We start from the raw sequence: 142,847 nt of genomic DNA on the forward strand, positions 1-142,847 counted from the left end.
ATAAGACCACCCCCCAACTTTTCCACTCAAAATATAGAGTTTGTTACATTACATTACAGTACTATGGGCCACTATGGGCAGCTATGTCTATCCCAACTGAAGTGCGCCCGGCGTATAGGACGACCCCCCCCCCACTTGGAGGCATGTTTTTCAGGGGGGGGAAGTAGTCTTATACGCCAGCAAATACTGTGATTGCTGTGCATTTCTTTACCAGTTGCAGATAAAAACTAAAAAATTTATAGAGACAAAAGGCCTAGTGATGTAAGATTCTGTGGTTTCCCATTCTTACACAGGAAGCAATACAGAAAGAGGACATGCCTGTCATGTTCACTGTTTCATACAACTTTATAAGTTAAACTTCCCCTCATCACGCTTATTACAACAGTAAATGTTTACCTAGAGATGGAGTCGGCGCAAAACAGAAAGCTGACAACAGCAGCTCACAGATTATAAAAGGCGGGATGCTTCTCCCCACACATACTCAGCCCAGTGCGAAATGTACAATCGTAACATCTTCAAGGGATTGGTTGTGGGATTATTTGTCTGTAGAAAAACACTATTGTTCTGTTTTGATGCTACATGCAGCTCCCTGCTACAGAAAAGCCAGGTCTTGGGATGCAGAGGAATTGTGTCTCAAAGCAACTCTTCAGCACACCTCTGTGGGCCAGTGCACATGAGGAGACAGCATGAGAGAGACAAGGCAAACCATCTACAAGTTCAGTTTTATCTAAATTTACTCCAGACACATTTGAAAACGGGGCCAAATCTGTGTAATTTCCCCAGTATTAAAAGACTCCAATAACAGCACATATAGGTTCAATGTTAAAATAAGGTTTGTTTCACTTGAGGGGAAGGGGGAGGTTTGTTTCACTGCAAACATGAGGCTCTCTCTACCAGCCTGTCTAACCATCCACTCTGTTGCAGGCAGAGCATTTTTCCCCAGCCATACTGTGGGGCCACAACACAGTGGCAAAGCATTTGCTTCATACACACAAGTTCTTAGGTTCAATCTCCAGCATCTGCAGCTAAAGGGTTTAGGTCGGTGATGTGGAGAAAAATACCTCCTGCAGTTGCTCAGTTAAACGGTGAGACACAAGCCACAGTGACCCAGGTGCCACTGAAAGTTTAAGTCCTGATATTTTGATATTTTGCTATTACTGCTGAAAAAAAGTCATGAAACTGAAACTGTTCAGCATGCATTGCACAGAATTTTTCCTTTGGCTTCCAAGGACTGGATAATGAACAGGAGTCATAAATTTTTATTTACAAATTATTGCTATTGCACATTTTGTTTTGTTTTTGGTTTTTTTTTTGCTGTTATCTTCATTTTTGAGGAGAGCATTTCCCCCAGCCATACTGTGGAGCCACAACACAGCAGCAGAGCATCTGCTTCAAACACACGAGATCCCAGGTTCAATCCCCAGCACCTGCAGCTAAAAAGGTTTAGGTAGGTGATATGAAAGGCTGCTACCCAGAAGAGTTGGTCCTTATTATGCCGCTTTTCTCTACCCAAAGGAGTCTTTCTGCTCTGGAAAAGGGAATGCTGGTAGTGCACATGTGTCAGCAGTGAGATGAACAAGAAGGTCTGCTGGATGCTGCTGCAGCTAGCGCAAGGGCACGGCTGAGTGTGAAGGAGGACAGATCAAGCCATATCAAGCCAAGAGACAATAAGAGACAGTCGCCTTCTTCTCCAGTATTTATTTATAAATATCAAAATTTCAGGGACAAAATCAAGTGTTTCCATTATTTTTTACCGTTGACAACTTTAAGAATATAGTTACCAGTACAAAAAAACAGAAAAAGGAGGTGAGCCTCCTGAAACCATGAGATTCAATAACAGCCCAAGATTTTGTTTCAATGAATTTGGCCAATTGCATAACCGTTACTGCCACGGTTGTGAAACCATCGCGGTAAGGATTTCATTGAACGCCCTCGGGGGCCTGGAAACTCAGTACCATGATTTATTAAAATGCAACCTTTGCAGTGACCAATTAAAAAACACTGCATTTTGAAAAGTGACCCTTTCTTGGAACATAAGGAAATCGCACAAGAATGAACCATTCCTGTAGCAAGTGAAAGATCCACAGCGGGAAGATACAAATATTTTTAAGTGTTGTTGAAGTTAAAAGAACAACAGCTCCGGCCACATTTTAAAGATACTGACTGTTCGGTAGTGACCAACACTCTTCAATGAGGTACGGATGCACAAAGACGAGATTTGGGCCAGCTGCCCTCCGACTCCTTCAAGAACGATGCCAGTGCGACCAATTTGTGCACGTTCTTAGATGCAAAAGGGTCCAACAGGCGTTGCCATGTTTTCCAATCGTCTGGATCATCCAAGAGTTAAGCACCAAGCTGCCAAGACGCACGCGCACCTCCACCACACCACTCTTCCTCTGGATCTGCTGCTGATCAAAGGGATTCCCCAATTCAGGGTCATATTTCGTATTGAGATTTGTTTTATCTGGAAAAAAAAAATGTCAAGAGAGTGACTGGAACTGGCTTGCAAGAGCTTGGCTAATTTTGTCAGAGACGTGATAGCCTACTGGAAGTGGGAAGCCATGCAGAGGATGCTTAAAGAGGCGGCGCAGAAGGGTGACCCCGAGAGAAGGCTGGCAACTATTTCCAGGGTGGAACATCCACTCTGGCTTGAGCAAAGTGACAGTGGCAATTCCCTGTCTGTCTTTCTTTCTTCAGAGCTAAAGAGGAGAGGAATTGTATGCCAATGTAGTCCATCCACTGACCTGAATTTTGCTCCTCCTCCAATTCCTAAAGATGTTTCCTTTTGCAATAAACAGGGCTTTGGGGGTGACATTAGAAGAAGGGCTGGGTTTTTTATGCCCCACTTTTCACTACCCTAAGGAATCCGAAAGCAGCTTGCAAACACCTTTCCCCTCCTCTGCCCACAACAGATACCCTGTGAGGTAGGTGGGGCTGAGTGATCTCTGAGAGAACTGTTCTAAAAAATAACAGTTCTAAGAGAACTGTGACTGGCCCAAGGTCAACCAGCTCGCTGCATGTGGAGGAGAGAGGAACCAAACCCAGTTCTCCAGATCAGAGTCTGCTGTCCTTCAACCAAGCTGGCTCTTAATTAGATCAAGACCGTGGCAAGCAGTGTTTTCCCCTCCCATCCTAACAAACTTTCCTCACACTCCAAAGACCTGCAAGCTCCTAGAGCCTCTCCCACGAAAGCATGACTGACACGACCCAGAAGCATGGAAGAGTAACCCTGTGCTCTGATACGCCTCCCTTTCACTCCAATGAAGCATGTGGACAGGAGATGTGGTTGGTGGGACAGACCTGAAAGGAGTATCCAGCTCCATCAGTCCTGGCATTCACTATACTGGACTTCCAAACCCATTTGACACACCACAGGCAATTTCGGTGAACTGCACACTTACTCTGACACAGCCAGCTTCTGAAATTTTTCCCTTCTCCTTGCAGACCAGTTCAGGTCACCCCCTATGGGGAAAGAAAACACTGATCAAAACCAACACAAAACTTTCATACGATCATGACATAAACAAGGAGTTCTACTGCCATCAGAAGCAACCAACCATGGAGTAAGCTTTCCTGGGCCACTCAGCCGGATCCAGAATTATTCATTCAGGGCTCTTTTGACACCCTTGCCAAACTGTCTACACCAAGTATATGAGATACCCAACACAGCTTTAAGAAATACAAAGCAAAGTGGAGAAATAAAGACAGCAAAATGGTAGCAGCAAAACTGAACTGTGAATATTTCGGAAGAGGGGGGTGGACAATCCGGGGCTAGGGTTGTATAGTCCCTGGAAAGAGAAGACTTGTGGCCCAGAGACACTCCTGGATCCAGCACTGCTGCCTTCTCAAGGTAAAGCAACACCCAGGAGGGCCTCCAACTAGCCTAGTTTTGGCTGCTTCTCTCAAACGGCAATGCAGTCTCTTAGCATTCATGATTCAGTAACTGGTAACAGTCCAGAGCGTTAAGGAGGGCCTCCTCCCATATTACACTCTCGCCTCAGCTTTGGAGGAAGGGGGCACAGTTCCAGCCCCACACCTTAATGGATGTGTGAATGTTAAGATTTCAGGGCTGCACAAGCAGGCCAGTGAGCTAACTAGATTCATGGAGGACAGGTTCATAAGTGGCTACTGCAATGTGACTAAAGGGAGACCCTACGGTCGGAGGCAGGAAGCCTCCAAATACTAGTGTGCACGGAAGGCACCAATGGGAAGAAGCCTCGGCCTCAATGCCCTGTTATTGGCCCTCCAGGAAAGCTAGTTGGCCACACCATGTGAGACAGAATGGTGGACTAGATGGACCACTGGTCTGACCCAGCAAGGCTCTTCTGGTGTTCTTGAGCTGGAAAGGTTGTTGAGATAGTTCACTGCTGCCTTTTATGTTGTTTGCAAAGATGGAGCTTTTGCTAGCTGTTTAGGAACTGTCTTTTTTACACTGGACTTCTGGCGGGGGGTGGGGGTGGGTCCTTTCCCTTCAGCTAGTTTTCACTTTGGCTGCCCAGGCTTTTAAGCTTACTTTCACTGTGGCTTTAGCTACTGAAACCGTTTTCGTTAGTTTTAGTCCTGCAGTCTACCTGACTGTGCACCATCTTCCAGTGTCACTTCAGATGAAGAAAGTACAAAACATACTTTTGAAATAAAAAAAGAATGAATTGCTGTTGGATACAAAGTATGGAGGACAAAAGGAAATCTAGGCCAGGGAGAGTGGGAAAGTGGACTGCAGTTTCGTGATGTTAGGTTCGTAACATGATTTGAAGCAGTTATTGATATTTCTACCCTGGGTCAGTGCGCAAAACTCTGTATTATCCCAGAGAATGAGACGCTAAGGGCATTTAGAAGTAAACGTCTAATAATATTACAAAATTAATTCTAGGGATTAGTTTCCATCACTACAGTGCGTATTGTGAACTAAAAAGATCATTTGTGCTGCAGCCCCCGAGAATAAACGCACACAAGTTTCAACTGGTTAAAAAAGATACTTACCTTGGATGAGATTCACGAAGTACAACATGACAACAGCTATGAGCGACACTGAAAGGAGAAGAAAAAGAGTTAAATAAACCTTGCAAAAGGGAGCTCTTAAAGCAGTAGCTGTCAGCCTCTGTGGCAGGGAGCCCGTCTTGCTGAATTAGGTCCTTTTGAGCCACCATTTTTTGTTTCTGGAAGGACCCTCTGCACAGAGAACAAGACTCTCTTTGTGAAGAATAGCAGGACAGCAGCAAGGATTCCCTGGTGACTCTGGACTCCTGGCTTACTGCTCGCTTTGGCTGCTCCTTGTGCTCCTTGCTCCCAGCACTTGTGGTCTGCTGTCCATGGTCCTGATTGTAGTACCAGCAAGTTCTACACCAGGGGTAGTCAACCTGTGGCCCTCCAGATGTTCATGGACTACAATTCCCATGAGCCCCTGCCAGGATTTGGTGGCAGGGGCTCATGGGAATTGTAGTCCGTGGACATCTGTAGGGCCGCCGTTTGACTACCCCTGATCTACACACAGTTTATTTCCCTGTGGGAAGAAAATCCTTCATATGAAGCAACCAAAAGCTCTGACTTCCCTCAGTTCAGACCAGAGTGTTGCATCCCAGGAAACATCCTTTCAAAATCCAGAAAAAAAAAATTTTGATACATAGAAGTCACTTTGAATGAAGTCCCAAGCAATCTTTGTTGCATGCACGAGCGTACATATCTAAAACCAGGGTCAGAAGCCACAAATAACTTCTGCATCAGCATAACCCCTTCTGAAATGCCCTGATTTGTGAGCTGTTGCTCAAGAGGAGAGTTCTGTACCCTCAAAAGGCTGAATACTTACTACACACACAAGCACTGAAGAAGATTTCTAGGAACAGGTATCCCCGGGAATCCAGGATGGTACCAGCTGCTATGGAAATCACCGCCAGACCCAAGTTCTGGATGGACTGCATGCTGGAAAGCATTGGAAAGACAATTAGCGTACGGAGTCCAAATTCCTTTTTATTGAAAAGGGAAAGTGTTCACTGAGGAAGCATCTTCCTCTAGACATTCAAAGTAGTTTCCCATAAATATAACAACATAAAATCTATTTTAAAAAAACAATAAAATATAGCCAACTAAGTAACATGTGGATGGCAGCACTGCAAATAGAACTTCATTTTTAAAAACGTGTTAAGGACATTAGCATATTAATAGTACAGCATGTGCCACCAACCATCTCTCCAGGCTTATGGTTTTCTCTTCCTGTTTCTCGTTTCACAACAGCCCTAGGAGGTGGGCCAAGCAGTGAGAGAGCAACTGGTCCAAGACTCCAAGGCCACCTTCAGGGCTGAGCGGGGACTTCAGTCTCCCATACTGAATACCCTTCCCATGACACCCAACTGGCTCACCCTCCTGAACAGCAGCATGCTCAAGCGCAAGCAGTACATTAATTCCTCATTCCCATCGTTCCAGAGTTGGGTATTGACATTTTCTCAAGCAAGCCTACCAGAGAAGAGGGCACAGGAAACTTAGGGCACCCTCTACCTACCAAGAGATTATATACAAGTGATTTATTGCCATGTTTAAAAACACTGTAGGATAGAGGAGGCAGCACAATGGCTGCAGCAGAAGGCAGGAGACTTGTAATTTTCTCATGCTCTGACAACATCTGGGCATGCATGCTGGTGACACCCTTTTCTTGGCCTGTTATATTCTCATTTCCTGATTCGAGCAGTCACAGAGCATTGGCCAGAACACAGATGCTGTAGTGGGCACAGAAAGCCAGGCTCAAGATCAATTAAAAAGTCCCAGAAGTATTTTGGAACATTTGCACCAAGGAAAGTAACCGAGGCAACAGTAATCGGAAGGAAGCTATGAACTAATCTCTTGCAGAGAAGCAATGCACTGCGCTACTAAACCGACGGCTTCAAAAGACAGATGCTCTCCACTAAAGTACCGAGACTCTGCTATCATTTTGACTTACAATCCATAGGCAGTTCCCAGCTGGTGTTCAGGGACCACGAAAGCCACCATAGGCCACAAGGCACAGGCAAGCAGAGAGTAAGCGACTCCCAGCAAACTCTGCAGAAAAACAGCATTAGAATAAACACATTCGGCATGAGCTATGTCCAACTGCCATACAGAATTCCTACCGGGGCTCCATAAAATGCCACGGTATTGTTCACCCTGATAGTCAATCTGCAGCAGGAACACCTTAAAGACTAAATTTGTGGCAGACTGGAGACTGGATGATTTCAGATGCCGAATGATGACAGGTTTGGAGAAATCATCAGCATCCTGAATCAGACTCATCACCAATGTGGATTCCCCCTTGCCTACTACGCCTCAGCCTAATGCATTCAGGCCTGTAATTGGGCAACTGCAACGGCCAAGTCATAAGGACGGATGGATGATGATTCCAGTTGTACCTGAAGAAGTGAGCAGAACACTCATACGCTGCCACAAATTCCGTTAAGCCTTTGAGGAGCTACTGGACTCTTGCTCTTTTTTGCATTTTTCTACCTAGTTACCCACACAGCAGTCAAAGGCTGTTTTCCCTAGTCTCTCCTGCTCCAGATGAAGAAGAAAAGTCGGTTCTTATATGCCGCGTTTCTCTACCCGAAGGAGTCTCAAAGCGGCTTACGTTCGCCTTCCCTTTCATCTCTCCACAACAGACACCCTGTGGGGTCGGTGAGGATGAGAGAGCCCTGATATTACTGCTCGGTCAGAACAGCTTTATCAGAGCTGTGATGAGCCCAAGGTCACCCAGCTGGTTGCTTGTGGAGGAGGAGCACGGAATCAAACCCGGCTCGCCAGATTAGAAGTCTGCGCTCCTAACCACCACACCAAACTGGGGATACTTAAAGTAGCTGGTCAGTTAAGAGAGGGGGGAGGAGGAAAAGGGAAACGGGAGAGGGAGGAATGCAACATACAAGAGCATATAACTTAGTTACTTCCCTCTGATTAAAGCTTCGGCTACTTACACTGGGGGCACTAAAACCCAGGACGGACTGCTACAATCACAGAGATGTTTTATGGTTTGGGGGGCACCCATGTTATACTGCTGGGGGGAGGGGGGGAAGAGAGGGCGAGACAGAACAGCACTGCACAAAAACACACCTTGTTTCATCCTGTTCTCACAGGAATATTTTCAGAACACAATGCATGTGGTTTCAAATGTGACCGATGGTGTCCATACACAGGCACTGCTCTGTTTGGGGGAACGAAGGTAGGGGAAACGCTCACCATAGCAATCCAAGGGTTCCAGAAAGTAAAGGCCAACATGATGTGAGAAGCCAGAGTCATCACCACGGAACAAATAACCCAGTAAATGTTCCTTCCCAATTTATCCACCAAGAATCCGAAGACGGGGGACATGGGTGCTGATATCACATACACAATGCTGTTTTTAAAAAGAGGAGGGAACAGAAAGTTCAGCTGTTACAAAAGACCCACAGGATCAGGCTACAATTCTTGGTGTCGGAAATGGGGCCAGCTTCATAGGGATTTCTTCCTTCAACTACTTTGGTTCCTTTGTATATTTTCTGAGAGTCCAGGGAGCGAAACAGCCATGTTTTATTAGAATGCAGAGTGTTAGAAATCACCAGATGCATAATTGGTAGCCTCCTGACAATAGCAAAGTATGTTTTTACTGCAAACAGTTGATGTAATCTGCAAACCATTTTCTTTCATGCAGAATATTAAGCTCACAGCCTTGACTCTCCATTATACAGGAGCATTTGCCTCATTATATTCAAACATTAACAAGGACGGACTCATTGCCACTGACGAAAGCCAGACTGAAAATGGGAAACAAATGAATCTAGAGACCGTTTTGGCAGAGTCAAAGTCTAAATAAATGACATAAGAGACTTTTTATCTTCTTATGCATAATTAAGCCACTGGATAGATTCTGTCTCTCCTTCGTCACTGTTTTGATTTTAAGCATCAGCAGCCTGGTTCCTTCTCAGGACAAGTGGAGGCCGTCTCTTTTGTACAAGTCCTGCTTGTTCCAAGAAAGCATCCCGGTGCCTAACAGATTTAACCCTTCCGCCCTACCCCATCATCTCAACCACTCACTGAGACTCCTAAATGGTGCCTGTCCTAATTTGTGCCTGCATGTGGAACAGGCAGCACTTCTGAGAAGGCCACCTTGGAGGTCCTTGGCCTCGAGAGTGTTATGGATTCCTTTTGGAGTAGCTTATCATCTACATTTTTAAAAAGTCAAGAAGAGTATTTCATTCCCTTAAGACAAGCTTAAAGCATCTGCCTTTGCTTCTGCCAACAGGGCAAGATCAAAAAAGTCACTCAAATGACATCCAAAAGGATGAATCCCAGTGTGGTTTTATCACTTTTTCCCTTTGGAATTGAAAGCATCCATGTCACATCACAAACAGCTTTCAAAATTCCTCTAAGGCTCCAAAGTTGCTTTCCAGGTAGCTGGAGTGGCTCCTTCAAGGTACCTAGCACCACTAGGGCTAAAGTCCAAAAGAACTACACAAAAGTCCACTGCATTCCCCACACTGGCCCAATGTCAGAATGATCAAGTAGCTGAGAGAAAACAAACCAAAGCTGATACGATGGAGGTGATGCCAGATGGAAGAGGCCCCCACTTTGATTGTTCTTTGTACCCACATGGTATGCAATTCTGCTGAAAGACTCTGTTGAAAGACTCTGTTAAGAGCTTGGGCAAAGGTGGGGGGGAGGGTGAATATCCTGCTGGTTGGGGCATGAGACGTTTTTAGTTATGTATGTGTTTTATTAAATTGCTGTTACATGCCTTGAGTCCTGAGACAAACACAGGTATATAAATATTTTAAATACATAAATAAATGCTTCTCAGCATTCTCTATGCTCTGAAAGGCTGGGGATATAACTTGCTTCAGTAAAAAAAAGAAAAAGAGTTTGGAAAACACAAAGACATGTGAAATGGAAGAGCCAGATTTTCTGGCTTTGCACAATCCAATTGGGGTGCATCCGATCCCTGTGTCTGTCATGGGTCCAGGCCCAGAAGGTACTCCAGAACAAACAGCACCGAGACACCCTGACCCCCCAAAGCATTTTGAAATATTTACCTGTTGATTGCACTTGCTTCTCGGGAAGAAAATTTGAATTTCTCAATAAAGAAAACCCTGCAAATACCAAGAAGAAAGTTTTATAAGCGCATGCCTGGTTTGTGAAAAACAGACTACCCTACCCCTTCCCACAAAAACCCACTCTAGCCTGTCGTAAGATCATTTTTAAAAGGTTAAAGCACAGCCAGGGGAGTCCTGCTGGAGACAATGCAATTCCCAAACATAGTCCTATGACTCTCTTCCACCAAGTCTTCCCTCAGCAGATCCAAGTTTGAGTCGAGTAACACTTTTAAGACCAACAAAGTTCTATTCACGGTATAAGGTTCCGTATACAGGCACACTTCTTGAAAAAAATTTCTAGGTCTCCAAGGCGCCCCAGACTCAAACTTTGTTCTGCTGCTTCGTTCCAAGACAGCTGCCCATCTAAAACCATCTTTCCTCAACTGAGAAAGACATAACCCAGTGGGGTACTTCTTCAGATGAGGAAAAGTCTGTCTTTGCTGAAGCACAGCTTGGTGGAAAGGAGGTTTAGAGGAGGGAGTTTAAACAGGATTCCCAGTGGTTGTAATAAGGTTTCAAATTGAAATTTTCAATGCCCCACCAGAGTCCTCTGTCAACCCTCAATACCAGTAGAAGAAACTGTGCTAAGTAAGCAAGTGCATAAAGTTTATGCCAGTCACAGAGCTGAGCCTGGCAGAGATCTACAGCAGAAAGCCCAGCATTGCTTTCCATATGAACCAAATAATATACTTCTCTGTATCAATCTACAGACAAAAGTCACGTTTAGAGGGCCTGATGGCTACTATAACTTACTATTAGCTAGGTCTGTGGGTGCAAACACAACCAGCATTATACTTTATAGAAAAATTTAACCTAAAGTTTTTCAGAGGGGGAAATGGGAACACAAAGACTAGATTACCAAGTCAGAAAACTCTCCATGACCATCACTACAGTTTCCACATGAAGCTATCAGTGTTGTGCTACTTCTAATGTGACTTCTCATGGCTATGTTAAGGCCATAGTGTACTGGTTTTGCCAAGCGGACCATTCTGGAAATATGTTAAAGACAAGTACGTGACAGAATTTTCAGCTTAATATCTGGAAGTTCCTGAGAGCAGTTCCTCAGTGGAATAGGCTTCCTCAGGAGGTGGTCAGTTCACCTTCTTTGGAAGTTTTAAAGCAGAGGCTAGATAGCCATCAGACAGAAGTGCTGATTTTGTGAACTCAGGCAAATTGTGAGTGGGTGGGCAGAAGGATTGTGTCTGAGCTGGGCTTTTGTGGCCCTTCCTTGCATGCCTAGGGAAATGCTGATCACCATTTTGGGGTCAGGAGGTGAATTTTCTCCAGACCAGACTGACCAGGGGTTCTGTGGGGGGGATTTGGAGGGGCATCATCTGGACATGGACTTGGGGTCACTGTGAGTGGGAAGGTAGTTGTGAATTTCCTGCATTAAGCAGGGGGTTGGACTAAATCAGGGGTAGTCAACCTGTGGTCCTCCAGATGTTCATGGACTACAATTCTCATGAACCCCTGCCAGCAAATGCTAAATGACCTTGGAGGTCCCCTTCCAACTCTATGTTTCTATGTAGGAAATGCTTATTTATACAAGGGAGTGCTAAATGGAGAGTAGACCTGTATGATAAACCGCCAACATTCTGCAACACGCCAAAAAGAACAATGGGAAAGGCATTGCAAGACATGCACTTACTTTCCGAGTCCGATGAATGGGAAGACAGCCACATAATAACAAACACAGATGATAAATATGAGCCAGAGGGACAACGAGAAATCTTTCACATCAGTTAGCTTAATCACTTCACCTTGAGAAAAAAGAAACACAGACGTCAGGTTTAGTAAGCTACACTTCAAAGGAATGGTTCAATGAAGCGTTCATAAGACAAAATCAGAGTCCAATGGCACCTTTAAGACAGGGGTAGTCAAACTGCGGCCCTCCAGATGTCCATGGACTACAATTCCCAGGAGCCCCTGCCAGCATTCGCTGGCAGGGGCTCCTGGGAATTGTAGTCCATGGACATCTGGAGGGCCGCAGTTTGACTACCCCTGTTTAAGACCAACAAAGATTTATTCAAGGGGTGAGCTTTTGAGTGCTTGCACTGACAAGCTCACGCCTTGAATAAATCTTTGTTGGTCTTAAAGGTGCCACTGGACTTTGAATTTGTTTTATCATGCTGCTTCAGACCAACACAGCTACCCACTGCATTCATAAGAGTTAAACTTGATGCAGGTGGTTCCTTTTGTAACAAGAACAGACAAGGTTTACCTTGTTACTGAAGACTGATGCTCACTTACCAGTTTTCCCCTGCTCTTTAGAAAGAATTTTCTCGGCTCTTCGGTCCAAGTAAGCCAAAAAGAGAGCACAGAGTAACGAAAAGATACACGTCACGCCACCTGCAAAGTAAGAGAGCGCTGTAACCTGTGGCAGCAGGAGCCTCCAATAAGAGCAAGCAAGGGAAGTTCTGGCTGGCACGCAGCAGCATCCAGGAACTAACTGTGGGACGGCTTAAAGAACTGAAACACCCACAATGGATCAAATGCCACGGACTGCACTTCTAACATTACACATTAGCTTGCAGAGCCAGCTGTGAAATCAGAGCAACATCTGGCCATGTGTGCCGGCAGCTTGTCTCATGGCACAGGCAGGCTCCACATCACGCACCTGAAGTGCTGCTGCTTCAAAGGCATTTGATGAGGACGATGCTGTCCACAGACAGCCGGACTGAAATAAAGCCACTCATAGAATGGGTGGCTACTGAGCAAAAAGAGGTGCAGTGCAGAAGGGCCAAATTTGAAGCAAGGCTTCCAGCTCGACCTGGGTGGCAGTGCAATTCGGCTATAGATTTACCAGATTAATTGTTCAGCACAGTACAGTAATGATGGGTACTATGTCAGGAACCACAGACCACAGAGGGCTTGTTTACAGCACTGAGTACAGTGACCTCCAGCAAAGGAGATGCTGTTCAGTAATGTCACACAGGTGTTGCCAGCAGTTCCCATTCCTGAACGAGTTTTCAGCTGCTACCCTGGCCAGCATTTGCTCTCGATTTGCTGCAGTTCCATAGCAGCCTTGATCTGAATGACAGAAAGGCAGCTTGAGCATTGGTCAGAGAGGGATATAGAGTTTCTGAATTATCTGATCAGTCACTTCTGTTACCTACTTGCCCCACCCAATTAAATAAGGAAAGGGCTATGACAAGGAAGCAGGAAAATCTATTCTCTCTTATAGTTGTAGAAAAGTTTTAAAGGGAAATTATAGGATTTATTATGTTTTTACTCTTTTATTGTCTGTAAACCACTATGAGCCCACTGGTAATGGCAGTATATGAATCTAAATATGAATGAATGAATGAATGAATGAATGAATGAATGAATGAATGAATGAATGAATGAATGAATGAATGAATGAATGAATGAATGAATGAATGTAAAACAACCATGGTTTGTATGTGTTCAAGGAACCTAAGAAAAGCAATGCTGGCTCAGACAGGCAGTCCATCTAATCCAGCATACTCTTTCACCCAGAGGCACACCATCTTCCAATCACATCACAATACAGAAACATTAGGTGGTCTCACAGATTCAGTATCACTTAAAGTATTTACTAACCTATCAAGAGCACTACCCCAAGAGTAGTGTGACCTGTAGAACCCATCAGATCTTGTATTCGGGAGTACACCCATCCCATGATATTCATATTCACGGTGCTCCCCTAGGAAGAGATGATCAACCTCAGTAACGCTATCTTCAACATTTTCAGAGGAAAAAAGAATAACCATAAGAAATAAATGACGTCTATAATGTCTATTTCTTAAGATTCGAAGTATGGATATTTTGCCAAGGGTATCCTGTGAACAAACATTAAACACGGACAGATCTAGTTTTGAATTTGAACTCTCAGCTCCATAAATTTTACTTCAAGGAGCTCTATCCATTTCATTTCGTTCTACTTATATTGTGAGCTAACGTTCTCAATAGGGGCATGTATTCAGCTAAACCAAGCCAAGAAAAAAACAGAAAAAACCTTATCAGTGTTTTGGGAATGTTATTTCAACCAGATACAATTTTTTTGAAAAATTACAGCTACCAAAATAGACAAGCCTGAAAAATCTCGAAAATACCCTTTAACTGCCTCACTTTACTTCAAGTCATGTGGCTTGGAGTAAATTCTGACACAGAGGCAATAAAAGGGATCTCAGTCCCTTTAAATGACTCAGATTCATGAAGCTGAAAAAAAATTCATTCCCAAGTATTTATCAAATCCAAATACCACACTGGTATTTGAATTCAGAAATATCAGGAAATACTGATGTTTTCAGGATCAACATACCTAAATCTAAAAAATAGCATGTATGGGGGGGGGCAGCTTATACACCCCTAATTCTCAGTAAACAGAAAACATGTCTAACTCGAGCTGAAGATTTTGATTATCCAACCTAACAGACAGGAACAGATGGAGTTTGATTTATATACAATTGAATTCCCACTAACCCTCCAGTAAAATGGTCAAGGGAGAGAGTGTGGAAAATACATAGACTCATAGAATCATAGAGTTGGAAGGGGCCACACAGGCCATCTAGTTCAACCCCCTGCTCAACGCAGGATCAGCCCAAAGCATCCTAAAGCATCCAAGAAAAGTGTGTATCTCCAACCTTTGCTTGAAGACTGCCAGTGAGGGGGAGCTCACCACCTCCTTAGGCAGCCTATTCCACTGCTGAACTACTCTGACTGTGAAAAACTTTTTCCTGATATCTAGCCTATATCGTTGTACTTGTAGTTTAAACCCATTACTGCGCGTCCTTTCCTCTGCAGCCAATGGGAACAGCATCCTGCCCTACATAAAGGATGGATCTGCAGCTATGAGTTGCAAAACTTAAAATAGTACCACTTCAGGGCTACTTTAGTGTCAGATGCCGGGAACACTTACAGGGAGATCTTGCCTTTGCTTTACAGAATCTACAGGGAGTTTGCTGGAGATGGTTTTGAACTAAGCAGACCAGTGTGAACTAGCTAGCACATCTGAACCAGTGTGACAAATGTTTGTAATAAGGCCAAATATTCCACAGTTAAGAACCAGGCTACAACCAAATATATGAAAACATAGCATTTTGTACTGATGCTGTGGATATTTCTGTATCTGAAGTACATTTACAAGCCTGAGCCACCTTAACAGAAGAAAACACTGGCCTTTCGGGTGCCGTTTGAGACCTCAAGAAATATGAAGGCCCTCCAGTAAATTACTTCAATCTTGTTGGGAGACAAATGGTCTCACTGTCTGTGTGACTTTAGGACTCAAGCCCTGGCATCCTGTACATCCACCAAGATTACTTTCCATCAATTTTTCCAGGTCCTGTGAATTTGCACAGTGGCATATCAGGTGTCCCCCTTAAAATGTGTCTGCCTAGGTAATCGCTGGAGTTCTTCCAACCCTAATTAACACAGCCGGCAAAATGTACAAATAAATGTACAGCGGTAATTATAATGGGAAGAACAAAAACATGATTTTTATACTTACAATCCGAGCCATGCTGAGTTGTAGTCCAAACACAAGATTTAATTCTTTTCCTTTAAACCAGCTGACAGCATAGGTGTTTTGGGCCACTGCTAAGGACTCCCCACCAATTCTGAAGGAAGCAGATGGAGGTTCATGAATTCAGATGCGTGAAGCAACATGCATAACAACGCTGCTGTTAGACATTAGAGCAATATGTTAGCTTTTGGTGTGAACTTCTTTTTTTACCTTGGGCAGTACAAGAAAATCAAAAGGAAAGTAATCTAGATTTGTCAGATTCAAAATTAAGGACCCGCTAACTAGTGCGCGGCACTAACTAAGAGGATTTTTTCTTAGGACATCACTGGTTCAAATCTCATCTGAACTGTAACCTAATGAGGCCCAAGGGTGGAGATCGTGCCAGGGCAGTGATTAACAGTGTCAGACTTGCCTTTGGCAGACCCAGGTTCAAATTCCCACTATCATGGAAACTTGCGCTGAACCAGTCACCATCTCATCTTAACCTACCTCACAGGGCTGTTGTGATGATAATGTGCCACAGAGGATTAAGTGAGTTGCCTTTGGGTCCCCACCAGAGTCAAAGGTAGGATATAAATGAAGTAAATAAGGAGCACTTTGCATGCTGAAGATCCCAGTTTCAAAATGTGGGATCTCCAGTTAAAAGAATTTCAGGCACCAGGAGCAAAAAATATCTTTCTTCTGCCTGGAACCCTAGAGATTGCCTGCCAGCCCAAGGAGGCTACATTGAACGAGATGATCTGTGGCCCAACTCTGTGCAAGACAGTGTCATATTTTTATAACTTTTTATAAGGTCTAGTATAGGACAGATTTAACATGCTTTAGTGAAAAAGAAAAAAGACAGTGGCAGATATTATTATTATTATTATTATTATTATTATTATTATTATTATTATTATTATTATTATTATTATATTTATAAACTGCCCATCTTTGCAAGTGGGCTTGCAGTATGTTGCTACTTCAACATATGAACTTACCCAAATACAAACCGTCCAGCTTCCATCAGCCAAAAAGCATCAAATACTGCTCCTAAAGCGAAGATCACCTACAAAAAAGAAATTAAATATCACATTTCAATTGAATAGCTGAAAAACAATGTAACAGCCCTGTGCCAAAGAGGAACAGGCATCAATTTCCCACTCTCCTGCTTCATTTTGTTCCCCATGTGCTCCACCCACCTCCCCGGAATAGATTTTCAAAGAGCTGCAGCAGGAAAGGGAGGCAGGAAAAGTTCTGCTCCACAAGAACAGCCCTGCTCACAAATCTACCAAGATTCAAGCCAGAGCTTGCTTCAAAAATCAGGTTAATTAAATATGAAAGTTTTGCGAGTTCTTTGGAATGAATGCATCTATGCCTTTTCTTTAATTAGCCACTGAACAAACCATGAACATTATTTCTTTTAACCTACCTGCCCAACACAGACAAAGATGCTAAATATTATTGTGCCCCACCTGTAAGAAAGTTCAAACTACTTTAAGATTATAAGCAAATATCAACGTAAAACATACAAAGATAATAACACAACTGAAAAGCTGGAACTCGTTTGTATACTATTTTTAAAAAGCAAGGGAGAAAAAATAAAGATAAACCTGTGTCTACAACTCTACATTTCTAGAGTGCTTTCAGTTCAAAGCATTTCACACACATTATCTTGCTGCAGTCCTTATATCAGTCCTAATCATAATCCAGATAAAACAGCACTTTGATAAGGAATAAATTCTGCACCAAGATGCCAATCTGTCTTTGGGCAATAATGTATGTTGGTTTCAACACAGTTGATTTTCTCAGCCTCTAAGCTCCAGAGGCTGAAAGGTTTTCGTTCATTCCATCTACGAAAACCATCAGCTTATCACACAATCATTTTTAAGTTAAAGTGATAGCATTATTTTTTGAACAGTAACGGTTTATGTACTTACCTTATTCCAAATACTCTGTCAATCAGAAAGCCTCCAAAGAAACAGAGGATCACATTCGGCCAGGAATACCAGGCATACAGTGCCATAAACTGAGCACTGTTTACTTTCATATCCTAAATAGAAAAGGACATAATTTTTTTAAGTTTAGCATACCTTGACCTACAAAAGACTCATATAGGAACATCCATCAGATGAAGCTGCTTTTCATCCCTAGGCTAAAGATCTAATCCAGAGATCTGTCAGAGTTACCAACTACAAGAGATTAGCACTTGGATCAGGATTCCTGCATGTTTTATTTCACTGTCTGGAAGTCCAAGGGATATGCCTCACCATGACCGTTTACGCACTGGGAACTTCACTGCCCCAGCTCCCGTGCAGGAGCACAAATCAGGGGCGGATGAGGCGCACCAGGCCAAATTCTCCCCTGTCTGGGTGCAGGAAGAGGTGGGGCAACCTGCCACGACTAAAGCGCCAGCCTGCAGCCTGGCATGAAACCTCCAGTGTGTAAACAGTCCATGTGTGGCACAGCCCCCTCCGAGCGTCCACCAGTACTAGAAGAAGACATTCCACACAAGTAGAACAAATCAACCTTTTGTAGCAGAATGAAGGAAACAGGATGTGAAGGTATGTTTTCACAGAAACTTCCCCTTGTTGAAGCCTTACTCCACAAGAACGACAATTTCATGTATTTTTCTTTATTATATATTAATTAATACCCTCTTGTTCTTTCAAGTCACTCAGAACAGAATTTTGGTGTCATGTTGTTGTTAGGTGCGAACCCCATGAGTAGTGTCATGAGCACCCTGAAAATAACTTGCTTGCCTATTTCTCTCTTCCTTTCCCTTTTATTGCTAGCTGTAGTTTTCCTTCTCCTCTACCACTGTGCTCAGAAGGGCCATGACTCAGAGGCTGAGCATCTGTTTAGCATGCAATCTCTGGCATTTCCAGTGGAAAGAATCAGAGACCAGGTGATATGAACCACCGCTGATCTGAATAGACAATACTGACTCATGAACCAAAGGTCTGATTTACTGTAACGGCATTCTCCGTATTGAAACAACCCTACACTTGACAGTGTCTGGATTCCCTTCGTTTCTAGGTCAAAAACTGGGAACCAAGTCAGGGCTCTGACTCTGACATTCTGTCTCCTACCATTCAGAAGCCAAGAGAGCAGGTAATGGTAATAATGTTTTCTCAGAAGGAAACCAGAGCCTTGGGATAACCTGACTGAAGAGAAGTCATGACTGTTAAGGCAGGTTTGGAAATAACAAACCATGATCTGAAGGCGAGGATAATTCTCAGAAGCTGCATATTTGGTAAATCTAGCTTGGGTACTGTATAGATTAAAAAACACAGCTGCTTCTCTATGACTGGTGGAACCAATCATGTATTCAATAGGAAATGTATAAACAGCTTCACATTCAATAGGAAGTGTGTACATATCTTTGAGAGGTCTATTTTTGCACAACTTTATCACCAGAAGAAAGCAAATTTAACAAGTGAGGGTTGAAAGAACTCTGCAATTGGTTCAGTTTCAAAAAACAAAGATGAGGACTAATTACAGAGTGTTGTAAACTTTTCACTGTTAAAACAAGCATTTTAACCAGGCGTGAGGGAAAGGTGGTTTTTAGCAAGCTCAACCGATATAAATGGGCTCTTTTAGAAATTTCTAGAAATATCTTTTCTGCACAAGGGAAAAAGGTAAACATATTGACATTTCCCCCCACTCACCCCTTGAACTTGAGTTTGCAGAGCTGCTGGGTTGTCATAACAGAAATAGCTGCCTGTACAGAAATTTAAGATATATAAATTAAGAACTGTAAAGCATTTCAGATCCCAAAAAAACTTAAAATAGCAATTAGTCTGCATCTTGCTTGAAGACATCACAAATTTTTGGTCAAAAGAACTTCCTACTTCGCTTATCATGAAATTGAATTTAATTTTCAAAGAAGGTGACTGGATTTCTTTTAAAAAAACTAAACAGAAGTCCTCTGGCCTTTTTATAAAGAAAATAGTTATAATGTCTGAAAAATTAAGGCAGTTCTTTAAAATGTTGTAATCTAACTTTATTGCATTACTTTTTTAAAATGTACAGTCTGCCTTGAGTCTCAGCAAGAAAAGCAAATAAGGGAATTGAAGAACCTGATGCATTCATTTGTGTTTAGACAATGCACTTCCCTGAAGTCACATTCATTCAGTCACTTTACTACTTTTGTGTTAATTTGCTACATATTATGTTTGCATGTTGTGCCATCACATTGAAACCAATTTATGGAGGCTGTAATTTTCTTTGAATCAAGTTATCGCATATCTTCTTAGCATTATTATCTTTTCCAGGAAGTCTTGTCTTCTCATAGCATCAGCTGAGCTATTTTAGCTTCTAGGACTATTCCAGGATTGGTTTAACTGAACACTAGGTTTGCCAACCTCCCAATGGGGCAAGAGGTTCTCCTGTTATTACAATTGATCTCCAGGCAACAGAGGTCAGTTCCCCTAGAAAACAGACGCTTCGGTGGAGTCTATGGCACAGTACCCTGAAGCCCACCCAAAACCCACCTTTCCAAGGCTCCACCCTCAAACTCTTCAGGTATTTCCCCACCAAGACCAGACAACCCTACCAAGCCCAACTTACTTGCCTTTTGGCCCCTCTATCTTCTACAGCAGGGGTAGTCAAACTGCGGCCCTCCAGATGTTCATGGACTACAATTCCCAGAAGCCCCTGCCAGCATTCGCTGGCAGGGGCTTCTGGGAATTGTAGTCCATGGACATCTGGAGGGCCGCAGTTTGACTACCCCTGTTCTACAGCATCCATAAAACTCTCCCCCCGACAACCCTTTTTCAAAGGACTGCCACGTTGGACAGCTTTCTTTAAACTGAGAACCACAAGCAAGGTTTACCCCGATCCAGAGGAAACATGCACATACTTAATTTAAAAAAAAACTCATTCAAGCCCTGATGGGGGAAGGGAGGAGGATTTAAAACCTGCAGCTCCAGCAACTATTTATTTACTTAATACTTTGGAGTCCTACTCCGCCCTTCCCAGCTAAAGGCGGGCTCAGGGCTGCTCACCCCCCCCACATCCATGAGCTTCCCTCCCCGGTCTTTGGCGCCGCTTCCTCTTTCTGTCCCCAGTAAACCCCCTGCGGTCCTTGGCTTGAATGAGCGGAGAGCCCGGGCAAGGCGGCCGGAGGGGGTTCCTGCCCTGCCATCTGGGAGCCTGCCGCGCCCCAGTCCCGCGCCCATTCGCCAGGGGAGCGGCCCCGAGAGGAGGCAGAGCAGCCGGCTGCCCCGGCCCGTCGCCCCCATCTCCTCACCGAAGCCCAAGAAGCACATGAGCGCCAGGACCACCAGCCGATGGGCCAGGCGCTGCGGGTCGCACAGAGCCGGGAGCGGCTTCCGCGGAGGGGGCGCCTCCCGCACCGGCGCCGGCTCCTCCTCGCCCAGCAGCGCCTGCTCCTCTTCCGCCAGCCCGGCCATCTTCCCCTCTGCGGCGCGGCACGGCTCCGCTCGCCTGCAAGCGATCACGTGACGGCCCGCGCACATGACTGCCCCCCCCCGACCGTCACGTGAGGCCTTGCCCGGCCGCCGTTCCTGGCGGGCCATAGAGGTGAGGCGGGAAAGCAACGTCAACGTCGGGCTCCGCTACGCGCAGCGCTTCTCTGCCGACGTGGAGCGGCCCCCGCCCTCATTCGTTATAAAAGTACCCGGCCTCTTGCTCTTTTGCACAGCTGGTATATATATATATATATTACAATATTATTTTTGCTTTCTATGAAAAATTTTGTTGCTCCAGGTAGACCAAATTTTAATCAAGAACACACACACACCCCCCCCCGGTCAATGGTGTCCCGCTTTACCGATGTTGAAATCTGGTCACCTTAGCATAGAATCAAAATGTTTACTTTCAGCAGATATTGTTAAGAGAGGTAGAGCATTTCTCAGTATAAATGTATGCAACATTTGCAGGGATTTACACATCATAGTCCATTAACCTATGTGAAAGCACTATTTTTCTTGCCCGTTGTTTAGCAATTGTATTTTTTTTAACCAGCCAAAGCTTAAATATTAACATACCACGTTAAATGAATGCAGACATTCCAGTATCAATGCATCAACTGCCCTCATCTTCAGAACTAAAAGTAAATGAAATTTGTAATGGCTATGCGGGCATGCCAACGACTAGGCGGGGCCTGGAGATCTCCCCAAATTACCATTCATTTTCAGACTGCAGGGTTCAGTTCTTTTGAATCAAATGGCTGCTTCGGAAGGTCTACATTCCACTCTGCAGATGTTCCTGCCCACCCCATGCCCTAGCCTCTCCAGGCTACATCCCAAAATCTCCAAGAATTTCCCAGCCCACTCTTGGCAACTCCAGGCTATGTATTCAGAGCATCGTCCTAAGCACAATTATTGAGGTATATTATTATTTCATTAGTAATGGTAGAGGACAGGAAGGCCTGGAGGATCATTCTCCATGGGGTCGCGATGGGTCGGACATGACTTCGCACCTAACAAGAACATTATTTCCTTGTAAAATAGATATATGCAAGACACAGAAAAGACCTGCCATTTGGAAGAAAAAAAACATGGGTCAGTAGCTGAGCCTCTCTAAGAAGCCTCTCTATTTATTCCGGAAGCTGATTCTTTACCCAAAGCAACAGTGGTGTAATATTTTTGACCAGATGGTGTCACTCTGAGACTTCTCTGTCGCCTGTACACAACTCCGGAATGGCTTAAGCAGGAAGATAACTCTGTAGTTGTCTTTTGTCTGTTTGATAATGTCTTCATTTTCTGAGATAAAGTATGAGATGTGGCCATTTTGCTGATATCTTTTGGAAAATAAAAAACTGGCCGCCTCATCATCAATGTAGTCTGTTTCCAAACCCTTTATAGAATAAGCAATGGCCCCATGTAAGGCAGTTGTGGACATTTTATTCTATTTCTTCCAACAGATATCTCACACTTCCTTTGAGAAGCTTAAGTTGGCTCTGAAGTTGGCTCAGCATTTGCCAGGCCAAGACCTGTTCATGGCCCATTCTTGGAGCTTCATCTCCAGTGTAATATTTGAAATGCAATTTATAAAGGGAGAATGCTTCCATGCTCGAGTTACAGACATTTCTGCTATACAAAGCTGTTTTTTTTTTCCTGTGTTGTATAAAAAGCATTTGAAAAGCTTGTGTAGCAACTCCTGGATCTTTAGAGCATTCAAATTTTACAAAATAGCAAATGCTAAAGACTGGGGATTTTATAGAAATGTTTTGTTTTTGTATCCAGGTTTAGGATTAGTATGTTAAACCAGTTGGCTGTTTGAGATTAAGGTAGTTGTGAATTTTCTGCACTGTGCAAGGGGTTGGACTAGATGACCCTCGAGGTCTCTTTCAGCTTTTTATGTTTCTGAGTCGCATCTGAAGGAACAAAACTCAAATGTTCTTTAGAGCAGTTTCATTGAAATCAGGGGATTATTCTAAAGGAAGGTATAATAATAATAAAAAAACCCAACAGTCTAAATGCAATTTTTGTGTACTTGTTCCTTTAATTCAAATCCTAGGTCCCTGAACTTAAGCAGAAGTGGAGGTGGGGTCGATGTACTGAGGAAACAGTCTGAACTTTAAAAAAAAAATCCTCTTTTTCTCTTGGGAATTGCAGGGTGTGTGTTCTGCAGCAGAACAAGGAAAAGGTAGATAGTTATCAAAGCTCCCTCTGGGTGGGGGATTGCCTTGTGGTTTTTCTGCCCTTCTTGGTCACTTTCAGGCAGGGTGTTTTTGTTTTGTTTTCTTTTTTCAAGTGGAGGTAGAGATTCTTCAGTCTGAACCTTCTGTTGGGAAGCCATTGTAGTAGCCTGTTAAATTTTCCTGGCTCTCCCCCTTTCATTGTTTTCGAAACTCAGTTTCCGTGTTTCTTTTCTGCCAAACCAGGGCCGGTCTAGCTTCAGGAGTTGAATGCTAGACTTGGAATGATGAAAAAAGAAATGGACAATCAATGAAGCCATTTTGCCAAATAACAGAAGATCCTTCCCCTGTCTCTCATCCCAGCAACTGCCCTTCCAGCTGGGCTACACTGCCAAGCTGCTGTCTGGAGCACCTCGTCCTCTGCCAAGAAGCAGCTCCCTTCTCAGCTCACGTCCCCCTTCTCCATTCTGTGCTTCGCTTCCCACTTTGCATTGTCATAAACTGACAGGGAGTGGTGAGCCGACAAGCAGCCTGGCTGGAAGATCTGAAAGCAGGAAATGAGCCAGGCACTGTTGGGGGGGGGGAGCTCCAGCCAAGCTGCACCACTGAACTTCTCCCCAGAAAACCTCTTACCATGGTTGGGGAACAATTCGTCTATTTGGGGCTACATGAAATAATTAAATATCTCATATTTGCATTTACCTATAACATAGACTTCCTGATCAGTCTTTTGATTCAAGTCATTGGGGACAGTTACTGGGCATCACATGTACTCCTCTGACATTTTTTTTTAAACACTGACTTGTTTCATGCACCCTGCTTCTTATGAAGCATATCTTGCTTGAGAGTCTCTAGATTCCTAGGGGCTTTTCGCATGCCTTCAAAATCGCACAATGGTTGCCAATTGAAAACGCTACTGATTTGCCGTTATGCACAACGTCGTTGACAATCTGCCAAACACCTGAAACCGATCTGCAAAAAGCGCTTTCTTGTAGCGCTTTCAGGGAAATCCCCAAAAGTGGATTCACCCTCCGGAAAGCGATACACTCCTGCAACCAATCTGCAACACTAGCGAAAAAGACCTGTGCGTTAACATTGTTGCGGTTTCTACAAAGTCCATCCCCCTGGCTCTCTCCTCTGATCTTTCGGCGAAGCGATCGCCATTTTTTTTTTCTCCGAGCGAGCGGGGATAAACGCACCAGCGAGCCTCTTTCTGTTTAGAGGCTTCCCCAGCTTCAGTCCCTCCCCTTCAGTCACTAAGCACAAAGAACAGAAAAGCCCGTTTGCTGATGTATTTTCCCTTTATTTTTTACACATTCATTCAGCCGAAAATCGGGCCCGTGAGGGGGGGGGGATTTTTTTTTCACTCGGAGGGAGCGTGGCAACGATGAAATGAAAGCTCAAACACACCAGGCAGCTGGATGGGTCTCTCCGTTGCAACGAATCAACACAGATTCGTTGCAATGGGTCTGGTTTAAAAAAAAAACTTTCTTAAAGGGAAAGGGGCAGTTTGGGAGCATGCTAACGGCTGCCCATTGGATTTTCAGCCGAAAATCGGGCCCGTGAGAGGGGAGGGGATTTTTTTTTTCACTCGGAGGGAGCGTGGCAACGATGAAATGAAAGCTCAAACACACCAGGCAGCTGGATGGGTCTCTCCGTTGCAATGAATCAACACGGATTCGTTGCAATGGGTCTGTTTTTTTTTTTTTTTTACTTTCTTAAAGGGAAAGGGGCTGTTTGGGAGCATGCTAACGGCTGCCTATTGGCTGCTTGACGGCCAGGGGCGGGACGAGCTTGGCAAGAGCGCTTCCTTTCTAGCGATTTCTGCCGAGACCGGAAGCCTGTGGGAAATGCTACAAAACGCAACTGGATTCCACTACAAAGGCAGGTATGCATAATGACGAATTCCACTATTTTAAATGGCGATTTTTCATTCAGCAACCAATTTGCTACAAAGATCCCGGTGCGGAAAGCCCCCTAGAGCTGCCCCCACATTGGTCCTGGTTTTGGCACAATAGTATCAATTCTTACCGTGACCTATTCAGAGAAATCCAATGACTTCCTTTGCTTCAGCACATTAGGCTGCTTCCTTTCAGTCTTTAACACTAGTTAACGTTAGTTTAAATAAATGTCTAACATTACAGTAGCATAGCCATTTTCTTCACAAATGTTTTGGAGGGGGAAAGACTTCTATTTGATGGCTTCAGGCGTCTCCCTGAGACTGAAATGGATAGATTGCTAGTTTGCAGTGAGGCTGACTGCATGCCCATTAGATCCCTGCCCCCGCCAGCTATCACCCCATCTTGGTGGTGGAAAGGGCTTCCATGGACCAACTTCTAGCATAGATGAAGCTTCAGTCTTGGATCCATTCCAATCTGGCTTCCAGCTGGGCCTTGGGGTTGAAGCGGCACTGTTTACCTCCTGAGACAGCTGGATTGGGACAGGTCAGCACTGCTCATATGACTTGAACTTACAGCAGTATTTGACATAGTTGATCATGAGCTCCTAGCTCACCGCCTCACCGATGCCAGGATATGTGAGACAACCATTTAGTGGCTGATCTCCTTTATCTAGAGTTGCGGACAGCAGGAAGTCACTGGAGAGATGGAATCATGTGGGATGTGCAAAGTGCGACTCTATTCAACATCTTTATGCGCCATCTGGCTCAACGGGTCAGGGAATTCGGACTTGAGTGTCATCAATATGCAGATGACACCCAGCTCTACCTCTACCTCCTGATGGATGGCCATCTGGATTCACCCCCAGATAACTTTGCCAGATGTCGGGAAACAGTGCCAGGGTGGCTCAAGCAGTGTGGCCTGAAACTCAGTCCTTCAAAGACAGAGGTCCTGTAGCTGGGTAGGAAGGGACCAAGTGATGAAGTACACCTGCCCTGTCTGGATGGGGTGCAGTTATTGATTACATGCTCAGCCATGAATCTGGGCATGATCTTTGATACCTCCATATCTACGGAGGCACAGGTCACAAAAGTAGTAGGCCTGGCGTTTTTCCACCTTCACCAAGCCAAACTGCTAGTGCTCCACCTGTCCCCAGAACACCTATCCACAGTTATCAACACAACAGTCACCTCTAGATTGGGTTTCTGTAACTTGCTCTACACGGACCTGTCCTTATCCTTGCTGTGGCAATTGCAGCTGGTTCAGAACGCAGCAGCCAGGGTCTTCATGGGAACACCTTGGAGGGTGCGCATCCAGCCTGTGCCAGCCTGTGCAACTGCACTGTGGCTCCCAGTTGAATCCTGGATCAAGTTTAAAGCATTTGCAGCCTGGGCCCTTTGTAACTAAGAGACTGCCACTGCCTATGTCCCACAAAGAGCGCCTTGTTCTGCCAATTACAACCAGTTGTGGTCCCTGGCCCTCAGGAGAGGTATGTTAGGCCTCAACAAGGCACAGGGCATTTTTGGTCCTGACCCCCACCTGGTGGAATGAGCTCCCAGAGCAGATCTGGGCCCTGACAGAGCTGGGACAGTTTTGCAGGGCCTGCAAGACAGAACTCTTCTGCCAGGCTTTTAGTTGGGGCAGTGAAACAGCCAATAATAACAATAACAACAGCTATCAGGTCCCCGTATAAAAGATGCCCCCAGACTGAGGACTATTTTCTGTGAGAACTGACTTGAACCAGAATTGCTGACGCTGATACAGTTTAAATGTTGACTAGTTTAAGTGTTTAAATTAATTTTTATTAACTGTTTTAATTTTATTACTGAGGTATCTTTTATGTGATGTATACCTCCCTGAGCCAGCTCTGCAGGAGGGCAGTACAAAAGTTGATGCACACAAGGATTGAACCTTTCAGTCCTACCTGTTGGCCCTCCTGTTTTTCTTTGGCTTCCAGGTGCTTCTTGTAATGCCTACATGGTAGCCACACATTTACACTGCTATCCTAAATAAGCCCGTTCTGTTAGGGTTGCCAACGTCCAGTCTGTTAAACAAAAAATGAGTCCATGCTAGGCAAAAAGAATGTAAATAAGAAATTTCACTAGTATAATCAAATAGCTTCTGTTTGATCAGTGCTGAATAAAAGAGAAAACAGGTGATGCTTCTATTTGATCAGTGCTGAATAAAAGAGAAAACAGGTGATGTGACTATGCTGGGTATACAGTGCAATTCTAAGCAGAGTTACATCCTTATAAGCTCATTGATTTCAATGTACCTAGAAGGGTGTTTAACTCCACTTCGATAACACATAGACACAAACTAACTTTAGATGGACAGAGTGCCTTTGTACTGGACATGCTATCAACATAAAGGCAGCTTTCCAGATGCAATTAATTTATCTGGAAACACATGGTGTTAAAAAGCTTAAAAAGCTAAATAATGCATAATAGCTCAGTACAGCTTTTCAGTTCAGTTCAATATAGAAGACCTCTCGGGAGAAATAGTGTATTTTTTTCCTATCAGTTTAAATTCAAAAGAGTCCCCACTTTATCCTTGCCTGATTTTCCATCTTGACTGCCTTTACCTTGGAGATGACCTTGTTGTGTCGGAAGCTTAATGTCTTTAATGTACGGTACGAGTTAAACCCAAGATGATTCTCAAAATGCATTGCAGGTAAGTGTTTATGTCACAAATAAATACAGTAGACCACTCTTTGGAATGTTTATTACTGATGCAATTGCTGTCTTTACATAAATCAAAGCACTCAAAGTGCCATATGATACCAAATGTTTAGTTTAACAGCATAAAATTGAGCAAAAACTGTATGCGGCACTTTATAGGGGCCATAAAATTCTTGGGCTTGCGGTTTCACGTTTTTGCATCACTCTGATCAATCAAAGTGTGTTCAACATTCCAGATAATAAATACTCAGATGAAACAACTATTTAGCTTTCAGAGTTACTCTTTTTTAAAAATTATTATGGCCTCTAGCAAAGATGTTGCAAAATATGACAAACCAGCAATGAGGCAGTGGGTTTTATTGAAGTTAGTCACTACAATACTCCATTTTGTAGCCCAAATCCACATATGCTTGTTCAAAAGTGTCATGGGATTCAATGAAACTTACTCCAAGTACGGTTGCATAGGATAGCAACCTAGGCTCTGTACACACCTACTTGGGTATTACTGCTGTTGAATTCAGCAATATGCACCTAAACCTTCCCAAACCAGGTCTCTGCATTTCAGCAATTTCACTGCATTTGGAACTGCTTGGAGTAGAAGCTGGAGGGGACCAATGGCCTAAATAAGCAAATCAATAAAAGAATTTATTTTAGCTACAGTGCAACTATCTCAGTGATTTCATTATGTTGAATGGTATAACTCAGTATGCAAGGGGGACCTGGGAGGGAAAGGATTAAGAGAATTCTCTCAGATACACTGGACACCTGGCCCCATCCTCTCCTCCCTTAGAGGTTGATCCTCTTTGGCCATTGCTTGCCTTATGTTTTCATCTTCTGTATAGGACTTCTCTCTCATTTGTGCTTGGAGCTGTCGCAAGTTAACTTTTTTTCAAGGGAATTTTCTTCACAATAAGTTAAAAGCCCCTACCTGTCATGTCAGATGTGCTTCTCTTTTTTGTAAGCAAATTTCCTGACTCCCTGTTACCATTTGAGTCAGATCATTTTTGTAATCTGTTTGAAAAGCAGTTTCCCTGGGGAATGTGGAGGGTCAGGGTTACTGGGGGAAATTTTCTGAGCTTCCAAGGCAAATGTTTTTGTTTTGTTTTACATCAAACCCAATAGATTAAGCCCCACTAGACTCAGTGAGATTTGACTTTATGCCCAGCACATGGGATGGTTCAGCATGGTTCTTGATTGAATTCATTCTTTTTCTGTGGCTAACCACATTCTACATTGTTGCTTTCCGCACACGGACAAGTTTCATGGTTTCCCCTCTGCTGGTGTGGCTGCTGATCAAGGACAGCAACAAAGGGGCTTCCACATGGTGGGTTACCTGCACTTTCTCCACCCCCAGCAGCAGACCACCCCCAGCTCCCCTGGGCCACCAGAGAATTTTTTTAAAAAAATTGGTGAAAGGCGTAGAAAGTGGCTTTTAGTCACACTGACTCATGGCGACCCTCTGGGGTTTTGAAGGCAAGAGACATTCAGAGGTGATGTGCCATTGCCTGCAACAATCTGTGCAACAATCCTGGCCTTTCCTAGTGGTCTTCCATCTAAATTCTAACCTGAGCAAGCCCTGCTTGGATTCCACGACCTGACAAGATTAGGCCAGGAACTAAGTTAATATCCACTAAATTGTGGGAGATAATGAAAAATCTGTCTAGAAAAACTTATGCAGAGTGGTAAGGCAGCAGATATGCTGTCTGAAGGTCTGCCCATGAGGCTGGGAGTTCGATCCCAGCAGCCGGCTCAAGGTTGACTCAGCCTTCCATCCTTCCGAGGTCGGTAAAATGAGTACCCAGCTTGCTGGGGGGTAAACGGTAATGACTGGGGAAGGCACTGGCAAACCACCCCGTATTGAGTCTGCCATGAAAACGCTAGAGGGCGTCACCCCAAGGGTCAGACATGACCCGGTGCTTGCACAGGAGATACCTTTACCTTTACCTTTACCTTAGACTTAAAGAGTATTATTTACTTATTAAATTATCTCCCCCCAAATGAAGATTTTATTAGTGCAGGTATATTGTGGAAAAAAGTTTTAAATCAAATGGAGCAAACCATGTAATACTTTGTTTATATGTAATAGCTTTATTTATGTATCTTGACATGACTTTCTACCGTTTTCTGTTATAGCTTTCGGATATAATTATTTTCCCGCTACCAAACTGTATGAACACTTTCCTTAATGAGTTAAAATAAAAACCTGTATTCGACTATTGTTATACCAATAAAGCATTGCAACAACATGTATTGTAAACTCCCAGCTTTCGTTTTTGTAAACAGGTTAAGCCTTTAGTGCCTTCCATTGCCCTGTGGCTGGTATCTTTCTGCAATGAAAAAAACCAGACTTGCATTTTTAGCAAAAGCTGGGATCTGTGATGGTAGTGAAAGGGTTTTTCAGGGGATTATTGGTTGGCAGAGGATGGGTTAACTTCTCCTTTGTTTTTCACTCAGCAGCAAATAAAACTTGTGAATGAACAGGCATTCTTCTAGATTGATTCCTGGAAACCCACCTGATTTTAGGTTAGGGATTAGGTCATCTGGTTTTCTTCAAGAAAAAAAGATAATGAGATTTACTTAAAAAAAAAAAAAGGCCACTCAACCATTGGCTCTTTGTCCAGTCCCTGTACATATGGGTAGAGCAAGAAAGAAAGCTGTATCTCAGAGTATACACCCCTGGTCATAAGGCATTTAGGTTATGCCAGGAAATGGGTTTATTTTAGGGATGTCAGCCTCCAGGTGGTTCTCTAGACTTACTGCTCACCTTCAGACTACAGTGATCAGTTCTGGAGAAAATGCACATTTTCAAGGGTGGATCCTGTGGCACTGTACCCCAAGGAGGTCCTTGTCCTCCCTAGGTTCCATTCCCAAATCTCCGAAATCTTCTCAATCTGGAGCTGGCAACCTCAAACCCCCCCCCCCATCCCCCTCCTGTTGCCAGAGGGGAACCTGACAGTTTGAATTTCGGTGCACTTCATTGTTTATCCTCCTTCCTCCCCCCCCCCCCTTTAGCTTTGTATTTTGCCTTATTTATCACCCCATGCCTTCTACTTGTGCATATAAGTAGACACCTTTCTTTTTCTTTGGAACATCTTCCCTGCTGTTTCAGGAACTGAGTTGCAGAACCCGTGTGGTCCCCATCTTAAGCTACTGCTGGGCAGTTCTAACTCACTACTTCCTGTGTTGGTGGGACTATGCCTGCAGGGAGGGGGAAGGAGCAAGTAAGCACAGTGGTTTGTTGACATGGTCCCCAGCTATGATGGATGTTTACTTGGAAAACCTATATGCCACCAGTGAACTGTTTAAGGCAGCGGACAACAATAAACTAGACTGTTAAGACACAGCCTTTAAAAGACTGCACCCTTTAAAAGAAGCCAGGGCACTACAAGAACATAAAGTAAATGCAGAACAGCCTGAAACGATGTCCATTAAATTAGTGATCCCCAACCTGTGGGCCACGGACCACATGTGGTCCTTCGACTAATTGGAGGTGGGCCCCGAAGGACGCCTTCTCCCCCCCCCCCCCCGGCCCTTTACTTCTTCCCCCCCAGCCTTTACAACACATTTCATTGTTGTGGCGTGTCTATCTTATTTTGAAGGGATGTTTAAACATTACCATAGCAATCAGAGAGCGCTAGGGCAGTGGTTGAGAGTAGAGGAGTAAACTACCCCCCCCCCCACCGGGCCTCAGTAAAAGGCGTTGAGTGGTCCCCGGTGATAAAAAGGTTGGGGACCACTGCATTAAATGATCCTTGGCCTGATCTGGTCTGCAAGAAGCAGACAATAGATTGCTGAAAAGTTTTTGTTTTTGTTAGTAGCCTGAGCAAAGAGGAATGTTTTAGCCTGATGCTTAAAAGAAAGCAAGGTGGGTGCCAGGCAGGCCTCCCAGGGGAGGATATTCTAAAGATGAGGTACTACCACAGGAAATGCCCTTGATTTGACTGTCTGAATCCATCCAAGCTACTAGCCCTTGGTCTCAGAGACAGTCCTTACAACCATGGAGATATAACAAGCATATAACCATTGCTGGCTCCATTAGTACAAGTGGACACAGCGAATCCAGACAAATCACTAGCCCCTGTCTTGCCTTCTACGCAATCAGCTTTCTTGGCACATGACATGGAATAAAGTTGTAAGGGGAAGCCAGAAGGAAGCACCAAGCCAAGCCAGCTACAGGCTGAATCTTAGGCTTTTCTAACCATAGATTTCTGGCTTTCAACAAGAACATTTGTTTCTCTTCAAAGCAGCAAAACGGGAAATGGAAAAGAATTGCAAACTTCCTCTGGGCCTCATTGATTCAGCAAGGATAGTTAAATCACCATTGGCCTGTGATGCAATGCAGAGAGATGCTAGAAGCCTTTGAATGTTGGGAAAACACCCTTCCTTTGACTTCTGTCTTCTTGCTTAGATTGGTTCCAGCCAAAATGAAAGCAGCTCAGTAACTCCCCTTCTGATCCAAAATAAAACTTGAATTCTTTAACAACAATGCACAAAAGGAACTGTGTGCCTTCAGCATCACTTCAAGCTCATGAAATTTTATACTTGTTGTAGAAACCGTTGATTCAGTTATCAAATTAATGCCGATTATATTGTCAGTTTAGTGGTTGGGGGGGTTAATTGATTGTCCACAAGTTCCATGATTATTGTTGTTGTTGTTGTTGTTGTCGTTGTTGTCGTTGTTGTTGTTAGGCTCACGGCAGTTTACAAGATAAAAATTACAATAAAACCCATAGTTAAAACCATTAAAACCAATCCACACTATCAATGTTTAAGACCACACAATGGGGCCACTCACAGACTATGTACTTCATATGACTTCATAAATTAGCCACAAAATCCCCTAAAAATTCTGGCCTGTGGAGGACTGAGAATTCTCCACAAAGAACAGAATATTTAGAGCAGCCAGGTGCAGCTTAAAAGGGAAAAGGCATGTGGGGAAAGATTAATCAGTTTTCATAAATCCCTAAGTGCTTGAATAATCTTACAGTAGCCTTTCTCAACTTTTTTACCATTGAGAAGCCCCTGAAATCTTCATCAGGGTTCAAGAAACCCCAGAAGTGCTGCAATTGTGCAGAACATTGTTAGGAAGTGTAGCTGTGGACACGCCCACCAGGGCCCCCTCCCCTCCCCATCTCCACCAGGCCCATTATTGTCCATTCTGGGGGTAGGTGGGTTGATAGGACCGTATATGGTTGTGTCACCCAATAAATGTTTAACAAATTTTAAAAATATATTAAAATTAATTAACTCCCACCCATTCCAGGGCCATCAAGATACTCCAAGGTTTCATGAAACTCTGGTGGAGAAACTCTGTCTTAGAGGGACAGATTTGGAGGAATGTCCAAATTGTTCCCTCTCTCATGATTCTTTCTGGATCCCCAGCTGCTTTTCTTTATGATCATTCTTACCCTGTTTCTTCTTGATACTATTATTTTTATTATTACATCAATCAGTGCTTACCCTGCCGTGGCGCTGAAATCTTCCTTAAAAATATTATCTCGTTAACTGTTGTGTGTATTTTGTGGGATATATATGACATTCTTGATCATTCAAACATTATTAGGGGGATATTTGTGTTGTCATGGGAAAAAAACCAACTTTCAATGTGAATATTGTCTAATATCAATGTCAGTGCTTCTAAGCATCATCTTTGGAAGTTCTATGAAAGTTCTCCCAGGCCCTTTAGAGATAAAATATACTGTGCAAGTTTTCCTCCTCTTTCTACTGTGAAGTCTAGGGAAAGGGTACTTTGCACAGAAAGAGATCATAAAGAGGACAAACCCTGGGTTGGAACCAGCCAGGTTTTAACACAATTGTGATTGATTCTTCTCCTCACTGCATGGCTTTTGCCCATACAGGTCTCATCATGGCCAGCCATGCCTTCTTCAGTAGTCATAGCGGGTGCCTCTTTCATGACCAGCTGAAAAGCTGGTTGGTTCCAATCCAATATGGCGGCACATTACTAAAACAGGTTTGCTCTGAACTCTTGCAGGTCACATAAATACCTGAAGCTGCATTGTACGGAATCCAAGAGCTTTCGTTCATCAAGGCCAGAATTGTCTACTCAGGTTGGCAGCAGCTCTCCAGGATCACAGGCAGATATCATTCACATCACCAGCTGCTAGATCCTCTAACACAAGATGCTGGGGATAGAACCTGGGGCCTTCTGCATGTGAAACACAGTTGTTGTGTAACTGAGCCACAGCCCCTGCATTTTGAGACACAGATCTGGCCCCGCCTCACGCCTCTAAGTAGGGATGCAAGGACAACATACTATGTGCCCTGGTGTGCCTCCAGATGCACCTAATTTTGTATCTGGACTAAATTATTTTCAACACAATATGCATTTGGATGCACATTTAGGCAGTCTTCAAGCAAAGGTTGGATACACACTTTTCTTGGATGCTTTAGGATGCTTTGGGCTGATCCTGCATTGAGCAGGGGGTTGGACTACATGGCCTGTGTGGCCCCTTCCAACTCTATGATTCTATGATTCTAGGGATACACCCAAATTATCAAGGAATTAACCATGCTTAATTACCATTTTTATACACGAGGAGACCTGGACTGAGCACTGATATAGTTAGTATTCATGGTATTGTGTGTATTCCTGCTTTTTTAAAATTTACATACTGTTATCCACCCTAAAACTTAGGCGAATGCAACTAAAGTAGGATAAAAGCCTAAAGGAGTAATTACAATTATGTTAATGTTCCATCTTTTATTTCAGAAAACTTACACTTAATTTAGCAAGATAAATAGTGGGGCTCTTTGGAAAAGAAGAGGCAACGTCTTTCTAAAATGACAAATGCAATGAAAAGCAGCTGCTATTAAATAGGAAGGATAAAAGGCTGGCAGAAGCAATTACTTATAAAGTTAAGCAAGCCGTGGTCGTTCCACTGAGCAATCATGAAAGGAAGCGGGATCTTCCCGAATATAATTCTCATCCACTCCGCAAACTAACTTAAAGCCAAGTACTTCCTCTGCTGGGTTGTGGAACAGACTTTCATATTTATTTTCTGCACAGGGAGAAAATGAAAAATATGCTAACACAGCGACAAAAAAAAAAATCACAGAATATTTTATTTCCCTTAAGGGCAACTGGCTCAGCAAGCTGATTTAAAATTTTCATTCCGTAGAGATTACATTGCTTTGCAATTTTATGCCTCGGAGTTCATCACCCACAGTTTAGAAGCCCAAATAACTTCATAAATATTAGTCATTACATTAGGGGGGGGGAACACATATATACGGCTGAGTTTTGACAGTAAAGAACAATGAAAAAAGTGAATAAAGGCAGGCCAAGCAAATTAATAAGCAAACTGCGCTTTTAAAAATTGTGTTCCTTGGCAGTATGAAACGAATATTACCTCGTCATAGGGCAATGGCATGATACCAGAGAGTCATGTTTCTCCCATCTAGGAAATATTTCTCATAGTATCTCCACATAAAACCATCGTTATAAAATGCACCATGATTAAAATGCTGCAATATGAATCCCCCGATTGATTTTGCTGCTTCTTTTTCTCCAACTGGGGTTGTCATTGTTAAGCTGTCCACCAACAACTGGATGAAATGTGGTGGCAGGGAGAACACAATCTGAGCCTCAAACATGAGATTACAGGGATATAAGGGAGGGGTCATGGCAGAAGTTCCCCAGTTCAGTCCTTGGCATTACCAGTTAAAAGGATCCAGTAGTAATTGCTGTGAATGACCTTTGCCTGAGGTCCTGGAGCAGAGGTCACCAATCTTGTAGAACAAGTAAGCACATCTGGAATGTTGAAAGCCAAGTACTGGGCAGCAAAAGAAAATGGCTGACATGGGCAGGGAGGACTAATCACAAAATGGCTGCCTTGGGGGCTGGTTCCAATCTCAAAGCACTGTGAGATTCTACCAAACTTTAGGAAGTTCCAGGGTAAGCACCTTCCTATCGTGTGGACGGCTCTTTGCAAAGACGTGAGCCTGAGGTCTTCTGAAACATTTCTTACTGCAGATGTGATGAAAGACCGAATCATCTGTCTGCTTTGATGAGGATATCTGGTTTTGGGGACATATATGAGACAAGGGATTTTCAGCTAGGGGTCCATAGGAGCTCTGGAGGTGGTCCACAGCATTTCCTCTCCTGCCCTGTCAGCTCCAGGGGGGGCATAGCAGGGAGATGTGGCCAGCTGACACCACTTTTGAGGCTCCTCGAGGCCTGAAAAATCATTTCAAGGGCTCCTCCATGGTCAAAAGGTTGAAAAAGGTTGGATTAGACAATACTGAAATTCATGGAACAGTGATCTGACTCAGTATAAGGTATCTTTATGGGTTCCTGCATGAACATGGAAGAAATTGACCGTTACCGTGTGCCTTCATAACTCTTGAGCACACATCCTTGGTCCAATGGGTATTACACAAAGCATGGTTAACATTTGTACAAGAGCAGATCGAGAGCTGGGATTGTTCCAAGATCTCCAGCTAGTTTTCAGTCTTCAAGTGAAAGGGGATGGTGGCAGAAGTGGGAATCACCGTACTTTTGCTCTTGAAAGAATGGAAAGCCAACTTCAGGGTATCGTATACCATTGGACATAAAGAACAGGAAGCCAGATGACATCAGCTGGTGGACTGTGAGGGGTACTGCCCTTCTAATAGGGTCGCCAACCTCCAGTTGGGGCCAGGAATTTCCCTGGAATGACTATCAGTCTGCAAACTACAGAGCTCATTTTTCCTTGGAGGAAACAGCTGATATAGAGGACATCGCATCCCAGCTGAGCTCTTTATCCAGGCCTCTCCCCAAACTTCCAGGAATTTCTCAAGCTAGATTTGGCAACCCTGCCTGCTATGCAAAGTAGTGGCCCTATGTTTAGGCCTTGTCAAAACCCAGTCCCTGTTGGGAGAAATAGAAATTAACAAACAATTTGGTCACAGCAAAAAAAAAAGGTAAAGATTAATAAAATGGAGAATAGGGGAACACTGTAAACCATTTTTGGCCTCTAAAATAAAAAAAAACTGGTTTGATATATTTACCTGGGATTTTTGAGGAAACTGGGAGGAAATGGGGGTACTTGGTGCTTATATATGAATCAGATTTTTATCCCAGTATTACTCAGACAACCTCAGGGAAGTCTACATGGTTCTTTTTTTAGGGTTGCCAGCTAGAAGCTAGGAAATTACTGGAGAAGTGGATGTAGAGTTTGGGGAGGAGAGGGACCTCAGTGGGATATAATGTCATAGAGTCCACACATCAAAGCAGCCATTTTCTCCAGGGAAATAGATCTCAGTCATCTGGAGACGAATTGTAATCCCAGGAGATCTCCAGGCTCCTCCTAGAGCAGTGTTTTTCAACTTTTTTTACCATTGAGAAACTCCTGAAACATTCTTCAGGCTTCAATAAACTCCAGAAGTGGTGTGATCATGCAGAATATGGCTGGGAAGCATAGCAGTGTACACACCCGCTTGGGGCCCCTCCCCTTCCCACCCCATTATTGGCCATTTTGGGAGGGGTGGGTTGATATGACCATATATGGTCATATCACTGTTTAACAGATTAAATATATTTTAAAAATTAATTAACTTCCACCCATTCAGGAAACCCTTCCAAGTGCCATCAAGAAACCCCAGGGTTTCACAAAACCTTGATTGAGAAAGCCTGGCTTAATACGTTCTTCAAGCCACTAGAGTCTGAATGGGCCCCAAGCAAATGAATTTGATTATGTCCCACAAATTCTGCTCGCATCTCGAAGGAAGAGTGTTGGTGCACCCAAGTCCTGAAGCATCCGCAGGGGACCCAATAATGACAATAGGGTAGTAATACAATTTATTACTGGTTGTATCAGATGCTAACAGAGAAGTTAAACTTTTGTTTCTGCTTTTTTTGAAAGACACGCAGCATTTCCTGAAGAAACAGATGTTTATGATTATTCTTGCCACAGTGAGCTCAAGACAGCTGCTATGCTGAGTGTTTTAAGTTCTGTTTTTGATATGACAGTTACTGATTCATAAGGGAATTGAGGTTCTTTCATTTTTTAAAAAAAGCCTTACCATTCCTTCATCTTCCACATTTTTAGTGCCCATTCATGCCCTCCGTTTTTCCAATCTACACCTTTGGTGCCATTTTGAAAATGTTTCTTCACTGTATGATCTGGGCCAGTCAGGGATCATGTAGAGAGAACTGTGTCATGGTACCCAGTAGCCCAATTAGAAATGAGGCCTGCTGTTGCCCCTTCTGTTAAATGGTGGAGATGGGGAATGAGCCCTTCTGATATTGCCTGTCATCTTGTCACTGTCACCTGTATTGGCATTCAGCCTGTCATTTTTTTATCAAGTTCTAGTCATGCAGTTAAAATAACGAGCTCAGGTAGAATGAGGATGGTATCAAATAGTTGTAATCTGCATCTGCATGTAGATCCCCATCCAGATATTATTCAGAAAGTCAGCAACACTGGAACAGATCTGGCATAGAAATTTAGGCCTGGTTGTCTAGCCAACGAAGATGCATTCCCTCTTCTCCCTAACACATGGACACATGAAATTGCCCTACACTGAATCAGACATATGAAGGGAGTATGTGTATTCGGGAATTACCTTCCAATATAATCTCCATGGGACCAAGCACAGAAACAGGACTATTTCTCAAGCTAATTGCCCTATTATATTCATTTAAATAATTTTTTCTTTCTTAAAGGCAATCAGTTTGTCCCAGCCACCTGCCATGTTTTTGACTCTAAGGATCTCCCCCAAATTGTATATGGTATCCCTTTGTGGATCTCAGCTTTCAATAAAAGCTTGTAAGGCAACAGTCTGCCTTCTTTCAGCAGATCCTGGGAACTCCAAACTGTGATTCTTATTCTTCCCTATGCCTTGAAATCGGCCATAATCTTCTTGAAATTAAGGCTTGGCTTTCCACCTTTAAATATTGCATTTCAAGGTTCAATCAGATAGTCTTCTGGCCTGTTTATTCAGGGGCTCCTTTAAATTCAAATGGTTCTCTACTATCCTGACTGCACGCAGTTGGCATTGACTATGATTACATTCTATCTCTGAATGAGTCTTCCATAATGCGTCTAATTCAACCAAGGCTTCTCGATCAAGAATTTCAAAAAAAATTCAAAAAAATCCATCTGACTGTTCCAGCAATTCGTTCTCCCTGTTCTCTTGGTCTCCAAGTGCAGCATGGGATAATGACATCTTATTTCTAAAACTTGGCTGGCTACTCTAATTATAGCCCCTTCCCACATCCCACCCTCCTCAGGTTCCATCCCAAAATCTCCAGGTATTTCCCAGCCCAGAACTGGCAACCCAAGGTGGAATAGAGCAGGTTCTGAACTTGGGAGACTTCAAGCAGGTTTAGTCTGTGAACCAATACAAACATATGCTACTGATGCCCACTACTTGTAGTGTTTTGTAGCAGGACTGGGGAGAGGGTGGTGCAGGTTGGTTTTATCGTGAATTATATCTCATGGCCAAACAACTGCTAAAGAACTAAGAAAGGCAGACAAAATATCCGGTCAGTTATCATAGTTCCGGTTTCATTTATCCTGGAAGATGGTCCCAATCTTGACTTTGATGATCTGGCCCCATGGATCCAGGCTATGGTTACCTCCAAGCTAGGTTAGCACTCTACGTGGGTCTACCCTTAAAGTCAACTCAGAAACGCCAGAAGGTGTTGAACAGCTCGGCCCGGTTACTAGCACAAGGTGGAAAATAGATGTCACACCCTTTTGCAGTCACTCCACTGGTTACCAGTCAGTTACCAGGTTCAATTCAAAATTCTGGTTACCTCTCACAAAGCCCTTAATGGCCTTGGAACAAGACCCTAAGAGACCACTTTTCAACTGATGTTCCTCCTCATTGGAGCAGAGTGGTCTGAGGGTGTTACCCTGCACATGCCCATTCCTGTCCATTCTCTGTAATGGTTTCCACGCTGTGGAATAGCCTACCTGAAGAGGACACAGAGGGCCCCATACCTCTATCAGTTTACAGGATTTGCAAAACCAAAATGTTCAAGAGTGTTTGTATAAAGGGATTAGAACTTGTGTATAATATAACAGCTCAGGAGGTCACTTTTATACGAGAATAGGATTGTAGTCTATTGCAATGCTTATGGTATGCCCACCCTTGCTTTCACTGCATTGTCTTCCACCTTTGTAACCTGGTATGTCATAATGGTATACTTGTCTTAAGCAGGTGGTTTATTTGCATTGTTTTCCTATTTTACTCAGCCTTCCATCCTTCCGAGGTCGGTAAAATGAGTACCCAGCTTGCCGGGGGGTAAACGGTAATGACTGGGGAAGGCACTGGCAAACCACCCCGTATTGAGTCTGCCATGAAAACGCTAGAGGGCGTCACCCCAAGGGTCAGACATGCACAGGGGATACCTTTACCTTTGCTTGCACAGGGGATACCTTTACCTTTACCTTTAATCCTAGTTCTACTGTATTCTTTATTGGATGTTTTGTCCCATCTGATCAAATTGTTTATTTTTAAATAAAATTATTTTATAATCTACCTCATACTTCAGTGCGGAAGGAGGGCAATAGGTGAGGTAAACAAAATAAAAGGAAATTACCCAGTTGAGATGTGAACCCAGAATCATATGCCCAGGAACCGAGGAGAACCTGCATCTCATGTGTGACAGTTACATGGAAAACAAGGTCAGATCTCCCAACCTGTATTCTCCATAACGTGTGAACTGGCAATAGACCAAAGCAGCTTAGGGCCTCAAGTCGACATTGCAATCAATTTGAAGCAAGCTAGAGTTGAGACTCATAGTTCCACCCATAGTTCTAGCGGTTCTACTGCAGACCAGCACAGCTACACTCTAAATTTACTATCTGAAGCAACAAAACAAAATCGGACTCCAGTGGCACCCTTAAGACCAACAAAGATTTATTCAAGGCGTGAGCTTTCGAGTGTAAGCACTCTTCCTCAGACTTGCACTCGAAAGCTCACACCTTGAATAAATTTTTGTTGGCCTTAAAGGTGCCACTGGACTCTGATTTTGTTTTGTTGTGCTGCTTCAGCCCAACATGGCTACCCACTTGAATCTATCTGGGGCAAGATATTATATTGTGTTTTTATTTAGCTGATCCAGGCTGCTAAGAAATGGGAAGTTGGGGATGTCAATGACCTGACCAGTGGAGAGAATGACCTTTAGCAAGCTCCCTTATGATAATCTAAAACTGTTCTGTGGGTGGGAGGGAAAAGATTCCTTTGAAGTCCTCTGTAACAATGGGCATGAACACTAGGCCATTCAGGAAATGGAAGCTAATTTTAAAGATACTGATTTTTAAAGTTTATTGTAATTCTGGTCTGTTTGTTTATAATGTGTTGCCAATGTGCTTTTTGTTTTTTGTTTTTATTATAACCTACCTCAAGGCCTTTGGAAGACAGGTGAGAGAGAACTGTTTTAAATAAACAAACATCTACAGAATACTTTTCATTATCTGGAAACAACCACAACAAGCCCCCAGACTTCTGAGATCAGGCCAGTGTGGGTTTCAAGCAAATTCTACCATGTCATCTTTCAGTATACAAGAGCAACAGGAGAAATAAAAAGGAAACCTGGCACATTTGATGCTTAGCACTCAGATTTGTCACAAGTTATGATACAAGTGTGGGCTTTTCCCCCTATATCAGCACATTGCTAGATAAGATCGTGTTCCATGAACTAGTCCAGATTTGATAGTCACTTATTGCTTCACAAAATCTCTGAATTTACTAAGAATTTTGTGGTCAGAAAGAGAGAGAAGTATTTGTATAGTTCCTCTGAAGCTAAGCTTAGAGGCAACAGGATCATTTTGCAATTTCTGTGAAATAAAGATCAGTCATTGCTTTCAGGAAACAGCGTTGAGGAAAACAAAGCAAGAACAACAAATCAGCAAAAAATGAAATCCGTGTTGTGCCATCCTAAAGGGCCCCAGATTGAGCCACATCTATGTTAGAGAATCATATGTGATTGTCTAAGCGTAGTGTAGTGGTGTTTAAGAGAGGTGGGGTCTGATCTGCAGGACCTACTGGTTTGCTTCCGCACTTCTCTATGTGAAGCCTGCTGGGTGACCCTGGGCCAGTCACGGTTCTCTCTCCATGGTAGGGGGCAGGTCACTGCTGTAACCGATACACCACATGGACCGTTTACGCACTGGAGGTTTTATGTCAGCTGGAGTTTTAGTCATGGCAGGTTGCCCCACCTCTTCCTGCACCCACGCGGGGGAGCATTTGGCCCGGTGCACCTCATCCGCCCCTGATTTATGCTCCTGCATGGGAGCTGGGGCAGTGAAGTTCCCAGTGCGTAAACGGTCATGGGGGGTATGAATCACATGTTTTGTATGCCCAAGGGTTGGTACATTTCCAGCGCCATCTTGAGTTAATGGGCTGAGAAGGATGTGTCTCTGCTCAGTGTGGCAGCAAATTGTTTTTTAAAATGTAGTACAACCAACTCATAATTTGGGGCAGTCAAAGTGATGACTTTATATAAAATGGCTTATACCATAGCAAACATGCTCACTTCTCACAGCATCTCCTTTGCAGACTTAGCAATTTTCGCAAACAGTAAGTTACCAGAGCCAGTGTGGTGTAGTGGTTAAGAACAGTGGCCTCTAATCTGGAGATCCGGGTTTGCCTCCCCATTCCTCCTCCACATGCAACCAGCTGGGTAGCCTTGGGCCAGTCACAGTTCTCTCAGAGCTCTCTCAGCCTCACCTACCTCACAGGGTGCCTGTTGTGGGGAGAAGTAGAGTAAGCAATTAAAAGCTGTTTTGAGGATTTTTCGGGTAGTGAGAAGCGGGGCTAAAACCAAACTCTTCATAAACTTCTGGTCTCTTTTTGAAGAACTACTGCTAGACAAACCGATCCCCCCCCCCGAGGAAGCCTGTTGATGGAATGCCTAGGGAATCTTTGGAAATTTAACTGAGTAATAAAATACATTCGTATCTGGTTTATCTCCTGTGACTATTGTGGCTCTTTAGTTCCTTGTTTCAAGTTTTAAAATACCCTCTCTGGTGGCCCTCGACCTGTTTTTCCCAAATTCTGGGTGTGGGGAGCCTCGTTGCTTGCCTCCTTCCCTCCGTTGCTTTATCAATGGACCCGCCATTGTGATGTTTGCTGACAGTCGCTTCCCTTCTTCCTTTCTGCAGGCTTTGGCCCTGGCGACATAGTCGTGGGCAGCCAATGTGAGCAGAGCGGTCGCCAGGGTCCTTCTTTCAGCCTTCCGAAGCTATTCCCTCCTACCTGGCAGGCAGCCCTTCCAAACATTAGTCCGTCTTATCACCAACGCAACACAACTCATTCATTCGTGAAATGCCTTTCAGCGCCGCCGACAATGGGCCCCGACCAACGGTGGCTGCCATGTCTGGAAATAAAATTGAAATGTCAAGGCCTTGGGTGTGCTAGCTGGTAAGGAACCAGCCACAGCAAGGGACCAAATTAATATTTTGCAGTGCAGGAATGCAAATGCGGCGTCGGGAGCTGGCGAGCCCTGGTTTCCCATGCTGACATCAACACGTGGAACAAGGGAAGTCTGTTATCTTCAGGAAGGCTCTGGATTTTGGGCCCCAGGCTTTGCTTTATCTACAGCACAAGGCGTTTGGGTCCCACCTGAAGAGGTTTCACCGAGTTTTATAATTGTTTCCTTCCGATCCCTTTTCCAGCACGTTTCCACTTGTGTGGGAATGAGCTGAAATGACAGGCACATAGGTGAAGTTTTACACACACTTTACACATTTAGGGTGTGTTGCAGTCCCCATGAGCTTGGGACCAGTGGGGCTGCCTGACAGGAATGGGCTTCAGGAAGCTCTCCATGGTTGGTCTTCAGCTGATAGCCTGGCAGAAGAGCTCCATTTTGCAGGCCCTGCAGAACTGTTTAAATTCTGTTAGGGCCCTGATCTAATTGGGGAGCTCATTCCATAAGGTTGGGTCCACAGTTGTCAAGGCCAGGCAGGCTTCTTTGGGGCCAAGGATCACTAATCTGTTAGAGTGGGTGGAATGTACCACTCTCCAGGGTATGCAGACAAGCAGTCAGTCTTTGAGGTACACAGGACCCGGACCACATATGGCCTTGAAGGTGAGTACCAGTACCTTAAACCTGATCTGGTACTCAGCTGGTAGCCAGTGCAGCTGCAGAAGGACAGGGGTAATGTGGATTCTCCATGGTGTTCGGGTAGAGATGAGAGAGGCTGCATTTTGGACCAGTTGTACTTTCCAGAGCAGAGATAAGAGAAGGCTTGCATGGAGCTAGTTAGAGTAATCCAGCCAAAAGGTGACTATTGCATAGATCTGGGGCCAAATAGGGTGCTAGTAGCTTGGCTTGGCAGAGATGGAAAAATGCTAGTTGAGCTACTTTTGTAACTTGAACTTCCATGGTTAAGGAAGCATCTGAGGGGGAGGACCAGCAGATATTTTGAGTTGGTCGGCCTCAAGATAATACCTGGGGGTGGAGGTCCCTTTTGCAGGCCCTGCGGAATTGTGGAAGTTTGGGCAGGGCTCTGATCTCCTCAGGGAACTCGTTCCACCAGGTGGGGGCCAGGACCGAGAAGGCTCTGGCCCTTGTTGAGATCCAGTGTGCTTCTCTGGGGCCAGTTGGTATCCTGACTATCTGAATGGACCACACTCGCCTGACCTCATCAGAATTCAGAAGCTAAGCAGGGTCAGCCATCATTAGTATTTGGAGAGGAGTTTTCCCTGGAAGTGACATCGTCCACTGGAGTGACACCTGCATGTCTGTTTTTGTCCTCCCGGTTGGTCCTGATGGGTTATGATCTAATCATGTCTAGATGCTCTGCTAGTAATCTTGCCAGAGATACGTGGTCAGTCGTAGTTGGAAAAACAGTTCTGGAGAAGTCTTGTGTTCAAGCTCATTGTGACTAATTGCCATGCCTATTCCTGACCACCCCTGAGAAGCCAAGAAACAGTTTGCATCTTGTTTGTAATAACAAGGAAGAAAAACAATGGGGGATCAGAAAAAAAGTTACAAATGACATTTTTTTTACAACTTGCAAGATTTAGAACAAGTTGTTTGGAACCATCTAGTTGTGAAATACTTAAGTCAGGACAGGAACATCCTATTTTGTCCGGAGTCGTTTCCTAAGACATATGTTAGCAATTAAAAGCGAGATGAGACATACTAAAAAAAGAGGAGAAGACTATAAACAATACTTTTCAGGCAAGTGAAATGAATTGGTTGTTCAAGAAATATCTGGTTCTTAAAACTGGATATGGGAGAGGCCTTTAATCTGGGAAGTAAGAAAATTACACTAATTTCTATTTGCACCCATTTCAAAGATATTTTAAGCCCTATGGCACGGTAGGAATGCCATTCTTTGGAAGCAGTTCTATGTGCCTGCCATGTTTTGCTAACAGCAATACCCTGTATGCAATAGCTGTTCAATAACTATTCGGCAAGAGTAGAAAATCCCACACATCCACTCACAATTTAGGCATGGAAAAGAATAGTTAAAGTGACTATTTTACAGCTTATGCTGACCCTTGTAGAAGGTTCACTAGTCCACATTAAATCCTTTATTCTAATTTGGCCTTCTCACCAATTAACAATATTTTAGTATTTCAGGCCATGCAGCCCCTTGGCTCCCTCCAACTGCTGCAATCTGGCTTTCTTATTTCCGGTCTTCTACCTTCCCTTTCAGAAAGACAACAGAAAAGGAACAGTGGAAATATTTCCCCGTCTTAAAACAATCTGAAGTATGCGTCTTGGCAGGCAAACAACTGATTCAAATTTCTATTTTTCTGTGTAACGGATTGTGAAAACAGAGAGCCCTATTCACCCCACACTCGTTAATGCAGGCTGTTGAATACTCTGCTGGCTGCTTTGTGTGTGGGATGAAAGTTTTTATACCCTCCTTCTCCGATGAAAACAGGCACCGTCTAGTGCAGGTTTTTTGCATCCAAGCTCACTGACTGAGGCTGTTGCTCTAACATTTTCCTAGGAGTAAGCCAAACTCAATAAGAATGGGACTTATTTCTGAGTAGACCTGTCCCTCCTTCTCCCTCCTGCATTAGACATCGCTGAAGGCTCTTTTGCATATGCTTTACGTTTTGTATGTGGATCTGGTGAGTGGAACTCAAGCCAAGATGTGGATCTTGGCTTGAGTTCCAAGGCAGGATCCAATTAGACACAGAACTGACCAATCAGTTTAAATCAATCAATGCTAATCTAGCCAATCAGTTTAAACCAGTCAATGCTAACCTTGCCAACTGCATGCACGGGCAGGGAGATCTGCCTCCTTTGTGGATATAAATTGGGGTCTTCTGAAGGGTTTCTCAGTCTTGCCACTTGCTACAACATGTACTCACTGCTGAGATCACTAATAAAGAGCTGTTTGTTTGTCTGGTAGCCTGGTGTTCTTCCTATGAACCCACATGTTTGAAACACATCTTGCGTTTCTGGGGAAGGTAGTTGAGAGGGCCACTGTGGACCAGCTCCTGGCATTCTTGGAGGAAACGTCAGCCCTGGACCCATACCAGTCGAGCTTCTGTCCTGGCCATGGGGTGGAAATTGCACTGGTCACTCCGACTAATGATCTCCAGCACCAGCTGGATTGGGGCAGTTTGGCTATCTTTGTGCTTTTAGACCTGTTGGCCGTGTTTTATGTGGTCAGCCATGAGTTGTTAGCTCATTGCCTTGCCAGGATGGGGATTAGGGGGGACAGCCTTACAATGGCTGATCTCCTTCCTTAAGAACCGGACACAGAGGGTAGCAGTGGGGAAAGTTATCTGACCCGTTGTGGGGTGCTACAGGGGGCGATACTCTCCCCTACGCTTTTTAACATCTATATGCACCCACTGGCACAGTTGGCCCACGGCTTCAGGCAGGGGTGTCACCAGTATGTGGATGACACTCAGCTCTATCTCCTGATGGACAACTAGCCAGACTCTCCCCAGAAAGATTTGCCAGATATTTGGAAGCAGTGTCTGGATGGTTCGAGCAGAGTTGCCTGAAACTCAACCCCTCCAAGACAGAGTTCCTGTGGCTGGCTAGAAGGGGGCAAGATCAGGAAGCACGCCTCCCCTGCCTGGACAGGGTACAGTTTATGGCTGAACCTGTGGCCAGGAATTTGGAGCTGATCTTTGATGACTCCTTATCCGTGAGGCTCAGATCACAAAGGTAGCACAAACAGCATTTTTCCACCTGCACCAGACTAGGCTATTAGCGCCCTACCTGTCCCCAGAACACTTGGCCACCGTGATCCATGCAAGGGTCACTTCCAGACTAGACTTCTGTAACTTGCTCTACACAGGCCTTCCCTTGTCTCTGACCGGGTGGCTACTAGAGTCCTCACAAGGTCATTTTGGAGGGCCCATGTCCAGCCATGTCCAGTGAGTTTGGTCAGGAAGACTTAAATCCTCCCCACACTTTCCCCCAATCCCAATCCTGGCCAAAGCAGCTTCTGAGGGGGAAAAAATCAGGTGCCCCAAAACATACAGTTTGGTCCTGGGTAAAGCCTACATTTTGAAAAGATTCACAGTATGTGTACTTGCTTTGTCAATTCAGAATATGGCAATGTGGAGGGGGCAGGGGGATTTTTTTGTAAAAACAAAGGGGGGAAACAGACCATTCAAAACCTAACTGCTGGTTCTGGCTGCTTCCAAGTTTTGAGGCCCTAGCCATAATAAACATGAAAAACATGGAGGCAGGATGGGCACAGAAGACAAGAGCCAAAACTTCTCAAATGTCATAAAATGAATGAGTGTTGGTCCTCTTCAAAACCAAAGTCAGACCTCCTCTACTTTACACTTCCAGGTTAACTTCCTGCAACTTTAGATTCAAGTGGGTAGCCATGTTGGTCTGAAGCAGCACAACAAAACAAAATCAGAGTCCAGTGGCACCTTTAAGACCAACAAAGATTGATTCAAGGCATGAATAAATCTTTGTTGGTCTTAAAGGTGCCACTGGACTCTGATTTTGTTTTGTTTTCCTGCAACTTTGTCTGGCATTTTAAAAATCCTTTTCCTATGCGTGGCCAAATTACTGCGCAGGCTTTATTCTTTCAGGGCCAGTTATCTTCTTCTTGTCACCTACCCAATGCAAAGCACCCCCTCTCATTTAGCTTTGTTTCACATTTTTTCATACAAGAAGTCTTAAGACCATAGTCTGAAACACACCCCCTTTTGAAAAATCAAGCCTTGAAGAAGAGCTCTGGAGAACTCGAAAGCTTGCACGCTGCTTTTTTTTTTTTTTCAAGCTGCAGAACCAAGTTGTAATCCAGCGGCACCTTAAAGATCAACCCAATTTTATTCAAGAAGATAGCAGCTTTCCAATGCATGCACGCCGAAGAAGTGTGCTTGCACGCAAAAGTTTGTCTTCTACCTCGAATAAACCCGGGTCGGTCCAAAGGGTGCCCCTGGGCCGATTCTACGCCTGTTGGACAATGCACTTTCAGTGTGCTTTTGCTACTGAATTTTCCTGTGCGGAACAGGATAGTCTACTTCTAAAGTGCATTGGAAGTGCGGTATCCACTATGTGCAGAATGGGCCCTGGACATCACCTTCGTTCGGGATGTCCCTTCGAGAGAGTTAAACGCGCAGCTGTCCCTTCGCTGCCCGCCTCAATTGGCCTCTGCAGAGAGCAGGCGGCGGGAGAGGGCGTCGCGGGTCCCTTGCAGCCCTCTTGGGTGGGCGCCCTTGGGCCAAGCGGCTCTCGCCGAGCCGCGGAAAGCGGAAGGAAGGGAGTAGGCGCTGCCCAGCAAGGAGCCTCCCGGCCGGGGCTGCAACTGGAAGCCGTCCCGGAGGAAGAGGGCGGGCGGGCGGGCGGTCTGGGACAGCCCCGGCCTATTAGTCCTCGGCCGCCGGGCGCCGCTCAGTCATTCAGTCTCTTAGCTCTGCCCCGCCGCGCACCATGCAGCCCTCGAAAGCGGCCCGCCGCGGGTCCCTCCTGCTCGTGCTGGCGGCGGCGCTGCTCGTGCCCCTGCTGGCGGACCAGAAGCCCTGGCGGGTCCCGGCGCTGAGTCACCGCCTGGTGCTGGACGCCTCCAGCCCGCGGGTGCAGAGAGCCGCCCAGACGGCCGTCAACTATTACAACTTCGTGTTTTCGGGGCCCGGGGCGATGCGGGCGGCGGGGCTCGTCAAGAAGGCGCACGTGAAGGTAAGGGCGGCACCAGCGACCTCCTGTCTGGCTGCGGGGACCACTAGAGGAAGCACGGGCGCCGTTCCCCAAACTGTATCCGGCCGGGCTCCTTCCCCTGGATGCGACACAACAGCCCTGCAAGGTTGGTTTGGCTGAGAGGGACGGACATCCCTCCTTCCCCCTGTGCATCAGCGGCTTTGACCGTGGCAGTAAAAACGGCGTAGTGTCTAAAACAACCTTGCAGGGTTGTTGTGTCAAATACGGGGAAAGAAGCAGGGCAAACATTTGATCTCCCCTGTCATATTACCCCATTGACTCTGGGGAGTTTTACTTTCCGGTGGTTATTTTCTTTCTTAGAATCAGTTGCCAGTATCCCTGCCCCGCCCCGCCCCACCCCACCCCACCCCTTGACAGGGCTCCCATCTCATCAGTAGGAAAGCCACTGTCCTTGGTTTCCATATCACTGTGAATCTGTGCCTCTCCTGTTGCATTTCCATTTCCCCTTTCTGAAAGGCCCAGAAACCTTTGGCCGAAGGCCTTCCTGGCCTCATGCAAGCTGTCCCCACCAGCCATGTATAGCTCCTCAGTGTGATAATCACTTCTCGTTTGAGTGACAAAGCCATATCGATAATCACCCAATTTTCCGATTAAGGGGGGGCACTCCCCCCTGCTCCCTGCCAGCATGGTTAAAGTGTCGCAGCCTCTAATCTGGAGAACTGGGTTTAATTGCCCATTCCTCCGCATGCAGCCAGATGGGTGACCTTGGATAAGTTACAGTTCTCTTAGAGCTGTTCTTGCAGAGCAGTTCTATTACAGCTTTCTTAGTCCCACCTAGCTCACAGGGTGTCTCTTGTGGTGGGAGGAAGAACAAGGTGTTTGTAAACTGCTTTGGGACTTGTTTGGGTAATGAAAAGTGGGGTACAACCCCCCCCCCCCAACTCCTCTTTCTTTGATGCTTCCCCTTAACTATCTTTTTATAGAAAACAATTGGGGGGGGGGTGTTACGTCCATGAGGACTGGGCCCTTTTAAAGAGGGAAGGTTATAAAGGCGATTCTGATTTTGTTAAAAGTACCCTGACTGCCAACTCCCCATAATTCAAGCATTTTTACCACACCTGTTTGTGTGGGAAGGGCAGTGAAATTCTTACCAGCTGCCCGTATAAAGCAGACCTAGAGGTTGAGAACTAAAGAGCCTGTTGATGCGGGTGAAGGAGGAGAGTGCAAAAGTTGGCTTGAAACTCAACATCAAGAAAACAAAGACCATGGTATCAGGCCCTCTCAATTCCTGGCAAATAGATGGGGAAGAAATTGAGGTAGTGACAGATTTTATTTTCCTGGGCTCCAAGATCACTGCAGATGGGTGATCTTGCAACAAAGAAATTAAAAGACGCTCCTGGGGAGGAAAGCTATGGCAAATCTAGACATCCTAAAAAGCAGAGACATCACCCTGCCAACAAAAGTGTGTCTAGTCAAGGCTATGGTCTTCCCAGTTGTAATGTATGGCTGCAAAAGTTTGACCATAAGGAAGGCCGAGCGTCAAAGAATTGAGGCTTTTGAACTCTGGTGCTGGAGAAGGCTCTTGCGAGTCCCTTGGACTGCAAGGCAAACAAACCGGTCAGTCCTAGAGGAGATCAGCCCGGACTGCTCCTTAGAAGGCCAGATCCTGAAGATGAAACTCAAATACTTTGGCCACCTCATGAGAAGGAAGGACTCCCTGGGGAAGAGCCTAATGCTGGGAGCGACTGAGGGCAAAAGAAGAAGGGGGCGACAGAGAATGAGGTGGCTGGATGGAGTCACTGAATCAGCCGGTGCAAACTTAAATGGACTCCAGGGAATAGTAGAGGACAGGAAGGCCTGGAGGATCATTGTCTGTGGGGTCGCGATGGGTTGGACATGACTTCGCAACTAACCACAACAACAACAAGAGGTTGAGAGTTCCAGAAATCTCATTTTCTCGGTTTTGCTACTCCTAATCAAAGTGGGTATCAGGTGGCTGGATCACACTTTTGTTCAGGCCGGAACTGCAAGCCACACAAACAGCAAGCAAGCATAGATTCAGATGGGCAGCCGTGTTGGTCTGAAGTAGCACAACAAAATCTGACTCCAGTGGCTTCTTCAAGACCCACAAAGATTAATTCAAGGCGTGAGCTTTCGAGTGCAAGCCCTCTTCCTCAGCAAGCAGTTCCTCTCCATACCCATCTGGTGTTTCTCTATTGCAGCCGGGTGAGCGGTTTTGCAGCGGGGAAGGATTGCCTGTCTGGGCATATGGACTTGGGTGTTTGCCAGTCACACTTCCTCTTCCCTCTGGGCTGTTTGTGCTCATTAAGAAGGAAGCAAGATTCCCAAAGAATGTCTTGAAAAACACTTGTGAGAACCATTTCCAAAAACTGTGTAGCCGGAAATGACTAGTGTGGAAAGTACAGAGGGCTCCAGGCAGGATGTGGCGTCACCGGGATGGTACTCTCATCAGAGCAATATTCTGAGCCCTTTTTTTGTCTGATTGGAAGCAGCGATGGCTTTATTTGCAGATCTTAGTGGATGCCTCTGTGCCAGCCCTAGCTATGACGGCAGTGGGTAGCACTGAGCAAAAAAACCATATCCCCTACATTATTTAACATCTACATGTGCCCTCTGGCCCAGCTGCTCCGGAGTTTTGGGCTGGGGTGTCACCAGTATGCAGATGACGCCCAGCTCTATCTCCTGTTGGATGGACAGCTGGACTCCTCCCCCCCTCGGAAACATTTGCCAAATGTTTGGAAGCGGTATCTGGATGGCTCAGGCAGGGTCACCTGAAACTCAGGTCTTGTGTCTGGGTAGGAAGAGTCAGGGTCAGGAAGTGTTTACCTACCCTGGATGGGGTGCAGCTTACGGCTGTGCCTACTGCCAGGAATTTGGGGGTGATCTTTGATGGAGGCTCACGTCACTAGAGTAGCCCAAATGGCATTTTAACATCTGTGCCAAGCTAGGCTCCTAGTGTCACTTGGACACTGTGATCCACACAGCAGTCAGTTCCAGATTAGACTTCTGTAACTTGCTTTATGCAGGCCTTCCCTTATCTCTGATCCAGAAATTCCTCTGGGGGGGAGGATGTAAACGGGTTTTTGCTGCCAGTATCTGTACTGTATTTCTATGTATTTGTGGGTTTTTATGATTGAATGTAGACCTCCACAAGCCGGCAACGTCCGGGAGTGGCGGTGAATAAAAGCTCATATAAATGAACAAATTAATGAACGAATAATATAAAACACAGAAGTTTCAAAGCCGCACACTGTAATGATTTTTCAGTGGCAGAAATGCTGTCCTTGGGGAATTTTTAAAAATTGCGTTATGTGAGCAGAAGGTTGCCTATGCTTCCCTTAAGCCTGGCCATTCTTGAGACACTGTTCTGAAGGTGAATCCAGTTTGCCATGTCCGTGACTTCTCCAGGAGCAGCTACATTGAGGGCCTGAAATGACGGAACTGGCTGTGGTTCATTTTGCGTTGCCTGTCTTCTGAACTCAGCTCTGGTACGGTCGCTTCATGAATGCTGAGTTGGCTGCTCAGCCTTGCCGAATTCCTAGTAAAATGGAGGGTGTAACTCCGAAACATACATTTAGGAATATGGGAAAGCAACCATTTCTTCTTCACAAGCTCAAACCCTCAAGCCCCGGGATTCAAAACCTTGCCCAGAGGCGAGTGGTCGGTGTCTGTAGCTGTTTTTCAGCTGCCAATCTAGTCGCATCTTCAGAAAAGGAAAATGAGTTTGCCTCAAGCCACAAATGTAGTTCCTTTTGATGGTTAGGTTAGCCCTCCAGCCTGCAATATATGTGACCCAGAGGTCATAAAACTGAAGAGGCATGCTTCAGAATGGAAAGAAATTGGCAGAAATCCTGCAGCCTGCAGCTGGAGAGACAATAGGAGAAGACCTCCCTAGACCAGATGTTATGGATTTTGAGATGCGGACCCATCCCCCCCATGGTTCTAACTTCTCCCAGTTATTAGTGAAAATTATTATGAAAATGGTAATGCTATGGCTTGGTAGAGCCAGTGTTTTGTAGCAAAAAAGTGTCAGATGAAGAACTGAGCAACTTGGATTGAAATCCCTGCTCTGTTAGGAAGCTGGCTGGATGACCTTGGGCCAGTCACATGTATTTAACCCACCTCACAGGGTTGTTGTGAAGATAAAATGGGAAAAGCAGAACACCATTGCCTTGATTTTCTTAGGATTAAAATGTCCTATGTAGAACTATAAATGAACAATAGTATTTGTCACAAATCTGTACACCACAGATGGCAAACCACTAAAAGAGCTGGAATAGTATCTAGGAGACCTGTGTTCGAATTCCCATTCATGTTACAGAAGTTTGTTTCAGCCTGTTTTGTTTTTTCAGAAATTCGTTTCAGACACACTTTTAGGGATTCTGTGAACAGACTGTGTCATTATTTTTCTAAACATGCTAGTAACTAATGTTTAAGTCTCCTCCTATTGTGGATCCACCACAACAGCAGTAATATTGATGTATTTAGCACGTTTTTAATCATTCCTGTCCTTTCTACAAGGTGGCCTATGTTGCTTTTCTCTCCTGCATTTTATCTCCACAACAACTCAGACACTTAGGTTAGGAGCCAGTGATCTGGGTTTGATTCCCCGATCCTCCTCATGCACCCAGCTGGGTGATCTTGGGCTAGTTGCAGTCCTGATAGAGATATTCTCATGGAGCAGTCCTATCAGAGCTCTCTCAGCCTCACCTCCCTCACAGGGGGTCTTTTGTGGGGAGAGGAAGGGAAGGCCATTATAAGCCGCTTTGAACTCCTTCGGGCAGTGAAAAGCAGAGTATAAAAACAATTCTTCTTCTGAGAGAGAAAACATTTAACTGTCCTCAACCTGTGCTCCTCCAGATGTCCATGGACTACAATTCCCATGAGCCCCTGCCAGCGTTTGCTGGCAGGGGCTCATGGGAATTGTAGTCCATGGACATCTGGAGGACCACAGGTTGACTACTCCTATTTTAGGGTATTCACTTATGGGCTGTGGACCTTTCCAGGTAATCCTTTAGAAAACAGTAAGAGGATTGTGTGAAGCTCACTTGACTATTCACTAGCTGAAGACCATATTCTCAAGGCTAGTCCATCCATTGGGGGGCAATAACATTTCATCATTACCCTTAATGAGTTGCAGCTTTTCTGACACGTGCATCTACTCGCCGGTTTGGTGTAGTGGTTAAGATTCCCCACTTCTCCTTCCCATGCAGCCAGACCCTGGGCTCGTCACAGCACTGATAGAGCTGCTCTCACAGAGCACTTCTGTCAGAGCTTTCTCAGCCCCACCTACCTCACAGGCTGTCTGTTGTGCGGAGAGGCAGGGAAGGCGATTGTAAACCGCTTTGAGACTCCTTCTGGTAGTGAAAAGCAGGGGGAAATTCTTCTCTTTTGTGCTTGATGTTCTGAATTGTGGGGGTCAGGCACATCGAGTGAACAGATGTTACTGTGTCTAGCTTGATATAGGCACCTCCCCCCCCCCATTTTACCCTCCCTGCACAAGTCCTGTGAATTAGGACCTGGTGGAACAATAACTGTGGTCCACCTGGTCCTGGACACTTACTTGGGTCTCCTCAAACTATGTCTTCTAATAATACATGAAGAGAGTCAGTGAGATGGAGTAAATTAGGACTGGGGAGATCTGGGCTGGATTCCCCACTCAGTCATGTGGTATTATGGGCCACTCCCCTTTCCCAGCCTAGCCTGCCTTCCAAGGGTGTGGTGTGAATGAATGGAACCGCTAGCTTTGGGCCCAGTAGAGACAAAGACTCCTTTGTCAGGGTCTTAATGGTCCACCACCTAAGCAGCCATTTCTCTATGGACACTGATCTCTGTTGCCTGGAGATGACTTGTAATTCTGGGGATCCCCAGGCCCCATCTGGAGACTTGCATTCCTAATTTTGTTCATTTCCCCCGCAAACCAGTCTAAGCCGTGTTAAACTTTGAAATAACATCATGAGCAAGAAAAACCCTCCAATAGGTTTGTGAAATTCCACACTTCCCCTTTATTGTTTGTTTAGTATAGCTCATCTTGTTTCACTGGGTGGAAAATACAGAACCATTCACAAATGTGTGGGGGCCCCTTCTGGTGGAGTGGAGCCTCACTACTTTTCTTTATATTATCCCATTTTTAGTTTTTAAAGTGTCGGCCAAGGGTTATAGGAGTGTTAGTAAGGATAGAACTTATGCCACGTCTGATAGGACTGCTAACAAACCAATATGCAACCAACCAATGCTTATTGAAAACCTCCATGACCTTTGTTAGCTCAGAAATCTCCTCCACAGTACCTTTGCTTCCCTGCGAAAAATTAATCTGGCTTGGGTAAGATGAGTCCTGAATGGATTTCTTTCCTGCTGCAGAGGCTATCAAACAAATATAGCATTGTCAGGCTTTAAGCTGGCTCTTGCAAACAGTTTTGGAATTTCCCCTGCCCCTTCCTAATCTATTAAACAGCATCCCTTCTTGGAGAAGATGGCAAGGTTTGACTGTTAATTCATGGGAATAAGTTAGGCAGCAGGGCAGTGTTTTCACATGAAGCTGTTTTAAAAACAACCAGCCCAAACAAGTGAAAAGGCGCCTGAAAAGTGAGATGGAGGTCAAGTTGACTAGGGCAGGGGTAGTCAACCTGTGGTCCTCCAGATGTTCATGGGCTACAATTCCCATGAGCCCCTGCCAGCGTTTGCTGGCAGGGGCTCATGGGAATTATAGTCCATGAACATCTGGAGGAACACAGGTTGACTACCACTGGACTAGGGGATGAAAAGCAGGGGATGAAACAGCTGACTAGGCCTCTTCTTGGATCTTTAGATTCAGCTGGATCTCTAGAAATTGGCAGGTGAAGATTTTCATCAAACTTATATTACCTCCCAAGCCCATCCCACCAGCCTTTTAAAATTAAAATCAAATAACTATATTCATTAAAGTCCTATAATGCACATCACAAAAGAAACATTTCAACTGTGGGTCCCTGATCTTTTTGAGCTGGTGAGCATATTTGGAATTGTGACACAGCATGGTTGGCACCACAACAAAATGGCTGCCACGAGATAGATGCTGCAGGAGGTGGAGCCTAGCCACAAAATGGCTGCCACAGCTTAACTACCTGGCCCCACCTGCTTTTGGAAAACAGCCATTAGGGATCCCTGACTTAAATGTTCATATCAGTTCAATCTGTGATCAATATAGTTACCAACTCTAGGTTGTGATTTTGAGGCTGGAGCTTGGAGAGGGCGGGGTTTGGGGAGGGGAGGAACCTCAGTAAGGGAAAACACCTTGAGTCCATCTTCCAAATCATCCAGTTCACTAAGGGAACTGATCTTGGTTGTCTGGAGATCAGCTGATTGTAGGAGATCCCCAGGTACCACCTGGAAATTGGCAGCCCTAGCAATCAGGCCATGTAAAACAGATTCCAACTGTGTCCATAATTTTCTCAGTACCTTGTTTTAAAAATTTTAATATTTAACATCAGGTTGGATCCAAAGCTGCCACTTAGACAGTGTTGTGGCATTTTTGTTGGTGGAGAAGAGCAATCCCAGGTTCAACCCCCAGCATCTCCAGTTAAAAAGGTTCAGGTGGGAGGTGCTGGGTAATACCTTGGACCATGGAGAGCTGCTGACAGTTTGAGTACCTGCACTGAGCCAACCGGGAAAGGTGGGCTATAAAGAAATAAAGAGCAGATAATACTGACCTTGATGGACTGATGGTGTAATTCAGTCTAAGGCAACTTTAAGTGGGTTCAAGAAGAAAGTTTACTTGAATCCTCACTTTCCCTGCAGATTCCTATGTTGTTCCGGAGGTTCCCATGCTCTCCTGGAGCAGAATTTTGAGGGGTTTAGTGGGCTGCAGCAGGAAGGGTGAGTAGAGATGCTAGCTTCCAGGTGGGACCTGGGGATCCCCCTCATTACAGCTCATTTCCAGACTACAGAGGTCAGCTTTCAGGTGAAAACAGATGCTTTGGAAGCAGATTGTATGGCATTGTACCCATACAGGGGTGGGGAGGAGGGAGAGGAGAAAATCCTGCTCTGCCCTCTTTGCCTCTTTAGCTAGTGCTTAGATCCACTCCTGGGTTTTTATTTTAAAACACACTGTTAATTTTACCATACTAACCTTATTTTGAGCTGGTGAGCCAGTTTGGTGTAGTGGTTAGGAGCGCGGACTTCTAATCTGGCATGCCAGGTTCGATTCTGCGCTCCCCCACATGCAGCCAGCTGGGTGACTTTGGGCTTGCCACAGCACTCATAAAACTGTTCTGACCGAGCAGTGATATCAGGGCTCTCTCAGCCTCACCCACCCCACAGGGTGTCTGTTGTGGGGAGAGGAATGGGAAGGCGACTGTAAGCCACTTTGAGCCTCCTTCAGGTAGGGAAAAGCGGCATATAAGAACCAACTCTTCTTCTTCTTCTTCTTCTTTTTCAGTGCCACGCTTATTTTAATCTTGCTTTTTCACCTTCCATTGTTTTGCAGCTGTGATTATTTTTTTGCTCCTATTATTCGAGGTGTTTGTTTATATTTGTAGCAGGAATATTTTGTAACAAAATGGGGCAGAGGTATCATGGGATCCGGTATTAACTACAATTTGAAGACGTTCAGGTACAGCAAGGGTTTGAAAGCTGGCAGCCCTGCAGGTCGCTTTTGAGCTATCTTTAGCCTCTGGCCACCTGCTGAAGAAAATTACACAGAACTGCGGCCCAGGGCTATCTGGAAACGGCTGTGCATTCGCCTCAAGAATGAGGAACCGTGGATGAAAACAGAATTCAGGAAAGCTCTTAAATATTCTGCAACCCGTAGCACTTACTAACACAAGACGAATGTGCCTGGGCATCATCTGGCAACCTTGAATAGGCGTTGACCGGTTTTTATAACAAGAGAGAATTTTGAACAAGGCTGGAGGGTGTTTTTTTAAAAAAATTCTGTCTGGAAAAATCTACTTCTATGAATCATTTGTTGGATGGTGAGCAGGTAAAGCGCTGCCTCCCCTGAGTGGTAGGTGGCATGTCCCCTGTGTGAAGTTCTCTGTGGCAGAAAGGGAACAGCATCCTTTTGTCAAATACAGGAATGTGCGATCTGTGTTGAGGGTTAAGGCACACGTAAGACAATAGAGGTCAAGGTCTGGAACCTCCCAAGCATGTTTTCTCCTTGAAAATTAAAACTTTTGTGATCTAGATTTTTTTTTTTTTTAATGTGATGCTGGGGGATAGCATCTCTACTGTCAAACCCTCCCCTGGGTTGCCAACCTCCAGGTTACAATTACTATTGCAGTTGGTCTCCAGGATTGATTCCTTGGAGAAAACATGGAGTCTATGGCATTGCTGAAGTCCCTCCCCTCCCCTCCCCAAACTCTACCGTCCCAAGGCTCCACCCTCCTAACCCACAGCTGGCAACCCTGCCTCCCCCATGCCATGGGCCTCACGGGTCTGCCTTTTGCCATTTAAAACCCAGCAGTCCCATGTAGTTGGACCTGTCAGGAAGCTGCTAGTTATTTCTGCCACAGTTCCTGTGAAAAGTTACAATCTGGGCATGTCCAGTGTAGCCTTTGGTAATGATGATTGTTTGCTTGAGTGTTCAGAGTGGTTCGCATAGATTATTTGAGTGCTGTTTCTGTGATCTTATTTTATGCTTGGGGTTTGTCCATTGATTTTAAAAAATTCATATTGTGAAAATCAGCTGTTCTCTCTCTCTTCTAGTTTGTTCCAGGAGTCGGCCGCAAGTACTTCCTGCAGTTTACTATGAAAGACCTTGAAACTCAGGTAAGCGTCCAATATAAAAGCAGATTTTCAAGAATTTCTGAGACAGCTGAGCTCTTTCCCTTCATCTGGTTCCTTGGCCCATAAGATTCCCTTTTCAAATCCACTGACAGAAGATCTGCCCATCAAGAGTTTAGCACAGCAAGCCCCAGCAGGGAGGCCAGATGATAAAATCCAAACGGTCTTGAAGAGAAATTAAAAACAAAACAGAGTAAGGTTATTTCCAGCCAGCCACCTGACTAGTAAAATACTGAGCTCACATTCGGCAAGTGCTTCACAGCTAGTGAATCAGCAGGAGACGGGGTTATAGCGTCACTTCTGGGGGCAGGGGAACCAGATGTGACATCACACCTCTCTAGGAATCATCGGAATGCTGTGATAAAACCATAGTGTTCAAGCGATTCCTAGAGAGGACTGGTGTCACTTCCAGGTTTCCGTGGGAAGTGACGTCTTACTGTGGGTCCAACAGCCTGTAAAAACATCTGCCACCACTTAGACTGCCAGTGGGAAAGAGCAGCTGTGGGTGGGGGGTGCCCCGCCCCACACTGAGGGACTGGCACCCCTTATCACATCCTTTGGCTTGTTCACGAATATAGACTCTGCCTTCATACCTCATCTCTCTGGTGGGGCAGGGAGCAAACCCATATCTTTGGCAGTGGAAAACAAAACTGATGATTCCCTCCCCCTCAATAGAGCCGCCCTGGAAGCATCTCCTCAACATCTACAGTAGCAACCCTTCAGAAGCAGCTATGTGCTGCTTGAGAGGCAGCGTGGTGTACTGTAAGAGCAGCAGTCTCTAATCTGGAGAACTGGGGATGATTCCTCACTCCTCCTCCACATACAGCCAGCTGGGTGACCTTGGGCTGGCCACTGTTCTGTCAGAACTCTCTCAGCCTCACCTACCTCACAGGGCGACTGTTGTGGGGAGAGGAGCAGAAGGTGATTGTAAGCCATTTTGAGACTCTTTCAGATAGTGAAAAACAGGGTATAAAAAACAACTCTTTTACTTCTTGGCTGGGAACTTCCCATTTTGTGACCCCCCCCCCCCCCCCCCGCAGACATCTTATGGTAGCACCCAATGTTCCTTTCTCAAGATTACTAAAGGACAGGCAGGCTCAGAAAGTCTGGGGGCCCCTGGGAGGGGCTCTTGATTATGCACATATTGAAGATGACCTTCATCTCCTCGCCCTGCACACTGGGCTAACTGGCAACAAGCAACGTGGATCCTGCTGACCCAGCTGTGGGTAAGATGGCACAGGTGGAGCTTGCTGTGTTCTTAAGGGCCACTTGCCTGGCCCTTATGGGAGATCTTTGGGAAGTCTGCCAGGCTTTCTTGTTTGTTTGTTTGTTTGTTTGTTTGTTTCCAGAGGCTTTGATGGGATACGAACAGCAGCACCCCTGGAGGGAGGGAGGTGTTTGCGATTTGTTGTACAATTTTGTTTTAACGTATGACGTTTTTATGGGTAACCTGCCTGGAGCCCCTAGGAAAGGCAGAGAGCAAATCTTTAACCAAACAGAAAATTTAAGTTTGAAGCACGATTTATCTTTTCAGGACTACGTAAGCACCTGCCACGCCTCTGTGTTCTACGTGGAGACAAAACCAAAGCCGGCTATTGAAATTAGCTGCTTTCCCGAGGAAAACAAATCTGAGCGCCTGATGGAAAAAGCTCTCTTGTATTCGAGACTTAAAGGTACATTTGCGCCATCTCACACATTGGGCCCAAGGAATGGGAGGAAAACAGCCATGAGCCAGGGCTGGCTCGGCCCTTTCTGCTACCATTTCAAGTGCCTCATCACTCCCCGTGCTGCTCCTGTCAACTTCAAGGTGCTCTGCAGCCCACCTTGGATTTAGGTAGCCCGGGCACAGGTGTGGAAGGCCCCAATAAGAGCAAGCCAAAAGAAGGGCCGTGGCACAGTGCTAGAGCATCTTCTGAGCATGCAGCAGGTCTCAGGTTCAGTCCCCAACATCTCCCATGAAAAGGATCAGGAGACCTTAGCTGCTGCATAGAAACACCAGAGGCCTGTACAGACTAGCCAGCTGCTGCTGATTATTATTATTATTATTATAAATGTATAGTCCGCCTTCCTCCTGGGACTCAAGGCGGATTACATGATAATACCCCATAAAAACTCCAGTCCCATTAAACACATAAATTTTAAGATGGTAAAAAAGGTCCCTCCTTCCTCCCCATAGTCATCAAGCAAAGGATTTGCCCAATAGTACAGCGCGGCCCAGTGGTCCTCAGCCTTCCTGATGCCGCGACCCTTTAATACAGTTCCTCATGTTGTGGTGACCCCCAACCACAAAATTATGCAAGAGTTCATTCACAGAAATTAAACCGAAACTGACCAATGGCGTGAAGATCCATTGTTCGTGATTGTATATTAATTGGGTTTTTTCCCGGGGTTTCTCGGTTCAGTTCTGCCCCTTGTCCCACCATGCCGATCTCGCTCTTTTCCACTGCTCCAGACAGACAAACACTCTCTCGATCTACCCTGCACGGCTGTTGTGTGGATGGCACCTCCTGACCAAGCTGCTTGCCCCTCCGCGACCCCTGTGAAAGAGTTGTTCGACCCCCAAAGGGGTCCCGACCCCCAGGTTGAGAACCACTGGCGTAGCCTGAGGGGGCCTATTGATTCTAAGAAACCCATCCTCAGTCATGTGTGATTGTCACCACCTCCCATGTTTCAATTGCTTGAATGTGTTAGAAATGTTAATATTTTAATAAGAGTGGGTGGGCTCTACAGCTGGTCCTGTGCTTGCGGAAGAGGTTTAGGCAGAACGTGGTGCACTGGTTAAAGTGTCAGACTAGGATCTAGAAGAAACCAGGTTCAAATCCCTGCTCAGGCATGGAAGCTTGCTGGGAGATCTTGGGCCAATCACACACTCTCAACCTAGCCTACCTCACAGGGTTGTTGTGTGGATAAAGCAGAGGAAAGGAGAATGATGTCAACTGCCTTGGGATCTCGTTGGGGAGAAAAGGCAGGCTATATAGAAATTAGTGTGGCATCTAAACCAAACAAGGCATAGAGGCCAAGCTCTTTCCCCCAGCGTTGCCTTCTGGCACAGGTCCTCAGCAGCTTACTTGTGCATGGCCTAGGAGGTTCTCTGTAGTTGCCTTGGCTCATAGCCATGGAGGGTCCTTTTCTGAATCTGTCCAATCCCCATTTTAAAGGCATTCAGGCTGGTGGCCCATCGTGTCATCCATTGGCATTGAGTTCCATAGTTCCATTGCTCCTGGAGTGAAGTAGGGCCTACGGTCTTCAGCAACATGGTACCACCTCAATGGCCTAAAACACATACAATGGGAGTTTCTCCCCTGTTGCTAGATCCTGTTTTCTGTCACCATTTCAGCAGCACTCTTTCTGACGGTTGCCTTTTCCCATTCCTTGCAATAGAGAAAGAGCCCCCTGTGGATCTCCTGGAGATTTTGGGGGCTTACGGCAGCAGCTTCGTTGCCTGGGAGAAGTCCAGTGAGGACTTGAGCTACACTTTGACACAAATCAAGAGCGCCCACGTGTGGGTAAGTGCAAGTGAAATCGTTTTTGTGGAATAAAGGCACGGCCCTACTGTGGTCTCCAGAGGCACGGCAGTCTGATTTCCCTGACTCCTAAGGCATTCTCTTTCTCCCCAGCACCTTTTGGAAGTGCTACCCGAGCAGGGGATTGTGCAGGTCTTGGATATACACCTCAGCTGCCCCCTAGAGCCCTTCAGTTGCCTTCTTTGCAACTGGTGTACAGTCCAGCCCACCATAACAAACCCCTGCTTTTCCTTTGGGATTCCACTTCCAGTTGTGCGTGAGAGTGAACTAAGAGTGTCTGGGAACTGATAACTTGTCTCAGGAGAGAGGAAGAAAGTGGACCTGTCAGTCATGTGTCCATATGACAATTATTTTGGCATGTCTTGAGTATAAGGTGGACTTTAAGAAAAAAAGTTTAGTAGTAGTACATAGAAGGAGCCCCACCAAACTGGGCAATGGAGGGGTCGTGCCCCCCTCCCCACCACTGCCAATCATCAGTCTAAGTCACAAGTAATGAGAAACTTTCTGGTCATTACACTGTGCTGTGACATCTTCTCCATGGTTGGGTGAGCAAGGGGTGGGCAGAAAGCAAGCCCGTAGCAGCACTATGGCAGGAAAGCGGTCTTATTTCGTGGTAATTCCCATCTTGTAACTCCATGTCAACTATGAACCATTTCAAAGGCAAGGGAGCACTTTAATATTTGAGTCCAATAGCAGCTTTAAGACCGACAAAGGTTTATTCAAGGCATGAGCTTTCGAGTGCATGCACTCTTGGAAGAGGTGGATAGGAAGATTGGGACGAGTATGTAGGGGTCTCCTTGATTTTGGCTCTGTGCCTGTCGCATTAGGAAGGACCTTCTGAGTGAAGCCGCCTCACCATGTCCTGAGCAGAGCCTCAGAAGCTCTCTTATAGGGAAATTCTTGTACACATAGAGGGAAGAGAAGGCAAAGAGGCTGGGGCTAAGGAAGACAAGGAAAGCACAGAGTAACTATGCCCATCTGTTTTCATGGTCAAGCTCTGAGGAATGTTCCAAGGCTGAAAATGGGCATAAGTCATGTAAGCAGATGTTAAAAAGCCAGAGAGCAAAGAATGGTTCATTTGGGCTACAGTGACCACAACCCAGCCTTTCTCAATTTTTTTACCGTTCAGAAACCCCTGAAAGATTCTTCAGGCTTCAAGAAACCTCAGAAGTGGCGCGATTCTGCAGAATGTGGTTGGGAAACAGAGCTATCTAAAAGCCCACGCCTGCCCCACCCCCCCATCATTTGCCATTTTGGGAGGGGTGGATGGGTCAGCATGACCATATATGGTCATATCACTGAATAAATGTTTAACAAATCTTTTAAAAAATATACAGAAATAATTAACTCCCATCCATTCGGGTACCCCTTCCAGGGCTGTCAAGAGACCCCAGGGCTTCATGAAACTCTGGTTGAGAAAGCCTGGCATAGAGGGTGATCTCTTTGGAATTGTGCAATGTCCCTGTCCTCCCCAGGCTCTACACCCCAATCTCCAGGAATTTCCCAACCTTGAGCTGGCCACCCTACGCCCTGTCCCCTGCTCATGGTTTGGGGAGGGGGGTGGACCCAGCAGCTCTAGCCCTCCTAGATTCTGTCCCAGTACAAACAAGGCACTCACTGGTGCATGCAGCAACCGTGCTGAAAACCCTAAAGCAGGGGTAGTCAACCTGTGGTCCTCCAGATGTTCATGAACTACAATTCCCATGTGCCCCTGCCAGCAAAGGCTGGCAAGGGCTCATGGGAATTGTAGTCCATGGATATCTGGAGGACCACAGGTTGACTACCCCTGCCCCAAAGTATACTTGTGTGATTCTGGTGGGAGAAAAAGCCAGTGTGGTGTGGTGGGAGAAGTGCCAGTCTGGAACACCCGGGTTTGAATTGCCACTCTGCCAGGGAAATCAAGTATAGAGGCACTGGGATACCAAGGTGGCAAGCACAGTATCCAAAACAGACTTCTGTAGAGTCTTGAATCTTCTGTTATTTCTTTTTATTGTACAAACAATACAATACAATACTTGATTTGTATTTGATCCTTCACTGGGTCCTACCCCTCTTAATTTATCATTTTTGACTCTACCAGGGATGGTCACTAGGTACTCTCAGGCCAACATATCTCAGAGGGATTATAAAGTGGAGGGCAGGAGAAGGATGGAAGGTGTTTGAGGATCCCATCAGGGAGAAAGGCGGGTAAAGGAAGGAAGCATAAAAAGAGGGCAGCAGATGGAAAACATCCTCGATTGCATGGAAATAGCATGAAATGTCTAGGAAAGTGTAACGGGCAATTAACGTTCAGATATCAATGTTCAATGTTCAGATATCAACCCAGTGCATTTGACCCAATTCTCACTCCGGGATGAATTTGGACTTCAGCACCATTATAACAGATACAATTTTAATTGACCATCTTCATTCTGTTTTTCCTCCCTAGAAAAGAGCTGATGACACACCTGAATTTTACTACCATGTTTTGCTTGGTGATCAATGGGAAAAGGTAAGAGAACCTCCATTGCCTAAGGTGGCACCTCCTCCTAAATAAGCAAAAAAAAAAAAAAGTCACAATAACTGTCCTCCTAAAAATCCTTTGGAAAGTACATAGTGAGGAAATGCATGTCAGGGAGCTCCAGGATCCAGCACCTCTGCAGAAGGCATGAGAGAACCATAGGAAGCTCCTAGACCACAGTACCTAACCTACCCTGCCCAGGCATGGAGGATTGGATCTTAGCAAGGACATCAAGCAGAGCTCTGCTTGCAAAACCGATCTTCCCCCCTGCAGCGGTCTGTGGGTGCGTCAATCGGTACACATTGCATGGGGTGCAATATAGGGATGGGCCTTGGTGGGAGAGATCAATGCAAAGCTTCTACACACAGTTAAACTGTGTTGGTCTGAAAGGTGCCACTGGAGTCCAACTCTGTTCTCCTCCCCTAGTGAAAGACTTACAGTGCATTCCTAAGGAGACCTGCATCATCTTAGTCTGACGAAGAGTGCTTGCACTCGAAAGCTCACGCCTTGAATAAATCTTTGTTGGTCTTAAAGGTGCTACTGGACTCTGATTTTATTCTGCATCATTTTAAGTGCATTGACACCCATCTCTGCTTTGGAGTCAACTGTGGGTGTCCAGTGCAGTAATACCAGGCTGTGTTACAGGGTTGACGCAAGGTGTTACTGATGTAAGTCGGCTAAGATCCAGTGATCAAAATATGCTCAGGATCCTTGGCCCCAAGGAGCTAAAACTTTTCAGCCCTGGCCCCAGCCAGGTAGAATGCTCTGACCAATGACATCAGGGCCTGTGGGATCTGACCGTTCCGTAGGGCCTGCAAGACAGAGCTATCCCGCCAGGCCTGTGCTGGAAGCCCAGAAATAGCATCTAGACCAGGGGTAGTTCAAACTGCAGCCCTCCAGATGTCCATGGACTACAATTCCCATGAGCCCCTGCCAGCATTCGCTCTTGGGAATTGTAGTCCATGGACATCTGGTGGGCCGCAGTTTGACTACCCCTGGTCTATAAAGTGCTGGCCTCCCTGCCTAAAATCCACCTAACCCTTCTCCCCAAGAATTGATCATTCCCCCTCAGCAAGCTTTAGAAGAGATGCCTTTAAAACGATTCTAAACCCTAAATTTAAATTATGTTTGACCCAATTTTTAATTATGCTACGTGTTTAATTGTTTGTATTTAATATGGTTTGGGGATTTTGTTGCGATCTGCCCTGAGCCATCAGGGAGAGGCAGAATACAAGTAGAAACAATCAAACAAATGCTCATCAGAATGACAGCACTGATTTACACGTCCTGTGCCTTCTCCCCCAGTCTATCCTGTCTTGCCACATGCGTGTGTCCTGGGGCCCTCTGTCTGTGAAATACTCCTGTTCTCTGGAAGACGATTCATCGGAATCTACTGATGGCTCCGGAGAGGAATCTGGATCTACTAATGAGGTTTTTTATGAAGCAGAAAATAATTTTTAAATAGGAAGGAAGCTGCGTTATAAAGTTACAGATGTTTTTACAAGGGTATGGAGGCACCTCTCATCTCATACGTCCACTCTGCATACTGATCCTTCTTCTGCATAAATCACTGCTGTGGGTTGGATGTTTGTGCACGTCACTCCTGACCCACTGCAGAAATTCTTAAAAAGGAAAAAATAATCTGCATCTTCCTAAAACACTTTTTTTTTTGCAATTAAAATAATATATATATATATGGGAAAAAATTACTGGACTTGCCACCAGGTTTCTGGCATTAAGGAATTACGCTGTCTGAGGCAAAGTTAATATATATGAACCACATTCTTCAAGTTCTTTGAACTACCATTTAAACTGTTTTGAGGATTTTATTAAAAATTATTATGAAAATAAACTTTTGATGCTAACTCTTGTCTCCAATAAAATGAATAAAGTTCTGTCTTGTGGACACTGCATTCTTGCATACTGGCTGGATTGCTTTAGAATTCTCTGACTGCACTCCAGGCATTTGCTGGTGGGGGAAAGAATCATGATGCTGACTTAAGGCAAGAGGTGATCACAGGTGGATGGCCATCACATGCCTCTGCATCACAGGCCTGGCATTCCTTGGAGGTCTCCCATCCCAAGACTAGCCAGCGTCAACCTTCTTTAGCTACTCAGATCTGACGAAATCCAGATAACTTGGACTGTCCAAGCTTGCTGCTATTTCTTGGTGTGCCTCTCTTTACCCCAGTAGGGAGATTTGAGGGGTGCACATGCAGTCACACACATACATGCACAAAAAGTCTCTGGCAGAAATGCTAGAATGGGTGGTGCACTGGCATGAACATAGCACAAAGGGATCATTCTAGCATACCACATAAATGAATGGGCCATGGTGAACTGCAACAGAATTAGACATGGTTTAGCAATATCCTTACTGGATGGTCTTTCTGTAGGTTGCACAAAGGTGTGTATGTGCTGAAACAAAACAGAGGTGGCTAGAAATAGATTGCTGGATCCTGTACAGCAGGGTAGTCAAACTGTGGCCCTCCAGATGTCCATGGACTACAATTCCCATGAGCCCCTGACAGCGAATGCGAATGCTGGAATTGTAGTCCATGGACATCTAGAGCAGTGGTCCCCAACCTTTTTATCACCGGGGACCACTCAACGCTTGACAATTTTACTGAGGCCCGGTGGGGGGGGGGGTAGTTTACTCCTCTACTCTCACCCACTGCCCTAATGCTCTCTGATCACTATGGTAGTGTTTAAACATCCCTTCAAAATAAGATACAGACGCGCCACAACAATGAACATAAGGAACATTTTATTTTCATGGAAATTTTAACTCATGACAATGACAAATCAATGGGAACCCTGAGGTTTTTTCTCTGCAACGAGATAGTCCCATCTGGGAGTAATGGGAGACAATGACACCCGAAGTGTGTTGTAAAGGGCCGGGGGGGGGGGAGAAGGCGTTCTCGTGGCCCACCTCCAATTAGTCGAAGGACCACATGTGGTCCGCAGCCCACAGGTTGGGGATCGCTAATCTAGAGGGCCACAGTTTGACTACCTCTGCTGTACACAATGCATAAGCACTTACATTGAGGTGAAAATGGCCAGGCAACGGCTACAAGGCCTTTTTAAGGCATTGTCCTCTTGTGCGCAAATGAACAGTTTTGTGGCAGTGTATAAAAGGCACACAAAATGTGTTCAAATACTATGGCTGGTAATTGGTAGATTGCATATATATATGCTCTCCCTGTCCTTGCTCTTCTTTAGTACAAATTAGGTGGTATTGGGGAGAACCAAAAATACAACGCAGCCAAGTGGAAAAAAGCCCCCAAACTTAAATAGTCCCATTCACTCAAATCAACTGGATTTCCAAAAAAGAGAGAGTATTTGACAGCAGTGCTCAAAGTGTCACCTACTCTTTCCAGGTAAAAAATCTATTTAATTATCCCAGTTATTGCCTTTGCTGTTCCATCGAATACCGTCATTTCAGTACCATGCAAGAGCTGGCGTCAGTGTCCTCTATTAGTCCTGTTATGAAAGAATAAATGTGTCCTTAGAACACGGCCAGCTTATTTGCTGGGATGGGGCAATTAAATCCAGGAAGAAGAGAGACAGGTTTGGCTGGGCACGGAAATGGAATCCCAGTTCCAATTTGCAGCATTTGGCCAAGCTGTCGAAGGCCTGATGGATCCTGATTGGCTTTCTCCTTCCCGCCTCCATCTGTGTCATCCAGACTTTTGAAGTGATTGGCTAAAAGTAGGCTTGGAGGTAAACTTTGTGCCTCTCCCCCCCCCCCCAAATGGTGACTGGGTTTAAAAAGAGAACTCTTGAGCTATAGGATCACCTAGGAAACTGTTGTCCTGGACTGAAGCAGTGGGGGGGGGGGGGTCAAGTCTGACCTAACATGCAAACCCAGCCAGGCCGCGCCAAGTTGCTCAGTCTTGGACTCATTCCTTGGGGGGGGGGGGGGGGAATCAAGGCTCCTTGTAAGGAAAAGGCTTAGGTAAAGCAAGATACCTTTTCATATTTCTTCTCCATATCCTGCTAAAGCTGTTCACTGATTGCTCTCAATTATCTGTGCTTTCTTGGATTTATGTTTAGTCACTGAAGATTAATTTTATTCTCAATCGATTGATGGCATTTACCGAAGGCTGCTTGGGAAATCTTACCCATAGGTTACACTGGCCAGCGTGCGCGCGCACACACACAGATTTTCTGACCTGCAAAATGAGCCATGTTCAACAATGTTCGTTTTGTGGGTGCCTATCCTACTGGAAACAGAAATCCTAAATCCCAGGGGGTTAAAAAGGAAAGGATGCAAACCTCCGGTCCCTTTTGGTTCTCAGCAAAACTCACCACAGGGAAGATCCCTGAGAGGCAAGGTGGATCAAGGCACCTGGGGCACCTGGACACTGAGTGGAATGGGCTGGGTCCAACCTATGCCCAGGGTGGGTAACTGTGAAGAAGAGAGGAAGGAGTACACCAGAGAAAACATCCAGAGGTCAAAGGTGGGGTGGAAACTGCCGGACATCAACCAAAAAGAAAGACGGTATAGCTAGCATCATTTTAATATAAAGCATTTAAATCAAACAAAAAGATACAGTGTTAAATTAAGACAGTGATTAATTCATAGACTTTTCTAAGTGAACATTTCAGCAAGAGTCTCTGGGTGACTTAATAAGTCAAGATATCGATCCAGGGTGAAATTCAGCCACTCGCTCCGATTTTTCTTGTGTCATTGAAACAGCAGAACTTTCGAGCAGTCAAATTTTGCTGACGGTTCCCTGCGATCACCTCTCCTGGAGGCGAATCAGCTCTTGGCCTTGCCTTTTTTGGCAGGAAGTTGTCCCGTTGCTTCTAAGTGTTTGTTAATTATTTCTTCCTGTGTACTGGGGGAGCAGGGCTGGTATTTACTGTATTCCATTGTGTATTCACCTTTTCCCTGGGGAGGGAAGAAAGTTCCAAGTTAGGGATGAACATCTAAGCCAGGGGTGGGCAAATTGTGGCCCTCCAGAAGTCCATGGACTACAATTCCCATGAGCCCCTGCATTTGCTGGCAGGGCCACAGTTTGCCCACCCCTGATGTAAGCTATTAAAAGTTAACACAAAATGTAATGGCACTTTTAAAAATGGTCGCTCAACCATTCCCAACATGTTGCCCGTGGGCACCACGGTGCCCATCAATGCACTCCTTGGCACTTGCTTCTTCCCCACAACAACCAGCCAGTCCTGACTGATTCCAGCCCCTCTGTGCACTGAGACATCATGGGAGGAAATCCTGCTGCTTTCCCCTTTCCAGCGAAGCCCCCTGCACGTCCCTGAGGGTCCAGAACTCTCATGACCAGCGCCAGGTGCAGTAGGGCAGCTGCAACCATAAAATGGAAGCTGGCCTCCATGAACTGAGCAAGTCCTAGCAGATGGAGAGAAGGCTTTTGCCGAGGGAGGAGTGTGTCAACAGGCTCTGCTGACTCTCCCCGTTTCCCTCCCGGCTTTGCCGTTCTTCCCAGAATTGCCCTGGGGTGATCATAAGCCGCCTTCCCTAGACCCTTCCCGCTTCCCTTGGCCTTGCTTATTCTGCCCCTCCTTCCACATTCTACCCTTCCTTCCGTGATTAGCCGAAAGCAGCCACACTCCCTCTACTTGCTGCCACGGGAGCTCTGCCAGTCCCTGTCAGAAGTGTGACAACAGAAGTGATGTGACACAGGCAACAGGACACAAATGTGTACGCTTATTTCTGGGAATGGATGGTTTCACACGACTAGAAACTAGCTGCTTGCTTACCTCTGTGCAGGACCTCAATTCCGACGCATAGCCAAACATATTGTTCAAGGGAACCTGGTGACAAATGACATTGGATGTATAATTTTATGGGTAGAAAATGATTAAATCTGCTTTAACATTAACACACCCCTCCAAGAATACCTTCTTACTCAGGGGTAGTCAAAGCTGCGGCCCTCCAGATGTCCATGGACTACAATTCCCATGAGCCCCTGCCAGCGAATGCCAGGCAACAGCTACAGCGAATGCTGGCAGGGGCTTAAGGGAATTGTAGTCCATGGACATCTGGAGGACCACAGGTGGACTACCCGTGCAACAGAGCACTGTGGATAGAAAACAGCAGCGTCTGAAAGTGCTTTGGAATGCTTACGTCAGCGTAGAGGGTGAAGTAGCCTTCTGCTCCGTCCTGCCCGGTGATGATGCCCTGACGACGATTGACGCTTGCCATCACCACACCCTGGAATTCGTTGGGTGCCACGACCTCCACGGACATAATGGGCTCGAGAATACACACCGTTGCGTTTGCCATAGCTGGATAGGGGGAGGGGAAATATGATCAGCTAGGACGCCATTATCCTCACATATATGTTGTTCTAGCAGTATTTTTTATTATATTTGAACACTGAAAGTGGAAGATACAAAATGGAACTAGGAGGACATGTCGCAATAGATGTCCTCTATTAATAACATCCATAAGGCAAAAGCAGTACAAGCAGAGATCCAAAGACAGAAAGCAACTGCGCCGCAACAAATTAGGAACGTTCCTCTCGTGTCCGATAGTAAAGTGCCAATTCCTGGTATGAACCACATGAATGCATGTGAACCAGACCCTTGATCCGTCAATGTCAACACTGCATACTCAAGACTGGCAGTGGCTTCCCAGAGGGCTCTCACATCCCTTACTACTTGAATGGAGATGCCGGGGACTGAACCCGGGGCCTTCTGCATGCCAAGCAGTTGCTCTGAGCTATGCCCCCCTCCCTCCCCCCCCACCTCCCGAAGCAAGGCCAGGCTGTCACAAACGAGGTTTCTATGTACTTGGAGAACTCTGCAGGTATACAGAAAGCCATGACTCTGTAGAATTAAACCTGCCTCCCGTGAAAAGTGTGTGTGGGGAGGGACTCATGAAAACTAGCCTGAGAATGATAGAATATGTTCCCGGAGCATAGAAAACGGGAGTAGCTGAGAATCACTTAAGGAGGAGCAGGTAGAAAGAGAGAGGTGGAGAAATGAGTCTGCCACAGCCCCTGAGAATGTATAAAATCCTAGAGAGGCAGAATTAATGTCTTTGTGCAAGCTAAATGCCTAATAAACCTGTGATTTTTTTTTTAAAAAAGCATATACACTGGAAAAATGAATTGCCACCAAAAGTTTACTTAGTGCGAACAGCATCCTAAGCAAAACACAGTGCCGAGAAAGGTGTTTCCTATCCAGAGGGCTTGCAGTCAAAGCTGTGCATGCTTTCCCGAAAAGAAACTCCATCAAATACAAGGGGAGTTTCTTCTTGCTTCTTCTTGCACAACCCACGCACGGGGTTGTGTTGTAGATGTGCTAGAGGCAATCAAGGTGAGAGAGGGTAGGAGGGAGTGAGAAATCAGGGTTCGTGTTTGACAGAAGAAGAGCTGGGTTTTTTATTCCCTGCTTTTTCACTACCCGATGGGAGTCCCAAAGTGGCTTACAAACATCTTACCCCACAAGAGACCCCCTTGTGAGACAGATGGGTCTGAGAGAGCCCTAAGAGGACTGGGACTAGCTCAAGGACACCCAAGCTGTCTGTGTGTGGAGGTCTTTAACCACAACACCTTACTGGCTGAGACTGAACAGGAAAGGTATTCCAGGAATAAAAAGATATAGGAGAGAAAACATACGTGCTAGTGTGAGCCCTGGAGGTCAATGAGCATGCTCGGAGACTGGGGTGAACTGTGGAATTGTAGACAGGGGAGAAGAGCAGGGCTCAGAACCATCCGTGACTGGAAGCTGGAAATGGACAGAACTGAAGAAGAGCTGGCCCTTATGTGCCGCTTTTCTCTAGCCAAAGTAATCTCAAAGCATCTTACAATCGCCTTCCCTTGCCTCTCCCCACAACAGACACCCTGTGGGGTGGGTGAGGCTGAGAGAGCCCTGATATTACTGCTCAGTCAGAACAGGTTTATCAGTGCTGTGGCGAGCCCAAGGTCACGCAGCTGGCTGCATGTGGAGGAGTGCAGAATCGAACCCGGCATGCCAGATTAGAAGTCCGCACTCCTAACCACTACACCAAGCTGGCGGTGTTTGGTGCTTTTGGGGTAGGCATCTGCAATAATCTGAAGGGATGAGAGAAAGAAAGGCAAAGGGCCTGCAAAGTCTGCAAAGCGGTACCTTGTTTCATTGCGCCTTCGCCAGCCCTGATGAAAGAGATTTCGTTTGAATCCACCATGTGATTATCGCCATCCTCCAGGACAAACCGTACCCCGGAAATCTTGTGACCCGACAAGGGGCCATTCTCGCATACGTCACGGAACCCCTGCAAAGAACGGCCTCGACATTACACAAAGCTTCACAGAAACGCAGGCTGTCCGAGGCAGGGGGAGCGGACTAGACGACCCGCATGGCCCCTTCCGACTCCATGCTTCTATATGCTAGAGCAGGGGTAGTCAACCTGTGGTCCTCCAGATGTCCAAATGCTGGCAGGGTCTCATGGGAATTGTAGTCCATGGACATCTGGAGGGCCGCAGGTTGACTGCCCCTGTGCTAGAGAACGCAACTGGTAATGCAGGGAGAAGAACCCAGCAAGTAATGATCTGCTGCCATCACTGATGGACTAAAAAGGTCCTGCCGGAATTGATACCGAAAGTCTTGAGACAAGAACTTCGGCTCCAAACTGTGAGTCACAAAGGAAGCGGCGGTTGAATTTATGTGCTTATAATATTAATCAAGTTTAAGGGTATGACTGTGCATATGGAGAGAACAGAACATCTCTGTTGGATTCAGCTGGATTGTTTCTTTCCTTACAAAATACAGAGAAACGTTACCTTTTCAATGGCTGGCAGAAACTGCTTTGGGACATTGGTCCCAACAGTTCGGTCATCAAACTCCACTTTGGTGTTGTTCTCTGGATCCAGGGGTTCTAGAAGTCCAATCACCCTACCGAACTGGCCAGCCCCACCACTCTGTTTTTTATGAGTAAAGTCAAACCTGCAAAACAAAACAAAACACAGCCATGATGTTGACCAGGAAAAGCACTGCCCAATCTTACAGCTCATGTGAGCAGGCAGAGACCGATGCCAACACCCCCAACTTATTATTTATCATTATTATCATTATTAATTTTTAGACCGCCATTCGCCAATTGGGTCTCAGGGCGGTTTACAACATAAAACAGTTAAAAACACAATAAAATCCCCATAAAACCCCCAAATTTACATCATACAACATATAACGTATATAAGCGGCAGTGATTCTAATCACAATTGCCCAATTTCCCCCATGTTCATCCTGGTAGGAAATAATATTCAGAAGAGGGTGGAAGTCATTCTAGTAGATCTAACAAATGATCCCGATGTTAGAGATCTCAATATTGGAGGGTATCCTCAGATGGATTAACGGGAGAACTGCCCTGGCCTCAACCATATGCCTGGCGGAAGAGCTCCATCTTGCAGGCCCTGTGGAAAGCTGGTAACTCCTGCAGGGACCTCAGCTCTTCCGGGAACTCATAACACCAGGTTGGGGCCAGGACCGAGAAGGCCCTGGCCCGGGTCGAGGCCAGGCAAACACCCCATGGCCCTGGGACAACCAGCAAATTCATACCTGCAGAACGGAGTGCTCTGTGGGGGGCATAAGCAACTTATGGGGTGCCTTTAGGTTTACTGCAAAGTCTCTATGCAGGGGTGATAGATTGCTGTTATTTAATTTAAATGCATTCAAAAATATTTATATGCCTGCCTTATACCCAGACCAAGGCAAAGACTTTTCATCTAAAAAATATAAATGATGGTGAATATGACCGATTTCTATGCATATGATTGACTCAATTATGCACTGTGTGGAGATAGGAGGCAGAGAACAAACTCCCTCCACCCCACCCCCCACATACACACTCTTCCACACTGCTAGAATGTGTGGGGATCTAATGAAGCCGATAAAAGGAAATACTTTTTTGGACAATGTATATTGAGGAATTCACTGCCTTGAAAGGGGATTATAAGGCTTCCTGGAAGAAAGGTCTTTAACTCTTAGCCATGAGGGCTGAATGGCATCTCCACATTCAAGTAACAATGTACCAGCTGCTAGTAGAAATGGTTGGGGGTGGGGAGACTTCAGCCTCAATGCTCCCGCTTGTGGGGCTTCTGAGGCATTTAGTAGCCCCTGAGGAAAGAGGACCCCAGCCTAAACAGACCAGGGCTCTTTTAACCTTCTTGTCCTAGAAGTTCCAGGGGTTACATGCCTTAAACAAACCTTGGTATATTATTACTGTGTCATAATCAGGGATCCTCAACCTGTGGTCCTCCAGAGGTTCATGGACTACAATTCCCATGAGCCCCTGCCAGCAAATGCTGGCAGGGGCTCATGGGAATTGTAGTCCACGAACCTCTGGAGGACCACAGGTTACTGCCCCTGGTCATAATTAGACTTCCAGATTAGACTTCTGTAACTCGCTCTACGCGGGCCTTCCCTTGTCTTTGACTCGGAAGTTACAGCTGGTCCAAAATGCGGCTGCCAGGGTCCTCACTAGAACACCTTTGAGGGCCCACATTCAGCCGGTGCTTCGTCATCTTCACTGGTTACCAGTCTGTTTCCGAATCAGATTCAAGGTATTGGTATTGACCTTTAAGGCTATACGCGGTCTGGGTCCCATCTACCTGCGGGACCGCTTGGTTGCTTATGCCCCCCGCAGGGCACTCCGCTCTGCGGGTATGAATTTACTGGTTGTCCCGGGCCCACGGGATGTGCGCCTGGCCTCAACCCGGGCCAGGGCCTTTTCAGTCCTGGCCCCAACCTGGTGGAACGAGCTCCCAGAAGAGCTAAGGGCCCTGCAGGATCTACCAGCTTTCCGCAGGGCCTGTAAGACGGAGCTCTTCCGCCAGGCATATGGTTGAGGCCAGGGCAGCTCTCCCACTAACCCATCAGAGGATCCCCTCCAATATTGAGATCTCTAACACCGAGATCATGGTTAGATCTATTGTATTGGTGCCACCCTCTTCTGAACATTATTCTCTCCACCAGGCTGAACTAAGATCAGAATTGTGACCACCGCCGCTATATGTTATGTGATATGTTATATGTAACTTTTAATTGGGGTTTTTATGGGGATTTTATTGTGTTTTAACTATTTATGTTGTAAACCGCCCTGAGACCTATTGGGAGAAGGGCGGTCTAGAAATTAAATAATAATAATAATAATAATAATAATAATAATAATAATAATAATGACATTGATCTCGACCCACACACCATACAGCCCGAGTTAGATTTACAGTAGGCCTCAAAATTCTGGAGCATTTCAGAGCACTAAAGGGATACTCCTGGGCATTTTCCTCCCTGGCTGAAAGCCAGGATTCGACTGACCGTTCTCATGAAACATGGTGTTGGGGGAAGAGTATGACAGGTACTGCGGACTGGCAAAAAGTCAAATAAGTGGCTTCTAAATCAAACCAAGTGTGAACTCTCCCTGGAAGCCAAAATGACTAAACTGAGGCAATCATACTTTGGCCACATGCTGAGAAGCATCCCTGGGAAAGGCAATCAGGCTAGGAGAATTTGAAGGTGAAGACCCAACATGAAATGGAGACTCCATCAATGCAGCCACGGCCTTCAGTTTGCAAGACCCGAGAAGGGCTGGGCTTTTGGAGGTCGGTCATTCGTAGGGTTGCCAAAAGTGATTTTATAGCTTTTAACACACACTAATGATTCATTCCTCCCCTCCCCCGAAAGGATTTCCAGGTTATTGCTGACCATCTGACTCTCGTTATAATCACCACTGCACATAGGTGGCAACATAGAAATTACAGTATACTTGTTGACGATGGATAAGGGTGGACCTCAGAGATATAAGGGGCCGAGACAGTAACCTTATAGATGTGTACGGCTGTTAGTACGAAACCAACATGAACCCGGGAATCAGTACCTGGATACTCTCATTGTATCAAGCTATATGTTCACTGACTGTAAATGAGACTTACTCAACACATGTACAATAAAATCAGAGTCCAGGAGCACTTTTAAGACCAACAAATATTTATTCAGGGCGTGAGCTTTCGACTGCAAGCACTCTTCGCCATTGTGCTACTTCAGACCAACACGGCTACCCATTTGAATTAGCACCTGTACAAACGTCAAGCATACAGTGTGCACAAAGCATACATGCACTCAGTGTAACCTGCGAACAGGGCCTGAGACGGCATAGTTCATGGCAATCTGGCAAATGAAGTGTGTGTTTAATCATCACGGGCAGGGACAGTGGAAGTCACAAAAGCCAAGTCCATGGTGACATCCTGACCAATAGGTTGGCAGGTGTGACGCAAGTTTCCCTGTGCAAGAAGAGCCGAGGTTGGCCTCTGCCATCCAGCAAAAAGCAGCAAGAAGCCCCATGACAAACTTGAGAGGTCAGAACATTGCAAGGGCAAACTGGGAGGTTTCCAAAGAAATAGAGTCAACTTATACTGGGGAAGCAATGAGCCTCTTGTGGTGCAGAGTGGTAAGGCAGCGACATGCTGTCTGAAGCTGTCTGCCCATGAGGCTGGGAGTTCGATCCCAGCAGCCGGCTCAAGGTTGACTCAGCCTTCCATCCTTCTGAGGTCGGTAAAATGGGTACCCAACGGTTATGACTGGGGAAGGCACTGGCAAACCACCCCGTATTGAGTCTGCCATGAAAACGCTAGAGGGCGTCACCCCAAGGGTCAGACATGACCCGGTGCTTGCACAGAGGATACCTTTACCTTTATACTGGGGGAAAAAATCTTACGTCTTCCCACATCAAACTGATTAAGTTAGTTTGTTGTGCTTTGCAAACTAGTTCAATTACTTTGTATCAGGAAGCTTTGCATAGGAAATAGTCACCTCAAATAGTGGCCCAAGATCAGAAAGCAAGCTTCTTATGGTAGATGCAGGAACTCTGGAGGGAGAAAAGGCAAGGTATTTTGTACGTAACTCCGACTGAGCATAGCCCTTACAGGGGGAAAGGAGACTTAAATAATTAAAGATGCAAAGATCAAAGCAGCAGTGGGAGGGTGGGAATGGATTTGAAACCACCACCAATTTTTGAAATGTGAACTTGAGAGATCTGAACTGTATATTTGGACCATATGTCATTTTTGCAAAAAGAGTGCAATGTGCCCACGCTAATCAGTGCCAATATGCCTGTGAATGCAGCCAGAAGGTTTGGGGCCCATTACGGTATTCATTGTAACAAATGTTGCACAAGGCCGAGTCAGCTCAAAGCTTTGCTCTAGCGCAAGCCACTCTCAAGCATGACATGCCCACACTGGAGCAGTGTTTTCTGGGTCGACGCACCAGTGGTTAAAGAACTGGACGCCTGGCGCCCTGAAGGGAGCTGCAAGACTATACAGTGGCTCTCTTCAGATTGCCTCTTTGCGCCGCTTTCCTCTCCAGGCGAGGCCTCAGGGAATGAAGTGCGGAAGAGGGAGGTTGCACCCGCAGGCCAACGCAAGCAGCGTCAGACAAGTCCCTGGGAGACCCTGGTCTGACTCTTGCCTTGCCCCATGGCAGCGTGCAGGGTCACTCTGGGCCAGTCCCGTGCTCTCGGCGGAACCCCGTCGGCCAGCGCTGTGGCAAGGCTGAAGTGGAGGGGAGGGGAGGGGGGGCGACTGGCGGAAGCCTCCCGCTGAAGAAAGGCAGGGGAGAAAGGGATTAAGCCAGGGGTAGTCAAACTGCGGCCCTCCAGATGTCCATGGACTACAATTCCCAGAAGCCCCTGCCAGCATTCACTGGCAGGGGCTTCTGGGAATTGTAGTCCATGGACATCTGGAGGGCCGCAGTTTGACTACCCCTGGATTAAGCAAATAAAACGACAAGGGGGGGGGCACCACGTCTCGTGCCTTGGCCCAGTGGCGGATGCCCACCGACGCTCTCTCCCCCAGGGAAGTCACTTTGCCACCGACGCCTCAAATTGGGCAGAAAAGCCCCCCTCCCCCCGTTAAAAGGCTCTTGCTTTGGGCCGAAGGAGAGCTACCCCCCCCCCGGAGAGCGGAGCGTTTCCCTTGGCTGCACCCCCGACGACCTCCGCGGGCTTCGCGCCCAATTGCACAGGCGGCCTCGGGCGGGCGGCGTCCATTTCCGACTCCCTCCCCCTCGCGCGCGCCTTCCCGCCGTGTCCCCCGGAGCGCTGCGCCAGATGCGGCCCGCCGGGCAGATGTGGAGCGGCCCCGCCCTGCTCCCCCTGCTCTTGCTGGCAATCCCCGCCCCTCTCCAGGCGGCGGCGGCGGCGGCGGCGACCCTCGCCCGCACGCCCCCGCCTCCTCCTCCTTCCGCCGCCCAAGCCCGGCCCAGCCCGGCCTCCCTCCCCGCTTGGCCAGGGCGTCGCGGCGTCGGCGAGCGGCAGGAGCAGCGCGGCCCCATGGAGATCCCGCCGAGCCATTACCCGGCCAGGCGGGCCAGCGGCGTGGTGGGCAGCTACATCAACTACCAGCACGGCGGGCCCAACACCATCTTCGAGGTGCGCCAGGTCGCCCGCGCCAGCCGGGAGGTGAGCCGGAGGAAACGGGGGGGGGGGGGGCGGAGAGGAGGCGGAGGGTGAGAGCGCAAGGCGGCCACGGACCAAGGCGGCCACGGACCACGCCGCGCAAGGGCCGCAGCCGCTCCCAAGGGCCCGCTCGCCCGGGGAAAGCTGGGCGGAAGGCAGAACAATGCACGCCCAGCCATCCCCCGCCCTGGTGATCCGTCCACACTCAGAGCTGCGCGCCGGGCCCTGCAGGGAGGCTGCCCCGGGTTGCACTGCTCGGCCCTGGTTCCTTCCACCGCACGGCCCAGCCTGTGCCACCTATGTGCCGGTCCCGCCCTTCCCCTCTGTCTTTTCTGGCCTGCCACCAGCGGAGCTGAAGTCAGCACAGGGGGCCAGGCAGCTGCTCCAGGAACAGGCAAGTTGCCCAACTGGCAAGGCTGTACTCTAATGGTACAAAAGTCACTTCCCACTCCAGGTGACACAGAAAATGCCTGTGCATCACTCAGTGCAGTGAAATGAGGCTTAACTGATCTTAAACTTGCCAGAAGACACACACACTGTTGGCTTTCTGGGTGCCTTCTGCATTTTCCAGATTAACTATCTTTCAAGGCCACAAAGTAGTCCTACTTTCAGCACAAGAAGCCTCAGCAAGGAAGACAAGTGACTGACTCTTTTTTCTCCCCCAGGACATTGCAGGAGTTGGGCATAAATACCGCCTTAAGTTTTCAATAGCAGAAATCCTCCCCCAAGTAAGTGGTGTTTCTTTGGTTTCTGTTGACTGGGCTTCTTCAGGGGGAGCCATTTCCCAGGGAAGGCATGTTTAGACAGAAGAAAACCATTCAAAAATCAAGCAAACAACTGTATCAAGGAAGTGCAGAACATAAAATCTTGACTTTCCCCTCAGCATCACCAGTTATCATGACCTCAAACCTCCAGAATGATCATTCCTTAACACAATTCAAGGGACTGAAGCAAGCAGTCCACACAGGCCTAAAAGCCAGTGGAGTTTGACATTGTTACAAGAAAGTTAAAGCTTTGCTGGAAATCAGTGCTGGTTTTGGTGTGAACTGGCTGTTTGGTTATTGCTCTGCAGAAGTCCTACAGATAGAATTTTTGTATTCTCACCACAAAGCCAATACTGATGGATGGAGCCAATTCACATCAAAGGAGTGGGGGGAAAAATCAAGCAGCACATTTCCTAGTAAATGCATTTACAAACCACGTGGAAGTCCCTTATTTTTAAGAGCACTGTTCCTTAAGCGCAACAATTGCTTCAGACTTAATATATGTTAAGGCTATTTCTTTCAAAAGGTACATTACCCAAAGTCACGAGTCATAAAGCTAGAAGGGTCCTTATAAGCCATCTCATCCAAGTCCCTGTTCAGTGCAGGAAAGCCCCCCAGCAAGAGAGAGCCCCATCCCAGAATAACAGGAAACGGGTTCTATTAGCATTACAGTTATTTCCCATTAGTGAGTTCCTCCAAAGGCTCAAATGAAGTCAGCTTTTGCTATCAGATCTAGTCTTGTCCTCTGAAGCAGCGGAAACGTATTGCCTACTGCTTGAGGCAATGGTGGAATAAAATGTTAATGTCTAAGTTAAGGTAAGGGTACAATTCACATAAACCAACTTTTTGCCAAGGCATGGAAATGCAGCCTGTGTTAGAGTGAAAATACCCCAGCTGTCCTTTAAGAATTGAGTACATTAACACTGTTCTGGACATTGGGAGAGTGGGGGGAGGAAAGTAGATGTGAATCTCCTGCATTGTGCAGGGGGTTGGACTAGATGATCCTTGAGGTCCCTTCTTAGTCTAGGTTTCTGCCAGCCAAACCAACTATCACAGGACAATTCCACAAAAACTGAACGTGCTGCCTTATCTGATTACATTCGATGGCAGGGGTAGTCAAATTGCGGCCCTCCAGATGTCCATGGACTACAATTCCCATGAGCCCTGCCAGCAACTGCTGGCAGAGGCTGATGGGAATTGTAGTCCATGGACATCTGGAGGGCTGCAGTTTGACTATGCCTGTTCTATGGTACTCAACTACCATGTTATCAGAGCAGCGGAATAGAATAGTTGGAGGAATGCATGTTGCCTTCTGGAACAGAGGGCGGTTTACAGAGTGTTCAAAACAAGGACTTAGTTATGCATGGTACAGATTAGCTCACGTTGAAAAGAAGGAATAGTCTCTCCTCCAAAAACAAGCATGCTAGCATGTGGCTTCCACTGAACAATTCAAGCTCATGCCTGTTTTTCTGCAGCAGGACAGCCCCGTGAACTGCACAGCTGAGATTCTTTATCATCATGGTGACCAGCATGTCGCTCCAGAAGTCCATTACACAGTGGAAGGAGAGTTTGGGAAGAATACAGAGCAAGTGGATAATGAATTCTACAACAGGATCAAAAATCTGTCCGAATTACTAGAGGCACAAAATATTCCAGGTTAAAAGGGGGGAAAAATAACAAACCCCACAATCTGACACTTTGCTTTTTGAGTGGGCTTTTAAGTGCGGAACACAAGTTGATGAAGTTTTGAAATTTACCCAATGCCTTGTGAACATCAGTTGACAGCTTTCCTTTAACCAGAGAGAGGCAACCTATAAGTCCCCAAGTTCTGCCCCTCTGGCTGGCTATCAGCTGATGCAGCAAGGCTGGCTCCCCTGCCTAGTTCTACCTGGCCCAATTAGCCCTCCGGGCAGGGGACAGGCTGGCTACAAAGTCCTGGGAGGACAGGGGAGCCTGGGATCATTGGCTGCCTCCACTTCAAACCAGGAGCTGTGAGTAGTTGTATTCAGCTATTATAATTGCGTGACATCAAATTGCCACCCAGTCATGGTCTGTGATGGGGCTTTCAAGGCAAGACATGGGCACAGCAGGCTTGCCATTGCCTTCCTCTGCATAGCAAACCCAGGCTCCCCTGCAGACTGACCCTGCTGAGCTTCCAAGCTCTTACATGACTGAGCCTGTCAGGCAGCTCTCCAAGCAGCTCTTCAGCTATTATACCATTAATATAACAGTTAAATGGTTCAGCATTGTTATTTTTAATAATAATATCGTTTGCCCCATGACTGATGCAACACAACTTATTTTGGGTCTTCCACTTTTCCTGCTGCCTTCCAACATTTCCTAGCATTACTGTCTATTTCGGGGAGGGGCGGCACACCATGCATATTTATGGGCTGTGCCTACGACATCTGGCTAGTATCACGGAAGGTATCTACAGTATAAAAGGGAGGGCAGGGTTTCTTTTTTGAAGTTGATAAAGGCTGCCTTCCAGTTCAGTACAGGCTGTTTGTTTGTTTCCGTTGCCAGACAGTCATGGGAACATAACTGCTGAAATGGAGCCTGTGCGGAACCTGGCCCAAGTCGCCTGTGGATACGTCATATGGCAGAATTCAACCGAAGACACCTGGTACAACATGGTCCAAGTTGAGAGCGTCAAGCAAGTGGTGAGTTAACACAAGCTGCCTTCCAGTCCTTTGTGAAAACTGGGTGTGTAAAGGGGGGGAGGTGAACACTGAGAAGCAAAACCCCAGCGGTCAGGGTTTTTCCACCAAAACTTGCTTTCTACTTCCACCCCCCCTCCCATCTGTGTGGTGCCATTCTGAGCGATATCCACAGCATTCTATGCTTTCCTACCACTGATCTTACTAGCTAAAATTGTTTGTATTTACATCACTACCCTAAACGTGTAACATTTATCTGTTTGTTCCACGTGGCCTGCTTTTCTTTTATACTCTGTAGCCACAGCAATCCAAAGAGAGGGAGAGCACAGACTAAAGGATTGTCTATAGCAATTTAATAGACAAAACACGGTGACTCCGTTATTAAACTGTTTGTGGAAACAAATCTTTTCTCTTTAAAAAGCATGGATGCTCTTTTGCCAATTGCAGGAAGCTGGGTCAGCAACAGGGGAGCCTCAGGCTTCTGCCTCACGTGTGTCGTTGTGCAGCTAATAATAAAAGACACTGCAGCGGGGGTGGAGGTCTCTTGTGTTTAACTAGCTCTTCGATATTTCCTGCTCATTTAAGATACTTCTAAGTAATTAGATACGTCTGACTGACGATGGTGTATATATAATGAAGCTAGAGTGTAAATTTTCCCCTCTGCTGCTGGTTTCAGAAAAGGAACGATGACTACCTTGAATTTTCCTACGTGGTTGTAATCCACGACATTGTCTCCCAGGTATGTACCATGATTATAAAAGGAAAATGGGAAGGGTCCCACTTGTGAAAAAAGCTTTGCTCTAGCATAGCAATACCCACAACAGAACTTGAGATAGGAAGGAGCCGTCAGGATCCCGGATACAGGAGTTGGAGCTGCTTCCAGAGTAATATGGGATATCCTGAGAGCCTGATTGGCCCCAGTTCATACTTTCAGGCCCTCCCTGGCCTTGATGGCACACCCTGAAAGTTAGTGCTGGTTGGGGTGGCCAAACTGTGGCTCCCCAAATGTCCATGGACTGGGGGGCAGGGGCCCATGATAATTCTATCCATGGGCATCTGAAGAGCCACTTTTTGGGCATGCCTGAGCTACAGTGTCAGACTAGGATCTCAGCCACCTAGGTTTGAATGCCTACACTGCCATGGAAACTTGTTTGGTGACCTTGGGACAGTCACGTGGTCTTACCCTAACTACTGCTTAGGGTTGTTGTGGGGATAAAATAGGAAAGAGTATAACTAATGTAAGCCACTGGGGGGGGGGGAGGAAGGTAGGTAGAAATGAAACAAATAAAGTAGGGATCTTTTGTTGTGTTTATTTTACTAGCTGATGGTTTTAAATAAACCCTGATTTCTTTGGTTAGGTCTCTGACCCTTCTCCTCAAGAGATCAGCTCCCTCCTCCCTCCTGTGGATCATGAGCAGGCAAAGGACTATTAAAACCCCCAACCCCCCTTCCTTAAGGTTGAATCCTCCACCCACTGCTCCACCATGCCAAGGTTGACCCCAGTAAAGCATCAACAAAGAGCAGTAGCCGAGATGCCCCACACACTTCAAGGGCAGCACCTACTTGACATTAAGCAAAGCAAGTTCATTAACCATTTTTTAAAGATAGGTATCCAAAGGGCCAGGTGACAAATGACCAAAAGCCTTCATGCAGTCACAGCTGAATTCTTCATGACTGGAGCTCCCACACTGGAATGTTCCACATGAAGGCACAATTGGAATGCATCAGGCCCTCTGAGGTATGACCTAGCTTAGTTTGTGAAGCACACCTAAAATCATAGAATTGGAAGGGACCTTCAGGGTCATCTAGTCCAACCCCCTGCACAATGCAGGAACTCACAACTACCTGCCCACCCACAGTGACCTCAGTTTCATGCCCGTGACCCCCCCCCCCCCCCACACACACACACAAAAATCTCCAGAATCCAGACTGGCCTGGAGGAAATTCACCTGCCATCCCACAGTGGCAATCAGCAATTCCCTGGGTATGCAAGGAAGGGCCACAAGAGAAAAACGCTGGCACATCCCTTCCTGCCCACCCACTCACAATCTGCCTTTCATAAAATCAACATTTCTGTCAAATGACTATCTAGCCTCTGCTGAAAAACTTCAATGGAAGGAGAACCCACCACCTCCCAAGGAAGCCTGTTCCAGTGAGGAACTGCTTTAAGTGTCTGGAGCTTCTTCCAGATGTTTAGCCGAAAACACTAACATCTTCCTGAAAGACTTTGGGTAGTCATCCCTTATGTATAGAAGTGCACATAAGCTTCTGGGGCTTCGAACAAGCTGCAGAAGCCAGAATTCCTACGTTATGTCACAGTGAGAGCACAGAGGAAGAATACCAAAGAAGCTAGAGAGGGCCGCAGTCCCCAAGAAAGTTTGCAGAGGTCCCCCAAACTAGATCCACAGTGAAAGTGCTCTTCTCCCATGTGTAGTACACACTGCTACAGAAGTCCCAGTTTACACTTGGTCTCATGGTACACTGTGGCTATGAGCTACCCAGGCACCTACACGTACGGATTGCAAATGTAAGACGTAAACAGTCTGCCTTGATGCAACAACAAGAAGAAGAGTTGGTTCTTATATGCTGCTTTTCTCTACCCGAAGGAGGCTCAAAGCGGCTTACAGTCGCCTTCCCATTCCTCTCCCCACAACAGACACCCTGTGGGGTGGGTGAGGCTGGGAGAGCCCTGATATCACTGCCCGGTCAGAACAGTTTTATCAGTCCAGTGACGAGCCCAAGGTCACCCAGCTGGCTGCATGTGGGGGAGCGCAGAATCGAACCCGGCATGCCAGATTAGAAGTCCGCACTCCTAACCACTACACCAAACTGGCTCTCTCAGATAAGTCAGATATTTCAGTAAGGAAATTCCTCCCCCAGTTTTAGATTGTGCTGGTCGATAGATTCATGTTCCGTTAACTATGACAGGTTAATGAGGAATGCTTTTTTTTTTTTTGGGGGGGGGGGTAGAATGAAAAAGCAGCAAGCCTCACAAGAACATCCTAGGTGGGAATTACAACATGATTTTTTGCTTGATGTTCCCAAACACAGAATTCCTGTTGTTGTTTTTTCAATCTGCAGGAAGTTATCCCTTGGCACATGCAAGTTCTCTGGCACCCACAGCATGGAGTGAAAGTAATACGGAATAGCCGCCAGCCAAAACGCGCAGCGCAAGATTAGCAAAATGCCTTCAATGCCTCTCTCAGAGGAAGTTAAAACAACCCTCTGCATCCAGCTAGAACAAGGGCAATGCCGCAGGCTCTCTTAGGCTCAGAAAGAAAACATTCCCTTTCTACAGTTTGGACCAAGGGCAGCATCTCCCACCCTCCCTCATCGGAGTGGATACTTACGGTACCGGTCCCATGATGCTCTCTCTAAAGGCTACTTTGGGCTTTCCCATAATACAAGGACAGCCGTATTCTCTTTCCATTCTCTAGATGAAGGAAAACACACAAAAAGGTACACAGTTTAAAACGGACTCTCAACAGGACAAAATCTGGTAGAAGAATAGTAATTTATCTCGAATATATTATTTACAATCATAGGAAAAATGGCATGTGAAGTTGGATTATTCACGTGTTTCCCTGTTAAAATATCTTCCTACATGTATATCAGCTGCCCCCCCCCGCACTTTTGTAAACAGATACATTTTTATAGCCACAGAGAATGCCATATAGTTCAAACCCGGTAATGCTGAATGAATTCTCTGTAAAAATGGGACATGAAGAAATTGTAGGCAAGAATTCAGCTGTGGGTTTGGGGCCAGTTTTTGTCATCTATCGCAAATAGTTTTCCATTAGTGTAGGATGCTGTTTAAATGCTGAGCTAAGAAGAACTCTCCAGTAGGGACACCCAAAATCATGTTTCTCCAATGTAGCTTTTAGCAATTAATCACCTGGGCATATATTTCCAGATGTAGTTCTCCCATTCCTGAAACAATGGTCTCTTTGCTCTCGTCGTCAAAATGAACTCTGAAAGTAGGATCTTCTCTGGTGAACCGGTTAATGCCTTTTGAAAACTTGTCCAGGTCATTCTAACAAGCAAGGATAAACATCCATAATATTATCCATAATATCAGTGAATATTATTCAGTTAGAAGAGAGTCCAAAGGATTTTGTTTCTGGCAAAAACTATCAATGTGCAACTGGACCGTTCTGAAGCCATCTGCATGAAACGCACTGGCTTCAGAATATCACCAACTCTTTAGATACCACATTTTTATCCCTCTTCCTTCAAGGAGCTCAAGATTCCCGATTCTCTTTTCCTCCATTTTATTTTCACAACGGCCTCACAAGGAAGATGAGACTGAAAGACCTCCACCCCTCAAAGGACAGCTGTGCCAAAAAATCTAATAATTAAAACACACTCATACAGCTCAATAAATGCAAATATATCATTCTATTCTTTCTAGAGACACAACAAAACCACTACATGCCAACCCAAAGGAAGGCAATAATTTACTAATGGCCATTTTTCAGAGTCATACCTTGTTGGATGGCTTTATTGCTACAGAAATGACAGGATCAGGGACATGAATAGATTCCTAGAAAAAAAGAGGGGGGGGGGAGAATTATACTTTCCAGTATAAAAACAATATTTGCAGAAATCTTTATAGTGCATGTCCAGTGTGTTCATAATACTTCATTCCACGGAAGGTATGTGAAACTTAACACTATGAAGCACCAAAAAAGATAGTTTAACAGTAAAAGGTTTTCCCCGCTAGTTGGCGTTCTGGGCTCTGTGTTCATTTGCTGGGCTCTTGCAAGAGTTCCACTTGTTTTTCTAAGGGCCTTTGAGTCAAGTGACATTTCAAGTAAGTTCTCGTCACAGTTATCCTTGTGTACTTAGTTAACCTCCTTGCCAAAATGACTCCTCCAAGAAAGGCATCGTGGTGCCAATGCCCAGCAGGCAGTGCCTTAACCACTGTGTGTGTAGAAGACACAGTTTGCCCATGCTTCTCTGCACTGAGTCCTCTGAGAAGTGGCAGGATAGAAGTCCAATAATAAATAAACAAGGAAATGCACGGTCTTTCTGACCCCTGGAAGCATGAGTCCCAGGGTCACAGGGCATGCACAGAAGAGCAGCTGCACAAGTATGTGTGGGGAGCTGAAACAAGGAAGGACAAGAAATCCTCCTTCCTCTTCTGGAAGTGCAGCTCGGCTGACAGGAAGGGGCAATTTTACCATCTTATCCTTTGTCCAGCCAGCTAACCTCAATGATTGTTCCTCTGCACAGACCTTGGGAAGTGCAGCAATAGCAAAGGACCATGGAAACACTCCATATGCAGATAGCACACTTGTGTTTTGGGGTGTAAATGTAAACAGGTGTCTGGTAGCTGCTCAAACACTATGCAACATTATTCCAGCATTAAGCATTCATGAGCCAAAGCTCACTTCACTAGAAGACACATGGTGTCTAATAAATATCGGTAGCCTTTAAGCTGCTACCGGAGTCCTATTTAATTCTGATACACCAGGCGATCACAGCTAGTTACGTTTTGAAGAAGCACGGCTGAAAGTTAAAAGAATGAATGCACTGATAACATTTATAAGGCTGGTCAATTGGAGAGCCAGGATTGGTGGTGATGCCCTGGTAAATGCTCTCCACTTGGAAAAGCTGGCTCATCAGGTGGGAAATGACTAACATATGCTCCATTACCCATTGGTTAACAAACCACAACAAAATATTTCCATGACTGTCACTTTCATCACTTTGTGGGGAGGGGGGGGAGATCTTAAGGATGAAAGAGGAAATTCTCAAGCCTGAGGCCCGTTACCATTCCCTCCCATCTGGAAGCCTCCTGGAGGCAAAGTATCTCTTGAGACTGGGCATATCCTCCTGGAGAGTATCGCAATTTTGAGCACTGTTTTGCATTTAACAGAAGCGGCTTGTAATCATATTTTAAATACACTGTATCTGTGGCATTGTGCATTGGTGATCCTGCCCTTACACGCCGGCAGTTTTTAGAACTATTGTCAGTATGATCTCATGTATCCTTAATCTTTAGGAGATTTGTAATAGCTGCAACAACCTCCTGAAAATAAAAAAAAAATAAGTTTTTTTTACAGGACTTCTTTTCCACGTGCAAAGGCCTTGTTTGCGCATGAAACTAAAAACAGAAAAACTGTAGATGTTTAAGCAGGAAAGAACTTACCATGGAAAGATCAGTGTTGGATTTATCAGAGAATGTATCCCCACTAGCACAGTCAATGCCAAACAAGGCACAGATATCTCCTGCATACGCTTCATCCACATCCTAGCCAAAAACCCAAAGCAACAGCATTTTATGCACTTTCAGTAATAAGCGAGAAGAGGTATATTGTTACAAGAACTCTGGTAGATTAACAGGCTTAGTGCAGACATATCCTTGGGCTGTACGGAGGCTGGCGGCCATCTGAGAGCACAGAAGGCCCACAGTTTTTATGAACAGAGTTCTTTCTAGACAAGAGGGTCCATCTAATCTCAGTGAATAGAAAAATACACAGATCAGTTTTACACCACATACCATAACATCGATGAATGCAAACCGTTCTCAGTGTTTTTAGTACAGTTACATTAAAGGGAACTCTGCCTTCAGCTTCTCAGACATGGCCGCCAACAGAATGGTGCAGCATTGTAAAAGATTCTGGTAACAGCCCTCCCATAACTGAATTACAAAATTCATTTCCACATGGCAACATTTTAAGACTATTATGGGTTGACCGGGGTCCTTCGTGTTGGGTTTAGAGAACCTGAAGTGAGAACCTGCAATCTGCTCAGTTTTTATTTTGAGCATCCTGTCCTTATATGGAGTCAGAGCACTGGTCTGTCAAGGGCAGCATGGCTTACACCAGGGGTAGTCAAACTGCGGCCCTCCAGATGTCCATGGACCACAATTCCCAGAAGCCTCTGCCAGCAAATGCTGGCAGGGGCTTCTGGGAATTGTGGTCCATGGGCATCTGGAGGGCCGCAGTTTGACTACCCCTGCTTTAAGGCATTCCTTTATAATAAGAGAGCAGCATGCCACTCACAAGGAATGGATTATTTAAAGCAGGTAAGGTTAATTAGTATAAAGGTGATTCACACTCTTTAATCTTGGTTGCTCCTGTTTTTCTGCCAGATCAGCCTCTGCACACAGGAGCAATCTGTTAGCACAATTTGGCTCACACTAGTTCTGGTGCACTTCCTTATAGTGCACTGAAAGTAGATGCACAAGATCTTGCACCAGTGGGGGACACAATAAGTTTGGCAGCACAAGCAGCTACCGCGGTCTCTTTCTTACCTTTTCGCTTGCAAAAGTGCTAGAAGAAAAAGAGAGAGCCTGTCCCAGGCTATCAAAATCAGTTAACAATATCTTTCATACAATCTCTGTTTTAATGATAAATGAAACGACCAGAACGGACTCTAGATTTTGAAAACTTCTAGGATAAGTTCGAAAATCAGAGGAGGAAACAACCACCGATGAAAGGTCTACTTTGGAAACGGAACAAAATCTAGAGTCCGCTCTGGTTGTTTCATTTATCATTAAAATAGAGATTGTATAAAAGATATTGTTAACTGATTTTGATAGCCTGGGACAGGCTCTCTCTTTTTCTGTTAAAGTGCTAGAAGAAGCAGAGGTTTTGCACCAGATCCAACCCCAGCACTTTCCCTTCTTCCTCTTCCTCCCACAGCCCTTTCTTTGGACTGAAAAGGGAGAAAGGGAAGGTTCTGTGCCCTTCAGCACCTTTTGCTGATGGATTGTGGGATGCAACCGTCTTACCCGAGGCAGGGTACAAATAAAAGAAAACAGAATACAGCAGAGTGAATTGGAAAATGAAACTCAGCTAACGGTATTATGTAGAAAAGAAATTTCATGGTGCATACAAGCAGCTCAATACAATTCATACCGTCCTGTTGAACTAAGACAGCCTCCCCTTTTCTAGCTTTGGATCCTCCCCCTAAAAGGGGCTTCACTCCCAGCAAATAATGGTTCACAGACTGATCCTGAGTGCTCCTCGCATTGTGACGCCACGCTCACCTCCATCATGTCGGCGTGCATGCGGACGAGTCTCTGCACCCGCACTTTCTTCCCAGTCCGGGTGTTGTAGATGGAATCGCTTTTCTTTAACATTCCCTGGTACACACGGATGTATGTGAGCTGTCCAAATCGTCCCGCCTGCAGCAGCACAAATGGCAGTCAGAGCAAAAGAGACCCAAAGTTAAGACACTCCTGAGAAGCCAGACCCAAAGTCAGCCGTTCCCCGAGGTTTATGATGAATGGCTGCTGCCCATTAACCCAAAGCCGCCATACTGGCGGCACCCTCAGCAAAGGAAAAGAAAGCGTGAACAACCTACCTCGAGTTTAAATGCCAAGCCCAAAAAAGGCAGAGAGCCATCTCTGGCAGAACCCAGCAAGAGTTTTTCCTGGGCGTTCCTTGAAGCAGAGACAAATCCAAAGGAGAAGTTTAGATCGCGGCATTTGAACATTGGCTTACCAAAGAGCTCTTGTTGCGAGGTTCTGTCCTGAAGGCTGTTAATGAGCAGCCAAAGCAGTCACAACGGGAAGCGGATCATGCTTCCCTCAAGCCCTACGCATCTTGTGGAGAGAATAAGCTGTTTTAAGAGAGATCCAAAAGCCATGTGGAGGACACATTCATTTTCCATCCCGCTGCCACCTCGGACCAAACAAAGTTTGCACATGAAGGCACCGGAAGACCCTGTGCAAACCCAGTTCAGCAGAGATGACAAGGGAAGGACAGGTCCAATGATATCCCCAGCGCCTCTACCAGATGCCTGCCAACTTTCCCAAAAGCCTGTTCTCTTGTCTCCAGCCCTTCTCCTGGGGTAGCCGCTGAACAATTACACTCGAAACAGAATATGATTTTCCTCATCAGCCCACTCAATCTTGGGGGAGGAAGGGATATCAAATAAAGGCTGTGTAACCAATTCACTGTAACAAGCAGATCAAAATTGACTGCCTGGTTAATCAGCGGGGAAAGCAGCCAGCCAAACAAAAGAGGGCTGTCCAAGTCTGCCACCTGCAGGCCACAATGATGCATCTAACTAGCAACTGCCTGTTATGAGTTGTCTGGTCGCTTCCAACTTAGAGCAACCCCGTGAACTAACAGGCCCCAAACCAACACAGGGGACCACATTATGCATCTTGAAAAAGCTCAGGGTGTGATACGTGCTTGACACTGCAGGGATTTCAGTGGCTTTTGCTCCAACCGGCCAACCTGCAATATTTGATGCCACTGTCACAAAACACCCATGTTCATGCCGAATCGGGAGGGGGGGGGTAACCCCATGAGGCCCCTAAGGGTTTCTCGCAATATACTGGTTGGTTCACTGCCTTTTCCTTTGGCCACACTCCCATAATGCCTCATGCACTGTTAGGAGAAGGGTTGTCAGTCTATTTCTTGTCTTCTCCCAGTTCAAGACGAACGTTTGTTCTGTAATCTCATTGTGTTATGATTTCGTCTGGGTTCTCAGGCCTTGTTGAGGAGTATGAGCCGTGGCCTTGCTCAGAGAGTGGGGCCGCCACGGAAAAGTTATTAGACCGGAAATCCCCATGTTTAAGTGGTCATGACTGTGGGGCTTGGAATGTGTTAATACTGTTGTATTACGTTGGATTAATGGTCCAGTGTTTTATGAAACGTCTTAATATGTTGAAATCTGGTATTTTGAAGTGAATTGCATTAATGTTTTATTTTGGTGTTTTAAGATAGATATATACAGATACAGAAGCCTTTATTGGCATAATTGGTGTTTTAAGATATATTGCATTCTTAATAATACTTATGAAGGTTTGCCTTTTAAGATCTTGCAACCTCCTGGGATTAGGATGTGTTTTAATAATTAGCTGGCCTTCTCAGCTAGTGAAGGATTGTCTTTGTTGTAAGTTAAAACTGGCTAGTTCTACTGAGAAGGTGTTCTCATACAAATGTTACTTCATGCTAAATGCCTTTGCCTTCTTAGAGCCAGTTTGGTGTAGTGGTTAGGAGTGCGGACTTCTAATCTGGCGTGCCGGGTTCGATTCTGCACTCCCCCACATGCAGCAGCCAGCTGGGTGACCTTGGGCTCACCACGGCACTGATAAAACTGTTCTGACCGAGCAGTGATATCAGGGCTCTCTCAGCCTCACCTACCTCACAGGGTGTCTGTTGTGGGGAGAGGAAAGGGAAGGCGATTGTAAACCGCTTTGAGCCTCTTTCGGGTAGAGAAAAGCAGCATACAGGAAGCAACTCTTCTTCTTCTTCTAAAACCTTCAAAGGCTTGGCAAGGAATTCTAAGAAACATCCTTAAGCTGTGATACCCTCATCTGCCTATTGTAATGGTTAAGGCCCTTGGCTCAGGATCTTAATAACTATATTTTTGCTGTTGTTTTATAAGTTATTTTCCACTGCTAAAGGTTTAAATTGCTAGCTTTCCTTCAGAATCTTTGTTTATGTCCTCAGCCACATGCAAAGATTAGTCTGCTTGCTTTATAAATGTAGTGTCTTAATCTGGAAAGAATGCCCTTGAGTCTCAAGCTTATTTTGGGTTTGAGTTTAACTGACTAGCAAAGCTATAAATTGCACATCTGGTGAGAGCCAGGATGCTTACGTTAATTGTGGAATGCTTTTGCTAATCAAGAGAAATGCTTTATTACCACCTAACTAGTGATGTAGGCCTGGTGTGGACCTCTGTCAAATGATGCTTTGTAAAGGTGTGGTCAAGTGACCTATAAGATAGAGTGCTGTTTCTGTAAAAGCCAACTCTGACAGCCTAAGTGTGTTCTACCCTTACCTTCTGCTAGCCTGAAAGTAAACAATGCTAGTGCTATGTCCCACCTGGTTCATGGGCTTTGCAACTGAAGGTTCTGGGGAGGTTTGACAGTCATTTGATGCCATTTCCAATTGGTAGTTACAGTGAGTGTTTAAGGCAGTTGACAGCATTGCGCCTTTCCAAGTGGAGCTCTGCTGCAGCTTCTGTTGCAGTAACAACGGAACTAAAGCTGTCGGCAGTCTCTTTCAATCAAGGTCAAAAGCACTTCTACCATCTAGGCCTCCTCGCCTTTCCTTGTTGAAGCCATTGTTGTTCTAGTCTGCTATTGCAGAAAGGGAACGTTCTGCGTCCCCAAAGTTCTGGAATAAGTACAACAACTGTTGTTCTTTGTTTATGAAATTATAAATTATCTTTTTTATGTACTACAATGCATCTTGTTCAACTTCCTACTTTGGCTTAGTAGATTTATTCAGATACGATCATCTGAATGCACAGCAAGCAAAAGCTCAAAATATGGAATAAGAAGCTTTCTGTGGAAAGAAACAGCTGTAAAGTACTCCAATTTGGGGGGGAAGCCTATACAAATGATTTAGTGAAATAGTTGTGAACCATTCATTCGATCAACACTGATGATTTCCAACAACAATACAATGCAAGCAATAAAAGCTGTGAGAGCAGTCTAATGTACCAGCAGAATACATTTTAAATTATAGTATAAAAATTTAATTACAAACCACTGGTGGAAAATGAGGTTACGGCAGCTGTACAAAGTTGATTTAAAAGTTATTTAAAAAACCAGCAGCTACTCATCAAAACAGCAGTCAGAAAAAAAATCAGCAGCACAAAAGAGGGAAGGAATAAGAAAAGGAAATCAAACATGTGAAAAAGACTTAGAAAGCCAGAGAATCTCAACTTGGCCCCAGAAAGGAATTGCTCAGTATTTGCGAAGGGCATTCCGTAAATCAGGGATAGTCAAATTGCAGCCCTCCAGATGTCCATGGCCTACAATTCCCATGAGCCCCTGCCAGCTAATTATAGTACATGGATATCTGGAGGGCTGCAGTTTGACTACCCCTGCCATAAATGATGTGCCGCAACAGAGAAGGTCCTGCAGTTAGTGGGCATCTCACCTTTCCTCTGGAGGCACATGGACTAGAGTCTCTGACAGAGGTGTTAACTGGAGTTAACCGTGTAATTCTAGGCACAGTAACATGCTTCTCAGCCCATCAACTCCACTGCTCTTAAAAGGGTGCAACTCTATTTAGCACAGTACTAGAAATGTCCTCTCCTCCCCCTTGCCCCTCGAGTACTCACTCTTGATTGAGAACAGCATAGTTCTGGACTTCTGCCGGGTTGGGGAGGTACTCCAGAACAGCGTCTAGCAGAGGCTGCACCCCTTTGTTCTTGAGGGCACTGCCTACCAGCACAGGTGTGAATGTTTTACTCAGGGTTGCTCTTCGGATAGCAAGCTGGGGAGAAAAGGATCAAACATTTATGTTTTAAGGCTCCACACTGTAAACATACTTTATATGCAAAAGTACACATGGTCAGATTGGTTTATCTGGCTGCTTGCTGTAAGAAAATAATATCCCTAACCACCCAGCACACAGATGGAGTTGTTTCTTTTCTCACTAAAAGGGGGGGATGCCTTTCAAAGATGGTGGAAACAGTTTCAAAATTAAGCTACAACCACTAAAAATTTTTTTTAAGAGATGGATTTTTTGTACTCACTTTTTACTACCCGAAGAAGTCGCAAAGTAGTTTACAATCACATGCCCTCCTTCTCCCCACAACAATCACATGCCCTCCTTCTCCCCTGTGAGAGAGGTGGGACTGAGAGAGCTCTGAGAGAACTGCAACTGGCCCAAGGTCACCCAGGTGGCTGCATGTGGAGGAGGTATGGGGAATCACCCAGTTCTCCAGATTATAGGCTGCTGTACTGAACCACTACACCATGTTGGCTTGAGAAGTTTTTCTTTAAACATTTAAGGAATGGCTACAAGCCACCAAGGAGACTCTACCACAGGGGTAGTCAACCTGTGGTCTTCCAGATGTTCATGGATTACAATTCCCATAAGCCCCTGCCAGCAAATGCTGCAGCTATGAGAAAAGCTGCAGCAATGGACAGAAAAGGACTATATAATTCTTGGAGGAAAAGTTCTGTCTTCATCTGCCTACTTCTGGCTTGGCTTTCATCTTACCCAGAAGCAACAATTAGCAGTGAGTGGCCACTGATATAGTTGCAGAACTATTACAAAATGGGGAGGAAGCCCCATTTACAGGATATATGTTATTGTGTTCTTAGGGTTAGTTCCACAAATTCATACAAAGATGTATATTTTTTAAAAAATCTTAAGAAGAAAGATCAGTTTCAGTACACCTAAAATACTGATTAGAAAAATCCCAGGTGCAACAGGCCCTAGGATTGTGATAAACCTTAGAGACTAAATTACATCCTTCAGTCAGGTGTGGTGAAGGCACATAACAAAAGGTGTCACCCCCCCCCCCCACTCAAAGCTGGAACATGAGAGATCATGAAGCAAACATCTAAACTGGGCTTCTTCCTCTTGGGTGCTGTGCAAGGGGTGGAATACAGGGGGGAAATATTACATAATGGCAGCCACACTGCAGCTCTCCAGACTGCAAAGTCATCAAAGGCTAACCGGGGTAACAGGAGGTTTATTTCTATCTTTGAAGCTGTACTTTTCCGTGCTCATCATCAACTCCCCGTGCCAAATTCAGCCCTTGCCCAAGGGAGTTCAGCTGTGGCGAAGCAGTATCTGCTTACACCAGCCACACCTGAATTTAGACAGCGGGGTGGTCAAAGATGCCACCAGAGAAGCCACTTGCAAGCAAAACATCCCATCAAGTTGACAAGGCGACCGATTCTATGTCATGTGCCGCGATGCATCCTGCAGTGTTAACCTGCACCACAAGTGCTACATTTACACTGCGAAGAAAAAGCAAGTTGAGATCTAGCAGATGACCTCTAGGATCTGTCTCAACTCTGTCTATCGCACTTAACAGCTGATTTCCACCCGCTGCCTATCAAACCAGTCATCAGCGGCTATTAATGCTGGGTGCAGGAAGCTGGCTGCTTCCCTGGATAGCAGCAAAGTGTCATGACAAAGATATTGCAGACCTAGACAGTCTGTTTCAGGCTGCAAATTTGTCCAGCTTCTAAAGGCAAGGCAGCGTGAGGCCCCAAAACGCACAATGCTATCTCTGAATGAAACGTGGATTTATTAATCGTATTTGCATGTTTTTTTAAGAGTCCAATAGGACTGTAACGATTTTGCTAATACTTTCCTGCCCAAGCATCCCTATTCATTTATAAATCTATTTCAACTCCTTCAGGTGGAATGCAGGTTAAAAAAAACAACCAAGCAAGCAACAGTCTCCATCTATAGGACAAGCCTCCTGCTGGGTCCTATTACAGCTGCTGACAATCATTTGTTCAGTCCAAGCGAGTAACCCTTTACTCATGCAGAGACTTGTGTGAAGAGGTTTCTGATGCAAAATCAAAGCTCTGCCTATCAGTTCCACTAGAAAAGGGGCTAGCTGCTCAAGAGCCCAGCTGCCAACCAAACATAATGAGAACAAGATATGACTACTGGAGGGGGGGAAATCCCACCACTTATCAGAGGATTAATGGGATGTCGTTTATCAGCTGATGATCTTTACCCTCCATGCCATGAAAAGTTGCCCCTGTCCATCTGCACACATTCCAGGGGTAGTCAACCTCCAGATGTCCATGGACTACAATTCCCATGAGCCCCTGCCAGCATTCGCTAGCAGGGGCTCATGGGAATTGTAGTCCATGGACATCTGGAGGACCACCGGTTGACTACCCCTGCATTAAGCTTCTATTAGAGGGGCAGTTGTTGGAAGATATAGTTATGGCCACTCCGTGCTGTCTCAGGGTATTTTTGGCCACTGGGAGTCACTGACATTAGTGTGCAGGGGGGCAGCAATGTTCGGGCAGGATGGAGTCTGAATGCAGCTGACAGCCACTGGGCAAGTGGGATTTGGCAACAGCATCTGAATAATTCATTTTTTCAAAGACTCGGTGGAATATAAATCTATAAATAGATTTCTACCTTTAAATCAGCCACTGTTGGGACCTTCTCTTCAAGGAAAAGCTCTCCAAGTAGTTCGTCAGAATTCGCAACAGACTCAATCAGTTCTTGGCGCCGGTCTGCAGACTCAGCTCTGAACTCAGGAGGAATTTCGCCATATTTAACAATTTGGCTACGGAGGCAGAGAAGACATGTGATCAGTGGCCAGCCACACATACAAAACTTTAAGAAACTTGTCATAATTCTTCAGTCTGAATATATGTTGGCCTGCTATATAAAACAGCCTTCGTCTCTGGATGAGGAAGTATTTGTGTGGATCCTGTGAAACGGTTTTGCCATGCTCAGATTGGTATTTTTAAAAATTGTCTCTGGTTTTTAATCATCTGTAACGTATGAAGAAGAGCTGGTTTTTGTATTCCACTTTTCACTACCTATATAATGCAATAATAATAACTTCATTTTTATAGCCCACCTTTCCCAGTTGGCTCAGGGCGGGTAACAACAGGACTTATACAGTTAAGTGTCCGGACCTTCCCAGGCAACCAGACTGGGAGCCCAGACCTCCTGACAGCCCCTGCCTGCTCAGGGCTGATGGCCACAGCCACTGCGGGAAAGGCCACCCCTGCGCAAGCCGTAGACAAGTTTACTGCTGCCCCCCGTGCCCAGGAACGAAGACCCAACCGAAGCAGCAGTAGCGGGCTGCCAAAACCACAGTGAAGCGTGTCCGGGCCCCCATGCATCTATATGGGGAAATCAACTGGCTCGGTGTCCCAGCCTTCTCCATAGAGACCTCAACTGCACCCAGCCAGAGACCTCGACAGGTCGAAGAGAGGGGGTGAGACAATGGAGACACACCAGGGAATAAAGACCTGGCTGGGGTGGCTTGGGAGCCGATGTGGCTCCCCTGGCTACTGGCCTGGGGGTGGACGGGGAGGGGAACTGAGAAGTAAGATGTGGGCTGAAGGGGCAGGGTTGAAGTAGCCTCACCTGGGAAGGGAACAGAGAAGAGGAGGTAGATAAAAGGAGGACAACGCAGGAGAAATGAGTGGGTGTTAAGAACGGAGAGGAGCAAGAGCAAAGAGAGGGTGGAAGCGTAATAAGAGAAAGGAGAAGGTGAGGCAAGACGGAGGAAGAAGGCAGACAGGAGAGGGGCCAGGATCCCAGGAGGCAAAGTGGCCAGAGGAGGAAGTAGAGCAGAGATTGGGGACAGCAGTGAGAGGGAAAATGGGGGGAGCAGTTCAGACAAGTCTTCCAGAAGTTCAGACGATAGTGTGAAGGAATGCCCAATATTCCCCACACCTCTTTTTTCTGTATCCCTGATGGGACTGACAATAAATAAGGCAAGCCCGCAGAGAGGGCAACTGTAGCCAGATATGTCTTTTTCTTACTTGAAATATAACTATAGAAGCCTTTTTTGCTTCCAACTCTATTATTCTATGATTCTCTTTTCCATCAATGGCTGAGACCTCTGACCAACAGGGGGCGCACCACTGACACCTACCCAACCCAGGTCAATAGGGGGTGGGCTGTCTTCCTCACATTAAGTTTACACTGATAAACAGTATTCTGACCATTTAAATTATATTAATTTATATTCCCAAACCGCCTTCTTGACTTCGGAGAGAGAGCCCGGTTCTGCTGGGCAGGTCGGTGCTTTTGAATGGTGCATTTGCTGTTCTGTGAGTAGGGAGGCCGGTGTTTTCTCTGCATTAATTTCCTGGCCTCACCTGTAGGCCTGGCAGAAAAACTCTGTTTTGCAGGCCCTCCAGAACTACTTATGCTTGGCTGTGAATTTTGTTTTTTTTAAATCTGTTATTTACATACATTGTTGCAGGCTCCCTGACAAGACTGCATGCAAAACCTGTAGAGATCTTCAAGTGAAACACAATAACATTTGTTTTCCCACTGCATAACCATTTTACATCCCTGTCTGGGAACGCCCCTCTTGTTTGCATTCCATTAAAACTGAACCTGAAGAAGCCGGGAGCCTTGGTCCTAAAGGATGGGCTGCCGACTACACTTCTATGTTAGATCTTCTTGTGGACCAACAAGAACTTGTTTGATAACAAGTGACTCAAAAGTGCTATGGCAAAAGTGCTATAGTCTGTAAAAAAAACAACAGACTATATGATACATGGAACTGTGCCTTACATACTTATGGTGCAATCCTTTGTCTACTTACTCCAGTCTAAACCTACTGATAATAGTGGACAAGGACTGGAGTAATTCCACATAGAACTGCACTGTCAGTGATGGATGACTATGGCTTATCAGCACTCCAATGTGAAGATGAACTGAACACGGAATCTTTATCCACTCCGAAGTACCAATCTTATATCCCTTGTTGCGAATTCCTGAAAGGGTGCAGGATCTTACTGACTGAAACCCGAGATTTAAAAGCAAGCCTGGGATTAACTATCTCCTTGCTGTAAACTCAGAAGAATTAGCAGTTAAACTTGCTCCCACAAACAAGGAAAGAATATTACTTTTTCACTGTCACAACTCTTCATAGTTACCGAATTCCCACATCACAAATATGACCTTACAAGACGTCTGATGTGCAAATCTGCAGCCAGATCTCTTCACTTATAAATTCACTTTTTAATTTTAACCAGAGAAACGAAGGATGAAAGTCTCTATCGTTAAACATTTTGTTGCTTCTTTAGGCCCTGCCTTCCCTCCGCCACTGCAGCTTCTTTCTCAGAAAATAAAGATTGTGCAATCCTAACTATGTAGCCAAATCAACTGGCTTTGGTAGCGGGACATCCTAGTCCCATGGACCAGTGCAGAGACCATGCCCCAATCTCCTAATCATAATTAGAAGACTGCGAGCAGGAAAGTGGATCGCTGCTTCCATCTTTCAAACATGAACACCTCCTCCCCCCGCCTCTGTTAAACACCTTTTGGATACACTGACAGCAGTTTTGTCAATACTTGCCAACCAAATTCAAACCCTGATTAAGATGTGGCAGACTTTAGTTATAGTTGAGATCTGAGGCAAAGGATCTTTTAAGGATGGTGTAGCCAGCTGGGAGAGTTTGTGCTTGTGAGAATTAAGCGGTCAAGACTTCAGTCCTAGAAGAATGTCTCTAAGAGGGATCCCCGTAGAATCAAGTGGGGCTTATCTTCAAGTAGGCTTGCTTGGGATTGCTCTCCAAGAGCTTTAGATGTGCATGAGACCCCAATTGTTACTTAGTAAGCAAAAGACCAAATTAACACCATCTGTTGCACACGAAAAACAAGTGTATCTGAAGCGGCTCAGGGCACTTACCCAAAGTCCCCTTCAAAATATATGGCTCGTTCATCAATAAGATCAATGATCCCTCTAAAATCCCCCTCCAGTCCCATTGGAATCTGAATAAAGGCAGCATTCTGATTTAATTTGGATCTGAAAAAGACACATTGGCATTAGAAATGTAGACACTTTTTCAATTACAAGGGAACTTTTACAAGCCCCCTGATGTGACCCAGTCAAGTCTACCTTTCCCCCTTTACAAAAGTGCACATGAGCAGACGAAACCCCACAGCAAGACAGTGCACAGGACCTTTTGGGCTGTCAGGAGAAGCAAATTTCTGTCCTGTGGAGGGTTCTTTTTAGCAGATGTTTTGGTGATTTCAGCCAATTTAAAAATGCTGTACTTCATCATAATTACAGTATTTGCTGGCGTATAAGACTACTTTCCCCCCCTGAAAAACATGCCTCCAAGTGGGGGGGGGGGTTGTCCTATACGCTGGGCGCACTTCAGTTGGGATACACATAGCTGCCCATAGTGGCCCATAGTACTGTAATGTAATGTAATGTAACAAACTCTATATTTTGAGTGGAAATATTGGGGAGTCGTCTTATACGCCGGCAAATACGGTACACAGCAGTCCAGTAGCACCTTCAAGACTAATGAAAATGTCATTCAGCCAGTCCCACTTTCCAGCCATCCCGTGACAATCACACATAACTTTTTCAAGTGTTATGATAGCTATAAAAATTGGATGTGGCATTATCAGTGTTGTGATTCATGGGCAGTCTAGAAGGCAGGAAGACTCTGGCTGGGTATGAGAAGATCTCAGGCCCCACCCTAGTGACACCAACTTCCTCCTGAAACAGAAACGCCATGCAACTGCGACAATAATCCAAATACAATATACTGTAAAGCAATACCCACTACACGTTTCAGGCATGCAAGCCAGTATACAACAGTATTTTTGTTCCTTTTGATCAGGGGCAGCCAAGTCACGGCTCTCCAGATGTCTGTGGACTACAATTCCCATGAACCCCTGCCATCACATGGGAATTGTACTCCCTTGGACATCTGGAGAGCCACAGTTTGGCCACCCCTGTTTTATATCAAACAGCTCATTCTGCAGGGATCCTTCAACACTCTCCACAAGACTCTGCAGCACACCTTCTCCACCTGCTCTCAAGGCACGAGATATGCTGGCCAAAATGGTCCAGCTGGGAAATAATAATTTCTCCTATTTCTTTCACTAAATGCTTCAGCCATTTGTAAGAGGAAAAAACTGCACCTGAGTTGTTGCAAAGCTCTGCTTGGATTCGAGCCCATGCGGTCCAGTTTGTTGATGAAGGTCAGGAAAGGGACGTGGTAGCGCTTCATCTGCCGATTCACGGTCATCGTCTGGCACTGAACCCCCCCAACGCCACAGAGCACCAGGATGGCCCCGTCCAGAACTCGCAGGGCCCTCTCTACTTCTATCGTGAAATCAACGTGGCCTGGAAAGCAAAACAGAAAGGACTAGGGATATTTAGAGTTTCAAAAGTGGGAGAAAAACCTATGGGAGTTGGAGAATTCTCTTTCCTGTTGCTGTATATGGATCTCAGAGCTGCTGAGTGACTAGTTCAGAAGACAACGAAGGACAAGCTGACTTGAAAATATTTATTTTAAAGCCAAAGCAAGTGCCAGTGAGACCTCGCTTTCAAAGTTGCCATCTTCCTCAGAGGCTTAGCCAGTTTACATCACTGTTCCTTACAACAGGAGTAGTCAACCTGTAGTCCTCCATATGTTCATGGACTACAATTCCCATGAGCCCCTGCCAACATTTGCTGGCAGGGGCTCATGGGAATTGTATTCCATGAACATCTGGAGGACCACAGTTTGACTACCCCTGCCTTACAACATTGATTGAAGCAAGTTCTTAAACCAATTTTCACAAAGGCCTACAAATATGCAATCTCTCAAATGGGTCTCAATCTCAAAAGTAGTAGATGGAGATGTGGCATGTTGCATTTTGGCTTCAAAATAAACTTTTTCAAGTCAGCTTGTCCTTCATTGTCTTCTGCTTCTGCTGACTGGGTCTCCTTTCCTGCTTCATGAGTGACAAGTTCAGGCAGAAACCACCAAATCACGGAACTTCAAAATCAACAAACAGGTTTACAGGAAATTGGTTTACAAACATATTGCAGTGGGGAAAGCTTTGAGGAATTCCACCTCCCAAATCAAAACCTATCGTGGCAAGAAAACAAGAGACCCAGAAAAAAGAGAGTTCATAGGAAGCAAACTTCTTGTGTGACATTTTGGACAGAATGAATGTATTTGAGTGAAGAGACAGGATCCACCTCTGACAACATCCTTATCCAGGTGCATGTAGGTCCCACATTTGTACAAGAGTACATGTGTCAGGCTTTCTCCCTGTGATGGGGGACATCATGTGCATCCTGCATAATAGCAAATCCACCATCATAATCAGAAATTTGCAGCCTAATTTTCCATTTAAAAGACTGGAAAGTCACCACTGGGTATGGTATTGTAATACTCCTAAGTATTGGTAGCACTAACATCTTCTCTTTAAACCCTGAAGGAGGATTAAATGTCCTGCTCCTCAAAATGCCACCCTTTTGCAGACAAAAGATCCTGTTGGATGCTTGTAAATGTAATCTGAACCAACACGTGGGAAAGTACTGGAAAATGCAGCACGTGGATAATACAGCGAAGATCAGGAATACATTAATAAGAATGCAGCTGTTCATATTATCAATTTCACAAGAACTGTAAACTGCCATGTGTGGCACATAGGCCACAGGCCATATATACCAGAACTGGATTATGATATGTAGCTTTTGACCTTAGGTATAGGGTACCTGGTATGCTGAAGGCCATACTTCACATGACTAGGTGACTCTTTCCCTTCCCACAATCACTCTGAAGAGCCTTACACACTAAGGGAGACAGAGATCTATGAAGTCAGCACTGTTTGCAGAGCCATGAACCCACCCTAAGAAAGCAAATGGTGTGCCTCTTGAACAAGCAAAATTATACTCATGCCAAGCATAAAAACTCTTGGTGTCACTACCTGGTGTGTCAATGATGTTAATATTTGTGTCTTTCCAGAGGGTGTACGTTGCAGCAGACTGAATTGTGATGCCGCGCTGTCGCTCCAATTCCATCGAATCCATGACGGCGCCAACTCCATCTTTCCCTTTTACCTACGTGTACAAGAAAGCATACTGACATTTCTGCCAAGTCAATCCATTCCCAGCTCTCTCTCTCACACACACACACACACATATCTACATTGTGCAAGGCAAGAGGCTTGCACTTTTGGTCTTCCTTCTAAAATAGGCAGATTTCATTCTGAGGTCAGATCCCTTGTAAGCTTTGGAACCATTACGGTCTAAAAAGACACATTATTGAAGCCATGACCATGGGCCCCCTGCATCTTTTTGCGCGTAATCCCATTTATAGCTAAATTTTACTGGGGTTTTTTGGTCTGATGTAACCTGTTTCGAGTTGTTCGAAAGAGGCAGGCTAAAAATCGAATAAATAAACTCAAGCATGTTTTACATTCAGGAAGATCACCGAACCCTCAGATGGAGGGTTCGGGACAGTCCCATCACAGACGGACCCACCTCGTGCATTTGAGAAATCCTGCCTGTGTAGAAAAGAATGCGCTCGGTTAAAGTAGTCTTTCCAGAGTCAATGTGTGCTGAAATTCCAATGTTGCGGATCCTCTCATTGGGAACGATTCCTGAGGAGCACCATCGGCAAGCGTTCAAAAGCAGCTGAAATGGTAACAATATTGCAAAAGACAATAAGTCAACATCTTACTGTGCTAAAGAGGCACACTGTGATTCTCACTGCCTAAGGATGTACAACTCTTGTTGAGTATGTATGAAAAATACTGCCCCAGTGCTAATCATCACATGCTCAGCTTCACCAGTTAGTTCTTTATTATCTGTATTAGTTTTCATGTATGTACATATCCTGAGCTCATTGACAGTGCAACCCTAAACAGAATTACATGCTCATTGGAGTCAATGGGCGTAGAAGGGCATGACTTTTTTTAGGATTGCACTGTAACTCAGTTTATATCCTACACTCCCAACAAGTGACCCAGACATCTTAGAGTGTCACGTTCCTTAGCCTTCAAAACAGGTGAGGAGTAGGCTAAGAAACAGTGACTAACCCAAAGTCAACCAGCCTGCTTCAGGATCTAAACCTGAAGGTCCCATGGACCAAGCTAGCCTAGCTGGTACATCACACTGATTCTTACAGGGAGTAAGAAAAAGCTCTCTGCTTCTTGAGTTCCTTTCCAAGGGTTGAAGAATAAACCCTATATCAGTAACAACTCAACTGTGGAACTGGGAGGATAGAAAAGAAACCCCCAGCAGGGTTGGAGGTCTTACTGACTTCCTTAGCAAACAGAACTCCCCACTCAAAATGCAGGCAATAATATTTATTAATCAATTCACAAAAACCAGGTATAGTGCAATGTATGAAAGAACAAGGAGCCAAGACTAGAGGCTAATATATACAATACAGATCAAGAAATAAAAAGCTATCCATATTTTTGGCTGAGTAACTTGTACTGAGAGGGAGTTAGGAAGGATGACCAAAAAATCCTCTCCTCCCCGCAATTCTTCCATATTAAGTTATAAGTTGTGAAGGTTTTTTTTTTTTACAAGGCAGTTAACAGGTTAATATTAATGTTTGACATTTCTATGTGTAAGATTGATCATTTTGGGCAATATGCTAGTGAACATTAACCACAAAATGAGTACCTGTGTGTTGCAACAACAGCACATGTTGCAATACTGGGCATATAATAGGTCAAATGTGCCCAAGTGTGGAACCAAGTCAGCTTTAAGCCCAAACAGACATAATGTGAAAGTGGATCATTCCTCAGGGTTTGGAATTTCAAAGTAAATCACTCCAGACATTCTTACTCTTGTGATACACAGAATATGCTAACCCACCTGTTATTTTGGAATGTTTAACTTTGAAAACTGAAAATCTGGCCATTTATATGAGAATGGAATTCTTATATCCGATGATATTACAGATCAGATGATATTACAGAGCAGTGGTAACTGTTTCTCAAACGAAAAGCCATTTTTGTTAAAATATGCCTTTTTTGCAGAAGTAAACATCCCAGTGTAACTGATTAAATACAATCCTTGGCTATGTTGTGATGGCCATATGAACATGCAAAAGACAGCAGCATTTTGTCTGAAATGCCTTATTTCACACTGTTAACAGCTAATTCACACAGTGACAATGCATGGACTAGATTAATTATGTACATTCAAAGTCTAATGTGCCAGCTCTTCATATTTCCCAAATAACATCTATTAAAAGTGCAGTATCCAAATAAGTGGCAGAGTACTGACTTGACTTTGCTTTCAAATCTAATGTTATGTTGACAACACTGAACATTAAATCTCTAAGTTTGTGGGCCAAATTTGCAGGACAGCTCAGGAACAGTATAAACCTATGATAAATAAATGTAAAATGCAATTATGCTTTTGGAACCAGGCTTGCCACCAAGATTAGCACAATTAGCTTCTTGTCAAAACCCTGCCTTCATCAAGCATTGCTCCCAAATCTTCATTAATATCCTATGTCAAAGTTGGGAACCCTGGACAGGGAAAACAATAAAACAGATCTAAGTATGCTATTCAGTTATAATTTCCAATGTTCATTTATTGTCTGCATCTATCTAGAACAAGTTTGCATTAACCACTGGCATGCAAGCAGTTCACTGTGATCACTTATTACAAGTAATTGTTTTGTTTGGTATAAAACAAGCACACTTATCTGACATACACAGGCAGAGACAGGCTGAAGTTCTGTGCAAATAACTTGTTTAAAACATGTGAACTGTTTGTACAAAGTGATTTATCAAGTGGAAAACATTCCAATCCAGGAGGATAGCCAGGTTGGTCTGAAGTATTACAACAAAACTGGAGTCCAACAGCACCTTTAAGACCAACAAAGATGTGCATGCACATGAAAGCTCACGCCTTGTTGGTCTTAAAGGTGCTGTTGGACTCCAATTTTGTCATTCCAATCAATGGTAATAAACTAGGATTATCAACATCGTGTTGGTCTCTAAGGTACTACTGGACTCGATGCTCTTCTACTGCAGACCGACGGGGCTACCCGCCTGAAACTAACGTTACTGACCGAAACTCCGTCCTTATTAGCAGGAAAAGCTTTCCTGCATCACCAAATCTCCATGTTCCCTTCCCCCAAAGCTTCACCTGTTGCTTTTCTGCCTGCCGTGCAATTGCTCAAGGCAGAGAGACTCGCGGACGGGCGAAACCACGGCCAGCGAAGTCCGAGCCTTGAAGAACTGCCGCAAGCACACAGCGCCGGACCTGAGCCGGCCTCCTCCATCTCCCAGCGGCCCAGCAACAGAGACCAGGGGGATGCGTTTCCATGGAAACAGCCCTAGGCCCCACCGAGGTCTCCAGACCCGCCTTCAGGCCGTCTCCCAAGTACCTGTCTCCGGGGTAACGCCAAGCCCAAGATCCGCCGGCTTCTTAACATGATGCCGAGCTGCGTCTTCCTTCGCCAGCCCTCCTCGCTCAAAGTCACGCCGACCACCGTCCCCAGTTCACTTCCTGCCTGAGCCGGCAAGCGCTTCCGGAGCGCGAGGGCGGAACCTAGAAGCGCCCGAACACTCTCCTACAGCGCCATCTATAGACGAGAGGGAGTAAGTGCTCTGAAGCGGCTGGAATCGGTACAGCCATAGGGGCGTTTGTTGGCTCGTTATCCTGTCTGGCGCTTTGCTGCTGCTCTTAATTTTTTACTTGCAGATTTGGGAAGAGAAGCTGTAATAGTTCAAAAATAAAGCTGAGGAAGGAAAAAGTCTCTGTGATACTATCAGTCCCGGAAAGCATTCTTCATCTGCTTTCTGGGCTTTGCTTATAGCCTGTCAGGCGATTGTTATCTGGGGGAAAGAAGTTTACTAAAAGTCTAGCTTTGAAAAGCAGAATTAAAAGAGGGTGTCGCATACAGATTCCTCACCCGGGTTTCTCTGCTCAGAACTGAAATGGGAAGGATGATGCCCCCCCCCCCCCCGGGAGTGTGTCCCTCGTATTCATTTGAGATCTTCCTTCCAGGGCTCCCTGTTTCAGGGGTTAAGTGGGTATCAATCCACGACACAAGGCTTTCCTTGGGGGTTATTTGGATTCCGCAGTGCTTTCCAGAAAGATGCCCCATTGCTGCATACACTCCTTTCTCTTTGGCACCCAATTAAAATCTGCTGACATGGCAATTCCTTTGGGTTTTCAAGGCAGGTAATTTTGTTGCCTTTTTCTGCAATAGCAACCTTCTTGGACTTCCTTGACAGTCTCCCATCCAAAATACTCACCTGGATTGATCTTGTTTAGCTTCTGACAAGATCAGGCTAGCCCGGGGCCATCGGGGCTTCATTTCTACTGATACCAAAATCTCCTATTTCATTTATTTGATTATTGCTGAATTCTGTCTGGGCATTTTTACTTTTTAATGTTAGGCACCTTTAGCACTATGAGACCCAGCTTGGTGTAGTGGTTAAGGGTTCTAATGTGGCAAGCCAGGTTTGATTCCCTGCTCCTCCACATGCAGCCAGCTGGGCTACCTTGCACCAGTCACAGTCCTGTTAAAGCTGTTCTCGTAGAGCAGTTTCTCTCAGAGCTCTCTCAGTCCCACTTATCTCACAGGGTGTCTGTAGTGGGGAGGGGAAGAGAAGGCGATTTGTAAGCTGATTTGATACTCCTCTGGGCAGTGAAAAGCAGGGTATAAAAAGCAACTCTTCTTCATATGTACTGGAATAAGTAGATAAAAAATTCACTGTGAGCTGATATCTTGGTAATCTCCTTTTTCCAGACTCTCAGGAAGCAAAGAAGCAAATATGCCTTCTGTTGTTTGCTCAACAAGATGTCCAGGCTGAAGCAACAGGTTCTAGAATCCATTGAGCAGCTTCTGGTTTAAAAATCCACTTCTCTCTGAACTGCCCAAATAGGGAGTAGATACTACTTAGCTTGAAAATTTGTGTCAGGAGACAGTGATTGTCAGGAGACATGCATTTGACAAAGCCTAGAATTGCATGGGGAAGGTGGCAGTGAGCATCTAGAACTAAGGGGAGAATCTGCCTGCAAATATAACATGGGTGTGTCTGGATACACTGCTTTAGTGAACCCTCAGCCAAAGTCATAGCCACAGACATCTAAATGTTTGATCACAAATTCCCCCACTCTCACTGCAGACCCGATTTGTGCTTTGCTGAGGGTTAGGGCTCAATTGGCTTTGGGAAGGACTTGGCAGAGATTCCTGTCCAAATTAATAGCTTAGAGTCATCCTAGTTTAATCCAACTATTTGCATTCATGTAGGATTTACATGTATGGTCCAGTCAAAGTTGCTGTTCTAAGAAACACTGATATTCTTTGGGAGAGAACTTTTCAAATAGATACATTTAAGCATTGATGGGACTTCAGAGATGAGCATTTACGGAATCATGTGTGGCATCGTAGAGAAAAAACACTGAGTGAAAATTGTTTGAGAACAAGCTTCATCCTAACTTAATGGAGTCTATTTGCATTAGGGATTGTTTTCTGTTATGGGAAACTGGGTCATATTGACACACAATATTTCAGAATACCCGTTTTTGGCATTAGTTTAGCAGCAGTATAAACTGTTCTCTCCCCCCCCCCCCAAGTTGGTTTTTAAACTAGACAGACCACTAGTCTGATCGGTTCTTACGCATGGGAAAAGAAGAAATGTAAAAACCCCAACAAACAAATGAACATTTTGATACTGAACCTGAGGTGTTCTTAACCCAGTTCATGCCAAATGGATACCCATAGTGCAAAAATGTTAATAGTAGTCTGGATCAATTCCCCTTTGAACTGCAAGTGATTTGATTATTTCTTACTGGGTATTGGTGAAATGAATAAATACTTGTGGAACACAGAAATCCCATTAAGTACTCAGAGGAGGAATCCAATATACTTGTTTACATTCAAAAGGTCTAATTCTTGAGTATTTTAGGACTGCAGTGTGAGCTGAAAGTGCAGTCCTATGACCACTTTCCTGGGAGTCAGCTCTAGTGAACAGACCTGAAGAGGATGTGTTGTGTTTAGGATTATACTGCAAATGGCTCTGGTCTTGAGCCAAATAATTTATCTACCCTGAGACTCAGCCAAACCATTCTATGTTTGGCACTTCTAAATTGAGAATTTGAAGTGTGTACAGACTGGCACAAGCACATGCAGCACGCATAAAACATTTGGTGTATCTTCATGTCTAGGTTGGGGGGAAAACTTTTGTAGCAGTTTTTTATCAGGAATTCAAGATTAATATCTTATTGTGTTTGCCTCATAAAACAGGCAAGTGTTACATTGCTTCAAACTCTTAGTGTTTTTAAAATACTGCATATTTCTGATTGATCAAATGACAGTCTACAGCAGCCTCTGTTTTACTGTTGAGAAACCCCTGAAACAGCTTCAAGAAACCACAGAAGTGGCATGCTCATGCAAAATATGGTTGGGAAGCATGGCTAAGTACATGCCCACCCATGCCCCCCTCTTCCCACCCCAAGTTCATCCTTGGTCATTGGGGGGGGGGGTTGACATGACCATATATGCTTATATCATGGATAATTTTTTAAAAAAATATAATACAAATTAATTAACTCGCACCATTTAGGAAATGCTTTCAGGGCCATCAAGAAACCCCAGTTGAGAAAGCCTGGTCCACAGGATATAAATATGAAATTATGTTGCTAACGCAAAAGCTTAGATGTACCAAAGACAGAAGGAACTTAGAAACCATTATTGCCAGACCTGAGGTCTAGAGTCAGTTCAACAATAATTGTACAGTAGTTTAGACTGGGTGAGCCAACAGTTGAAGACTTCCAGTTTGCATACCTATTTACAACAGTTGACCAGTTCCATAGAAGCCAAGCCTCTTTTGGATTCTAAAATCAATTCTACTTCTTCAAGCCTTCGTTCCTCAAGTCAGAGGGGAGGTTTCCTCATAACCACCATGTTACTTGCAGGGCAGTAGTGCAATGGCTTTAAATATCACTAGTATGTAGGGTCACGGAGACTTGGCCAGAAGCCACATTTATGGAACTTGTTTGGCTTAAGCCCTGATTGAGGAGGTGAGGGACCTGCCTAACACAGAAAAAGTCAAATGGGGAGGTGAGCAAATTCAGAATACTGTATGTATACTGGAATCTTGGCTTGATCACCAAGAGCATATTGTGGGCAGGAAAGAACAAGTCACAGTGATTTAGCAAAACACTGAGCCTCTCACACCCACACTTGGGAATAGTGCTCCTGACCACCAGTAATAGCTGTTGTGAGTCTTTGATATCTTGAGTATGTGGTGGGCAAAGAGGACTGTTTTACGTATATCTAATTTAAGTACTGGTGGTTTAAAGGCTCTGTTCACACTCTGCGGAGAGAGCTGCATTAAGGGTAGTTTGAAACAAATATACAGCTAGCTCTTGCCAAAACCTCAAGGACTTGGAACACTAGGTAGCAATAGTACTAGAATAATAATAAACTTTATTCTTATAGCCCGCCCTTCCCATGAGGCTCAGGGTGGGTAACATCATCAAATTGATAAAATACAAACTTTGAGCTCATGCCTACTTTAAGAGATGTCTGTCTGTGCCAGTTTCTTAAAATTTTCCCATGTTGCTTAACTCTCCAATGCATTGATGGCTTTACTTCTGATATCAGCCACATTTCGCAATGCTCAAAATGGCATGAAAAAGAGGCACAATATTGTTGAAACGCTGTTTATTAACAAAAAGTACAGTGTTATTAATGAATTCTCCGTTATACTGCAGAATTTTCAAATATGTAACATTGTCAACTCAAATAATTAGTAGCAGCAGAACCTTTTACTCGGGATCATGATGGTACAAATGCAGAATTTAGTTCTAAGGAATTTTGAAAAAAGTTAATAAAAGATGCTCTGAGAGAGACGTTATATGAGGGAGGCCATTAATCTCTTAAATCGCTCTATGTGCTAAATATTCTTTTAAAGATATAGATCCTATAGGAACCTAGTAGTTAAAGTGACTTTAGCATATTTGTTCGGTAACTCACCAATCTCATTGATGCATTTCAGGTAGATTAATGTAGACTGACCTTTTGTTAAAATTTTTGCAGAGCAATCACAAGAATAAGGAATACTTCGCAATGAATATTTCACAATGAATATGCATATTCAGCAAGTCTGCATCTTCACTATGAAAGGCCAAAAAGTGAAAAATATTTGTGGGGGGGGGGAAATTTCCTGAAGTTCTGTAAAATAAATTTTAAAAAATCCCACCCCTGTAACTTTCCGAAGCACCGCAAAACATCCAACCCATCAATTACCACTATTAGAGGAAAAAAGAAAACAAGCATCAATGGCAGGGGTAGTCAAACTGCGGCCCTCCAGATGTCCATGGACTACAATTCCCATGAGCCCCTGCCAGCGTTTGCTGGCAGGGGCTCATTGGAATTGTAGTCCATGGACATCTGGAGGGCCGCAGTTTGACTACCCCTGATCAATAGGATCAAATCATAATGAAATAGTAACAAGAAAAGGAATTCAGTACAAAGACAGACAAGTGTCCATGTGAAAAGAGTCCAATCTTAAGATACATTATAAAACAGTATTGTAAGCAGTCCACCATCACTTTCATTAGTTTTGTGCATTTTTGCTATACCCTATAAAGGCTGAAAGTAGTAAAATGGCATTAAATTGGCCATTTTCCTTGCATTCCTATTCACTCTCAGAATCAAGCAGTCATGGATTCAGTCCAGTGCTTTAAAATAACAGAAGTGCTTTATTTATTAGTTAAATAAGCAAGGGAAACATCCAGGATCACACCCAGGCTCCTGGCGGAGTGAGCCACTGAGAGCTGCACACCATCCAGCATGGACACACTGGCTTCCTCACATGGTTCCTTTGTACCCAGCCACAGGACCTCTGTCTTTGAAGGATTGAGCTTCAGACGACTCTGTTTGAGCCACCTTATCACTGCTTTCAGGCAGCTGGCTAATGCTTCTGGCAGAGAGTCAAGGTGGTCACCCAGCAGGAGGAAGAGCCAAGTGTCATCAGCATTCTGATGACAACCCAGCCCGAACTTTGTTTTCTAGTCAAGATCTCCACAAGTTAGTAACTTAACATCAACCCCATATGAAAATAAAATAATTAGGTAATGGAAGGAAGCCATTTTATAAAGAGGAGGGATTCTATTCCAGCAAAATAGTTGGACATGCTGATATTATTAAAATTAAATGAAATTAAAAGGATCTACTACAAAGCTACAATTTGAGAATTCTTCTCTATGAAAAAACTGAATTGTGATTTCTTGACTGCCTTAAATGCTGTAAATACCAGGTATTTCTCTACTTTCTTCTTTTTAACTACATGGAACTTTATTTGCTAAAACTATTACTTATTTAGGCAATGTGGATGTTGGATGCGTCCAATTACTACTCTGTAACACATGGAAGTGACTTAGTTTTCAGCCACAGGGAGTTATCATGTGGCTGTGTTTGATGCTGTGACAGTTTACTAATGTAACAGGATTAACTTTTGCTTATATATTCCTAACTGTTATGATGGTCAGTTCATAGTCTGAGGAAGAGTGCTTGCACTCGAAAGCTCACGCCTTGAATAAATCTTTGTTGGTCTTAAAGGTGCTACTGGACTCTGGTTTTATATTTCTAGGTGTTCACCAGCTTAGTGATGTTTCCTACACCAGAGGTGACAAAACTGTGACTCTCCAGATACCCATGGACTACAATTCCCATGAGCCTCTGCTGGTCCACGGACATCTTGAGAGCCACAGTTCAGCCACCCCACCACCAACCTATCCATCAATGAAAATTTAAATGGAGGGTTGTGTGTGTGTGTGTGTGTGTGTGTGTGTGTGTGGGTAGACGTATCTTGCTTAGCCTTAGCCAAGAAGCAGGGATGATCTGAAGCAGAGGAACATCTTCCAAGGAAGAAGAACAACCAGTTTAGAAGACAGTGTTCATAGTAAGAAATTCGAAGGAAAGAATGGTGATATAATTATTCAATGATTTTTTCATGCAAGATTCATCAATAATGGCAGCCTAACAGCAGTACATGCTGTTATACCTGCTGTGCAGTGAAATATTGCTTTAAGCCTCAGATATTTTTAGTGATCCACATTTGGAGACTTATTGGCTCTTCACCAAAATGACACCAGGTATACTCTAGTTACAAACAGCTGTTTATTCACTGTATTCCTTTGAAGAGTTGCACAGGTAGCTGTAATCATATTCCATTTAGTATTTGCTGCAGTGCTTCATATTAATGGAAAATTGGTGCTTTAATAGTCTACTTACTAAAAAAAAAAAAGTACCTCAAAGTGCTTTTCAGTAGCAATGTTTTCCTTTTACTGCTTGAAACCAAATGTTACCAGCTAGCAGGGAGTGTTCAGGAACATTCTGCAGTCAAAGAACAAAAATTCACTACTGCTAAAAAGACAGAGCTTGGTCTTATTCATTGATCCAGAATCATTGTGTCCTCCCCTAAAACAGCTAGATCAATATGAGAAACAACAGAGCAATTTATTTTTTGCTGTTTCTGAGGGGAACATGTGATCCCTTAATGTTCAGCTTTTCCACAGAAGATTTAGGCTTCCTGGGTCCCTCCACAGGTGCTCTTGGAACAGTCTTCTCCCTGAAACAATGTTAGAGTCTGTTCAGGTAGGTAGCCATGTTGAAGTGTGCATGCACAAGAAAGCTTATACCCAGAATTAAAACTTTTTAGTCTTAAAGATACCACTGTGCTTAAGGGCACTTGGTGAAGGTCTTTAAAACAGTTGCAAGCCAAGGCTATACTTAGACTGTAACTGAGTTCAAGTTACACTGTATTTCACTTCTCCCACCCCCATGGCTCAAACAATCAGTTTCAAGAGATGGGGAGGAAGAGACAAGAATGACATAATAGGAACATAAGAAGCATCATGCCGTATCAGACCAACGGTCCATCTGGTCCAGCATCCTGTCTCAAAGTGGTCAACTAGTTATGATGGAGGGCTAATAATAGAGCAGAGAGGCCAATGCCTTCCCCTGATATTGCCTCCTGGCTCTGGGATTCAGAGGTCTACTGCCTCTGTTTGTCTTTTCTAGGATGGACTTGTCCCATCATTAATCTGTCCGATTCCACATCTATGCCTGTGGTCATTACTTTCCCCAGCCAAACCTGCACACATCCGAATCCAGCTCCTTGGCAAGATAGGCCTAATAGCAGCTCATTCAATATCAGGCCAAAACACCTAAAATGCAACTAAGCTACTGTGATTACACTATGCTCTCATACTGTTTCCTACACGTATTGCCCTGAAGAGGGCAATCAGTTTTACATGAAGACTTCCTTTTATCCAGCTTCAGTTTGAGATCTATATAGCTGTAGATTTTTATGCTGCCTTTTCTCCAGGGAACTCAGGGCAGCATATAATGTCCTTATACAATCACATAAGAGGCCATAAAGGCCATCTAGTTCAATCCCCTGCTCATTGCAGGATCATCCCCCTACCTGTGTCCACACAACAATCCCATGATGTGAGTTAGGCTGTGAGATAGTGGTTTCATGGCTATGTAGTGATTTGAACTCAGGCCCTAGACTGACATGTCATTGGCTCAAAAATAAATCAGGATAAAGACTGAAGTTTGCAGGCCTCCAAGGGCAGCCTCAACATAAAAACTGTGTGGAAAAGTGACAAGGTTTTAGCTGCCACAACAGGTATGACCAGTTCTTTCTTCAAGAACTGCAATGGCTTACCAATATCGTAGAAGAGCACGCTGCAGACCTAAGCTTTAGTGTTAAGAATGTTTTCCTGGGAGTACGCTCCAATAAATAAAGTGGGGCTTATTTCTGAGTAGACCTGCTTAGGAATGCGCCTTCCCCCCGCCCCCGGAGAATGAAGCAAACAACAATTTGTACCTTCGTGGTCTACCTTCCCTGCTTACATGATGGATACTTCTAGGTCTTGGATTATCTATATTGTTTCTTGTTGCAGAGGGTTTGAACCGGGTGATCTCCTTCTGCCATTCTTCATCAAAGGCACGCGCTTCAGCTACGCAACAAGGGAAGTTTTTGTTAGAGGGTGTCTATGGGATACAATCAATGCAGACAACATTTAAAATTGCTAAATCCTGTTATAAAATAATTTAGAATATACAGCATGAATAAGTTTGAGCCTTTGGGTAACGTGAGCAGTTTATATAACCCTTTTAAAACAATGCATATACAACCGCAGGCTGTCAGTCAGGTTTCTTACCTTCATCTAAATTGATAAAGTCTTGATTTAATTCTTCTTCACCAGTTTTGCTGTTCTTTGCCTTCTGAACGACATGAGCGCGATCTTGAATGTGGTGACCAATAGCCATTTTTTCTAGTCCACTTTCAGAATCTTTTATTGCTTTCCTGGTTTCTTTTATCTGTATTTTTAAAAGCTCCACTGAGTTACAGTATTTCCAATCAGCTTTCTTGCATTTCAATCAAATTTGGGAACGTTATGGAAACAGCATACACAGTAAACATAAGCACTTTGATTGCAAACTGGGAGTTGGAATTTGGGAGAGAGGGGATTACAAAGAAGTAGAGTAAAATACCCCCGAGACCTGAGCAAAGGCAAAAACTATGCATGCACTTGGAAATTTACTTACCATTTCTGTTGCAGTTTCAGGCGGGTAGCCGTGTTAGCCTGAAGCAGCAGTACAAAGTTTGAGTCCAGTGGCACCTAAAACCAGTGGCCCTGGACTTAAACATTTCCATTGCAGCAGTTCTCACTGCTTGAAGAGACAAGCAGCTATTCAGTTTAAGTGGTATTATGTCTCTTCAGCAATGAAAACTCCTGCAGTCCAAAAAGAAATCAGACCCACAAATTGAGATCCATTTCCCTGCATGGCCACTTCTCTTGCAGGTGTGATTACTTTCCTGAATAGTGGCCACAACAGGCCTGTCTTAGATTTATAAAGAACAGTGGTAGGAACGGGTCCTAACATCTCAAGGTCTTTATTTTGCTCTAACCCAAGGGTTTCAAAAATCACCAAGGCATTAATCTAAATATAACCTGTGAATGGAGCTTCCAGCTACAGAGATAAGTGTGTGCTGGTATTTGCAATATGAAAGTGACACCAACCATTCGTATGTCATGCTAAACAACGTCAAAATCTTGGCTATGACTTATCGACGTGCTCATACACATATTATTAGAAGGTTTGCTTTTTTTTGATAACCAAGAGCCAGTTTGAGCTCTGAAGTGATCTGCTGCCGTTTATTTTTGACAGCCTTCTTCAGTGTATATATAATCTTCCATGAACTGAACTTCAGGGTTCAAATTCAAATTTCTTAGCAAAATTAGATGCAACAGCTGTGAGGAAGCCAATAAAAGGGCACCTTAAGCATTATGTAAGCAATTAAAAGTCAAGAACTTGGCTGGAACAGATGATTCAAGGCATCTATCTGAGCTACTGCATGTCGTTTGGTATATAATTGTTTTGAATTCACATTTTACTAGCTTGCTTGTCAGTATTTAACATTTATTTAATCTGACATGAAAGCACAAGGCAGCAGATGGAGTTAAAATATTTTCCATAAGCGTGTACTAACAGCCAATGCCAATATATTACATTTGAAGACACTTACTGTCCCTGTATGCTTACCATTCTTTTCTCTGCATTCAAAGGTTTTGGTAACCTTGCAGGGTTTTCAAGGCAAAAAATATTCAGAGGTAGTTTGTCATTGCCTGCCTCTGCAGTGTTACTCCTTGGAGGTATCCTATCCAAATACTAGCCAGGGCCTACCTAGCCTGACGAAATCAGGCTAGCCTGGGCTACCCCGGTCAAGACTGATCCATATAACGGTCACTTCCAAGCCTTGACTTCTGTAACTTGCTCTACGTGGGCCTTCCCTTGTCCTTGAGCTGGAAACTGCAGCTGGTGCAAAATGCAGGAACATCATGGAGGGCCCATATCCAGCCTGTGCTGAAGCAGCTGCATTGGTTACAAGTTGTGTTTCGGATCAAGGTTTTGGTATTGATTTTTAAGGCCATCCGCAGTCTGGGCCTCACATACCTGAGGGACTGCCTATCGCCTTATTCCCATCCCACCCCACCGGCCTGCAGGGTGCTTTGCTCTGAGGATGCAAATCTGTTGGTAGTTCCTGGACCACGGGAAGGGCAGCTGGCCTTGATCAGGGCCAGGACCTTTTTGACCTTGTAGAATGAGTTCCCAGAAGAGCTGAAAGCCCTGTTAAGAGTTTTCACAGTTCCACAGGGCCTGCACGACAGAGGTCTTCCACCAGGCTAACCACTTATTGATATCCCGCCCCCCCAGGCACAGATTGGAGGGGGGGGAGCTCGTTGAGTTGATGAGAAGGGAGAGAGGTGGAATTTAGATTATTTTAGTCACTGGGAGGATTGTAAGGGTGATTTTTTAAAGGGAGTTTTATTGGGGGGGGGCTTTTATTTTGTAACCTGTCATGAGCCAGCTAGTCCGGGAGTGGTGGGAAACAAATTCAACTAATAAATAAATAAATATTGCATTTCCCTTTTATCTTTAAGCACGGAAATCTCACATTTGTGAATGCTATCCTAATATTTCTTGTATTGTCCATAAGTTAATGTGCTAGACAGAGGGTTTTTTTTGTTTTGTTTTTTTAAGAAATGGGAATAAAACTTACCCCTCCTGGAGCTGTGCGTGTCTGAGCAGACACTTGGAAAACCTTTGGTGGTTCATCACCCTTCTTGGAATACGTCATCACAGAGGAAGATGTAAATGAGTGTGCATTTGGCTCAAATGACATTTTATCCTAAGATTAAACATAATATATTAAGTATTTAAAACAGTCAACACCACGACAGGAACAAACAATTAAAGTCAATATTTAATACTGAGCATAGTTCTTAATATAGTCAACAATCTTACAAGAATGCCCTATGGCTAACTCAAGCTCCTGTCCTCAGCATTGTTCACAAAGGAACACTGGAGTTAGCATGAAGGCTCCTGCCACTCTGAAGTAGGGAGAGCATGCTTTAGGATGCTTTGGGCTGATCCTGCGTTGAGCAGGGGGTTGGACTCGATGGCCTGTATGGCCCTTTCCAACTCTATGATTCTATATTACTATGTTGGGGAACATGGGCCGAGGGAACAATCCCTCCAATAAGAGTCTGAGCCCTGGCATGGAGAAAATAGAGAAGGGACATTTGGGTGGGAAATGGTGCCTAAGCCACAGTGATTCCTGTCAAGTGTCACTGGCTGCCAGGGAAACTTTAACAATTCTCCTTTGACCCCTGGGGCACACCGATTGTGCAGCCAATACAACAGGGAGCACAGTGACTCTACATACCAGTGCCCCCCCCCAAAAGGTTGCTTCTTGGCTTATGAATTAATACTGCAGCCAGTTACTACAGACGCAAAAATTCGTTCTCTCCCCATACCCCTCAACATAGGCACCAAGAAAGTGGAAGAAGAGAGTGCACAGCTAACTGACAGTTACCAAGAACCAGTGTATGTAATCATGACCAACTAAGCAACCCAGAAGGCAACAACTGACCCCAAGTCTCAGGCACTCAGAGAACGTCAGTATGACAAAGGCATGCCAATGGATTCCTGTACCTCAGACCACTTCAGACAGGAGGGGGAAGCCCCAGAGTGGGAATGGATGTGCTAAGGTTTTTCTCCTGTGCAAGGGCTGTGGAAGCCAGATGGTCAAGGCACCAATACGTATTCTCAACTGAGGCAGCGTTTAAGAAATACTAAAAGCCTTATTCAAACATGATAATACAGAACTGAGTTTATTGTTGGATTGAATGATCTTGCAAACAACCACATGACTGGCTTTATCAAGGAAAAAAGCGACTCTAAATCAGGAGTCAAGTCAGGGAAGCTTTACTATAGGTAATCACTTCTTCTTTGTAGATCGTAAATGATCGTAAGTTGTTAGTGGGCTGGTGGGACTGAAAAAAGGGTTCATTTCAATTCACAAATATTATTTGCTTGGCTGCTTTCAGTCAGGGGCTTCTGCCCACACTCAGCAGTGGAAATAACAACCAAGGGGAGAAAAAGGCTACAAGATGAAGGCAAGTTTGTTAAAGTATTACCAGCAGAAGTTATGTCCTTTAAAAACCTAATAAGAAAAACCCTTCCTTTCATAAATGGGCACATAAAAGAAACATTAATAACGGGGAAGCCAGTGTAGTGCAGTTTTTATAGAGCTCTTGGACACCCAGGTTCAGTTCTGCTATGGAAACTAGCTGGGCAACTTTGAGTCAGTCGCACAGCCCCAGCCTTGACTACTTCAGAGGTTTGTTGTGCGCATAAAAAGGAGGAGAGGAGAAAGTAAGCCACCCTGGGTCCCCACTGGGCAGAAAGGCAAGGTATAAATTAAATAAACAAATAAAATTGCAATGTTTTTTGAGGGTATATGAACAGAATAGTCTCGCTAGATTCTATTTTATCCAAAGAAGTACTGCTAATAATGTCACTGAGAGTTATCTTATACCGACTGCTATTATACACCCGCTACCAAGTTCTTTTCTCCAGTTATTCACAGGAGTGTTGTCTACAGTTCTAACATTTAAGCATGCCTGTCTTACAAATTGTAACTTACAAAATTTCTTTGCAGTTCCGCCATACTGTTCCTCATATTGGACATCATTCTGTCCATTGCAGAAAAGGGATCCCTAAAATCCATGTTCTGCCAGAAAAGATGATAACGGATGGTTAGAGAAGCAACGAACACTCATCTTATTGTTCTCATCATATGCTCCTCCTCTAGCTGCAAGCCAAAGCACCAGTATAGTAATGAAGAGGTACAGCAACAAAATGATTACAGGAACAGGGTTGTTTTGTTCTTTTGTTCTTTTTCTTGAAACTGTTACTTTTGGCCATTTTGTTCTTTCAATTTTATCATGCTGAACTTAAGTCTTCTGGAGTTTATCATGCTGCCAAATTACATCTGAAGGGATAAGCAACTCCACTAAACTAAAATCAACTGTTACCTTCACCAATTTTTAAGCAAATATTGCCTAACCACAAGTTACTGTCCTATGAGTAACAGAAGCAAAAGTAATATAGCATATGCTTTGTAATATAAAAGCGATCAATGAACATGCCCACTCCACTAAGTATTACAGGAAATTAAGAATTATAACTTAGCTTCTGCCATCTGTTGTGATTTGAAAGCATTATTTTTGAGCTAAAGGGGCAAAACTCAGTCCTTCCTTTTATACCACCGGTTTAGGTTACAGCTAAATGCTCTGAAAAGCTACTTCCTTTAAAGTATGGATTAATCCAACAGATAGGTCAGCAATTCAGAGGCTGGTGAAAGCAGACATGATTCAGATTCCCTTGTGTGATTTATTATTTGTAATTTAGAAATACCATTTCACTTGCTGTGGAAGAGGATCTAGAATTGTGGCCTGACGAGGGTGTACAATAAGCTTGTATGACAAACTGTTGATTTGGCTCCAATGTCTATTATGGCTTCTTAGTTACCATGGCTTCTGTTTACACAGACACCATTTGTCACACACATTCCAACTGGTGGATTACCAACAAGATACACAGGGAATGTCTGCAGCAGCATGCAAGATCTTTTATGGAAAGCACACAGGACTCACTTAAAGGATTAAGTCAGGTTACAACAGCAACTATAGCTCAATTCAGACACCCCACCAACCCTGATTTATACTAACTAGAGTTCAGAACTCTAAATATACTTTCGTGTGCATAATCCTGCACTTTCACTGTCTTCTCGGCACTCCTGGATTCGTCAATGCAGCAACTTGTAGAGGCAGAACAACAGCTGTAATGGTTTGATCAGTTTGGACAATCACCTCAAGCCAGAGTACCCAAAATCAGGCCCATTATTATCACTGGAGCCTTATCCAGAAGGTGTGGGACAGTCTGGAACACTGCCATGTTGATGGCAACAAAGATTCCGTATAGGCCCTTTGGCAGCCAAAACTCCAGCTACAACTCCCCCTCCCAGATTACCAGTTCAGAATTGAATAGCGCCCCTCCCCTGGCATTGCCTGCAAGCCTTGGGAATGGCTTGCCCATCCAGCCCTTGATGTTCCAGGTGATTCTGAGGGGGGACCCAAGATCTTCCATGGCCTGGCCTCATCCCAAATTGGAGGGAAACATCCATATGTAAACAGCCCAATCCCAGATGAAAAGGCACAGTACCGTATCTAAATTACACATAGCAGATTGTGGAGGGGGAATATAGTTTGCAGGTACAGTCTAGTGCAGCAGAAGAGACTACAGGCACATTAAGTTGGAAAGGAAAGGAGGCAAACCATCACTTAAAGTATAACTAATATAATAGTTTTGATTTTTAAGAAATTCCCAGACCAGGACACTGCTGCAAAGAGATTGCTTGTAATTTTTTTTAAAACAAGATATTCCCATGAGATGAGGCAAGGAAGCAAATGAGAAGCTGTCTTGGTTTTCATTGATAATGTCAGAGGAACTATCTGATAGGGGCTCATAGCAATTATAATCATGCCCCATTTAGCACTTGGAAAGAGTAATGAACTGAGGGAGAAAACAGCCAGAGGGGAAAAGCCAAACCAGGAACAGAAGAGGGTAAGTCAATAAATATACATTTCCCCAGTAACCAATACGGTAGGTTGAATGCTGGGAAAGAGAACACCTAAGAATATACATACATTAAGCTATAACAACACTTTCATAATTAGAAAAGTTTATGTCATGGGTAGCCCTGCAGGAGACCACAAAGATATGCAAGAAGTTCTTATATAAGCTGCGATAATCATAGTTGGATATTGTATCTTATCAACAGAAAGGGCAAAGGAAGGGAGCCCATGTCACTAGTGTAACAGATCCCAAGTTTTGCCAGGCATCTGACTGCCAGTGTCAACTTTGAGAAACACACCACTTCGGAATATACAAGCAATCCCTTTAATAAAAGGAATTACAGTAGAAGAAACCTACACTATAGAAGCTCTAATTTGGAACAGAAGATTCAACATACATAGTTGAGTGATAGGACAGAACAGAGGACTACAAGAAAGTAGTAGTCACATAAACCTTGTGCCCAGATTTTTATAGCTGTGAGAAATAATATAAGCAAGAAGACAGAAGGAGTTTGGCATTAATTACAAGCTCTACACAATGGTAATTTTAATAGGTCCTTCAAAAATAGCTTCACAAGATAAAACATGAATATTTGAGGAACGCAAACACACATATTTTACAAGGCATACTACAAAAACTTTAGCTTTAATTAGAAAAAGATGACAAGCACATATTGTCAAAAATTAGAAGGCTTTGTGCGCTTAGTATACTAACCATGCCACCAAAACAGCCAAAAGGCATAAAAGGAAAATCCATTGCCTGAAAAAGAAAATATTGGTTCACGTAAAATGCTGCATTAAAGCAATGGGCTACAGACTGAACGCATGCAGGTCAATCCAGATTGTAGTTTCTAATGAAATCCACCGTTTATTAAGTGGTATTTGCATAACAAGAATGCATAGTCCATGCCTTACCTGCCATCAAAAACACTTCCAATATTTCATGCAAGATCTTCACTTCAGCCAAGAGGTGCAAGTTTTTGTTAAATTGCTATACAGACATGTGTTGCACTGAAACAAAGCCTAAGGTCTTCCCTGTCCTTTTAAAGTACAGCCATGCATAGTGGTGAACACCTACAATCACCTTCTCATGTAAAAACTGTACAAAAATGTTTCTAACTGGTAATTTCTCAGAGAAGTGCAATGTTATGGCTTTGAAGACTTATTCCCCCCCCCCCCCCGGGCCCTTTTGGAGGAAGCCGAGACAAATTTATTTAGGATGGGGTGTGGGAAGCACCATAGGTTTCACGGTATATGTTCAGTGTATATACTGGTAGTCTCTTTTTAGAACCAAGCTCATAATCCCAGGAAGAGGGGGGAAAGGTATGTTTGAGAAGCATTTGAATATTTGTTCTAGAAGTAACCCCCAAACAAGATGAAGTTTGTAAGGACAGGCCCTTGAAAAGAGAGATCACCACGCCATAGCATCAGAACTCAGAAATTTGTATTTCTTTAGCATACTGACCATGCTGTAAAAGGGCATAAGCGGAAAACTTGTTGCCTGAAAAAGAAGCATCATCAATTCATATAAAGTTGTTGCGCAAGTAATGCAGTGCACTTGGAAAGAGAGAATGCCCGTATCACCAGAAGTTAGAGACTGTGTTTTCCATTGTATACTGACCATGCCACCAAAACTGCCAAAGGGCAAAAGGGAGTAGTTCATCACCTGTAAGAAATATATCAGCTTGTATAAATGGTTGCACAATTTCAGTGGGCTAAAGAGTCCTATTTGGTAGATGAAGTCTTAAACATGTGTCTTCTTGTGCTTAAGCAAAACATTGCATAAACCACAGCAAGATCCTAATTAAATGTGATGGCAGCAGCCATCTTTACTGTTCACATATCTACTTTGTGCACATACAATATGAGCTTTAAAGCAAAAAATTATGAGTAGAACTGCACATTTGCCTCACCTTCCACCCTAGAGCAGGGGTAGTCAAACTGCGGCCCTCCAGATGTCCATGGACTACAATTCCCATGAGCCCCTGCCATCAAATGCTGGCAGAGGCTCATGGGAATTGTAGTCCATGGCCATCTGGAGGGCCGCAGTTTGACTACCTCTGCCCTAGAGCATTACCCGAACCCCACACCAGGCATTTATACTGGACCACGGAGAAAAGTAAAACAAAAGTCCGGTGGAACCTTAACATTATTTCAATATGAGCTTTTGCGAGTCACAGCTTACTTGAGGTTTGGTGTGAATTCCACCATGAATCTTTCAAGTAGACATCCTCTGTGTAAGTGAAACGGGGGGGTTGGGGTAGAAAGATCAGGTGTGTATCCTGTCATAAACCAGCAAAACTATCAGTGACACATAATGGATGATGACAGAGGTCAGAGCTTTAAATAGACAAGCAAAGTGATGAAGGAGGATAAATTGGGTAACGGACAACTACTCAGAGAGTCTTTTGCAGTTTCCACTCCTCCAATATTCTTCCCTATAAGAACTCCCAGTTATGAGCTCCCTTTCACATAGCTGAAGAGTACTGCTGTGATCCATGAAAGTTCATACTGAAATAAATGATAATATTTAAGGTGCTATTGGAATTCTTGCTTTATTTTTCTACAACAGAGTAAATCTGGCTACCCCTTTTAAAATCAACAGAGAAAAGTGCCTGGAGTGAAGGACTATGGAAAGCTAACTAGAAGAGGGGGATTCAGCTGACTCCAAGACCCTGAACATGTTGATGAGAAATTACTATCCTTACTTTTGTGTGCGAGGCAAAAGTGTAGAGAAACATGGCTGCAGGTGCCACATCTAGTTTAGCCCCCCAAAAGGGTCATATTCAGATAATTCAGGAAATTAGTACAAATTTTAATATGCCAAAATCACTGCCCTACATATTTAAGGTACCAATTGTACTTCACACAGCTTCTGCTTCTCCACACATTATCAGTAGTCAAGATTAGCTAGTTCAAATGGAGAGATGTTGATTAAAACCAACAAATCTGTTCCTTCTCAATATATAAATTTCAGTAACTAAGTTTCAAAAGGCTGGAATAAACTGCAGGTCACAAAAATTAAAATGAGCAATGCAGCCAGTCTGCACACAAGCACTCATTTTATGTAAAAAGCAAGAGATTAATGTAGAGTTTGCAATGAAATACATACGTATTCTCTAAAATATTCATAGAAGCTTGGCGATAAACCAAATCCTCTCTCCCATGTCAGCAGTTTCAAAGGTCATTGCCAAGAAATTCTGAGTAAATCTATCACCATATACAGAATGGTTTGACTTATAAATCCACAGTGAAGAAATTATATGCTGGTACACTTATATAAATAGATGGTGCAATAAACACCAGTGACTATCAGAATTTGGCCAAATGCTCTTGAATATCGCTCTGTGAAAAAACTATTAGAGTACCTGGATGTAAATCTGAATTGCCAGCATGCATGAAAGGTATCATTATACTAAGCTACCACATGGAAACGCTTTTCCCTGGAGCAAGCATTTTAGATGTATGCAGTAAAAACATAATACTTCTTATGGTACAAGTTTAGCTGTTGTAAGAACATGCCGAACAACTTTGCCTACCTAGTAGCCCACAATTTGTGCCCCTTTTCCCATCCCATGACTCATATTCTATTTCTCATTTCCTATTCCCTTGGAAGTCCCTTCTCTTCTTACACCTACCCTTTGCTTCCTTATACATTCTCCACTCATCCCACTGGCAGAGAATCTCATTCAGCCATCCCACCAGTGACTCTGCTGCAACATTTTCAAGTCCAAAAGAAATTCAGCTACATACCTGAAGAGTCATCCTTGAACACAACCAGAATGGAGCATTAATGCTTAGCGATATGCTGCTGGCACGGAAATAAGTGCACAGGAGCTGGTTTGAGATGTTGTTCCTATCTCTGTAAGTACCTAAATTAGAACATTTAACTTCCTGCTGTAGAATAATCTGCATCATTATCATTTTGTAATCTGCCACAGAGCTTAAAGAGGTTACTTATAACCTAGCCCAATAGGAGCATTAGCTGTTGCATGCATTTTGAAGTAGGTGTCTGCCATATGTTAATGAAGTGAGATTTCATCAGACAATATGTTCATTTAAAAAGAAAACAATGATGCCAACTGCTCTGCAGAGGGCTGTAACCCTAGGAAGCAAACAGATTCAACTGAGATTTGCCTGTGGGACACACACACACACACACACCACTTGCTACTGTACTTGCGCACTACCTTCATTCCTCCCTTCCCATGCAGGGCTTGATCCCAAATCTCCTGGCCTGATCTAGTACAGTGAGGTGCCTGCCTTTGGAAAGCATGGCTAATTGGAGCCTAACCACACCAAACAGGGGTGCATGGCGAAGACTTTCCTATAGAATCGCTGAGGATCAGAAATGACTGAACGGATGACATCTTCATCATCACCAATGCTTAAGCAAAACCATTAGATTAGTTCTAGGCTACTGCAGAAAACTATTTTCTGGCAAAACCAATGCACAAATAGATGGACTGTTTATTCAGGGATTAATAATATGCTCAAGTACAGAGAGCTAGCCAGCTCTACAGCACCCATACAGGCAAAAAGCACAGCCCCTCCAAGTAATTTTATCCCTCAGTTGGGTCAAATACTTCTGTAACAGCTAGTGTAAACAATCTTCACTACCAAGCATTCCCTTCTCTCTATAGTACCCTCAAAAACCATTTATGAATACTGGGAGACCTTCCAGAATAATATAGCTTGTGGTGTGTGGCGCTATATCAAGAGGGGAACTGACAACTGCTGACTTACTGGCTTTCACATGGACAGATCTGTTCAGGTGGGCAGCTGTATTTGTGGGCTGTGTTCAGGTGGGCAGCAGAACAAAATTTTAGTCCAATGGCACCTTTAAGGCCAACAAAATGTTATTCAAGGTGTGCTTGTGTGTGCATGCACACTTCTTTGCATGCTTGTAACTTGAATAAAACTTTGATGGTCTTAAAGGTGCTGAGGGACAGATTTGGTCGATTATTCCTTCTACTGCAATACCCAGTTGCTGCATGGCACACTGTTCTGAATCATTTCCAGTCTTCAGAAGCATTTTCGTGGAGAATATTGGAGGAAGATATTTAAAAAATTACTTTTGCAAACTTGCTTACTCTTGCTGACAGAAGACTGGCCCTAACCCCCAAATCTATACAGTGATTGATTACTAAAATATAGGCCCAAGGGAGATGGGTGAAAAGCACTAATATGCATACCATCAAAGAAATATTTTCAAATTATTTCTACTACTTAGCAGAATCTCAGGTATTAAGCTAGTCTGACCAATGCAAATTATCAGCAAGAACTGCATCTTATCTCCTTGTAAATAAGCAACTAAATAGATAAATACATTTTCCACAACTAAAATGATTCCTATGAAAACTATGTAAGAACTAAAAATAACATCTACTGGCATGACAAGAGTTATACCCCCTGCCTAGGATATTGCATAAGACCGTTTTTGTAACAGATTAGTCCTATAATAAAACGGTGTTGCCCAACTCTCATTCATCTAGTTGTATCTCATGTGGACCAGGTTGCTTCCCTGCAAATATTAGCCAATGGAATGCCTCTTTGGAGGGTAGCAGATGTTGCTTGGCTCCTCATGGAGTGTACTCTTATCTGCGAAGAACAAGCCACTGATGCTAGTTCAAAGGTTCTCCTGACCACGCAGACAATCCACCTGGATACTGTTCAAGTCTGCTGCCTCTCCTTTCAAGGTGTGAGCAAAGCAGACAAATAATTCACAAACTTTTCTGATTTCCCTTATTCTCTTTATTAAATAAAATAATAAAGCACATTTAACATCTACTATGTAGTCATCGCTGGGAGCAAAAGAAGAAGGGGACGACAGAAAATGAGGCAGCTGGATGGAGTCACTGAAGCAGTCGATGCAAGCTTAAATGGACTCCGGGGAATGGCAGAGGACAAGAAGGCCTGGAGGATCATTGTCCATGGGGTCACAATGGGTTGGACATGACGTCGCAACTAACAACAACATGAAGTCATCATTCAGTTGTAGATGATGGGTGCGGAGAATGGGTGGGAAGTGAAATCTCCTGACAAGTCTAGAAACCACTTTGGGCAAAATATGGACACTGGGTCTTAAAACCACTGTTACCTTTCCTACTCTCCTGGCAGGTATAATCACCACTAGGAAAGACACCAAAGATTACCAGGGAATAGGTGGCCAGATGTTCAAAAGGAATGTGCATTAGATGAGTCAGCACAAGGGACAGAACCTACTGAGATACAATGGATGTCCTAGGAGGGTACAAATTATTAAGGCCCTTGAAAAACTTCTTTGAAACTTTATGTGAAAACATGGATTTACCCTCTACCTGACCATGAAGTGTAGCTAGATGGACCTTAACAGAAGACACTGATAAACCTGAATTCTTTAAGGATAGTGAATATTCTAAAATCATAAGTAATGGGCAGTTAGTAGGGGAAACCTCCCTGATCCTTCACCACAGGATGAAATGCCTCCATTTATGAGAGTAGGAGAGCCTGGTTAAAGGTAAGTGTTAACCAGAACTGATTTCACTGGGTCAGAGAAGAGCTGTTTGCTCTGCAGTTAGCAACCAGGCAGTCGGGTGCACCTCCTCCACCTCTGGGCAGAAAGTGCTCTGTACATTCATAGGTCTGCAACCTATGCCCTTAGATATATAATAGGACCTAAGACGATATCTGTCTTACCCAGAAAGGGATGATCAGGATGCAGTGGAAGGTGTTCCTGACCAACTTAGATACTCCCTTCCCTATCAGAGAGATGGAAGGTATAAATAAGACCTGATGCCAAATGAATTGAAGGGAGCTCTCCAGGGGGAGTATGCCTAGACCAGACCTTGAGCAACAAAGTGGGAGGGGCTCAGAGTTGAAAGCTGTAGCAGGAAGCCTCATTGGGGGAAAGTGGGGTACATGTATGCTTGGTGAATGGACCATTCACGTGTGGGTTCCCCTAGTCTGCTCCATTAGTCCACAGTGATGTCTTCCGACCCAGCAATGTAGATGAGTTGAACTATCTGGTTCATAATTACCCACACCCAAATGGCAGTAGCCAACTGGTATAAAGGAAGGCAAGTGCACTCCCCCACTTGCTCATATAACACATAGCTGCAGTGTTGTCAGTTTAAATCTGGACCAAACTTCCCATGAAGAACTGCATAGGAGTTAAGGGCAAAATAATAGCTTTTAGTTCCAAGAGGTTACTGTGTAATCTTTTTTCAGCTTCCAACCCTTACACACCTATCCCCATAATCAGCATCCCTGCCTGAAAGGGAAACACCTGTTATAGTCAGCTGTTGGAAAAGGAACCAAAATGGAACCTGAGGTACAAGGTTAGCTCCATGGGTCCACCTTCATAAACCCTTTAAAACCAGTTTTGGGGTGGAGAAACACTGGGTCTATGAACGCAGGGTAGTTAAACACTCACATAAACCAATTCTGCAGAGGTCTTATTCTGAGCTGAGCAAATGGGGCCACAAAGGATGGTTGAGGCCATTAGGCCTAAAAGTCTCTGAATGCTAATAGCTTCTTGAAGCCTATTTGAGATAAACAATTAGCTAATTTTGTTTATAGATACTGATTTGTCTATTGGCAAGAAAACGCTAACTGCAGTGGAGTCTAGCCAAGCACCAATTAACACTTAAACCCAATCTCTGGCACGTCTCCAGAGGTGGTGACACCTGTGATTTTAATTCAAGTTAAGGTAAAGGTATCCCCTGTGCAAGCACCGAGTCATGTCTGACCCTTGGGGCGACGCCCTCTAGAATTTTCATGGCAGACTCAATACGGGGTGGTTTGCCAGTGCCTTCCCCAGTCATTACCGTTTACCCCCCCAGCAAGCTCGGTACTCATTTTACCGACCACGGAAGGATGAAAGGCTGAGTCAACCTTGAGCTGGCTGCTGGGATCGAACTCCCAGCCTCATGGACAGACAGCTTCAGTCAGCATTTCTGCTGCTTACCACTCTGCACCACAAGAGGCTCAAGTTCAGAAGGGGCAGCAAATAACCAGTCACCTAAATAAGGGAAGATAGAGCATCTCTGTGTTCTTAAGTGATCTGCCATATTTGGCATACATTTTATAAAGACTATAAGAAGTAGTGGACAAACCAAAAGGGAGGACCCTGTACTCTTAACATGACTTTCTAAAATTTAAACTGAAGGTATTTCCTGTCTTTGGGGTGAACTACAATTCCTGCATCTCCAGGTCTGCAAACCGAACTCCAGGGTTGAATAGTTGCAATACAGAGACCAAGGAAATAATCATAAATTTATAAACCCCCAGGAAAGAATTGAGACCTTGTTGATTAAAAACAGGCTACATGTCCCTTGTCTTTTTTTATTAACCAAGAAAAAAATAATAGCCAAACACAGAAACATTAGGTGCTAATCTCTGAACTGTGCCCTTCTCTAATAGGGCATTTAGCACCTAGATCAACCTGAGAAAAAACACCTGGTAAAGTGATGTTAACAGTGATAACTGAACAAACTCAAGGCAGTAGCCTCTCCCGATAATGCTCATGACCCCTGAATACAAAATAATCTTCTGCCATTTGGCCAAGGACTGGAACATCATCCCCAAAGGAGTGGATGTCTATGATGCCAAACGTTGGCAGAAAGGAGGCTTGGGCTATTTAGAAGGATATTGAATGGGACCATGTCTGGATCTGAACCTAGATCTATACTGAGCCTGTTGGAGAGGCTGGGAAAAAGAGCTCTGATGAGGATACTGAACAGTATACTGTTGATGCAGACACTGAAACCTTTTGCATGTATGACAAGGCCCAGTTGGTGAACAAGCTCTGAGTGCCATCCTAAGGCAACTTACTCTCTAAGCCCTGTCACTTCAGTGGACTCGGAAGGGTGCAGTACTGCTTGGGGTTGTCATATGGGCCCATTATGCACAGCCGCCGAAACGGCGATTTAGAGTCACATGGAAAACGTGGAGGGGGAAGACGCGACGCACACCGGTTATGCACAGGGCGGGGCGCGACGGCGGCAAAACCCAGAGTAACCGATTATGCACGAGGCGATCCAGGCGCCGCTTCTGGTTGCGCACCGGTCACCCGGAAGTTGCGCTTTCTTCCTCGTTTTGCTGACGCGGCTTTTTCAGCGGCATGCACCGAAGCTGCAGCCGGTTGCAGCCAGCACCGTGTGTTATCTGTGATTTTAGTCGCCGCCATTCCACCCCAAATGTGTGCTAAAACCCCCGTGCATAATGGGTCGTACTGATATTTGCAAGATAATCAGGTATATCAGAGTACATTTGAATATAACGTGAGGAACATTCATCACAACAGTTTGCACATTTGCTTTAGATTATATGGACACAGTTTGCATGTTTGTATCTGGAGTTCCATTTAACTACAAAGCAATACATTCTCTTTTCAATTAAATCATTTAGTCTGGAGTAGACCATTCGTTTAAGATACTAGAGAAGGTGAAATATAGATGTGTTTAATTGATTATTTCCGCTTCCCAACTTGTTGCACATCCTCAGGCCTGTAATAAGAGGCTAAGAAGCAAATGTATAGAGTTATCTTTTCTTAATTGATCAAATGTTCTAAAACAGACCAGGAACTTCTCAGATAAGCAAAAATGGATACTAAACAACTGAATTTCTACTGAAATCAGCTTTGGGACTATTAACATGGCGGAAAAGTACTTGGAAGTTAACCTAGTGACCTGCAGATGAGTTTCTGCTGCTAGGTTTATTAAAGCACCAGTTCAATTATCAGTGTGTAGATTACTAGTCCTGGCTCTTTGCCATATCCCCCTGTAGCCAAAGTATATATGAATGCAAATTCTACTGGATCAGCTGAGGCATTAAGTAGTCAGGAAAGAGTACCCAAAGGCTAAAAGTAAGTGTTTAAATACATATTGTGTTCCAAACTCAAAAAATCAAACAAGAAGTTTGTAGACATAACTGTGCCATAGACATACACAGTTCTGTGTAAGTGTATGCCTAAATCTATAAGTTATTCTTTATAAAGCTATTAGGTGCTCTGTTGCAGAGTGACGTGTTCAGTTTTGCATCAACTGATTTACCTTCCTTATAGGCAAATTCCAAGACATCCTGCCTCTGCAAGAATAACTATGATGAAACAAGGTGCCCAAATTCAGCAGCATAAATCAAGGCACAATAGTGTTACATGAACATTACAATCAAATAAACTTGTGGTGTAAATAGAAGGCTCAGGATGCCCACTGATACAGCCTGTAGGAGAGAAAACTTACATTGTATTTGGGCCAATCATTGTTTCATTTGTCCACTCTATGAGGTAAAGCATTCTAATTTTGGTTGATTAATTACTACAGGAGTTAAGCATAATTATTCCAATTTTCATGCGAGAAACTAGACTCAGTGAGAAGTGAGCAGACTAGCCTAGGCAACAAATTAGTAGCAGAGTAGCGAAGAAAGAATTCAATACATGCATTATGTAATCTGCAAGACAATATAAAATATACCTTGTGATTGTCCCTCAAAGCAACCCGAGAATCAGGACGTCCTCTTTGATCTAGAGTTCTTTCACCACCATCTTTAATAGCAAAATATGGACTTGGACCAAGAGGTTCAGAAAAGATACGATGCATATGCTCACGATGTGCAGCAAAAGAATCCCTGGAAAAGATATGAAAGAGTGTAGGAGGGAATCATTCAAAGTTCACATCTGTGTTTTCAGAAAACAGGCAAGCTTTTAAGTTTAAAAATTAGCACTAGTTATTACTATAGTGGAATAAAGAGTGCACTGTTTCTTACATCTTTTTTTAGTGGAGGCACACTTTTCTTTTTTCTGCAAATTTAAACTGGTGCACAATTCACATGCCCAAAGAGATAGCACTTCTACTTCAAAGCAACCCAACTGAGTTCAATGGGACTCACTCTCTAGTAAATGAGCTTAGGAATGCAGCCTAACTCACACAGAGATGTAGTCTGTGACCTCCTCTGAGGTCAGATAGTTCTGGCACATATTTGCGTTGGATGCAGTGGGATCTTTCAATAACTCCCAATGTAGACACACAGCAGAATTACTTTCCCTCCTGGAAAGCCAGCTGGAAGGAACTCAAGAGTCCCCAGGAGCCTTCAATTATATTATTTCTCCCAGCATGCTGGTCATTCTTTAAATTCACTCGTATGTATTCTGTTGCATATTTTGTGAGTGGAAAAAACGTATGCTGTAGCTTCGACAGGCAGGTCTCACAGATGACTATACCCCATTATAACAGGGGACAAGCTGCTAAACATCAGAATTTTTCTCCTTTTTATGTGGATTCCTTTTAAAACTGATCTGCAGCTTTAATATATTTTCATATAAAAGCTTTATTAGAACAGCTGGTTTTGTACGAGGCATCAGTGGTAGCTGTAAAGTATATGAAGAATCTGAGTGCAGGCCAATACTTCTTGGAGAACTAAATTCACAGGGTTGCTTTTTGCAGGAGGAAAACTGGTTCTGCACCTGTCCTAGCTACTTGGGGGGGGGGTTGACTTGGCGGGACAAAGAAAGTCTTTGGCTGAGATCAACTAGAGCGTCCCAAAAGCAGCTGCTTGGACAGACACATTTATAAAGCCAATTTTATCACAGACAGTATTTCTGGCTTGCCACTTCAAGATCTATCCTTGTGAGGCAACGGAAGCTTTCCTATTAGCACACTGCTTTAGAAGTTAATCCTGTCCCAAGGTAGCCCTATCCACATGCAAGATCTAGTCTGACATGCCCACTTGATGCAATGCAGCTTGCAAAGTAAAGGGATACAGTTTAGACGGGACTCCAAACAGCTCTTGAACAGGTCAACTACCAGTCACTGAGACATCAGGAAAACTACAGGATCTTTAGATATTTTTGCACATGGTTATTTGGGATCCCAGGATGTGATCAGTTGACAGTTGAACAACACCTCCAGGATTTTTGCCAGCTACAGTAGTTCTGAGAATGCTCTAATGAATATGTATAAAACATTGACCTTGTTATATCCACCTCATTAACTTTTATGTTATGATGCTTCCAAAACATAGGCTGACTTTTTTTGTAAGGGATGTGGCCAGCACTAATTATTGGCTCAATGACAAGCGGGGTGGGTGGGGGAGACTTGAATTCTGTTCTATCATTTGGCAAAGAGATCCATTATTGGGAACTCTGAAAAAGTACACACAAAGGAGTTCATGGCAGAGGTGCAAACTAAGCAAAGGGTCACAGATCAGTCTTAGCTTTGCTATATTAGCCACGATCCCTCTTTCAATATTAGCAGCAGCTGAATGAATTAGTAAGCCAAGAATGCAAATTACTTTGCTGAAGAAAAGTTTCTATTGATAAAAGATAAAGCATATTTTATATTTATTATTCTATTCCTTATGTTGATTGTTTCGTGTACACAATTAAATATGTCTTATGAACAGACACAGGACGCAGGATATACATATCATGTAAACATGTAATATACATTATACATTATTATAATAAATAATCTGCACTGTCAGCAATAAAACAAATCATTGTTGCTCACTGCTGGCCTTGTTAAGGAGCTTTCTGCTTCCATTAATGTTTTTGTTCCTTCATATATAACAATGTGGATTTTATTCACCAGTGCTTTCTTCAAGTTCTGTTTTTTAGATGCCACACTGTCTCAAATGCAACCCAATTTTCAGTTCCAGTTTGGACAATTAAGAGGGCAAAGTAAAACATCTATCAAGTGGATGTTTGCTGTGCATTTTTTAAAGCCTAACTATGACTCAAATATGAAGCTAAAGAAACTAAAATGTACTGGTGTGACATGATCTGAAAATCAGAGCCATCACTGAACACTGCCTTCAAGCCAGAAACACGACTACATAACTTCTTGATATAAGACAGGGGTAGTCAAACTGCGGCCCTCCAGATGTCCATGGACTACAATTCCCAGGAGCCCCTGCCAGCATTCGCTGGCAGGGGCTTCTGGGAATTGTAGTCCATGGAGGGCCGCAGTTTGACTACCCCTGATATAAGACATGCAAAGGGTAAGTGGTAAGTGGTTTTGTTTCTAACTCCATCAAATCCATTCCCCAAAGAAACAGGCAAGTCCCCTTTACCTTCTGCACAAATGCAAGACTGTTTGTGCATGACTATAAAGCCAATTTAAAAACTGGAAGCCTTGCTAATTGCACTAGAAAAGTACAGTGTCAAAATCATCAGCTGCTTCCACTTTAGCTTCAAAGGATTTGGAACAATATACAATTTTTAGCATAAGGAGATACACAAGAAGTAGGACTGGGTGTGACCATGTTTTGGGAGTTAAAGAACTAACTAGAGCATACAGCTGCTAAGAGACAACCAGACCTTTTGAAGTCAGCTCAGCCTGAGCTGCACAATCAAGTCTGATTAAAATAATGAGTAAACATATATACACACATGAAAGCAAGACAAGCCGTTGTAATGAGTTGCCCTTGTTTAAACAACTGCATCCAAGTGCTGACGGTGTCCCTTCGGGTTGTTCACAAACACCAACATAAAAAAACAATAGAAATGTTGCAGTCTGACTTTCTGTAGCAGGCTGCGTGTAATATTAAGTGTCGTCAAGTAGCTTCCAACTTACGGTAACCCTACGGAATGGATGACCTTCAAAACCTTCTATTCTTAACAGTCTTGATCAGGTCTTGCAAACCACAGGCCATGACATCCATCTTCTTTTCCTGCTGCCTTCAATTTTTCCCAGCTTTATTGTTATTTCCATTTCCTCTTGTCTTCTCATGATGTGACCAAAGTACAATAGCCCAGTTTAGTCATTTTAGCTTCCAGGGAGAGTTCAGGCTTGAGCATGAAATTGGGGTCACTGAGGGTGGCCAGGTAGTTGTAAGTGTATAGGGGGGTTGGACTAGATGACCCTGGAATCCCAACTTTATGATTCTAACCCAGTTATTTGTCCTTTTGGTGGTCCACAGTGCCCATAAAACTCCCATCCAACACCACATTTCAAATAAATCAACTTTCTTCCTGTAAGTTTTCTTCACTGTCCAACTTGCACATCCATAGATAGTAATGGGGAACAGTACAGGATTAATTAACTTGATCTCGGTCACCAGCAACACGCTTAAGAATCTTTTCTAGCTCCTTTATGGCTCCCCCCCCCCCACACACACACACACAATCTCCTTGTGATTTCTTGGGTGCAGTCTCCCTTTTGGTTGATGATGGAGCCAAGGAATAGAAAAATCTTTAATAATTTTGATTTTAACCTACAGTAGGTCAGAATCCTTTAAAATAAAGGATCTTTCTAAAAAGCCACTAGCTGCCTAAAAAGTTTTGAATGTGACACAAACTTCCAGAGTTCCTGTCCTGACACAAGTATATAAATGGCTGAGACTTACTTTCAAGCCTATCTATGCAGAGGTTCACATGCCCACCTCCAGGCATACTTAATTAAAAGATAACATCACCAAGATCATAGGAGCTAATCCTCAAGTGTAAAAATGTTTCTACAAACAGGAACAATCCTTTTTGTTAAAAAAGGAAGTACTGTGCAGCAAGTAGTAAAACATTTTAAATCATAGTACATCCTACATGGTTCAGTTCTTTCTTTTTTAACAAAAAGGATTAAGGTATGACATAAGGTTTGACACATAAAAGCAGGAAGAATCCACCGTGACGAAGTACTGAAGCAATTTGGGCCTCACACACACATTTCAAGTCAGAATACAACTCCTCCTTGTTTGTTCTACTTTGAAGAAGCCTGCTAAATTCAACAAACATTTCCTGATCTTATTCACTAGCTTTTAGCACTTAATATGAACAATACAGTTAAAAAAAAATAAGCATCTTCCATAATACCCTCTAAAAAGCATTTGTCTTTAAATCGCAGGTGTTTCCCCCAACAAGAACCTTGCAGGTTTATTTTCTCACCAACCCTTAGCGTGTCCAAGAGTGGGAAAGGCATGAGTCAATCGGATTATATGCTGGTTTGGTTGCACACACACACACCCCGCACGCACCCAGTCCGAGTGCTAAGGACTGCATTGTGTAAAGAACTCTTCCCAGACTCTTTGCTGCGTAAACTGCGAAAACCAACGTTTTAGGCACGCGACCGGCAAGCAGCCCCCTCCTGAGAGCCCACCCCAGCCGGACAAGCAACCGGCCCTCCCCCCTTGAGAGACGCGGGCCGAACGTAGGAACGGCACGAGCTCTCCGCCCTGAGGTACCCAGGAAACCTCCAACCGAGCCCAGGTGAGCCGGATACCAACGCGCCCGGGAGCCCGCAAGCAGGCAAAGCAGAGGCAGCGGGGGGGGGGGGGGAGTGAAGGCGCCGTTCCCAGCGGTCGCCTTCTGCCGACAGGCCAGGCCAGCCGTCCCGCCCCCACGCCTCACGGGCCCGCGCTCACCGAAAGAAGGGGTCGTCGTCGAAAACCCTGGAAAGCCCCCCGAACATGGCTGCGCTCCTGAACCGGCTCCTCTGCGACCTCAGCCCGGGCTGCGCTCCAGCTCTTTCCGTTGGCGGCTCCCCTCCCGCGGGCTCTTAGCAGCGGCCCTCACCGTCTCCGCCCCGCCCCTTTCCCCGCCTCGGCCTCGGCGCCTCGGCCTTCTCATTGGCCCTGGCGGGGACCCAACATGGCGGCGGGCGACAGTGGGGCGGGGTTGCTGCCATGGAAACGGAGGCCCAAGCAAGAGCCAGAGCCATGGCGCACGGGGGGTGGGGGTGCGGGGTGGTTGTCTGCCGAAAGATTGTAGGGTGTTTTCACGCGCACTAATTCATGACCGTTCGATCCACTTTGAATGCTCTTTGCAACGGGAGTGAAATGGCAGGATGCACTTGGGAAGGGTGGCTGGGGTGAAAGGGCATGTTTTTAGCACGTGTGAAGGTGTATGCGTTTGCTGGGACGTTCTGCAGAACTTGTCGGGAAGGGTCTGGAACTCCTACGGTGCAGGGAAGGAGTCAGCATGATGGAGTACTGCTGAGGTGGTAGATTGGAACATTTCAGAATGGACTTCCCCCCACTTTAATAGGTCCTTGGACGTGCAAAACGAGCACAACATTTGTAGAGCTGAGCACAGCCTTTCTTCCTAAGGCACGAAATCTTCACTAGGGTATGAGAGAGCATTACAACACAAAACCCGCCCCACATACACAAACACGCACATCATGAGGTGGTACAACCCCAGCTACTATTGCTTGAGAATTCTACCACATTTTGCCAAAGATATAAATAATAATTTTATTCTTATATCTTCCCCGTCTATTGCTGGCTGAGGGTAAGGTAAAGGCCCTTACCCCCTCTGCATCCCCTCTGCAAGCACCAGGTCGTGTCTGACCCTTGGGGTGTCGCCCTCCAGCGTTTTCATGGTAGACTCATTACGGGGTGGTTTGCCAGTGCCTTCCCCAGTCAGTACCGTTTACCCCCCAGCAAGCTGGGTACTCATTTTACCGACCTCGGAAGGATGGAAGGCTGAGTCAACCTTGAGTTGGCTGCTGGGATCGAACTCCCAGCCTCATGGGCAGAGCTTTCAGACTGCACGTAGTTAACATTAAAGCTAAATCAACTCAACAAATTACATATAATAAAACATCATTAAAAAAACACCTCTTTCCAATTTAAATATTATTGAGGGGGGATAGTCCATACTGGATGGATTTTGATCACTGGATGAGTTCTCAAGCAGTGAGGCCTGCAATGACTTGATGTAATTTTTTGTCCTCAAGATGTTAGAGTTGTCCTTAATAAGCCTTAATAAACAGGAGGGGGTGCTAGGCCTGCAGAGTGGATGCAGGACCATCAGATATGTGCCCTAAAATTGTTTATGTACAGTTGAGGAATTACTAGTCTGTGGTAGCTTTATTTTTAATTTGGTAAATGATCCTGAGCATACATATCTGCTTCAGAAAATGAGTGCCTTAATAGGTCACAACCAACGTTCACCTAGTCAACACTGTGTAATTTCAGGGAATGATTCTGTCTCACATTCCCAATTATGGGGCAGTTTATTGTTTTACAATAAAACTAGAGTGTTGAACACCTTTAGTTGTTTCACTTTTGTGTTCTGGAATCAACCTGTTCTACACAACTACAGAGAAGAAAAAATAATTTTATTATTAAAGGCTGTGGGTCCTTTCATCAGGCCATAAAATGAAAGACACAGTCTTGATTTTGTGACATTGCTACGGTAGGCTATGAATGTCTGGATTCTTAACATAGCTCCAGAATGGCAAATAGGCTGTCCATCCACGGCTCATCGGCAAAGCACTTTGAAGTACAAATGAATGCAAAGTGCTGGCTACATTTTGCTGGCTACATTTATTGTCACATTATCCTGTCCAAGTAAGAGCTAAGTTTGACATTTACATTACTTAGACTGTTCATTTAGGTTGGTGTGTGAACAACAGGGGTGGTTTACTATTAAACTCTCAATTTCAGTGGAAGTCTGCTTTGCAAGGCGCTATGTTTTCTCTAATGGCAGAAAGCGAAGAGGAACTAAAGAGCCTCTTGATGCGGATGAAGGAGGAGAGTGCAAAAGTTTACTTGAAACTCAGCCTCAAGAAAACTAAGATCATGGCATCAGGCCCTCTCAATTCCTGGCAAATAGATGGGGAAGAAATGGAGGTAGTGACAGATTTTATTTTCCTGGGCTCCAAGATCACTGCAGATGGGGATTGCAGCAAAGAAATTAAAAGACGCTTGCTCCTGGGGAGGAAAGCTATGGCAAATCTAGACAGCATCCTAAAAAGCAGAGACATCACCCTGCCAACAAAAGTGCGTTTAGTCAAGGCTATGGTCTTCCCAGTTGCAATGTATGGCTGTGAAAGCTGGACCATAAGGAAGGCCGAGCGTCAAAGAATTGAGGCTTTTGAACTCTGGTGCTGAAGAAGACTCTTGCGAGTTTCTTGGACTGCAAGGCGAACAAACCGGTCAGTCCTAGAGGAGATCAGCCCTGACTGCTCCTTAGAAGGCCAGATCCTGAAGATGAAGCTCAAATACTTTGGCCACCTTATGAGAAGGAAGGACTCCCTGGAGAAGAGCCTAATGCTGGGAGCGACTGAGGGCAAAAGAAGAAGGGGATGACAGAGAATGAGGTGGCTGGATAGAGTCACTGAAGCAGTCGGTGCAAACTTCAATGCACTCCGGGGAATGGTAGAGGACAGGAAGGCCTGGAGGATCATTGTCCATGGGGTCGCGATGGGTCAGACACGACTTCGCAGCTAACAACAACGTTTTCATTGGAAAGTTGCAAACTACATAGGAGGATGATTCAGTATCAGTGCTACAGAAGAGAAGTGGCACTAATTCAAGCCAATCATTTGCAATACTGTTTTTGCTGTCACTGAAGAGCCATGCTGGACCATTTCATCCTGTCCAACATCCTGTTTCTTCCAGTAGCCAGCCAGGTGCTTCTGGGAAGACCATTGAGTGATGAAGGCCGACAGTTCTCCTTCATGGTGTACTTCCCAACAGTAATTGTTATTCAGAAAAACCCTGCTTGTGAATCCAGATGGTCCATTTAGCTTTTCTAGTCTTTAATAAATCTATCTTCCATTAAATTGGTTAATCCCCTAGGCTAGTAGTCATCAGTGCATTGTTTGGCAGTGCGTCAGACAATATAATTATTACACTTATTTGGTTCATTCATTACTCACCTTTCTCCCTAATGGCACAGAAAATGATTAATGTTTTCTTTTCCTCCGTTTGATCTTTGCAACATCCCTGTGAGGAACAACTTCAGCTATTTTGAGACAAAAGAACGTTTTATTTACCCCATACCATGCATTGTTTTCTAAACCTCCATCATACTCTTCCTTAGTCATTTCCCACCCTAAACTGAAAAACCTAAACCTCTTTAGGTTTTCCTTGTAGAGAGGGTGCTCCAATCCTAAATAATCTCAGTTGTCCCTTTCTCTAATGTTGAGCTCTGCACCAGTTTTGATTGGTGAAATATTGATTTGTATGGGGAAAGTAGCCATCATGGATCCTGCCCTCATTCAGAAGAAGAAGAGTTTGTTCTTATATACCGCTTTTCTCTACCCAAAGGAGTCTCAAAGTGACTTACATTCACCTTCCCCTTCCTCTCCCCACAACAGACACCTTGTGAGGTGGGTGAGGCTGAGAGAGCCCTGATATTACTGCTCAGTCAGAACAGCTTTATCAGTGCCGTGGTGAGCCCAAGGTCACCCAGCTGGTTGCATGTGGGGGAGCGGGGAATCAAACCTGGCTTGCCAGATTAGAAGACCCCACTCCTAACCCCTACACCAAGCTGGCTACACCAAGTGACACTGGATAGTAGAGTCACACAAAGAAAGGGTCCTAGGAACTGGTTTTCATGCTTTTACTCTCCGAGCATCTTATAGCTTTCTTTTTATTTGGGGGACTTTGTTATTGCAACATGCTTTATAACTCTCTTCTTTAACTAGATAAAAGCTGAGTACTGGATTCTTGTAGATAATGGTGACTGTAGAAACATAATCTGAATAATTAGATGAGCTCAGCAGTCCGGCTTTTAATGACATCATCACAGATGACTATCCATTCTTAGTGCTTCGCTGATGCAGTGGTTTTGTATTTTAACAGTCAGGACCTAGACAAATATTCGTTACTCACTTTTGGTGGTATAAAACAACCTTCAAGTTACCCTTAGTGGTAAAATGAAGATAGATCAGGTGGGTAGCCATGTTGATCTGAACGTGACACTGGATTCAAACTTAGTAATATGAAGGGCTGGGTTGTCCAGCTAATATTGTGTGATATACACAGTATAATAAATCCAAGCTCTCTTCCAAGGAAATATATAGGGTGAAAATTAAAAACTTTTGAACCCCACACATAGGCATAGGAGTAATATATATAAAGGACTGTCTTTCTCCAGATATTCTCAGTCCTTTGGCTGTCACCCTCTGTTTAAGACTATCTGCTTGGCATATACTAATGAATGTGTTTTTTCAAGGGTGGAGAGCAGTCCCTAAGGAAATATGGAGGTCACCAGAATATAGGAAGTGCTGTAAAGCAATTTTATTTGCTTGGGCTTTTGATAAAGTTTGAGGTGCAGGCACTTTGTTTGGCGGGGTATTAATGGGATTTTATTGTACGGTTTTAATATAGAATTACAAGCAACCTTCAGATAGATGGGGAAAGCTGATATAGTTAAATTATTAAATTTTACATAACTGGATTTGCTTACAATGTTTGTGTAATTTAAGAATTTAAGAATACGTAAGATAGCTGATGAGGAATGGTGGAGGACAGGAAGGCCTGGAGAATCATTGTCCATGGGGCTGTGCTGGGTCGGACACGACTTCGCACCTAACAACAACAACAACAACAACAACAAAGGTAGCTGAGCGGAGGTTAGATAAGGGTATGCAGGTTGAGATTGAGCACCCTGCTCAAAATTCTCCTAATTTCTCTGCTTTTTCTGGAAAGTGCCTAAACTTTTCATGTACCACTCAGAGAATAGACTCAGTAGAATAGGCTGCCAAGGGAGGTGGTGAGCTCCCCCTCATTGTCAGTCTTCAAGCAGTGAGTGGACAGATACTTATTCTGGATGCGTACTTAGGCTGATTCTGGACTGAGCAGGGGGTTGGACTAGATGGCCTGTATGGTCCTTTCCAACTATGATTCTATTATTCTAATGCATATACATAGCATTCCAATAGAACTGGGTTGTGCAGTTTGAGACAAATGAAATAAAAACAGCAGAATACATCCCATGGCTTTCATAATTAGACAACAATGTTCAAATAAAACTGGATTTCATAGTTAGAGAATAACAATGAAATAGAAAAAACAATACATCCCATGATTATCATGGGA

At 44.7% G+C, this 142,847-nt stretch overlaps 5 protein-coding genes and 1 long non-coding RNA gene across 13 annotated transcripts in view; 3 read left to right on the top strand and 3 right to left on the bottom strand.

Moving 5' to 3' along the window:
• Window positions 1-1,683: 1,683 nt before the first annotated feature.
• Window positions 1,684-21,030, bottom strand: MFSD1 (major facilitator superfamily domain containing 1). 2 transcript variants are annotated; one of them, XM_077348579.1, is made up of 16 exons: window positions 20,798-21,028; window positions 19,215-19,267; window positions 17,484-17,596; window positions 16,976-17,018; window positions 16,545-16,612; window positions 15,550-15,658; window positions 13,644-13,746; window positions 12,330-12,428; window positions 11,728-11,839; window positions 10,020-10,076; window positions 8,191-8,347; window positions 6,929-7,026; window positions 5,804-5,916; window positions 4,981-5,028; window positions 3,402-3,462; window positions 1,684-2,464 (listed from the first exon to the last, which is right to left on the bottom strand). In XM_077348579.1, exons 1-16 carry the CDS (start codon window positions 21,024-21,026, stop codon window positions 2,461-2,463), a joined length of 1,467 nt encoding a protein of 488 aa, XP_077204694.1. In that variant the 5' UTR covers window positions 21,027-21,028; the 3' UTR covers window positions 1,684-2,460. The 2 variants fall into 2 exon arrangements, with proteins under 2 accessions (XP_077204694.1, XP_077204696.1); XM_077348581.1 differs by lacking the exon at window positions 1,684-2,464 and having other exon boundaries at window positions 3,398-3,462; window positions 20,798-21,030.
• A 27,470-nt stretch (window positions 21,031-48,500) lies between these two features.
• On the top strand, window positions 48,501-66,488 carry LOC143843045 (ovocalyxin-32-like). The gene is made up of 6 exons (XM_077348585.1): window positions 48,501-48,807; window positions 58,492-58,554; window positions 60,104-60,242; window positions 61,951-62,075; window positions 64,522-64,584; window positions 65,899-66,488. The coding sequence occupies exons 1-6, from the start codon at window positions 48,562-48,564 to the stop codon at window positions 66,052-66,054; spliced, it is 792 nt and encodes a 263-aa protein (XP_077204700.1). The 5' UTR covers window positions 48,501-48,561; the 3' UTR covers window positions 66,055-66,488.
• A 2,612-nt stretch (window positions 66,489-69,100) lies between these two features.
• Window positions 69,101-107,122, bottom strand: GFM1 (G elongation factor mitochondrial 1). Its single transcript, XM_077348582.1, has 18 exons — window positions 106,969-107,122; window positions 104,094-104,246; window positions 103,538-103,670; window positions 101,756-101,960; window positions 100,506-100,622; window positions 97,256-97,406; window positions 94,470-94,624; window positions 90,744-90,822; window positions 90,427-90,564; window positions 88,582-88,683; window positions 86,914-86,970; window positions 86,323-86,460; window positions 85,778-85,860; window positions 73,338-73,500; window positions 72,685-72,829; window positions 70,697-70,857; window positions 70,330-70,383; window positions 69,101-69,490 (listed from the first exon to the last, which is right to left on the bottom strand). Exons 1-18 carry the CDS (start codon window positions 107,014-107,016, stop codon window positions 69,359-69,361), a joined length of 2,214 nt encoding a protein of 737 aa, XP_077204697.1. The 5' UTR covers window positions 107,017-107,122; the 3' UTR covers window positions 69,101-69,358.
• Window positions 78,584-88,487, top strand: LOC143843044 (latexin-like). Of its 2 annotated transcripts, none has more exons than XM_077348584.1 (6): window positions 78,584-79,006; window positions 79,669-79,731; window positions 81,246-81,423; window positions 82,294-82,430; window positions 83,104-83,166; window positions 85,509-88,487. In XM_077348584.1, the coding sequence occupies exons 1-6, from the start codon at window positions 78,656-78,658 to the stop codon at window positions 85,605-85,607; spliced, it is 891 nt and encodes a 296-aa protein (XP_077204699.1). In that variant the 5' UTR covers window positions 78,584-78,655; the 3' UTR covers window positions 85,608-88,487. The 2 variants fall into 2 exon arrangements, with proteins under 2 accessions (XP_077204699.1, XP_077204698.1); XM_077348583.1 differs by having other exon boundaries at window positions 78,607-79,006; window positions 81,243-81,423.
• Window positions 107,123-111,244: 4,122 nt separating the features above from the next.
• MLF1 (myeloid leukemia factor 1) lies at window positions 111,245-137,613 on the bottom strand. 4 transcript variants are annotated; one of them, XM_077348588.1, is made up of 9 exons: window positions 137,436-137,613; window positions 132,557-132,710; window positions 123,724-123,768; window positions 122,818-122,862; window positions 120,110-120,196; window positions 118,181-118,309; window positions 115,776-115,935; window positions 115,439-115,571; window positions 111,245-114,172 (listed from the first exon to the last, which is right to left on the bottom strand). In XM_077348588.1, exons 1-9 carry the CDS (start codon window positions 137,480-137,482, stop codon window positions 114,061-114,063), a joined length of 912 nt encoding a protein of 303 aa, XP_077204703.1. In that variant the 5' UTR covers window positions 137,483-137,613; the 3' UTR covers window positions 111,245-114,060. The 4 variants fall into 4 exon arrangements, with proteins under 4 accessions (XP_077204703.1, XP_077204706.1, XP_077204705.1 ...); XM_077348591.1 differs by lacking the exon at window positions 137,436-137,613 and adding an exon at window positions 136,964-136,984; XM_077348590.1 differs by lacking the exon at window positions 123,724-123,768.
• Window positions 137,110-142,847, top strand: part of LOC143843048 (uncharacterized) — a 41,505-nt gene continuing 35,767 nt past the window's right edge. For all 3 annotated transcript variants that reach the window (XR_013233437.1, XR_013233438.1, XR_013233439.1), the window contains exon 1: window positions 137,110-137,280. This is a non-coding gene — a long non-coding RNA (uncharacterized LOC143843048). The remainder of the gene's footprint in view (window positions 137,281-142,847) is intronic.

Source organism: Paroedura picta, chromosome 8 (assembly GCF_049243985.1).
Source record: "Paroedura picta isolate Pp20150507F chromosome 8, Ppicta_v3.0, whole genome shotgun sequence".
Classification (NCBI taxonomy): domain Eukaryota; kingdom Metazoa; phylum Chordata; class Lepidosauria; order Squamata; family Gekkonidae; genus Paroedura; species Paroedura picta.

Coding starts and splice junctions, on each gene's coding strand:
- LOC143843044 (XM_077348583.1), top strand. CDS start 78,656: ATGCGGCCCGCCGGGCAGATGTGGAGCGGCCCCGCCCTGCTCCCCCTG. Junction 79,732..81,242: donor TAGCAGAAATCCTCCCCCAA/GTAAGTGGTGTT, acceptor GTTTTTCTGCAG/CAGGACAGCCCCGTGAACTG. Junction 82,431..83,103: donor TTGAGAGCGTCAAGCAAGTG/GTGAGTTAACAC, acceptor TGCTGGTTTCAG/AAAAGGAACGATGACTACCT.
- MLF1 (XM_077348588.1), bottom strand. CDS start 137,482: ATGTTCGGGGGGCTTTCCAGGGTTTTCGACGACGACCCCTTCTTTCG. Junction 120,197..122,817: donor TTGGCTGTTTTGGTGGCATG/GTTAGTATACTA, acceptor CTTTTCTGGCAG/AACATGGATTTTAGGGATCC. Junction 115,572..115,775: donor CTTTATCAATTTAGATGAAG/GTAAGAAACCTG, acceptor CTTGTTGCGTAG/CTGAAGCGCGTGCCTTTGAT.
- LOC143843045 (XM_077348585.1), top strand. CDS start 48,562: ATGCAGCCCTCGAAAGCGGCCCGCCGCGGGTCCCTCCTGCTCGTGCTG. Junction 60,243..61,950: donor CTTGTATTCGAGACTTAAAG/GTACATTTGCGC, acceptor TCCTTGCAATAG/AGAAAGAGCCCCCTGTGGAT. Junction 62,076..64,521: donor TCAAGAGCGCCCACGTGTGG/GTAAGTGCAAGT, acceptor TTTCCTCCCTAG/AAAAGAGCTGATGACACACC.
- MFSD1 (XM_077348579.1), bottom strand. CDS start 21,026: ATGTGCGCGGGCCGTCACGTGATCGCTTGCAGGCGAGCGGAGCCGTGC. Junction 16,613..16,975: donor TCTTTGTCTGTGTTGGGCAG/GTAGGTTAAAAG, acceptor TCTTTTTTGTAG/GTGATCTTCGCTTTAGGAGC. Junction 15,659..16,544: donor GCTGGACGGTTTGTATTTGG/GTAAGTTCATAT, acceptor TGCTTCCTTCAG/AATTGGTGGGGAGTCCTTAG.
- GFM1 (XM_077348582.1), bottom strand. CDS start 107,016: ATGTTAAGAAGCCGGCGGATCTTGGGCTTGGCGTTACCCCGGAGACAG. Junction 103,671..104,093: donor GGATTTCTCAAATGCACGAG/GTGGGTCCGTCT, acceptor TTGTACACGTAG/GTAAAAGGGAAAGATGGAGT. Junction 90,565..90,743: donor GCTTGGCATTTAAACTCGAG/GTAGGTTGTTCA, acceptor GTGCTGCTGCAG/GCGGGACGATTTGGACAGCT.